The 108937-nt window shown below is 47.0% G+C and overlaps 3 protein-coding genes and 1 long non-coding RNA gene across 6 annotated transcripts; 2 read left to right on the plus strand and 2 right to left on the minus strand.

Annotated features, from left to right (window-relative positions):
* Positions 1-13694: 13694 nt before the first annotated feature.
* On the plus strand, positions 13695-31878 carry KDELR2 (KDEL endoplasmic reticulum protein retention receptor 2). The gene is made up of 5 exons (XM_043559641.1): positions 13695-13939; positions 23533-23633; positions 27152-27310; positions 28384-28636; positions 29807-31878. The coding sequence occupies exons 1-5, from the start codon at positions 13849-13851 to the stop codon at positions 29839-29841; spliced, it is 639 nt and encodes a 212-aa protein (XP_043415576.1). The 5' UTR covers positions 13695-13848; the 3' UTR covers positions 29842-31878.
* Positions 30979-36317, minus strand: LOC122471263. Its single transcript, XR_006294160.1, has 2 exons — positions 36227-36317; positions 30979-32197 (listed from the first exon to the last, which is right to left on the minus strand). It is a non-coding gene; the product is annotated as an uncharacterized LOC122471263 (long non-coding RNA).
* Positions 36318-36393: 76 nt separating this feature from the next.
* DAGLB (diacylglycerol lipase beta) lies at positions 36394-74320 on the plus strand. 2 transcript variants are annotated; one of them, XM_043559640.1, is made up of 16 exons: positions 36394-36592; positions 38324-38475; positions 47592-47763; positions 48975-49233; positions 50887-51009; positions 51588-51715; positions 53181-53307; positions 54063-54146; positions 55536-55613; positions 58217-58297; positions 58388-58515; positions 68839-68907; positions 68990-69062; positions 70456-70706; positions 70797-70988; positions 73843-74320. In XM_043559640.1, the coding sequence occupies exons 1-16, from the start codon at positions 36498-36500 to the stop codon at positions 73853-73855; spliced, it is 2025 nt and encodes a 674-aa protein (XP_043415575.1). In that variant the 5' UTR covers positions 36394-36497; the 3' UTR covers positions 73856-74320. The 2 variants fall into 2 exon arrangements, with proteins under 2 accessions (XP_043415575.1, XP_043415574.1); XM_043559639.1 differs by lacking the exon at positions 73843-74320 and adding an exon at positions 71369-71614.
* Positions 74114-99475, minus strand: RAC1 (Rac family small GTPase 1). Of its 2 annotated transcripts, XM_043559643.1 has the most exons (7): positions 99147-99400; positions 88226-88297; positions 85435-85552; positions 78694-78750; positions 77156-77218; positions 75981-76140; positions 74114-75727 (listed from the first exon to the last, which is right to left on the minus strand). In XM_043559643.1, the coding sequence occupies exons 1-7, from the start codon at positions 99179-99181 to the stop codon at positions 75597-75599; spliced, it is 636 nt and encodes a 211-aa protein (XP_043415578.1). In that variant the 5' UTR covers positions 99182-99400; the 3' UTR covers positions 74114-75596. The 2 variants fall into 2 exon arrangements, with proteins under 2 accessions (XP_043415578.1, XP_043415577.1); XM_043559642.1 differs by lacking the exon at positions 78694-78750 and having other exon boundaries at positions 99147-99475.
* Between the last annotated feature and the right edge of the window lie 9462 nt (positions 99476-108937).

A 108937-nucleotide genomic window follows, 5' to 3' on the forward strand; every position in this document is an offset into this window, starting at 1 on the left:
ATTTTTGAAGGAGAGAGAGACAGACAGACAGAGCATGAGCGGGGGAGGAGCAGAGAGAGAGGGAGACACAGAATTCGAAGCAGGCTCCAGACTCTAAGCTGTCAGCACAGAGCCCGAGGCGGGGCTCGAACTCACAAACTGTAAGATCATGACCTGAGCCAAAGTCAGACGCTTAACCGACTGAGCCACCCAGGCACCCCTACTTATTTATTTTTGAGAGAGAGAGAGAGAGAGAAAGAGAGAGAGCGCATGGCGGAGGTGGGGGGAGGCAGTGAGAGGGGGAGAGAATCCCAAGCAGGCTCCACGCTGTCAGTGCAGAGCCGGATGAGGGGTCCAATCCCATGACCCTGGGTCATGACCAGAGCTGAAATCAAGGGTCAGATGCTCAACCGACTGAGCCACCCAGGCATCCCTCAACACGATTAAAATACATATAGGGACACCTGGGTGGCTTAATCAGTTAAGCATCCAACTACAGCTCAGGTCATGATCTTTTGGTTCGTGAGTTCAAGCCCCACATCAGGCTGTGTGCTGACAGCTCAGAGCCTGGAGCCTGCTTCAAATTCTGTGTCTCCCCCTCTCTCTGCCCCTCCCCCACTCATGCTCTGTCTGTCTCTCAAAAATAAATTTTAAAATATTAATATATATATACATACACACATACATATATATATGTATACATATATATGGGTATACATATATGTATATATGTGTATATATATGTGTATACATATATATGTGTGTATATATATACATTAGTGTATATATATACATTATATATACACATTATATATACATTAGTCTTTCCAGGGCCACAGATGCTGGCGACTTCAACATAAAGCCCATAGCTCTTTTCTCGCTTCTCCTGTTTCTCCTGCTTTAGTCTCCTCCGGCTGCCACGACAAATACCACAAAGTTGCTTAGACCACAGGAGCTTTCTGCCTCACAGTCTGGAGGCTGAGAGTCCAAGATCAAGATGTCAGCAGGTCTGGTTTCTCCTGAGCTGCTCTCTTCAGCTTACAGATGGCCCCTTCTGTGTGCGTGTGCACATTCCTAATGTCTTTTCCTCTTCTTTAAAAAAAATTTTTTTTAACTTTTATTTATTTTTGAGACAGAGAGAGACAGAGCATGAACGGGGGAGGGGCAGAGAGAGAGGGAGATGCAGAATCGGAAGCAGGCTCCAGGCTCTGAGCCATCAGCCCAGAGCCTGACGTGGGGCTCGAACCCACGGACCGCGAGATCGTGACCTGGCTGAAGTCGGACGCTTAACCGACTGTGCCACCCAGGCGCCCCAGTCTTTTCCTCTTCTTGTAAGGACCCCGGTCCTCTGGGTTTATAGAGTCCCACCCTTTGACCTCATTTAACCTGAGGTATCTCTTTAAAGACCCCATCTCCAGGGGCACCTGGGTGGCTCAGTCTGATAAGTGTTCGGCTCAGGTCATGATCTCACAGTTCGTGAGTTCGCGCCCCGTGTCGGGCTCTGTGCCGACGGCTCAGAGCCTGGATCCTGCTTCAGATTCCGTGTCTCCCTCTCTCTCTGCCCCTCCCCTGCTTGCACTCTGTCTCTCTGTCTCTCTCTCAAAAATAACAATAAACATTAAAAAAATTTAGAAAATAAAACAGGTCTTGTCTCCGCTCAGACATGACGAACAAATGCCATTAAAAACAAAAAAAAATTTTTTTAATAAAAACCAAGACCCCATGTCCAAATGCATTCACGTTCTGAGGTCCCTTATCGGATCCCAAGGAGGCCTCAAAAATCTCTGGATTGATCTGATGCTCCAAAGAGAAAGTCTTCTGGGGAGCCCGGGTGGCTCAGTCCGTTAAGCATCTGACTTCAGCTCAGGTCATAATCTCACAGTTCGTGGGTTGGAGCCCCACTTCGGGCTCTGTCTTGACAGCTCAGAGCCTGGAGTTGCTTCAGATTCTGTGTCTCCCTCTCTCTGCCCCTCCCCCGCTCATGCTCTCTCTTTCTCTCAAAAATAAATAAACATTAAAAAAAAAAAACGAGGCTTCTGAGAGGGATGTTCCCACCTTTCCTCTCTTCATCCCATGTTCAGGCCTTGCTCTCAGTTCCGACTCAGAGTGAATTCTCCGTCTGTGCTACATTCCCGCGTCCCCAGTCTCCCAGGGCGCTCTGTGAACACAAGTCACTCTCCACAGGCTCCTTCCCAGTCTCCTGTAAATACCCCTCCCGCTCCCCTTGCAGCCCTCCCAGAACAGTCTAGACCCCAGTGCTTGATGTCTGGTCAGTGCCCCTTCAGAGCCCATCTTTCTGAACTGTTGTCCACTGTCCCTGCCTCTGTCCCCACCATCCACTCACCTCTCAGCACTTGGCCACCTGGCTTTCTCTCCCATCGTCCCCCTCAACCTGCTATCTCCCCGACAGGAAGCCACAGGGCACGCTTGTCGCTTGCCGTTCTTATCTTAACTGGCCTTTATTGAAGCAACACTGGGCGCTGTTTACCCTCCCTTGGCAAATTCTCGCACACCCAGGCTTGGGCTACCAGGTGTCTATGCACCGATAACCCCGTCATCAGCCTGATTTCCCACTGGCCCAGCTGCTTCTAGCCTTTGCACACAGCGAGGGCTCAATAACTACCCATTCAATCAAACTGAAGTAGCATCCGGACACGGACACAGGGCCACCAAGCTGCTCAAGGGACTAACCCACTTCTCTCTGTAAGGTACTCTGGCCACGTGTATCTGAAAGGCTAAAACAAGTGTTGCAAAGTAACAGTCCACAGAGGCCAAGCGTGCAGTGCAAACATACGAAGTGGGCAGGTGCAGGAAATCCATAGGAGGCCAGGGGAGAAGGGTGGTTGACACAGAAGGACAGTAGAGACCGTTGGAGGGGGGGGTTGCTGGAGAGCAGATGCCCTGTCTGCAGGGGGACCCTCCGCTCCGCTCCAGCCTGTGGAACTTCCAGGTGGGGAGGCAAGCCTCGTGATGCCTGACCGACAGGCTTTCTCAAAGGACGCTAGAAATCCAGATTTTTTTTTAAATTTGAAAATGCCCTGGTGAAATGTTCGCAGCCAATTCAAAACTGTAATGGAGATGATCAATTATGAGCCGGAGGAAACATTTCTGTGAGCCAGATGGAGCCCAGCTGTGAATCTGCAACCCCCGAAATAAAGCATCTGTTACCAGCTGACACATTCATGCCACCCTGGGGTACAGTGGGGTACCCCATACAAAAGGACTTGATACGTTTTTAAATTTTAACAAGGGAACTGCGTTTGGGGCTCGTTGGCGGTTCCAGTTTCCGGATGGAAAGATGCTGATTGCCTTATTTTAAAGATGCCCTTTGTTTGACGAAATTCACTCCATGGACCATTCAGTCACAGGAAGGTGGGCCCCACACAGTGTTGGGAGGGGAGAGGCGGGAAACTGTGAGTTACCATGAAACCGAATGCCGTTCCACAGACCAAAAGGTACAGGGTCTGTTGAGCTGTGCAAATTAGCTAGATCTTTACCTTGACAGCATCCTGAAAGGGAGGGAAAATATTTTCTCTAAAAAGAGTTTGATGGATTCCCGATTGTGTGTTCTTGGACCATGTGGGGATAGTGTGGTTTCTACGGAAGGAACCCACATGGAGTCACCGCATGCCCCGGTCTGGTGAAATGGGTCGTATCAGTTACTAGGAAATTGACCCCATGGAAACAGTCAGAAATGCAAATAGACATGGAAGCACACGGTTGTTTGTTTGTTTGTGGAGCTGATCTGAAGCAACAAGGATGTCCAGAAACAAAAAAGATTTGTGAAATAAAATACATGAGAGTCCCATGTTGGAATAGAACGTAGCAATTAAATTGTTGAAGAGTTAAGTCATGGGAGAATGCTTATGATATAATAAGTAAAAAACACACAAAATTGGATGTAACAAGATGACCTTGGCTGAAATGAGGCGTTGTTGGTTTTTTTTCTAAGTTTATTTACTTTGAGAGAGAGAGCAAGCAGGGTCAGGCAGCGTGAGAGAGGGGGGAGAGAGAGAATCCCAAGCAGGCTCTGCACTGTCAGAGCAGTGCCCGATGTGGGGTTTGAACCCACGAACTGCAAGATCATGACCTGAGCCGAAATCAAGAGTAGGACGCTTAACCGTCTGAGTCACCCAGGCACCCCTGAAATGAGTTTTTTGAAGTCTCGATGAGGGGAAGAGAAGGAGAAGTATGGGCGGGTATCAGGTTGGACTGGGTCGTCCATGCCTGTGGCACCGCTGCTCAGAACTGAACAACGTGGACGCTGGGGGATGCCTAAATGCTAACTTCCATGGGATCGCCTTTCTGGGAGATGAGTCTTCTCCTGATGGAAAGGTAAATCGTACTATTGGTCATCCTTGAAAAGGTGAGTCTTGGGGCCTGGAATGAATCAGAGCAAGCCTGACGCTGGGCTGAAGACGACCATTCTTTCTGCTTGAATTCTGAAGCCAGAAGATGCCTGGAATATTTTCAGAGGAGGCAGGGAGCCTGCCCTCAACCCACGGCATGTGGTGGGCAGCTCCGTTGGTTGTCTGTGTGGGCCCCACCCAGTGCCCCTGGGTGTCCCAATAAGCCCAATAAACCCAACGGACCCTTGGCAGCCATTTTCCACAATGCATCTTTGCCCACTTGGCTGGCTTGTTGGACTTTGAGGGATGCCTGGCCTAAGCTGAGCCAATCAGAACCCCGCCCAAGGAGATTTAAAATAAATACAGAGATTTCAGGCTCATTACGGCTGCTCCCCAGAACAGGAGAGATGTCAACCTGCCAGGTGGGGCAGAGATGCAGAGACCGGTCTGCAGAGGAAGAGAGAAGAGCAAGGTGCATGCAATTTAATGTTTTGCCATTTCTTTTTTAAAAAATTTTTAACGTTTATTCATTATTGGGAGACAGAGCATGAGTATGGGAGGGGCAGAGAGAGGAGGAGACGCAGAATCCGAAGCAGGCTCCAGGCTCTGAGCTGTCAGCACAGAGCCCGACGTGGGGCTCGAACTCACAAACCGCGAGATCAAGACCTTCGCTGAAGTCAGACGCTCAACCGATTGAGCCACCCAGGTGCCCCTCCGTTTTGCCATTTCTAAGTGTTCTCAGCCATCAAATCTAATCCATGAGAAATTATCCTTGATTGCCAAGGGCCTTTAAACAATCACTGATTTCATCCTCACTGGTCAAGGAATCTGCCGAGAGTTGTCCTCAAATAATTTCATATTATTCAAAAGCATGCACATGCATGTGTGTGTTGAGGCATATCTATGTATGTGTATGTGTATCCACACGTAGAAAGCAATTCATCGTTCTTTTGAAGTCAGCATGGACTCAGATATACAATAGGCAGAAATAAATCTCAGATATAACCTCATTCACGTTCAGAGATGTGCATCTCCGCAGCAAATTACACACAAAAGAGAAATGAGAAGAGAAAATGAGGTACGATGTTATATCGCTGCATTCAGTAACAAACTGAAATGTGTGCGCAAAGTTTTGATGATGCTTACTTAAAGCTGAAGCTTTATCTCATAAGCTCTACAAAAGAGTAAAAAAAAATAATAAATCTCTTAGGAGCTACTGTCAATATGAGCTTAGGTACTAGAATTTTATACACAAAAAAAGGGTGTAGCGCCTAGGTGGCTCAGTTGGCGGAGTAATAAACTCCTGATTTCTGCTCAGGTCATGATCTCACAGTTCGATTTGCGGGTTCGAGCCCTGCGTTGGGCTCTGCACTGACAGCACAGAGCTTGCTTGGGATTCTCTCTCTCTCTCTCTCAAAAGAAATAAAAAATTTTTAGAAAGGGTGCCAAAACTTACTCTATACCAAGAAAGGCATACACACTGTACCTCAAATAGAGGGAGAGATTAGCAGAGGACAGCTTTTTCAAAGTATTTAAATACTTTCCGTGTTTAACTTCGTATTGCTCTGATGGGAAGCTGTTGAATCTGCCCATGCCTGTGAATGAAAAGTGGAATAGGTGATAGGACCCTGTGCCACTGCTGAAATATACAGGCGTAGGCTGCGTGTAAATATTTATATAATTGGCAGCAGCTTGCCACACAAGTCCATCTGTTTTGTGACGCTTTCCAAGGAGTAAGTCAAATCAGAAGGAGCCAGGATGTCCGAAAATAGAGGGTCAGTGAAAAAATTATGTTTGCCAACGAGTGACCCAAAGTATTAAGAGTGATCTCAGATTTGTGCTTACCAGTTGGTAAAAGTACTTGAAATACATATATGTGCAGAAGACACATTACATGGTTACCAAAAACTATCTAAAGTTCCCGAAATAAATGAGAGTCTCTGCACCTGTATCAAGAGGGTAGAGCCAATTCTCATGTGCTCAAGAAATTCATCCCCAAACCTTGATCAGCCTTTCCTCACACTAAGTACCAACCAGTATTTCTGAAAGAGGCTGTGGAAACGGACACTAATTACTACAACGCTGATTCAGGAGCTGAACTGCTGAGTCACGGGGGTTCACCGGTCTCCGAGATATTTCTTCGTTTGTCAGGTTTTTTTTTTTTTTTTTTTTTTTTTGGCTAAGTGGAAAACTCCATCCTGGGAAACAATCGGGCCCATTGTCTCCCAGATGCAGAGTTTTCGCCTAATGAAATCCTGGCCGCTGAGCTCTGGTGTTGTTCTCTGGCTCCCAGTTTCCACCGCTCAAGAATTCTCACCTTCACATCCTTCTCAATTGTCATCCCTTCTTGCTTCTTGAACCTTTTGGGATCATGTTCACTCTTCTAAAGTACATCTTTTACTTTGCAACTTTTTAAAACTATTTATTTATTTATAAAAGTATGCTTGTATTTAATCTTTACACACAACATAGGGCTCGGAACTCACAATGCCAAGATCAAGAGTTGTATGCCCCTCTGATGGAGCCAGCCAGGCACCCCTACTTTAGAACTTTTTTTTTTAATGTTTCTTTATTTTTGAGAGGAGGGGGAGGGACAGAAAGAGAGAGAGAGACAGACAGAGGATCCAAAGCAGGCTCTGTGCTGACAGCAGAGAGCCCAATGTGGGGCTTGAACCCATGAATGAACTAGATCATGACCTAAGCTGAAGTCAGATGCCCAACCTACGGAGCCACCCAGGTGCCCCTAGGACTTTTTGCAATGACAGCCTATTGGTAGTAAATTCTGTCCGTTTTTGTATCTGAAAATGTCTTTTTATCACCCATATTCTTGAAAGATGGTTTTAGTAGGTATATGGTTCTAGGCTGACAGTTATATCTTCTCATCAATTTGAAGATAGACCATTCTACTGCTTACTGACTTCTATTTTCGGTCTTGAGAAGTTAGCTGTCTGCCTAATAATTATTTTGTTGTAAAAGGTAGGTGTATTTGTTTCCTAGGGCTGCTGTAAACAAATTACCACGAACTGGGTGACTTAATATAACAGAAATGTATTTTCTCACAGTTTGGAAGACCAGAAACCTAAAATCAAGGGTGTTGGCCAGGTTCGTTCCTTTTGGAGGCTCTGAGGAACAATCTGTTTCATGGGTCTCCCCTACCTTCTAGTGGTTACCAACAACCTTTGGTGCCATTTTGGCGTATAAATGTGCCCCACCATCACATGGTGTTTTCTGTGTGTGTCTGTGTCTTCATAAGGGGTGTGTGTGTGTGTGTGTGTGTGTGCATCTGCATCTCAGTTTTCTCCTAAAAGGACCCCAGTCATTGGATTAGGACCCATCCTAATCCAATATGATCTCATCTTAACTAACTACATTTGCAAAGATCCTATTTTCAAATAAGGTCACATTCTGAGTTTCCCGGTGGACATGAATTTGTGAGGGGCGAGGGAACGCTATTCAACCCCGCACAGTAGGTTGTATGTATTTCCTATGTGATTAATTTCAAAGTTTTCTCTTTCCTCTTGGCCTTCTTCTGTGTCTAGAAAGATATTTTCTTTTCTTTTTTTTAAGGATTTTATTTTTAGGTAATCTCCACACCCAATGTGGGGCTCAAACTCACAACCTGGAGATCAAGAGTCATGTGCTCCACAGACTGAGCCAGTCAGGTGCCCCAAGATTTTACTTTCTTTAGGAGCGCCTGGGTGGTTCAGTTGGTTGAGTGTCTAACTTCGGCTCAGATCATGATCTCATGGTTTGTGAGTTCGAGCCCTGCGTCCGACTCTGTGCTGACAGCTCGAAGCCTGGAGCCTGTTTTAGATTCTGTGTCTCCCTCTTTCTCTGCCCCTCCACTTGTGCTCTGTCTCTCTGTCTCTCTCAAAAATAAAATAAACATTAAAAAAATTCTTTTTTAATCCTTCCAACCAGTAAGAATGTAAAATGGTAAGCAGAGGGCTGAGTGTTCTGTATCTCTGCATCACCGTGGAAATTCTCTCCTGGGTGAATAGACTCAAAGATCCAGCTTATGCAATTACGGACACATGATTCGTGTTGGTTTTTATGGGAGTCCAGGGAAATAGAATGATCACAATTCCTCTGTACTTCTGTGTGAGACATCACATGTGTCTTTATTATTTTTTTAATTTTTTGTTTATTTATTTTGGAGAGACAGAGCACGAGTTGGGGAGGAGCAGAGAGACAGGGAGACACAGAATCCCAAGCAGGATCCAGGCTCTGAGCTGTCAGCACAGCACCCCGTGGGGGGCTTGAAATCCAGAACCGTGAGATCATGACCTGAGCTTAACCGACTGAGCCACCCAGGTGCCCCCATCACTTGCGTCTTGAGATGCATGTTTTATGCATCGCTGCTGTCTTGGTTAACCGGGGCCCGGTAACAAATTACCCCCAAACTCAGCATCCCAAAACAGCAAATATACATTATCTCACCGTTTTGGACAGCCAGGAATTTGGCGTTGACTTAGCTGGCTGCCTCTGGCTCAGGAAATATCATGAGTTTGGGTAAATAAAAATCTAAAAAAATTAAAATTTCCCTGGTGTCAAAAGGGAAAAGACCCTCCTGCACCCCGCCCCCCCATACATTTTCTTTCAGCATTTCCTTTAGAAAACCTGTAATCTCAAACCTTTTCTGACTCTTTCAAATGTATATAAATCATCTTAAAAGTGAAACCAGCCCCTTGCCACTTGTGCATCCCAGGACAGTCTTTTCCTGGGGGCTGTGGAACCATGTCTTTGAAATGTGAACACCAAGGAGGATGGCACCTTGTCTCCCTGTCTCTGTGGGAGTCGAGCTTCTGTGCCTGGCTTCATGTTCTAACTTTCCGCTTGTTGAAAAGATATGACAACTTTTCTTTTTTTTTCATTTGGACAAAGACAACCTACATGTGTAAATGGGTTGTATCTACCCGGCTGTACAAAAGGGTGAGGTTTTTCTGTCTTTGAAATTTCCTAAGCAGATTACCTGTGAGCCACATCACAGTCTGCTTTGATGCTTATTCAATAATAAAACTGCTTCGGGGAGCCCGGGGTCTCAGTTGGTTAAAAGCGTCAGACTCTTGATTTTGGCTCAGGTTATCTCACGGTTTGTGGGACATAGCCTCGCATTGGACTCTGCACTGACCATGCTGAGCCTGCTTGGGATTCTCTCTCTCTCCCTCTCTCTCTGCCCTCCCTCCAGCACGTTCTCTCTCCCAATCTCTCTCTCTCTCTCTTTCTCAAAAAAAAAAAAATAACATAAAATAAAAACCATAAAAACCGACTGTAAGAAGAGAACTGCTTCACTCTCCCCTACGTTTTGAGCAGAGGTTTTACTGGGTTGGCGGGAGATTTTATTTTGAATTCCATCTCCCCGGCAGTTGCAGTTAAGATACATCAGCTGAGGTTGCATTCATCCGAAGGCTGGGCAGGGGCTGGGATGCTGCTTCCCTGATAGTCCGCTCATAAGGCTGTTGGCAGAAGGCCCCATGTCCTTGCTGGCTGTTCGTAGGAAGACTCAGTTTCTTACCAGGTGACCCTCTCCATAACAGCAACTTTGATGTCCTTGTTGTCAACAGCTGGGTTCTCCCAGAGTGAGTGATCTGAGAGAGTAAGGAGGATAAAAGAATACCTTTAGGACCTAGTCTTGGAAGGGAAATGACATCAGTGCTGCCATATTTTTTTTTAAGCTTTACTGTTTTATTTATTTTGGGGGAGGGAGGGGCAGAGAGAGAGGGAGGGAGACACAGACTCCGAAGCAGGCTCCAGGGTCTGAGGGGTCAGCACATAGCCTGACGCGGGGCTCGAACCCACAAACCATGAGATTATGACCTGAGTGGAAATCAAACGCTCACCCAACTGAACCACCCAGGTGCCCTATTTCTGCCATATTCTATTTATTGGTGGAAACAAGTCACTAAATCCAGTCCACATTCAAGGGAAGAGGGATTAAGCCCCTCTCTTTAAAAAAAAAAAAAAAAAAAAAAAAAAGTTTGTTTTGAGAGAGAGAAAGTGCATGTGGGGAGGGACAAAGAGAGAGATATCTTAAACCAAAGTCAGATGCTTAACCGACCGAGCCACCCAAGTGCCCCTTAAGTCCCCCTCTTAAGGGAAGGATCAAGTAATTTATGGACATATTTCAAAATCATGAAATATGACAAGACATGCCAACAAGCTGGTGAATCAGTGTCACCAATTCAAAAAGTGTCATGTAAATCTCCGCACAAGAAAACTAGAATTGTCCTGAAATCTTGCAGCTTTTATATGAAGTAACTTGAGGTTTTCCCAAATGTGACAACAGTCCTACAAATTTCCATGGTGTAACTGATGACCACTTGGGAAGATGAAAGAAACATTTCCAAGCTAGCATTTGAACTATTTCTGATGGATTGAACTATTTTTCAATCAATCATGCTGGAGAAAAGGTCATTTGTCTGTTCTCTCTATAGAGAATATTTTGAAATTATTGTAGGACTTGGTGTGGGAGAAATGGGCATAAGTGGTCAAAGGTACAAATTGCTAATAATAAAATAAGTAAGTTCTGGGAATGATATTTAAAGCATGTTGACTATAGTGAACAATACTGTATTATATTTTTTCAAGTTGCTTATAGTAGATCTTAAAAGTTCTCATCATAAGGGGTACCTGGGTGGCTCAGTCAGTTTAGCCTCCAACTCCTATTTTCAGCTCAGGTAATGATCTCAAGGTTCATGAGTTTGAGTCCCAAGTCGGGTTCTGCATGGATGGTGTGGAGCCTGCTTGGGATTCTCTGTTTCCCTCTCTCTCTCCCCCTCCCCCACTTTCTCTCTCTCCCTCTCTCAAAAATAATAAATACACTAAAAAAAAGTCCTCACCATGAGAAGAAAATTGTAACTCTGTGTGGTTATGGATGTTAACTAGATTTATTGTGGTGATCATTTCATAATGTATATGAATATTGAATCATTGTTATACACCTAAAACTAATATAATGTTATGTCAATTATATCTTATACAAAAATAGAAAAAAAATCAGTGTTCTGCACTATTAAAGTTTTTTAATTAAAAAAAAATTTTTTTATGTTTATTTATTTTATTTTATTTTTTTTAATTTTTTTTTCAACGTTTATTTATTTTTGGGACAGAGAGAGACAGAGCATGAACGGGGAAGGGGCAGAGAGAGAGAGGGAGACACAGAATCGGAAACAGGCTCCAGGCTCCGAGCCATCAGCCCAGAGCCTGACGCGGGGCTCGAACTCACGGACCGCGAGATCGTGACCTGGCTGAAGTCGGACGCTTAACCGACTGCGCCACCCAGGCGCCCCTATTTATTTTTGAGAGAGAGAGAGAGAGAGAGAGAGAGAGAGAGAGAGAGAGAGAGAGCATGAGCGGGGGAGGGGCAGAGAGAGAGGGAGACACAGAATCTGAAACAGGCTCCAGGCTCTGAGCTGTCAGCACAGAGCCCGACGCGGGCTTGAACTCAAAGACTGCGAGATCATGACCTGAGCCAAAGTAGGACGCTCAACTCACTGAGCAGGCGAGGGGCAGAGAGAGAGAGGGAGAGAGAGAATTCCAAGCAGGCTCTACATAGAGCCCGACTCGGGGCTCGATCCAGGAACTGTGAGATCGTGACCTGTGCCAAAATCAAGAGTTGGATGCTTAACAGACTGAGCCGCCCAGGCGCCCCTGCACTGTTCAAGTTTTATTCCCAACACCTGGACACACACAAATTCATAGTCATAGAGGTGACCGAAGAGTATACAGTGGAAAAAAGAGGTAGGAGTATTACAGAAGTGTGCAAGGTTGTTAATTAATAAAAATACTGTAGTATTTTCAGGATTCTGTGCTGAGATCATGGGTGAGCAACCAATGCAGTTTCAGGGGACAGAAGGGCCCTTCAGTCAAGGCCTGATGCTCTGCAGCCACCGTCTTCAAATTCTTAATAATTTTATCTTTGAATTGGTGTTTTGCAGGTGAGGTCCCGTGGCACAATGGGATACACAGCAGAGACTTGGAGCCTCGATTCCTGCCTTGTTCTACTCTTGCTGCCTTTTACCTCCCCAGGATGGGTTCTAAACTGCCTGCTCCCCTGTGCCCTGGCACCCTCCACTTAGGAAGTGGTGCAGGTACAGGGTGGGTCTGGCTGGGTCAGAGTGGGTCTGGTTGAACTGATGTGCCCTGTAGCCTCTCTGAGCAGAGTATGGCGGGTGGCCATCCAACCATTTGGTGGCCAACCCATAAGGGGCAAGCCTGTCGCCTTGCCCTGATCCAGGCACTTTGTGTGTCCTAGTACTGAGGTTGCGATACCCTGGAGGGTTGCCCTCTGCCTGTGGGTTGAGCATGGAAAGGGGAGCTGCCTGGCTTGCCCTCCCTGCCCCAGGAATGTCAGCTGGCTGAGGAGGGAACCAGCAGCCAGTCATCAGGCCCAGGTGCACACGCCACTGGAGTCCAGGACGGGCCCTGTCTCACGTGAGTGGTGGCACTGGCCCCTCCAGTAATCCCATGCCCAAAGATGCCCTCCCTGGCCTGCTTTGTGCCTTGGGGACCCCCCTTTATCCTTCCAACCTTCCTGGGTCTGGCCTGTGTTCATCTCTCTGGCCGGCTCTGGGACAAGTCGTGAAACAGCAATTGTGTTCTTTCGGCCACTGAGCATTGGAATTAAGTCTTACGGTATTTCCATTCAAAACTGACATGGTCCGATGTAAAGACAATCTGTAAAACTCATGATCACGATTGAAGGCTTTTTCTTCTTCAGAACATTAAATCGCAAACAGGAAACACCCCAAGAGAGACTGCAAAAGAAAGGGAAAAGCTTTATATTTTGGTTCCTTGAAACAGCATTTTCTTTTCCTGCCTTTGAACCGGGGACCCCACGTTTTCAGTTTGCACTGGGTTCCGCAAATTATGCAGCGGCTCCAGCTTGTCAGTTTTGTTCTGTTTGTAATTTCCTGTGGTTCATTTTCTCACCCTACAGAAATGTTCACTTTTCCACCTAATTTTGCACTGTTCCTCAAAGAGACTCCCCAGAATGGTAAAAGCTTCAATCACCTCCCGCATAAGCCGCATCCGCCGCAGCACCCCCAATATCGACTTTATCTTGAGCGAATCCACCGCGGATTAATGTTTATTTTCCTTTTACACTTTTTCGTCCAGTAATCCTGCAGAGCTCTTAAAATCAATGGAGGGGGTGGGGTGGGGGGGTGGAATCCCTTGCAAGGGAGTGTCATTTCAAAAATTAAAGGAAATCGCTGGCACCAGAGGGGGAGCCGGAAACCGACAGGGGGAAGTCGGCGAGGGGTCCGGGTCCTGGGGAGGGAGCCCCTGAGCAGGCGCTTCGGGCCCTGCCTGAGCTTGGACGCGTCTCCTTTAAGGGGCGGGTCCGGGGCGGGGCCTGGCTGCGGCCCGCCCTCCCAGACTGCCCCGCGCGCGCCGGCAGTTTGGCCACGTCCCTGGCCACGTCGCGCCCGCTCTCGCCATCTTCGCCGCTTCCTCTCAGGGGCCGCCGCTGCCGCCTGAGCCGCCGAGCCCCGGGGCCGCCGCGCCGACCGCCGCCGCCATGAACATCTTCCGGCTGACCGGGGACCTGTCCCACCTGGCGGCCATTGTCATCCTGCTGCTGAAGATCTGGAAGACGCGCTCCTGCGCCGGTGAGCGGCGGGCGACGTCCCGGAGAGGCTCGGGCGCCAGGCCGGGTCGCTCTGAGGACCCGCCGACCTCGGCCGCCCCGGGGCTCGCGGCCCTGCGGCGCCCGACACACCCCCCTCGACCGGCCCGGCGGGCGCCCGGACCCGGGGCGGGAGGGAACATTGCGTGGCGTTCAGGCCGGGCAGGGTGTCGCCGTGCTGGGCCCCGCTCGGCGCGGGGTCGACTCCCGAACTTGAGCCGTCGGGGCGGAGGAGGAGCCAGCCGGACTGCGCTGGGCCCCATTCTGTCGGAAAAGTTTGGATGGGGCGGGGGCCGGGGGAGTCCGGCTGGCGCGCCCCCGCCCCCCGCCCGCGACTTTAATGGGTGCAGCACCGCGCCGGGGGGGAGGGGGCGGGAGGGGCCGGAGGTGTGGGGAGCCCGCGAATCAATGGGACGGGAGGGAGGAGGATGGGCAGGACCGCGGCCCGCTCGGCCTGACGTGGCAGCCAGGCCAGCCCGGGAGGTGGAGCGGGCGCGGGGAGGTCACCCCGCTCCCCACCCTGCCCCTTCGACGACTGGCCTTTAGGTTAGGGTGTCGGGTCAGGCCTGTCCGTGGAGTGCCGTGGGCTTCACCCCAGCTCTGGGGTCCAGGATCACGCCCGCCACGGGAGGGGGGTGTGAGGAGGTCTCTTAAGTGAATTTCTTGGGGACCGTCAGTGCTGCTTTGAGAAACGAACTAGTTTGTCGAACTCCGAGTGCCTCCATCTAATAACGGGTTCTCTTAAGCCTGCGGCGCCGGGTACCGCCGAGGTCTCATGTGGTCTCCTGTAATCCTCACTCCACGTCACCAGTGAGTTGGCGACTCCCTCCTCTGGAGTACACATTTCATGCATGCATTGCCGGGAGGCAGTGAGACAAATCTTCCCCAGATCATAGCTGTGAAGTTTTACATCGCATTAACCCTAGAAGCGTAAGAGCGGCGACGTTTTCAATGACGTCTTAAAATGCAGTGTGGGCTTTAAACGTGTTTCTGATGCCATGGCCTCAGTGAAATAAGTTGAGTGCAAGAAGCTAAATGTTTGCAGAGGCCATAAGAGACGGGGAGGCCTAAAGGACCTGGGTGGCAGAGATCCCACTTACCTGATTGATTTCTGAAATTGCCCCTTCTAGAGTAACACCCCACATCTTTGCTGTCTTCAGGAGTCGCCTATCTCCCCAGAACATACCCGAGATGGAGGAAGTAAGCAAAAGCAAAAGAGACCTTTGAGCGATCAAAATGGGTATTACAAAGTCCACGTACCGAAACCGGTGTTGTCTGGCTTGGAGGTGATCTCGCAGTTCGTACCTGTTCTGAGAGGTTCAGTTGTGTGATTTCCAGTTAAAGCAGAGTAGTTGCAGCAGTTGTGGTAGCTGACACCGAAGCACTTGCTGTGCGCTAGGTGGGACGCTAGCTGCTTGATCGAGCTTATCCCACCTAGTCTTTACTCTTAGAGCTGAGTGCTGTTGTCCCCGTTCTGTGGAGGAGGGAACTGAGTCTTAAGGGAGATGAGGAAATTCGTGGTAGAGCCAGGATTGAAACACAAGCAGCGTAGGTCACAGCGAAGGCTTTTGAATCAATGTCTATTTTGGCCTAAGTAATGTTAGTTCAAACGTTTGATGCAGACCGGTAGTTTAGGTCATGTTTTTGTTGCGTTCAGGAAATTTTTTTCTCCTGCTTTATTGAAATATGATTGACACAGGGGCGCCTGGGTGGCGCAGTCAGTTAAGCGTCCGACTTCAGCCAGGTCACGATCTCGTGGTCCGTGGGTTCGAGCCCTGCGTCGGGCTCTGGGCTGGTGGCTCAGAGCCTGGAGCCTGTTTCCGATTCTGTGTCTCCCTCTCTCTCTGCCCCTCCCCCGTTCATGCTCTGTCTCTCTCTGTCCCAAAAATAAAAATAAAAAACTTTGAAAAAAAATTTTAAAAAGAAATATGATTGACACAGAACATTGTACTAGTTTTGGGTGTGCAACATAGCGATTTGATGTACGTATATATTGTGAAATGGTCACAACAAGCTTAGTTAATTAACATCCGTCCCCACACATAGTTAACCATTTTTTTTCTCGTGACCAGAACTTTTAAGGTCTACTCTCCTGTGAACTTTCAAATGTACAGTACAGTGTTGTTAACTATAGTCATTGTGCTATACCTTCATCCCCAGGTCTCATTTTATAACTGGAAGTTTGTACCTTTCAGTCACCTGTACCCATTTCATCCACCCCTCAGTCTGAAGATATTACTTTTAATCTTGATTTTTGCTCCAAAATTTTTGTGTGAGTCCTTTCATCTTTCATGTATTTCTCAGAAACCCGTTCTCTGTCAAGTCCTTAAGTGCGGAAGCATGTTGTCTCTTAAATATGTATCTAAACTAAGATGTTGGGGAGAAGCTACTGCACCTCCAGGTGTAGCATTTTTTTTTTTATGTTTATTTTTTGAGAGGGAGAGTGTGAACAGGGGAGGGGCAGAGAGAGAAAGGGAGAGAATCCCAAGCAGGCTCCACACTGTCAGCACAGAGCCAGCTGTGGGGCTCGAACTCACAAACTGTGAGATCATGACCTGAGCTGAAATCAAGAGCCAGACACTTAACCAAATGAGCCACCCAGGCCTCCAGGTATAGAATTCTTAAGGAAACCTTGAGTTATATAGAGAAAGTGAGAGGGTTTGCTATTTCGTTCATTTTTTAATATTCACTATTTTCATTTGGGAAATTTAGGAGCATTTAGGAAAACTGAAAATATTTCCGCCAAAATAATAAAGAAGATAAATAGTTCACGGGTGTTTGTCAGGTATTCCTACAATTTAATGCTCTAGTTATAGGGTATTATTAAGCTTCTCTTTGTCGGACTTAGGATCATTTTAGTTCTTATACATGAGATTCCTGGCCTTTTAAAAATCAGAATCACCGGGGCACCTGGGTGGCACAGTCGGTTAAGCGTCCGACTTCAGCCAGGTCACGATCTTGCAGTCCGTGGGTTCGAGCCCCGCGTCAGGCTCTGGGCTGATGGCTCAGAGCCTGGAGCCTGTTTCCGATTCTGTGTCTCCCTCTCTCTCTGCCCCTCCCCCGTTCATGCTCTGTCTCTCTCTGTCCCACAAATAAATAAATAAACGTTGAAAAAAAATTTTTTTAAATCAGAATCACCAAGATGATTTATTCAGAGTTAAATGCTAAATTTGACTAGCTGCTTTGTTTTTCCATTCTAAATTATGAAAGTTGTTTAGAGGCTTTTGAAGGAGTAAGAATTTGATAGGAGTTTCTCAAATAACTGGAATAAGAGACATGTACATTCAGGTTGTGTTTCTCGCTTTGAAAATACTGGTATTGGGGTTCATTTTTAGGATTTTGGCACCTGTTCTGAACATGCCTGCAGCCAGAACCATGGGGCTTTTTCCCTTGGAGTAAGGGCTGAGATGGGTTAGTGAGGAAGCTGGAGATTCTGCTTTCCTGAGCATCTAGTTTGAGAATGAGCACCTTAAAGGGCCTGTTTTAAAGTAGGGACAGGAGAGCTGATCTCAGCATAGCTGTGTTGAATTGGCAGTCTCCTGTGCCTTTGTCTGCCATTGTCATTATAGAGGGGTGCCTGAATGAAATGTGACTTTTCTCATATGCTTGAACCTTCGTTGCAACCGGATCCACGGTATGCTGAAGTTATCACTATCCGTGTCCTAAACGCTGACCTGGATAGCCTTGGGAGAACAAGCCTTGGATTGTAGATGAAGAACTTCCAAGCAACATTTTCCTGTAGGCCGGCTGATAGTTATTAATAGCGCTCTATCTGTTGTGCTTAAATTACTAGTGGGGTCCTTCTCAGATCCATGACTCCCAGCAACCCTCTCCTAGTCTCTCCCCTCCCCCGCATCTACTGCTTTGATTGTTGTTAGCTGTGGTTATGTCGGTTGTGTTATAGACTTTTATCATACTAAACATGACAGGAACATACAGTGTCCCTGCATTTCTCATGATTGGATAGCTTATAATTTTGAAGTACAGCATCTCATCTTTTATTGCGGTCATGGTGTACTTCACGAAGCTTTTGTATTACATTCCTAGCTCCCTCTTTGTAGCAGCTGTCACCTCTCTTCTTTTGAGTGCCAGTCTGTTGGCTAATCGTTGCTCTCAAACATCTGTTGACCACCCACTGATTGCAAGGCACTGGGGACACAATTCAGAGCAGCTATCAAGGTCTCTGCTGTCGAGAAAGTTGCAATGGAGTTGAAATAAGACATGTATAAAAAGATAAAAATAAAGGGTATTAAACATTAAACTGTGTAGACAGTAAGGGTGCCTGGGTGGTTCAGTTGGTTAAGAATCTGACTCTTGATCTTGGCTCAGGTCATGATCTCACCATTCATGAGATCAAGCCCTGAGTTGGGCTCTGCACTGATGGCATGGAGCCTGCTTGGGATTCTCTGTCTCCTCCTCTCTCTGCCCCTTCCCTGCTCTCGCTCTTGCACGCTCTCTTGCTCTCTCTGTGTCTCTCTAAATAAATAAATAAACATTAAAAATAAAAATAAACCATGTAGACAGTAAATCCAATAGGTGTGAAATGGCTAGAAGGATCCCAGAGAAAGGACCCTTGACTTCCTGGCAAGGAGTATGTAAGACCTACGTGAAGAAAAATATGAAACTTTCCTGGTGGACACAGAAGATGACCCGAGTGTATGTTCCTACCGTGGTCCTGGATAGGACCAGGCAGGCTGGTAACGAAGCAAGATGATTCATCTTCCCAAATTAATTTACTGATTCAGAATATCATCAAAGTTAAAAGACAGTAAACTGAGAGAAATAATCTGCAATATATCTAAGTGACAAAAAGTTAATATACATAATGAAACATTCCTACAAATAAAAAAAAAAAAACGGATAGAAAAATAGGCAAAGTTGGCAGTTCACAGAAGACTAACAGAAGGCCCGTTAATCATGAAAGAATGCCCAGCCTCACTAATAGAAACTTGGACAGTAAAACAGCAATGCATACCATCATTTGCCTGCTGGGTGGGAAAAGACGTTCAAAACATCTAATATATGGAAAGGTGCAGAAGGGCATTCTCATCTGGTGTTCTTGAGTATGAAAATTGGCATAGCCTTCCTAGGGGAAATCAGCAAAACTTAAAGTTGACGTTTGTATATTTTATCCCAGCAATTCTTAAGAAGGTGAACTACAGAAACCTATGTGCACAAACTATCTATAGGTGTGAAGATGTTCCTTGTACGTAAGTATGTACAAAACACTGTTTATAGATAAAAAAGATGTTTGTGCAGTACTCATAAGAACAAAAATCATCAACAACCCAAATGTCCGTTAATGGAGTGGTTGCTCAAATGTTGGTACATTCACACTATGGAACATTATGCAGCCATTAACAAGAATGAGCTGGAAGTATTAACAGGGGAAGATAAGAGCTTAATTAAAAAAAAAAAAAAAAAAAAAAAGGAAAGTATACAAAAAAACCCAGAAGGTAAATCTGAGATGTTAAGTTAAAAAAGCAAATTGTAGGAACCCCTGGCTGGCTTAGTTGGAGGAGCATGTGATTCTTTATCTCAGGATTGTAAATTGAAGCCCCACGTTGTATGTAGAGATTACATAAAAAAGCCTGGAAAGTTGCATTTAAAGTGTAGGTGGGAGGGATGTTAAAAGGTCCTTTTGCTTTTTATTACATATATTTTAACCCATTTGAAAATTTTAATTAAATAGCATGTATTTCTTTGAAAACAAGAGAAAACGACAAAACAGTACGTAGTAAGAGCTGTTATTTATCAAGCATTTGCAGTGTGGCAGGTATAATATAAAACACTTTTTCTCCAACAGTCCCATCGAGTTGTTAAGATTTGTCCCCATTTGACAGATGCAGAAAGTGAGGTGAGGTAGGGGGGCGATGTAGGTAATGGGCCCAGGGTTATCCTGTGTGTTCAGGGGTTGAGTTTGAACAGAGTCCATTTGGCTCCAAGAGCCTCTTTTTCCCTAAGTCACAAGAGTTGTGTTACGCATCATTTCCTATTAGCCTGCTGTTCCAGGGAAGGTTCATGGCCTTTAGGAGATAGGAGAGGATCGACTTCTTTAGAGACAGTGGGTCCAGAGTGGGGTGCCAGGGGCCCTTGTTGAATGCTGCCCTGCAAACTGTCCTGGTGCTTTGACCTGTGGGGCTTGGTCACAGCTCAGCTGTTACCAGGACAAAAATAATTCTTGGGAAGCTTTTCTTTTTGGCTGAGGGTTCTGTTCTATAAACCAGTGGGAATATAAGAGAGTCAACTTTTAACCTGCAGCCCAATTTAAAGTAATGTACACTGTAGTATATAGTCGTAGGATTTTATGAAACTTAACTTGGCCCAATGGGAAAAGACAGAAATGGTGTTAGGTTTAATGACTGATTTCCACATAACAAGTTCTACTCCTTAATACGTATTTTTGGTGCATTTGGTATTGGGATGGCTGTTTCAGAAACATTTAGAGTGAGTATTGAGAGCTTGACCTGCTAGTATTCACATGCTTTGGTCTCAAAACAGGGAGAAAGTGACTGAGGGAGCCCCTCAGGCTTTGCAAGAGGTCCCCGCCCACAAGGAGATTCCTGCCGCTGCCCCCTCTGTCTTCAGCTGGGATCCCTGCCATCTTGTGAAGACAGGACTCTTTTTCTGTTTTAAAGGGAAAGCTGCAGCTTGTTAATGAGGATCCCAGACCAGGACGAATGGGATAGAAGTGCACAAGCACATTCAGGTTTCCAGCACAGCAGTTCCTGCATGGATTCTGCACCACGAGACAAGCTGCAGGCCACACGCCGCCTGTCTCTCTTCTCTCCTGCGCAGGGGGCTCTCCTACCCTCTGGTTGGCAGTAAATTAGGGCAGAGCCCAAAGAACATTGCCTATTTACAGTCGTAGAGATGGTATGACTTGGAAACTCGTTGCAAGTGTTATTCCAAAATGAATATTTACCCCATGACATGAAAATAAAACGAGTTGGTTTTTTTTTTTTTTTTGACCATTTGTTCATTCATTCAGCAGGTATTTTCTTAGCCCTGCTGTGTGTCAAGCCCATTGCTGAGCACAGAGAATACAAAACAGAAAAGACATGACCCCAACCTTTGGAGATCTCCGTGTTTGTGGGGAAAGAGGGAAGACAGGCAACCAGATAATCACAGTGTATTTTATAAGACCGTTAATAGGAGCTAGGGCAGCAGCTGCTGGGAAGGGGTTCCCATTATGTACTTGCTGAATGAATAAACAGCACCAAGGGAGGTGTCTTCAAAGACAGCTTGCCAGGGGAAGTGATATGTGAATTGGGTCTCAAAAGGGAGTGGTAGAAATGATATGAGAGTCCTGGATTTTTGCTAAAGGAATGCTGAAAATGGGGACAAAATCTCAAATGTATCTGGCTTCCAAAATTCCATTAGAATAAATCCTTTATAATAAACTTGCCTGTACGTACCCTATAATTTTTTATTTAAAATGTTGGAGAGAACCATATAGGAAGTGAACTGGGAATTTCTCTCTCAAAGCCTCAACGGATCTCAAATGTGAACTGCATGTTCCCTTTCCTTTCCCCTCCCTTCTCTTCTCTCTGTCCCATGTCTCTTTGTGAATGACAGCTTCATTATTCTCCTTTGGAACATTGATCTTTGATAAGAAAAAGAAGCTCCCCATTCATTACTGGGGAAGACTAAAAGGAGCAGAATGTCTGTATCTCCACCTTTGACCCTTGAAATTGGTTACTATTGATCTAGAAGGAAGAGAGTCAACTTTTTCTTCAGTTTCTGTTTGGGTGTTTTTGTGAATAGACTCAAACTACAAATGTTCATAGGTAGTAAGTAACATTCTTGTATCCAGGCTTTGAATTTCAACAGTGGGCAAAAGTGTTTCGTAAAATGTCATTTAAAAACAATGTGATTTGGGGGCACCTGGGTGGCTCAGTCGGTTAAGCATCCAACTTCTGCTCAGGCATGATCTCATGGTTCATAAGTTTGAGCCCCGTGTTGGGCTCTGCACTGACAGTGGGGAGACTACTTTGGGTTCTCTGTCTCCCTCTTTCTCTCTCTCAAAAATAATTAAAAATATTAAAAAAAAATAAAAACAATGTGATTGTCACATCCATAGGAGTATTGCCGATAATTATGTGCAGCGACATTTCCACTAAATACATGCTTACTTAAATGTCTAATGGGGTGGGGTGCCTGGGTGGCTCAGTCAGTTGGGCGTTCGACTTCGGCTCAAGTCATGATCTCTCTGTCCATGAGTTTGGGCCCCACGTTGGGCTCTATGCTGACAGCTCAGAGCCTGGAGCCTGCTTAGGATTCTGTGTGTGTCTCTCTGCCCCTCCCCCACTCATGCTCTGTCTCTCTGTCTCTGAAAAATGAATAAACCTTAAAAAAAATTTTTAAAACGATGTCTAATGGGGTGAAGTTTGCAATGTAGAGGAGGGTGGGTGGGTTCTGGCCTGGAAAGATTCAGTTTTCTTCATGAATTCGCTCAATCTTCATCTGAAACCCATAGTTTACATCCTTTGTCACATAAATACCTGGCCACATACAGATGTCAGAAAAGCTTAGTGCACACGCTATGTGACCTTCGGTACTTCCCCCAGCTGAGTCACATGCTGCAAGAGCACTCTGGAGGTGGCCTGGTTGTTGGAGGTGGAAACAGATTCAAAGATATTTATTTGTTTGTTTGTTTGTTTGTTTGTGAGAGAGACAGAATGTGAGCAGGGGAGGGGCAGAGAGAGAGAGAGAGAGACACAGAATCTGAACCAGGCCCCAGGCTCCGAGCTGTCAGGACAGAGCCTGATGCGGGGCTCAAATTCACAAACTGCGAGATCATGACCTGAGCCAAAGTCAGGTGCCCCCCAAACTGTTTTTTTAAAGTGCTGCTTTTGAGGACTGGCTGTAGTTGGAGGTTCCCACCCTTCTGTCGTTGCATCCAGCATCCACGGCAACATTTTTATGGTTGTCTGATGAATCTAAGAGGTGGAATTTTTTAAAATGTTAACATGTCCAAGAAATGCTGCCCTCGCAAAGTAAGCCACCTTGGGAGGCCCTTCCACTGCCCCTGGGGGTTACTGCTCAGACTGTTACCTGAAGCAGTGCACCTAACTGGGTTCCTCATCTGCTTAATCGGGTTAGATTCCAACACCATCCCCTGAAGGATTTGTCGCCATGAGATACATTGTTTTAAAGTGGAAAGAAAGATGCTAAAGGTAGCAGACCAGTTATAACACTAACAGCGGAATTAGTGAAATTATTCCTGTCTAAAGTCTTTGAGAAATACAATGTTCATTTGAACAGTACACATCCTGGTATATTGGTGCTGGCATAATTAAGGCACTTTTCGTAGTTACCTGGCATGATAAGACTGCAAAGTGGTTAGAACCTCCCCGAAGGAGCGTGTTCAAAGATGTTAACTGGAAAAGAAAACAAAAAGAATGTTAAGCGAAAGGAAAAGTACAGCAGCTCTCGTTGACGGAGTCCTCCCAGACGTGAGCCACTGGCCCTGGTGCCCACTCCCCATGTGTGCACTTCCTGCAGTGTTCTCCGCAGGAAACAGCCAGCTCCTCTCACAGACACTTGGCTAACACTCTCCTTTTGTTTCTTTAGGTATTTCTGGAAAAAGCCAGCTTCTCTTTGCACTGGTCTTCACAACTCGTTACCTGGATCTTTTTACTTCATTTATTTCATTATATAATACATCTATGAAGGTATGGTATGACAGCCAACAGAATGCATTTTATCCATGGTTCACAGGCTGATGGAAGCTATGAAGTTTGGGCCAGTGGCGTGCTTAAACGTCTTCTAGAGGGATGTCTAAACATGCTGTTCTCAACGTAAGCACTTTCAGACCACCTTGTATGTAGAAGTGGGAGTAGTGTTATCATCAAGCATATTTTCTGTTTCAAAGCAGAATCTATTTAATTGAAGTGCTTCGCACTTAGAGATTTTTTAATCTTAAATTCCTTGAGTATGATAAACTTCTAAAGCTCTTGATAACCCTGTGAGAAAGAGGGGTGACTATTATGTTTTCAAGCAGTGGGAAATTACAGACTCCCTGGGAAACCCAGCAGGTTGGTTCAGAACTAGAAATGAAAGCCACCAGCGCTCCTCGCCGCGGTGCCTGTTTTGCTCTTGTGCGAGGGATTATGTGCAGGCTTCTACTTTTTTTTTCCTGTTAAATCCATGTTTTATAAACTTCTTTATGGGCCATCTTTATTGCTTTTGCCATGCCTAAATAACATCCGTACCATCATTTACTTAGTGTGTTCTTGAAACCTTTTACCTTGTCCTACACATTAGTATCCATGGCGTTAGTGTCGTTATCCACATGAAAAAAAAATGTGTAGTTATTAAAATGCAGAATGTTGGGGCGCCGGGGTGGCTCAGTCGGTTAAACGTCCGACTTCAGCTCAGGTCATGATCTCACGGTCCGTGAGTTCGAGCCCCGCGTCGGGCTCTGTGCTGACGGCTCAGAGCCTGGAGCCTGCTTCGGATTCTGTGTCTCCCTCTCTCTCTGACCCTCCCCTGTTCATGCTCTGTCTCAAAAATAGATAAACATTAAAAAAAAAAATTAAAATGCAGAATGTTCGTGGACCTTTGGGGATGCACGTGTTTCACTTGCAGAGGCCTCGGTTCCACACAGCCGTGGAACTTACACTTCCTGAACACCCACAGCACTGGCCCTCCCCTAGCGCTGAGGACAGGGCGGAAGCTAAGAAGGAAGGCCTACTGTCTAGTTGGGAAGGGTAGACCGATCATCCCAGCACCAAATGAATGACCGCAGTTTGGGATGGGTACTGGGAAGGAGAAGTATGGGGCTCTCACCTTGTGCAGGAGGAGTCTCATTTCTTCCCTCGTTCATTCTGCGTAGCTTACTGAGCACCTGTGTGCGGGGCCCTGTTGTCAGCGCTTGTCGGCACACCCGAGGAAGTAGCGTTTAAGCTGAAGCCTGTTGTGGCACTTGAAAAACATTTTTTGTAAACACACGTAGGGGAGACAAAGAAGTATTTGGACCTGAGGTCTTTACTAAAAAGCAAATTTGAGTTCCCTGTAATCATTCCATTCTTCATTACTAGGTGATGGGAGCCTCGTCATCAGGAAATAGTTTGCTTACTTAAAATGGCTAGGTCCCTGCCTGTTGTCCAGGCAAGTTAAAGCTGCAGGTATTAGAAGCGTGTGAGCAAGAATTTTCCTCCATTCCCCTCAGGATACCTAGCTTTACAGGGCTCCTTCTTGTTTGATTCTAGTTTCCAGGCATGTCCTGAAAATCAGAGATGTGAGGGCCAAGTTTTATGTTCTCATGGCTTTGGCTTTATTTATATTTATTTTGAGAGAGAGCACGGGAGTGGGGCAGAGAGAGGGAGGCGGGGGGAGAGAGAATCCTAAGCAGGCTTTGAGCTGTCAGCATGGAGCCTGATGCAGGGCTCGATCCCATGACCGTGAGATCATGACCTGAGGCGAAATCAGGAGTCCGACGCTTAACCGACTGAGCTGCCCGGGCGCCCCTCATTGCTTTCACTTTAAAAGCCAAGCGTTGGCGAGAGGAGACAACAGCTGCTTTCCCTGGTGGCCACCGAAGCCTTTGCGGACAAGGTCTTGGCTGGCGGAAGGCCGGGTGCTGAGGAGGGACCTTGACATGACTTGGTTGGATGTTCTGCTGGAGGGGACTCTGTGTATAAATGTATATATATTTTGTTGATACATGTAGATGATATGTTATTTTATTCATATATGCACACATACACATAGTTGTATGTGGAGAGAACTCCTCACAATATAAGTAAGATACTAATCTTCCTTGATTTTTTTTTTTTTTGGTAGTTTGGTATATGGGTATGACCAATTTTAATACCTTGTTGGCTATTTGCAAATATAATTTCATGATGAGGTGCTGGGGACAGTTTAGTGTCTTTGTTTCGTTGTTAAGCATATGATGGGGTTTGATGATTGCTCTCCTTTTCCTGTTAAGTCCTTTGCCCAGATGTTTCCTCATTAGGTTTCACCAGGTGGTTTTCCCAGTAAGGAGTCCCAGGCAGTGTAGCTGATACCCCAGTCGTTCCTGTCCATAAGCTAAACCTGCCCTGGTTCTTGGGCCTAAAATTCCACATCCTGAAAATTGCTGTAATTTCAAAATATCAGACTTTTCCTTTGGGTTGGATGAATATATGGTGTTTGGCCTTTTGAACGTGGAAGAACATAACTGGGTTGTAAGCCTTTGAACAGCTGCACCTCTATGGGAGCTCCCTTACCACAGGCAGCTTTTGGTTTTGCTTTTGTTATGTTACCAGACAAAATTTCATAGAAGTGATCTGACTTTTCTGTGTTAAAGTAACACACTGTCAGCACAAATGGTCATCGTAAAGTCAAATGTGAGTTACATGGTATCTTATCTTTACACAAGCACTGGCGGAGGGGGTGTGTGCTAGTTTTGAACTGCATGGAGTGAACTTTGTGTTCGTTTTTTTTCTTAAGCTGCTATCTAATAGTTTGCAGTGAGATTAAAAATACACGCTTTGGCGGTTTCTTACAAAGTTAAATGTACACTTTTAACATAAGATCAGCAATCCCACTCCTAGGTATTTACCCAAGAGTAATGAAAACTTAGTTTCATACAGATGCCTGTACGTACATGCCCCTAGCAACTGTATCTCCCGTCCATCAAGCTGGACACGACCCACCTGTCCTGTAACTCGTGCATGGACGGACAGACTGTGGTAACATGCACGCGGTGAGCCGCTCCTGGGCAGCAGAAGAGAGCCGTGGTTACTACACGCGGCGGCATGGTTGGATCAAGAAGGCATTAGCTGCGTGAAAGAAGCGGAGACATACCATATGATTCCATTTATGTGGCATTCTGGAAAAGGCAAAAACTATGGAAACCAAGAATAGATCAGTTACAAAAAAAAGAAAGAAAGAAAGAAAGAACAGATCAGTTATCGCCAGAGGTTGGGCCTGAGGGGGGAGGGCTTGACTCCAAAGGCGCGGCATGAGGGGGTTTTGGGGGGTCACAAGATAGAACTACTCTGTGTCTTGATCATGGTGGTGGTTATATGACTCATAGAAGTATACACCCCCAAAAAATGAAGTTTATTGTCTTTAAGCATCAAAATAAAAAAGCTAAAGAAATAAATCTTGCCTTTCTGAGCATACGAATGATGTAGAAGGAAGCCAAGGGAGTTGGAACCGCCGTGAAGTATCCGTGACCTGGTGCTTTTCTCGTTCTTAGCTCATCTATATTGCCTGCTCCTACGCCACGGTGTACCTGATCTACATGAAATTCAAGGCGACCTACGACGGAAACCATGATACCTTCCGAGTGGAGTTCCTGGTGGTCCCCGTGGGAGGTCTCTCCTTTCTCGTCAATCACGATTTCTCTCCTCTTGAGGTGAGTCAGGGGGCTAGTTAGTGGGCATGTCTCCTTCCCCAGGGAAATAGCCGTGTTTGCAGATAACGTGGGACGGTTCTGTTTTGCTTGTGTCTTCTGTTTGGCAAGCTTCTGGGGCAGCATATACTATTTGGTGTAAATAAGTCACAGACGGGAATAAAGCCCCCAGGTATTTGGGTGTCTGCTGATGGATTATTGCCAGATTCTCCCCTAGAACATAAAGTAGGCGTCTGCGTAGTGAGCGCAGTGCCTTGCCTATCCGAGTGCTGGAAGAACGTGATCTTCTCTCCACTCTGACCCAGCTTTTGTTTCCTCTTCACGTAAGGGTGTCGTGCATGGATACCACGTGCGAATCCCCTCAGCCTCCTTGCTGCGCTCTGGCGTTTAGGGGGAGTGGTTGGCATGGCGCCCTGCGCTGCACAGAGCCGTGCCTGCTCCTAGGTGCCTCGCCCTTCCCTTCGTGTCTTGGGGAAACTGCCGCTCATGGATTCAGACACGCAGGGCTCCCCGCGAGGCCTTCTGTCGTCGGCATGAATAAAGTGCCGTGTGGGGCAGAGAGTTTGCATAATTACAATTCCCATTACTTGCCCCTTTGATTTAGCCACACCGAAAAAGCCTAAAGAATAAGAAAGATGATGAGAATCTTGAGATCCTCTGGGAAGGAGACCAGCCGGTGAGGCAGACCATCAGTGGGAAAGGGGTGGCCCCGGCTGTCAGTGTCGTGCGCCCCGGCAGAGAGCAGCGTTCACTCGGGAGCCTAGATTCGCAGTGGGTCAGGCTTATCCGGGAGAAACGTGTCTGTAGATTCACAGAAAATTGTACAGGGAAGGAGATGTTGGAGAGACGAGGTCATGAAAATTCACACCGGCCGAGGCGTCCAGTTACCCAGCCTGTCATTGGGAGTGTCGTGCCTCTTAAATGTAGCTAAAGTTTCTGTGATTTATCAAACTGCTAAGCTACTCTGTTTGTGCTCAGATGCCCAGACTGCTGTTTGAGCTGCTCCACGATAAAGCAAGAGTATTTCCCGTGAGCTCACGGTGGGTACGGACCGAAGCTTGTGGTTTCTCTTACAGATTTTGTGGACCTTCTCCATCTACCTGGAATCCGTGGCTATCCTTCCCCAGCTCTTCATGATCAGCAAGACAGGGGAGGCGGAGACCATCACCACCCACTACCTGTTCTTCCTGGGCCTCTACCGCGCTCTCTATCTCGTCAACTGGATCTGGCGCTTCTACTTCGAGGGCTTCTTTGACCTCATCGCTGTGGTGGCCGGCGTCGTCCAGACCATTCTGTACTGCGACTTCTTCTACTTGTACATCACAAAAGGTACCTCGGGCTACGTGCTCCCTGCCCTGTTCCTCCCGCCGCGGGTTTTCAGGAGCGACCTGGCCCAGCACGCTCCTAATCTGGCGCTCGCTCCAAAAGCACAGCTCGTTTCAGGAAAACATTTTAACGACCATCAAATAAAATTCTGGATCAAGGTTTTCAGCCTTTTTTCTTTTCCGAGCTTTATTGTTTTTCTGTGACAGCATGTTTTTATTGTAAAAAATTGAATTAGCTTTCATCATTCTGAAAACAGTCACCTGAAACCCTAGCACTCAGAGATAGTTGCTGTTAATGTTTCGGGAAATGTAATTCCTGGTGTGTCTGTGTATACACAGATGGCGGATTTTTAAAATACACGTGCTATTCTGTAATCTGGGTTTTCTTCCCCACTTACATTTTTTCAAGTCAGTAGATAGAAATCTACGTAGTTTTCAGTAGCCATAGACTATTTCATTATGTGTATTACCATAATTTACTTACTCAGCCCCCTGTTCGTGGGTATTCAGGCTGTTACTCATTAGCTGCTATTAAAATCCAGTGCTTAATCGGTATCCTTGTATATATACATTGCCCCATTTATGTGAATATAGGACATGCAAACGTCACAGTAATCTGATGGGGGGAAAAAAGACATATTTATGCATGTGCACACAGATGTAAGCATATAGTTTTAGGGGATTCAGGAACCCCTGAAACGCAGCCACTGACCCAGGCTAAGAACCCTTGCTAAACAGCTATACGGTATGATTCCTAATGGCTAGATATAAGAGCACATAGATCTCTCTTTTTTAACCTCCAGTATTTCATAGACTTTTATACATAGTAACAGTTACATTTTAATATATGTTGAATCAGGGGAGAAAGTCATAAAACTCTGCTGTGAATTTGGTGACAATTTCAATCGAATGTGTGTCTCTTAAATTCACTTGCTGTGGCATTGAGGTACATGAAGAAATTTCGAGTGTATGTGTGCATGACATATTCATAGCTCAGAGGGTTCTGTTTATTGACACCAAAATCAAATGGTTGTTGGCGCCAAAAGCTTGTCTCCTTGGACCTTATTCTGTAGTGTCTTGAGTGTGACAGGCCTCTGGGAACGGGAAAAAGGAAACTGTAAGCTTATCAATAGCAGTAACCTTTTGTTTTCTCTTCCTCTCTTTAAAATCCTAGTACTCAAGGGAAAGAAGCTCAGTCTGCCAGCGTAAGTGCCAAAGACCACCACCAGCATCTGTCCCTCAGGGTGCTCGGACAGAGTTCTTACCACAGCAAAGGCACAAGATGCTTGATACGGAAAATCAGAAACTTAACTCTTTTGTTCAGATAGTCATCAGTGGCTCTGTAGGAACCCCGAGGAAAAGAGCCAGAAGGTTTCTGTTTAATGCATCTTGCCTTATCTTTTTTTATTACTATGTACAAAGATTTTTTTACACAAAGGAACTTAATGCTGTATTAATAAATTCAGTGTGTAGCTTCAATTGGGGTAGTTCCAAAAGTGAAGATTTTGTGAGGAATAAGTGCAACCTTTTTTTTTTTAATTCTTTGAAATTGTTGATTCTTTGTGTCTGCAATGAAATTGTACTCCCTTGACAGTTGGTAGATTATATATTCTTCCATCTATCAAACTTGCATTCCACTATATTTATTTTTTGCCAAAAGATGAGTTATATTTGTTTGAAATCTGAGACACTATGTTGAATTTGGTATATCTGTTCAAATTTCTTCCCACCTAACGTGGCCATCGTTCCTTGGACATGACAACACTACACGTAAGGCCGGTAAGGATGGCTTGCAAGTCTTCTGGTTTTCATTACCAAAATTTTAAGATTCTGAACGTAGAAGGAGTCAGGTTTAAGAGTCCCCAGTGGTGCCCGCCCTCTTCTGCTAAGAAGAGTCAGTGTGAGACTGTCCCGAGGATGTCGAAGAACTTGGTGGACAGGGGTTCTAGGCTGCTTGCCACCCAGGTGTGGGATGTGAGGGACGTTGATTATGTCCTCTGAGGAACGGAACCCAAGCAGTCACCTGTCACCTTTATTTTCACTTTCAAAAGATTACTACAACCATGTCCATGCTCAGATTCACACGGTTTTTCGTATCACTTTCGGGTAGTAAATTGATTTACGTTTTTTTCTTAACTGGCAGCACCAATTGCCATTCCTTATACTCTTTAAATTTTTTTTGTTTTTGTTTTGTTTTTACTGAGCTCTTGCATGATTTATCTTGTTACCATCCTCAATAAACATGTTATTAAACATAGAACAAATTGTCTTTTTTTTTTTTTTTTTTTTTTTTGTGAATTAGGCTTTTGGACTATTCTATGTCAGGATGACTTTTTTCATTTTTTGATTGGCTACAAAAGCTCAATATAGGGCCATAAACATTTACTGTCCACTAATGAATCTAAAACTATCTGTATTTTGAGGAAAAATTGGAGTTTTTCCTCCTGATTTTGCTGTTTTATTGATCTGCTACATTTTTTTGATTTTATGCAAAAGCATATGACTTTGTTTTTATGTGATGCACCATAAAATGTTGAAGTGTTGAATACTAACAGTGCTTACTACAGGATGTAGTATTTTTGCTTGCTGCATTAAAATAGTTTGTGGAAGAAGGGAGCTAGATGGGTTTTATTTTTATCTAGTGTGTCTCTTACCCTCTTTCTGAACTGGCAGTGTAACTGCGTAGTTTAACCTCTTGTCTTTCTCTCTCGTCTTGCTCCCTGCACTCCATGCCTCATGGTTTTGCTTTGGTGTATCCGTATGTTTCTAGCGTTCTAGTCTTGGTTTAGTTTGTTTTCATCCTCCCTGGAAGATTTGAGAGCACGGAGGAAGGGTGGGAAATTGCCACAGAAGTGGAGCAGACTGCTTGCTGCCCACACTGGGGGTGGGTGGGTGGGAGGCTCACACTGTTTTTGTGCATGTAAATCAAACACGAGCTGGGACCACTTGGGGGAGAGCATAGTGCAGACAACAAGATCTGGGACCTCAGCAGGCCGCCTGGCTTGGGAAGTATCAACGCCTTCTCTAGTCACTGTGCCCACATAAAAATAAAGCCGGCCAAGATGGGACCACCATTTTGTGGCCAACCAGGATGACATCTTCATAAATAGGGTGGCTGAGTGGGAGTACGGGACTGGGGCCGCGTCTCCGCACACATAGGAAACGAAGGCCTTGTATGATGCGCTTTATAAAGCACTGTTTCAGAGTCCCTTTCACGTCTCCAATAAAGGTTATCAGGTAATTATATTTTTTATCCAGGTGTTTTATTTGTGTGAATTTATTTTGAAAGTGAAAGCATGAGAAATCCAGCAAAGTTAACCAGTTTGCCCGCTGAGTGATCATTCTGTGAAAAGCTGCTGGCTGTTTACAGGTGCTAATCCGTTCCCTGGTCCAGTTCAGCCGCTGTCAGAGTAACGTGTCCAGCTTCCTTGCAGTCTGGTCACGAGGGAAGTAAGTAGGTAGAGAAAAGGTTGGGGGGGGGGGGGAGGGGAAGGTTGCAGGTGGAAACCCTTGGGAGAAGATCCAGTCTAGTTTTTCCCAAGATGCCACTAGGTTGGATGACTCCCTGGAAAGGTCAAGCACAGATTTCCTTTCAATAGAAATCACAAGTGAGGGGCGCCTGGGCGGCTCAATCGGTTAACCTTCCGACTTTGGCTCAGGTCATGATCTCGAGGCTAGTGGGTTCGAGCTCTAGCTCGGGCTCCATGCTGGCGATGCAGAGTCTGCTTGGGATTCTCTCTCCCTCTCTCTGCCCCTACTGTGCTCTCTTGCTTTCTCTCAAAATAAATAAACTTTTAAAAAGTGGTTAAGGGCGCTTAGGTGGCTCAGTCGGTTAAGCGTCCAACTCGATTTTGGCTCAGGTCATATCTTACGGTTTGTGAGATTGAGTCTCTAGTTGGGCTCTGTGCTGATCGCGCGAAGCCTGCTTGGGATTTGGGATTCTCTCCCTCTCACCCCCCCCCCCATAAATAAACTTAAAAAAAAAAAGTCCTAAGTGGTTAGTGGGAACCCTGAGTCAGAAAATCACAAGCTTTGGGATCAGCCTTGTTTTAGGAGTCTCAGCTCCTCACACTCTAGCTCTGTGACCCTGGATTAACGAGTCTCTTCCCTCTGTTACCTGCAGACTCTTGCTGTAGGGTTTTTGTGAGGTGTGAATGAGTCCATGTCTGTGAAGCTCAAAATAGAACTTGAGGCACACACATTAAGTGCTCAGCACCTCTGTGACCCCCTGCTCCCCTCCCATTGTGCTTAGTTTGGGGACAGCTGCCTTGCAAGCTGGCTGGAAACCACTTCTGGCAGGAGTTCCTGGGGCTTATTTGAGAACATTGGTCAATTTTGCCCTTGTTGGGAGAGCAATGCATCTGCAGACCTTGACTCTTAAGTACCTTCCCCAAACCACCTGAGTGCCATCTAATGAGGGCTGATTGAATTGGGGCTCCACGTGGGCTTTTTTTTTTTTTTTCTCCTGTGTCCTTCGCCCTCTAGTGACTGAATGTGGAATTAGCAAGAAACGCGCCCTGCTCAGTACAGGGGACACTCCCTTCACCCCTCTGAGTTAGCCTTTGTAGCGTGGCGGCGTCTTGTGTAGGTGCTGTGGGTATTTCTCCTACTGATTCTGAAACAATTCCCTCTTAGCATTGGATTTTAAAGAAAGTTGCAGCATAATATAGCACTAATCTTTTAAAAAGACAGGGACACTTTTTTACAACATTAGAATATTCCAGGTCTCCACTCCTAGTTTCACCCCGAGCACTTAATTTAAAAAAAATTTTTTTTTCTTAATATTTATTTTTGAGAGAGACACAGAGCATGAGTGGAGAAGGCGCAGAGAGAGCGGGAGACACAGAATCCAAAGCAGGCTCCAGGCTGCCAGTGCGGAGACCGACACGGGGCTTGAACTCACGACCCGTGAGATCATGACCTGAGTCAATTGGATCCCCAACCGAGTCACCCAGGCGCTCTGATCGCCTTGAGCACTTTAAAGGTGAAAGTCTCAAGGCAAATGTAACACTACACTTGACTCTATTACCAAAACAGAATGGAAATACGCAACGTATTTATTCCTCTAATAAGGGTTCTAAGACAATTAATGGTTGTGTAATAGGGAAACTGGTGTGCCCCGAAACTAAAAAAGTCACTTAAGTTTACTTGGAATTCTGAGAATTGAAGATCTCAGGGCTGTCAAGAAGGCCTTAGAAAAACAACTGTCCAAATTCCTGAAAGATCTAGCTAACATTGCCCGACACCCATCTGACAGAGTCTAAATGCAAGGGTATTAATTTTACTCAGGACAGGGATTTACTCATACGAAAGAAAATTAAGTGCTAAAGGAATAGTGGAAGAAATAAATCAGTTGATTTGGAAAAGTGAAAGTAAAGATCACTCTTTCTCCAAGTTAATGTTTTTAAATAGCTCTAATTTGGGGCACCTGGGTGGCTCAGTAAGTTAAGTGTCTGACTTTGGCTCAGGTTATGATCTCAGTTTGTGAATTCGAGCCCCGCATCAGACTCTGTGCACTGACCACATGGAACCTACTTGGGATTCTCTCTCTCCCTCTCTTTCTCTGCCCCTCTTCTGCTCGTGCTTTCTGTCTCTCTCAAAATAAACTTTAAAAAATAAAATAGCTCTAATTCAACCAATGGAATGTTATACGGAAATAGGACATAACTTGCAGAGATTAGAACTATTCAAAATACGTTTTTTATTTTTTAATTGTTTTATTTATTTTTGGGAGAGAGAGAGAGAATGAGTGGGGGAGGGGCAGAGAGAGAGGAAGACACAGAATCCGAAGCAGGCTCCAGGCTCCGAGCTGTCAGCACAGAGCCTGATGCGGGGCTCGAACTCATGGACTGTGAGATCATGACCTGAGCCGAAGTCGGATGCTCAACCGACTGAGCCACCCAGGCGCCCCAAAATACGTTTGTTTTTGTTTTTGTTTTTTTTTTAATTTTTTTTTAATGTTTATTTTATTTTTGAGACAGAGACAGAGCATGAATGGGGGAGGGGCAGAGAGAGCGGGAGACATAGAATTGGAAGCAGGCTCCAGGCTCTGAGCCATCAGCCCAGAGCCTGATGCGGGGCTCGAACTCATGAACCGTGAGATCGTGACCTGAGCTGAAGTCGGACGCTCAACCGACTGAGCCACCCAGGCGCCCCAAAATACGTTTTTTTAATATGCACGCTACCTCTTTGAAATGATAGTTTTGTGGGTTGTTATTGTTCTTAACATTAAGTTGACAGCTTATCTTTACTAACAAAAGTTTATATAGAAGAATTTTCTTACTCCTAAGCCTTACAAATTCTGCTTTCAAAAGGGAAGTATTACATTTGAGAATATTCGGATCATAGACACAGGCCTCTCTAACTTCAGAATCACCCTCTTTTCCTACTCTTCCTCCAATCTCGTTTTAGTATCTCTTTCAGGGAAGTCCTCCCTGACCTCTCTGATTAAGTCACTGGCCACACCAAGTACTCAAGTACTTATTTTATAATGAATAGTTCTCTTTTCTATAGAAACCTTGTAACATCCCTATTTACAATCTCTGTACGATTTCCACAACCATCAATACAATTTCAATTTTATATTTAACCCTGAAATTTTGCCCTTTAGAAGGAACTTCAGACTTAGAAAATCTTGACATTTAATGAATTTATTTATTCATTCATCAACTATTTAGTAAGTGCCTGTAATGTGCTCTATCACGTGCACAGCAGTCAACAAGATGGACAGGGTAAATTGCTCATGCAATTTACACCCTAAGGTGGGAGGAGAGAGGTATAACAAACATGGTGCCGTGTCACGGAGTAATTATTATGAGATAAAACTAAAGCAGGGTAAGGGAATGGAAACAGGTGGGTGTACAACTGTTTAGATAAGGTGGCCGGAGAAGGCGTCTTTGAGACCCGGACACTGGAGCTGAGGCCTGAATGAACTGAGAGAGAGACATGGAACTACCTGGGGAGGAGCAGCCCTGGCAGAGGACACAGAAAATGTAAAAGCCCTGGGGCGTCAATGAACTTGCTGTATTTGGGGGTTGGGGGTTGGGGAGGACGGCAGGCAGCGGGGTGACGGAGAGAGAGAATGGTAACCCAAACCCAGGGAGACATACAATCACGCACTGACAGACTTGATGTGTGACTACCAGGGAAAAACCTTTCCGGAGTGGGGGTGGGGGGTTGGAGTCAATGTTACGCACAAAGTGTATTCAGGGGAAATACCTTGTCAGGGGCGAGGGGAGTAACAGCAGAATGAGGGGGCACAATGAGATCGGACCAGGCATAAGGCAAAGGAGGCTGGGACGAGGGTGGAGGAGAGTGGAGGTGCTAAGTGCTCAGAAACCACGCCACTAGGCGACCGCGTGCTCGCGGGGAAGGGGCGCGGATCAGGCTATCACCCCCACGCCCCAGCCCCGAGCCGCCAGGTGGTTTCAGACCCGGAACTCAGAGGCGTCCTAACGCGGCACTCCTGACCGCAGGGAGCATCGATGGTCACACGCCTCGAAGCCCACAGACCTGGGATGAGCCTCAGATCCGCCATTAACAGCCGTGGATCTCGGTGGGGAGGGCAATTTCTCCGGGCCTGAAGAGTCCTTACCTACAAAATGGGAATATTGTCAGAACGGACTTCGCTCCCGTGCAAAAACAGCTATCAGGCCAACCAGAGTCCTCCGGGTCAGCGTATCTGCGCAGGCGCGGAGCGTCCCGCTGCTGCGAGGGGGCTCAGTGCGCGTGCGCCGGCCCGGGCCCTAGCGTGCGCCTGCGCGGAGTCGTAGTCAGTTTGGCGTTGGTTCCCGGAGGCCGCGGGGCTTCGAGTGGCCGCCGGCGCGCGGCAGGCTGGCCCGAGGCCGGGCAGCGGGGCCTCCGCCATGCCCGGGATGGTGCTCTTCGGTCGGCGCTGGGCCATCGCCAGTGACGACCTGGTCTTCCCGGGGTTCTTCGAGCTGTCCCTGCGAGTGGTGTGGTAAGGGCGGCGGGCTGTGTGGGCTGGCGGCCGGCCGGCCGGCCGGGGTGCGCAGGGAGCGGGTCCGGGAGTAGCGTCCGTGTCGCCGGGTTTGTGCGCGCCGACTCGGGCCCCACGTTCCCGCATCGGGGCCTCCCCAACGCCGAGGACCTGGGTGCTGCCGCTCTACCCATTTCACGGAGGGCTCACTGAGGCCGGAGCGGGTCGGCCAGGCCCGGGGGTACCCAGGTGGGTCCCGTGGCACCGGCGCCCGTCGCGTGCGGCGCCTAGGCCTGGCCCTGGGAGCCTCCGGAACGTCGTTCCCGACCAAAGGCCGTGACCTCCGGTTCCGCTTCCTGGAGCCGGGGAGCAGCCCTTGCATGATCACGGCGCTCGGCCTGGAAACGCAGGGCATCTTTTGTCCGCCAGAGGAAAGATGGAACATAATAGCGTGGCTGTCGTTCCCGAGCCGGTTGTGGCCGAGTTCCATGCATGAGGAGCAGTCAGGCTCAGGCTCGGGAAATATGTACCCTTTCGTCTTTCCAAGTGTGGAACCCATGGGAACTGGAATTGGGCTCCTGAGGTCTGTTCCCAACCGGTCTGAGCAGGGAATAAAACAGCACCACTGTAATTTTTTAAAAACACATTCTTGAGGGGAAAGGAATACAAAAACACAAAATATTGGTAGTGGCTTCTCAGTAGTTTCGTAATTTCCAGAGCCGAGCCTCTGAAATCATTTCCCAATATTATTTCCGGACCCAAAGTCTTATACAAAAGCATAAGATGTTATCTAGTCCAGTTCCACCTCTGGGCTTGAATCCTTAATACAGCGTTCTTGCCAGGGGTGCTCTGCCCTTTGCTGAAATACCTCTGGGGACCGGTCGCTATTACTTTGCCTTGTTTGGGGTTGTCTTTATTGTTATTCTGCACTGAAGTACTGCACTGAAATCTCGAAGTCGCAATACTTGGCCTTTCACGCTTATCAGCGTTCACTATCGGTGGTCTTTGGATAACTTCTTGCCTGCTGCTTTTGTATCACACAGCAGATTATAATGTGTCAATTTCTCGTTAATACACAGGAGTAAACGCTGTCTTGTTAATAATTTAGCAAGCATGTACTTTGTTGATTTACAGTTGCATATTTCTTTCTTTCATTAATTTACTTGGGGGCAGGGGGGGGGGGAGGAACCTGAGTGGGAGAAGGGCAGAGGTCGAGAGAGAGAATATGAATGAATGAATCCCAAGCGGGCTCTGTGCACTGCCAGCTCGGGACTTGAACTCATGAACCACGAGATCATGATGTCAGCTGAAACCAAGAGACAGATGTTCAACCGACTGAGCCACCCAGGTGCTCCTACGGTTGCATCTTTCTGAGTCATTATGGGGTTGCTGTTTTTCAGCAGTTCATAGTATGTTTGCGTATGGCGTTAAATACCTCTTATGAATTACAGCAGGCATAGAATAAGGGCAGTCATGTAGGCACAGAAAGCATAAAGCTAATTTTTTTAAAGTCATACTTTTTAATTGACTTAGTAGATTTTTTATTATTTTTTTTTTAGATCTTTTATCGAAGAAAATTTTAGTCCAAAGTAAATTTCACCTTGTTTGGGGAAATGTTAAGTCCTTTAAAATTTTTATTTTTAAATATTTAAAAAAAATTTTTAGAAATGTTAACTCCTTTTATTTCTTTCTGTTATGTTTTGCAGAGTAGTTCCTTGGATTCCATTTCTGACTCTCCCTATCTCTTGGCAGGTGGATTGGCATTTTGACTTTGTACCTCCTGCACAGAGGCAAGCTGGACTGTGCTGGCGGTGTCCTCCTCAGCAGTTACTTGATTGTTCTTATTGTCCTCCTAGCAGTTATAATATGTACCCTGACAGCCATCGTATGTGTCAGCATGAAAGGTAAAGCCTTTTGTATTTGCTGTCTGTTCTTTAACAGTTTGATTGAGATATAATTCACACACTGTAAAATTCTCCCATTTAAAGTGTGCAGGTCAAAGATTTTTAGTCTGTTCACAGAGCTGTCCAGCCATCACCACAGTTTTAGAACATTTTCATCATCCCTGAAAGAAATCCTATACCCATTAGCAATCATTCCTCATTTTTCCAGATTTCCTCAGCTCTAGCCATCCATGTATCTGCTTTCTGTCTGTAGGTTTGGCCATTCTGGATCATATAGGTAGAATCATCCACCATGTGGTCGTTGGGTCTGGCTCCAAACTTAGCATGTTTTCAAGGTTGATTCATGTTTTAGTGTGTCAGTACTTCATTCTTCTTAAGGTTGAGTAATGTCAATTACATTGAATGTATATGCCACATTTTACTTATCCGTTTGCCAGTTGGTGGGCATTTGGAGTTATTTTACACTTCGGGGCTATTATAAATAATGCCACTATGAACATCCAGATCCATGTTTTTGCGTACATAGAGGTTTTCGTGTCTCTCGGACATACCTAGGGTGGAATTGTTAGATCATGTGGTCACCCTGTGTTTAACCTTCTGAGGAGCTGCCAGACTGTTTTCCAAGCAGCTGTACCATTTTTCTTTCAGTTTATGAAGTGTTTCCATTTCTCTACATCCTCACCAACACTTCTCATTGTCTGCCTTTTCGAGCATAGCCATCCTAGTGCACTTCATTGTGGTTTTGATTTGCAGTTCCTTTTTTTTTTTTTTTTTTAATTTTTTTTAAGGTTTATTTATTTTGAGAGAGAGAAGGGGGTGGGGGGGAACGCACAAACAGGAGCAGGGGAGGGGCAGAGAGTGAGGGAGACATAGAATCCGAAGCAGGCTCCAGGCTCTGAGCTGTCAGCACAGAGTCCGACACGGGGCTGAATCTCATGAACCGCAAGATCATGACCTGAGCCAAAGTTAGACATTTAACCAGCTGAGCCACCCAGGCGCCCTGATTTGCATCTCCTTGAGGACTAGTGGTATTGAGCATCCTCTCATATGCTTAGTGGCCATTTGTATATCATCTTTGGAAGTGTGTCTACTCAGATCCTTTGCCCAGTTTCAAGTGGGGTTATTTGTCATTTTTATTAGTGAGTTATAAGAATTCTATTTTTTTATGTTCATTTATTTTTGAGAGTGAGAGAAACAGCATGAGTGGGGGAGGGCAGAGAGAGAGAGAGGGAGACACAGAATCCGAAGCAGGCTCCAGGCTCTGAGCTGTCAGCACAGAGCCCAATGCGGGGCTTGAACTCAGAGACCGTGAGATCATGACCTGAGCTGAAGTCGGCTGCTTAACCGACTGAACCACCCAGGCACTCCAAGAGTCCTGTCTATTCTTTTTTTTTTTTTTTTTAACATTTATTTATTATTGAGAGATGGAGAGAGACAGAGCATGAGCAGGGGAGGGGAAGAAAGAGGAGGAGACAGAATCTGAAGCAGACTCCAGGCTCTGAGCTGTCAGCACAGAGCCCGACGCGGGGCTTGAACCCACAGACCGTGAGGTCATGACCTGAGTCAAAGTCGGACGCTCAGCCACCTGAGCCACCCAGGTGCCCCAGGAGTCCTGTCTATTCTTAATGATAATTCTTTCTGGGGCACCTGGGTGGCTCAGTCGGTTAAGTGTCTGACTTTGGCTCAGGTCATGACCTCACAGTCTGTGGGTTCAAGCCCCGCGTTGGGCTCTGTGCTGACAGCTCAGAGCCTAGAGCCTGCTTCAGATTCTCTCTCTCTCTCTCTCTCTCTCTCTCTCTCTCTCTCTCTCAAAAATAAATAAAGATTAACAAAAATTTTGTTTAAGTGCTAATTCTTTTCTGTGTGTTAGGGTTTTTACTAGTCACTTCACCCAAAATGTTGGGAACCTTCCCTATATGATTGCTTAGGCTCACAGGATGAGCCAAGCAGTGTGGCGCATTAGGAAGTATCAAAGGCAAGCATGTATGGTGTGCCACTCTCCAGTGCATTTCATCGTTGCTTGAATGGGGCTGCAGGAGGCATGCTTACACACTCAAAATGATGGTAAAACTGGGTGGCAGGATCACGATCTTGATGGTTTGGAATGACCAACTGAAACTTAAAAGGTGGTGGTCGCTCAGTGGCCAACTGTTTCATGAGAAAGACCATAGGGTTTTGGATGACCAAGGAGTGTGGCTTGTGCCCACTTCCTAGAGAAATGTATAGGAAAGAGAGCTCTGGGTATTTCAGCATGGCCCTGGAAACATGAATGCATGAAGAACGGCCCAGTTTTGTGATCTGTGCAATTCCCCATTGGGAGAAGTACCTTTGTGTTTTTGTTTTTGTTTGAAATAAACTCTACCCCCAACGTAGATCTTGAACTGACCCTTAGTTCAGCAGTCAGCAGTTGCATGCTCTACTGACTGAGCCAGCCAGGTGCCCCAGCACTAAAGAGTTTTTTAATGAAGTCTGAATTTCTGAAAGATGAAGTAGTTAGATTGGTGTCATTTCAGCTATGGCATTGTCTCATTTATTTTATTATTTATTATTCATTTATTTTAGTTTTTTGGTTTTTTAAATTATTAAAAATTTTTTAAATGTTTATTTTTGAGAGAGAGAGAGAGAAAGACCAAGCATGAGTCGGGGAGGGGCAGAGAGAGAGAGAGACAGAGACAGAGACAGAGACAGAGGGAGGGAGACACAGAATCCGAAGCAGGCTCCAAGCTCTGAGCTGTCAGCACAGAGCCCGATGGGAACTCAAACCCATGAACTGTGAGATCATGACCTGAGCCTAAGTCGGAAACTCAACCAACTGAGCCACCCAGGTGCCCGTAGCATCATCTCATTTATTTGCCCTTTCTGTTCATGTCATATTCTGGTTAGGAGACCAAGTGTACAGCTATATCAGGAGGTTCAGATTTAAAGCAGTAATGTAGCTTTTTTTTCCCTTAAGTATTTTTTTCCTGATATTTTTGGTGGTATCAGGGCCCTTTCACACCGTGTGATGGATGGCCGTGTTCACTGAGGCTCTTTCTCTTGAGCCTTTGCTTAATGCCTGCACCATCTCACATTCATGGTCAGGGCTCAGAAAATATATAACGGGTTGAGGCGCCTGGGTGGCTCAGTTGTTGGAGCGTCTGACTTCAGCTCAGGTCATGCATGACCTCACAGTTTGTGGGTTCGAGCCCCGTGTTGGGCTCTGTGCTGACAGCTCAGAACCTGGAGCCTACTTCTGATCTGAGTCTCCCTGTCTCTCTCTGCCCCTCCCCCACTCCTGTTCTCTCTCTCTCTCTCTCTCTCTCTCTCAAAAATAAATATTAGGGGCGCCTGGGTGGCGCAGTCGGTTAAGCGTCCGACTTCAGCCAGGTCACGATCTCACGGTCCGTGAGTTCGAGCCTCGGGTCAGGCTCTGGGCTGATGGCTCAGAGCCTGGAGCCTGTTTCCGATTCTGTGTCTCCCTCTCTCTCTGCCCCTCCCCCATTCATGCTCTGTCTCTCTCTGTCCCAAAAATAAATAAATGTTGAAAAAATATATATATATTAAAAAAAATTTTTTTTTTAACATGTCGGTGTACATGTTAAGCATTATGTGCTGGTTGTGTGTGTGTTATAGGGAGGTTGCCCGTCCAGCAGCCTCTTCCAGTTTTACTCAGGACACCCCCTCCTCCCCGCCTCGCTCACATAGGAAGTGTGTGTGTCAGAGAAGCTGACCCTCCACCCAGCTCAGGAATGATTCTCATGGATGAGCCAGTGGACATGTGACCCAATTCCTTGCTCCTGTAGGAAAGATCCAGAAGGAACACAGTTTTTGCCCTGGGTGATTCTGTGTATGGATAAGCTGCTGAATTCCTGCTGTATCTCTACTCACAGCCTAGGATGAGCTGATGCATAAAGGAGGGCAGAGCCGTGAGAAGCAAGAATGCCGGTGACACCTGTCTTGGCTCTGCACTTCCAGTCCCTGAAGTCAGGACAGGTCCTTCCTGTTCTTAAACCTTTTGTTACTTGTGGCTGGAGATACCACAACCGAACTAAAAACAGTACTTTATAAAGCATGTTAGTTTAATTGCCAGTGCGTTACAAATAATATTGTATGCCTTATTAAGGGCACCTCGGTGGCTCTTGATCTTGGCTTAGGTCATGATCTCACGGTTAGTAGGATTGAGCCCCACATAGGGCTCTGTGCTGACAGTGCGGAGCCTGCCTGGGATTCTCTTTCTCCCTATGCCCCTCTTGTACCTGTGTGCGTGTATGCACATACCTTCTCTCTCTTTCTCAAAATATATAAATAAACATCAAAATATATATATCTTGGGGCGCCTGGGTGGCGCAGTCGGTTAAGCGTCCGACTTCAGCCAGGTCACGATCTCGCGGTCCGTGAGTTCGAGCCCCGCGTCAGGCTCTGGGCTGATGGCTCAGAGCCTGGAGCCTGTTTCCGATTCTGTGTCTCCCTCTCTCTCTGCCCCTCCCCCGTTCATGCTCTGTCTCTCTCTGTCCCAAAAATAAATAAACGTTGAAAAAAAAAATTTAAAAAAAAAAAAAAAATATATATCTTAAGTAAATTTCAGAAAAATATCATAAGGTTAAAAAAAGCAAAACGAAAACAATATTGTAACATACGAGACTATGTGACTTAAAGCCAATCTTCTTCATGTATTAGGGGTCCTACTACAATAAATAAGAAAAAGACTGATCGTCAGTAGAAAAATGGGCAAAGGTCATAAACAGTAAAATAAATATAAGTGACTTTTACATGTACTAAAAATGTTCAGCCTCAGTCGCCATAACAAAAAGTCACCCAGATAATACATGGAGTTGGCAAGGCTGTGTGGAAATAAGCAGCTCGTTTTGTTTGTAAGTATACGTTGGAAGCCAGATTTGGGAAGTACACTGTGTATTAGGCAGTATTTTCATATATATTTGCACGTGTGCAGACAAGTCCTTGTAGGTGAAGAAACAAAACAGATGAATATATAGGAAGGAAAAAAAAACCCAAATGTTATGAGACTCTTAACAATAGAGGACAGACAGTGTTGATGGGGGGAGGCAAGAGGTTGCTACTAAGGAAGGCCCTTGTGATGAGCAGTGGGTGTTACATGTGGGTGGCGAATCACTAAATTCTACTCCTGAACCGATACTGCACTGTATGTTAACTGGCTAGAATGTAAATAAAAAAGGGGGGTGGGGGGGAGATGTCCTCGTGGGGATGTTCATTGCAGTGCTATTTGTAGGTATGAAAGATCAGAACACACCCCATTCCTGTCACTGGGCCATGGGTTGGGTCTTTGCACATGGTACAAAGAATGAGGACTGCTTTGTGGACGGGTAAGGAGTGATTTCCAGTACACTGAGGTATAGGACCTTGTGTGTAGTTTGCTACCTTTTCCTGAAGAGAAGACAACTGAAAGACTGGGGTACAGAGGCTTAATACTATGTACCTACTTGAACTGTTTGAACTTTTTACCTTTTACATGCATTACCTGCACAAAATTGATGAGTTTTCTGTAAATTGTAAGTTTTGTATATGTATGTAAATTGTTATTTTTTAATTTTAAAAAACGTTTTTTTTAAAAAACATTCATTTTTTGAGAGAGAGAGAGAGAGAGCACACAAGCAGGGGAGGGGCAGAGAGAGAGGGAGACACTGAATCCAAAACAGGCTCCAGGCTTTGAGCTGTCAGCACAGAGCCCGACTCAGGGTTCGAACCCACAAACCGCGGAATCATGACCTGAGCCGAAGTCGGACGCTTAACTGAGCCATGCAGGCGCCCCTATTTGTATTTCCTTTTTTTTTTTTTTAATTTTTTTTTCAACGTTTTTTATTTATTTTTGGGACAGAGAGAGACAGAGCATGAACGGAGGAGGGGCAGAGAGAGAGGGAGACACAGAATCGGAAACAGGCTCCAGGCTCTGAGCCATCAGCCCAGAGCCTGACGCGGGGCTCGAACTCGCAGACCGCGAGATCGTGACCTAGCTGAAGTCGGACGCTCAACCGACTGCGCCACCCAGGCGCCCCAGCTATTTGTATTTTCTTAAGCAGGTGTCACACCCAGCATAGAGCCCAGTGCGGGGCCTGAACTCATGACCCTTAGACCAAGACCTGTGCTGAGATCAAGAGTCAGGCGCCTTAACTGACTTAGCCACCCAGGCACACCTTAGTTATATTTTGTAATAGCACATTGGTTAATTTTATTCCTGATACACGGATAATTTCTTTTGCCCCTTCTGTTCCGGGAGACATCTCGGTGATTAACCTGTCACTTGTACTGACAGACAGTGTTTATGTAGCTTTTGGCTGACATTACTCTGTAAAGGAAACGCCCCCAGTTGCAGAGGACACGTTTGGAACCAGTGGAGCTCATCTTTGCCCAGAAGACTGATGCCTGTGTATCTACCAGTCCTCTTTTTCCTGGTCATCTGTGTGGCGTAGTTGGGAAGAATCTTGATATTGTGGTAGTTTCCAGTTTTGATTTGAGAACCTCTCTGATGAAATCCTACTGTTGCTCCCTTGTAGGAGGTTTGAGTAGGGAAGGTCCAGCCTCATGACAGCCACATTTTGGAAGAACACCCTCACCCTCCAGGGTCTGCCGTTCACTGTGTTTGACCCTGATTGTGGGACATTTCCTTGCATCTCCTCTGCATTTATATGCAAGCTCGCAGCTCCTTTCGTGCTGGAGAAGATTACGGCAGTGTCTGGAGGTGTTGAGCCAAAGATTCTGTGACACGGGCCTGCCTTTTGTGGTTTTTACATAAATGGCTATGCCTGATGAAGACCAAGGCTGTGCCGAGGACATTCCATTCAAGGATGAAGTTCTGCTCGCTCATTATGAGGCAGCAGCAGCAGCAGCCGAGTCCGCCCTGGTGACCCCTTGCCTTGAGAGGAAGATCTATATGTAAATAAAAACGTTTTCGGGGCGCCTGGGTGGCGCAGTCGGTTAAGCGTCCGACTTCAGCCAGGTCACGATCTCGCGGTCCGTGAGTTCGAGCCCCGCGTCCGGCTCTGGGCTGATGGCTCAGAGCCTGGAGCCTGTTTCCGATTCTGTGTCTCCCTCTCTCTCTGTCCCTCCCCCGTTCATGCTCTGTCTCTCTCTGTCCCAAAAATAAATTAAAAAAAAAAAAAAAAAGTTGAAAAAAAGAAAAAAAGAAAAAAAAAAAACGTTTTCATAGGAATGACTATATAAAGGAGATTTTTTTCAGCATCTTTATTTCTCTTTGGAATCCTAATCAGAACTCCATTTTCTGCTTCCCTATTTATGTATTTATTTCATTCGCATAGTATCAGGACTTTGGAAGTTTCGGGCCCAGGTGCTGTTGGGGAATTCATTCCCTTATTCGGAGCTACTGCCTTCCGGTGCGCCCCGCGGGTGAGCCCAGATACTGTTTCCTGTTTTGCGGGTGATCGCCTATTGTTAGTAGCGGGCTCCAAATAGAGCACTGATTTTTCATATGCCTGCACTTTGTCCCTCAGAGAGAGACAGTGTTGTTTTGGTTACCTTCTATTTTGTCTTTGTGCCAAAAATGGGGCCCAGTAGTGTCTAACATTTTAAAATGTGACTCTGAGGTCATTTTTGGAACCTAAAAGCTATTTCCTCACCAAATCATTCCTTAGATCTTGTTTTCTTTTTTTTTTTTTTTTAATTTTTTTTTTTTCAACGTTTATTTATTTTTGGGACAGAGAGAGAGCATGAACGGGGGAGGGGCAGAGAGAGAGGGAGACACAGAATCGGAAACAGGCTCCAGGCTCTGAGCCATCAGCCCAGAGCCCGACGCGGGGCTCGAACTCACGGACCGCGAGATCGTGACCTGGCTGAAGTCGGACGCTTAACCGACTGTGCCACCCAGGCGCCCCTAGATCTTGTTTTCAATCATTGCTCTGGGGGCTTTTTTCCTTCACTGTTTTTGTTTTAATCATGGCATTTTTATGTTGCCTAAATCAGTATTTTATCACAACTTTTTCCCAAAGGGAGAGAGTTGATGTTTAACATCAGGAATTGAAGCACCCAGGCCTCTCTCTTGATACTTGGATTTGTTTTGTATGCAGAGTAAAAAGGCCATGTCTGGGGGCGCCTTGGTGGCTCACTCGGTTAAGCATCCGACTTCGGCTCAGGTCGTGATCTCCCAATTCATGGGTTCGAGCCCTGCATATGGCTCTGTGCTGACAGCTCAGACCCTGGAGCCTGCTTCAGATTCTTTGACTCCCTCTCTCCGTGCTCCTCCCCCATTCACGTTCTGTCTCTCTGTCTCTCAAAAAATAAATAAACGTTAAAAAAAAATTTAAAAAGTCCGTGTCTGAATAGGCCTCTTCACGTGATCTTAGGCATCAGAATTGTTCACTTCCCAAAAGTGAGTTCGTTGGTGAGACAGAGCCGGGACCACACAGACCTGGATTATGTTGTAGAAAGTAGTTACCAAGCTCTCCCAGCCTTAGTTTCTTCATTTGTAAAATGGGATGGTGGGGGCACCTGGGTGGCTCAGTCGGTTGAGCATCTGACTTTGGCTCAGGTCATGATCTCATGGTTCGTGAGTTCAAGCACCGCGTCGGGCTCTGTGCTGACAGCTTGGAGCCTGGAGCCTGCTTGGGATTCTGTGTCTCCCTCTCTCTGTCTGGCCCTCCCCGACCCATGCTCCGTCTCTCTCTCTCTCTCTCTCTCAAAAGATAAATATTAAAAAAAAATGGGATGGTAACTGTTTTCAGAGTCGTGAGGATTACAGAATAATAGACGTGAGGTGTTTCAGATGGTGCCTGAACGCCATAGGTCTCAATTAGGTGGTGGAGTCATTCTTGTGGCTGCTTGAACTTGGTGACTGTGTAGGTCTGTTGGCCTGAGACGGCTCTGTTTGGTGCCAGCCGTTCCAGCATAATTATGAACAGCCCCTCCTTCCCCTCTCAGAGGTATCCCAGTTTGGCCAATGATTATATGGTCGCCCCAGGTAGAACCCGGAGGCTTTTTGTCATGTTCCCACCCCTCATCGGTCACTGACGGTCAGTCTTAGGCCTTGAGTACCAGTTACAAGTAGATGGAGCCAGGTGGGTACTGTGCTAATAGGTGCTCTGCTGTTTCTGTGGGAAGGAAGTGTCTGAGGAAGCAGGTGACCAGTTTGAATATCTTCTGTGTTTCAGGAACCATTTGTAACCCTGGACCGCGGAAATCCATGGCTAAGCTGCTTTACATCCGCCTGGCCCTCTTTCTGCCAGAGATGGGCTGGGCTTCTCTGGGGGCCGCCTGGATAGCAGACGACATTCAGTGTGACAAGACGGTTGTGAATGGCATCATTGCCACTGTCGTTGTCAGGTGAGGCCTTCCGTCTTCTCTCTCAGCTTCTTGTCTCAGGTGAGATGGAAGTCGACAGACCTTTCTGGGTAACTGCGGATAGCCCAATGGCACAGGGGCTTCCTGAAATCGTTAGGAATTGGACCTCTTTGAGTAGGTCATAAACATTGGGAGACGCTTGTTCATATATGAGAATTCATCTTTCATTATGCGTGTATTGATGTCATTTTCTTTCTCACTGGTTCTCATTTTTCTGCATTTCGTCCCTTGTGTTATGAGAAGGAAGAAAACCCAGATACCAAACCAAGGGCAAAAACTAAAGGCAAGAGGAGTAGAAACGCAGTGCCAGGAATTGTGACGGGGGCTGCTGCCTGGGAGTCAGGCTTTCACGTTTTCCAGGCTAATGGTCTTAGAACTGATCAAGTTAATTCCCGTCCTGTTACAGAGAAGGAAAGGGGGGGCTTCCCGAGCTGCCCGGGCAGCGGTGGCAGAATCCCCTCACGGGGGCGCGTCTTCCGCTGGCACGCGTTTCCCTGAGCCACAGCGCCTGGCACGTTGTGCGCTGTCTGGACACGCTCACACATATGAATGGAAGACCTCTTGGACTCTTCCACAGTGTGGCAAAGTTCTCCTGGTTTTGCCAGGAAGAACCCTGAGGCATGGAGGAGTCTGGGTCGTGCTGGTGGCCCTTGGAGAGCAGGTTCCAGCTGCTTCCACGCCCAGGCTGCAACTGTACCTACTAGACGTCTTTTTTGTGGCCTTTACTTTTTTTTTTTTTTTTTTTTGAGAGCGAGAGCGAGAGAGAGGGAGGGAGGGAGGGCATGCATGCGTGCATGAGCTACAAGCCAGGGAGGACCAGAAGGAGAGAGAATCTCAGGTAGGCTCCATGCCCAACACAGCGTTGGATGTCATGAACTGTGCGATCATTACCTGAGCCCAAATCAGGAGTCGGACACTCAACCGACTGAGCCACCCAGGCGCCCCTTTTGTGGTCTTTACTTTTAAGGCTCTGATTTTTGTGAGGCCTGGGTCAGCCGTGGATGCATAAAGAACTTTCTAGAAAAAACAAGTCGCTCACCTCAGCCTGGTTCTGGGAAATCCGCGTCTTCCTCGGTAACTAGAGCCACGGCTGTACAGATGTAAAAACTGAACCCTGAGGAGGGAGCCCTGGCTCATGCATGTGGACGTGGGACCCATGGTCATCGCGCCTTCTTCCTCTCTCTGTTTTGCAGCTGGATTATCATCGTCTCCACTGTGGTTACCATTATCGTCGTCTTTGACCCGCTTGGGGGGAAGATGGCTCCGTATTCCTCTGCTGGCCCCAACCACCTGGACAGTCATGAGTCGAGCCAGCTACTTCACGGCCTCAAGACAGCAGCTACCAGCGTGTGGGAGACCAGGATCAAGTTACTGTGCTGCTGCGTCGGGAAAGATGACCACACTCGAGTTGCTTTTTCGAGTATGGCAGAGCTTTTCTCAACCTACTTTTCAGTAAGCCGAAGGGGTCTGCTTTCGTCTCTTCTCCCGAGTCAATGTCTCCTCTGTGAAGATGAGCCCTCTGTGTTTTGAGCCGCGCCCCCGTTGACAGAAAACAGCTCTTGCGGATGTGTGGTCTGTGCGTGGCAGAGCAGGGGAGATGCTCACGGGACGTGGGCTCCGGAGCCTTAAGCCGGGGCCCTGCGCTTCGGACGCCTTGTCTCCGGTCAGCGTGTCCTGCGTTGCTGCTGGTTCTTTGCACCGTGAAGGGTGTTAGTTAGTTTTCAAGGAGGCGAATAATGGAACCTGTATGTTTCGCGGGTAATTTGCCAGTCACCTGAATCCTGTGTCCTCCGGCCAGTGTGCTGCAGGTGCAGGCAGATGTAAGCAGTGTCCTGCATCCGGGGTGGTGTCAGACCTCATGTGCCACATTACGGCACGACGGGATGCGTCCTTGCAGCGCAGGAAGGTGTCCTCACTCTAGAGCAGTTTCTTCAGTGATTTAGAAAAACTTGGTTTTCTTCCACATCGAGTGCTTTCGTGTAACATCCTCTAGTAAACTATCGTGTTCAGTATTGAGACCAAGTAAGGGACAGGAGTTCTCTTGCCATCCTGAGTGACTGCTGGTCCCTTTCCTGCGGCGTCCGAGTCAGCAGTGTCCAGGGCTGGCCCTGTAGGCTGACACCAGGCGGGTAGCAGCAGCCTCTGTGTAGACAGTGGACAAGGGCCTCCCTAAACTAATCCCCAGGAGTGCTTCTGCCTAGTCTTAAGATATTTGGAAGAAGCAGGGGTGCCTGGGTGGCTCAGTCGGTTGAGCATCCGACTTTGGCTCAGGTCACGATCCGTGAGTTCGAGCCCCGCGTGGGGCTCTACTGTCAGTGCAGAGCCTGGTTCGGATCCTCTGTCTCCCTCTCTCTGCCTTTCTCCCATGCACACATGCACTCACTCTCTCAATCTCTCTCTCTTGAAGATAGACATTAAAAAAAAAAAATTTTTTTTAAACTTTGGAAGAAGGAAGAAGAGAATCTGAGTGTTCTCAGCAGGTGTCTTCACCTGCATCACAGGTAGAGCTGATGACTCAGGGGCTGAGTGGCCAGTACCTGCTCCTTCTGGACTGGAAGTGCCTGGAGGCAGCTGAGGATTCCTGCCTGCTCCATACCCCACCCGGAGGAGGAGGGGAAAGTCAGGGGCAGGCGGCTTGCTCTGTTGCTGTCCTGGAGTGGGGTTCTCCCGGAGGCTTGCAGTAGCTGGTGTATTTAAGTTCAGTGTCGAATCTCTGCCCCAGGGACTCTTGCCACAAAACCACAGCATCTTGAGCAAGCATCTAAGTTTGGGCTAAAATCGGCTGTTACTGGCAAAGATGGTGAATTTACTTATCCATTTGCTCCCCAGCTTTACAAAAGATGTGAAGTCCATTAAGTGGTTCAGTTACTTAAAGTGAAATTTGAAATAAGAGCTCAGCCACATTTTTTTGTTGTCCAGTGGATTTGTCTGAGGGCAGGATAGGAAAAAACATTAAGCTCACATGCAGAAGTCTTGAAAGGAAAATACTTTTTAAGATACCCATTTACACATAACTGTGTGTGCATGTGAACTGTATAAAACTGGGTTTTGAGGAACTCGGGCTGTCCCTGCTAAGTTTTATGACAAGCCGCTGTTTGCACCCAGGACACAGATCTGGTGCCCAGCGACATTGCGGCGGGCCTCACCCTTCTCCATCAGCAACAGGACAACATCAGGAACAGCCAGGAGCCTGATGAGGTCATCAGCCATTCCCCAGGCCCCCCCCAGGTAAGCCCGTTCTTTTGGGTTGTAGAGTTTTGACATTTACACCTATTTATGTATCTTCAAAAAACAAAGAACAGAAAAACCTGGCCAGCACCAATTTCAGGAGCAGCTGGCTTGGAATGTGAGTTGTGGCTTCTGCTGGTTGTGGTTTTTCACCCGTCAGGTAAGGCGTTTGCTCACCCGGAGTTCAGGGAGCGGAGCCCGTTCCTGGCTGCTTCACATCCATGTATCTTGAAAGCATTCTCTTTTAGAAACTTGGCTGTTGCAGTCTACGTGGCAGAAACTCAGGGACCGGGCTTGGATCTCCCTGGGTGTGTTTGCGCTCTGCGCCTGGGGAGCGGAAACGGGTCAGCTTTGCTTGATGGGTTTTCCTGCCACGGGTGTTTATGCTTCTGAAAGAGAAGGTGGCACGTAGGAGTATACGTTTCTCCGCACCCCATCCAGCTGTCCAGGTCTTCACGGCTCACTTGTTGCAGGAAGGGGAGACTCCGGAGATTGAGTTCAGGTGTATGACCTTGGTGAGTTGGTCTTGTCCGTAAGGGGTTCCCTGATACAGAAAGCTTTCTTTCCTTCTCTTACAGGAAGCTGATTTAGATGCAGAGCTAGAAAATTGCCATCATTACATGCAGTTTGCAGCAGCCGCCTACGGGTGGCCCCTGTACGTTTATCGGAACCCCTTCACAGGGCTGTGCAAGATCGGTGGGGACTGGTAGGTGGAGGGGTTTGAGGCCTCCGTCTTCCTTCTGCTTGTCACTTGCTACGCAGTCTGTCCTTTATTTCCTAAAAATAATCCGGTTTCCCCTCTCCAAACACTTTCTGTTTTGAAATATTTCAGAACTGCAAGATCAGTACTGAGAACTCCCATGTATCCTTTATATGGGGCCACCAGTTGTGACTCAGTTTGGTCACATGTGCTGTGTTACTATAAATACATAGCTTCTTCCTGAACCACTGGAAGTGTAATGCAATCAGCATGCCCCTTCTCTGTGGTTACTTCAGCCTGTATTTCTGTTCCCTCCCTCCCTCCCTCCTTCCCCTTTCTTTATTTTTAATTTGAGAGAGCCAAAGAACAAGTGGGGTGAGGGGCAGAGAGAGAGAGAAAGTTACCATTAAGCAATAGCTCATTTATATTCTGTATTCACAGTTTTCCAGTTGCCACGATAGTATCCTTTGTAACAGTTTTTCCTCCAGGTCAAGATTACGCGTTGCACTTAGTTGACATGCATCCCTAGTTTTTTTCTATTTTGGAACTATTCCTCAGTCATTTTTCATCTTTCATGATCTTGACATTTTGGAAAGGACAGTGTAGGTATTTTGTGGAATGGCCCTCAATTTGCCTTTGTCAGATGGTTTCTTCCTGATGAGAGTCCAGATACACATTTTTGGCAGGAATGTCCCGTGAGGGGTATTGCACCCTTCTTAGAATTACATCATATCAGCAAACGCAAGAGGTCAGTTTGTCCCGTTACTGGAGTTTTAGAGTCTCTCCCATTCTTTTTTTTTAATGCTTTATTTATTTTTGAGAGAGACAGAGACAGAATGCGAGTGGGTTAGGGGCAGAGCAAGAGGGAGACACAGAATCCGAAGCAGGCTCCGGGCTCTGAGCTGTCAGCGCAGAGCCCGACTCGAGGCTCAAACTCACAAACCACGAGATCATGTCCTGAGCTGAAGTCGGACGCTCAACCAACTGAGCCACCCAGGCGCTCCTTTTTAAAATTTTTTTAATGTTTACTTATTTTTGAGACAGACCGAGCATGAGTGGGGGAGGGACAGAGAGAGAGGGAGACACAGAATGTGAAACAGGCTCCAGGCTCTGAGCTGTCAGCACAGAGCCCGACGTGGGGCTCGAACTCACAAGCTGTGAGATCATGACCTGAGCCGAAGTCGGACACTTAACTGAGTGAGCCACCCAGGCGCCCCAAGTATCTCCCATTCTTGATACTGATTTTTTTGTATATGTGAAACATCGACATGACTCCAGAGATGAAAGCTGTAGTAAGAAGTATGCACAGGAATGTAATAATCTCTTAAAGGCCATTATATGTTCGCCAGAGTAAGGCCTGAAAATTGTAAACTTGGGTCCTTGTGATTTGGGGAAGACAGAACAGTGGGGATCGATGTTCCTTGGTCAGTGGCTCAGGTTGGCAGAGTACCAGCCTTGCCTGTGTTTTTAGTTGTAGAACCAGGACAGCAGAATATGACTTGGTTGGAGGTGATCAGCTCAGCTGCCATTTTGGCTCCATCCTGCAGACGACAGGGCTACAGTACAGGGACTTCATTCACATAAGCTTTCATGACAAGGTAGGTGTAACGGCGCTTCTGAACTTCTTTGGGGTCCTGGAGTCCTTTGAGATTCTGACAGAAGTTACAGATTTTTTTTTTTTTTATGTTTATTTACTTTTGAGAGAGAGAGACAGAGACAGAGTGGGAACGGGTGAGGGGCAGAGAGAGAGGGAGACACAGAGTCCAAAGCAGGCTCCAGGCTCCGAGCTGTCAGCACAGAGCCCAACGCGGGGCTGGAGCCCACGAACCGCGAGATCATGACCTGAGCCGAAGTGGGACGCTTAACCGACCGAGCCCCTCAGGCGCCCCTACAGATTATTTTCCCCAGAAAAACGTACATGGGGAGACACACACACACACACTTTGCATACTGTTTTGGCTTAACGTAGATGGAGCCAGAAGTCTTCATAGAGATGCTGTACTGTGTTTTTGGTTTGGTTTTGTTTTAAGTTTATTTATTTATTTTGAGAGACAGCTTGCTAGTAAGCAGGGCGGGGACAGAGAGAGAGGGAGAGTCCCAAGCAGGGGCTTAAACTCCCGAACTGTGAGATCATGACCTGAGCCGAAACTAAGAGTCAGTCACTTAACCGACTGAGCCCCCCCGGATGCCCCTGCACCGTGTCTGCACGTAGCCCGCCTCCTGTTGAAGGACAGGGAGCTGCACTTGGCAGTCGCGGCTGCGGAACCGTTAGCAACGGGGGCCGGCCTGACTCTGTATCCGCAGCCACACGTTCTTACCCTCGGGACCTCCTGCCTCTTTCCCTCGCCCTCAGGTCTACGAGCTTCCCTTTTTAGTGGCTCTGGACCACAGGAAGGAGTCCGTTGTGGTGGCAGTGCGAGGAACCATGTCTCTCCAGGTAGGGAGCCCGGGGACGAGGGGTGGGGCGAACGGCCAGCCGCGGGCACCAGGAGCTGAGGATCGAGGCGGCGTCAGACAGGGCAGCAGGCGTTGGGGGGGAACACTGGGACGGAAGCTGCCGAAGCAGGCCCCGGTTGTGAGACACTCCCTTTGGAAAAACCCAGGAAGTCGTTTTCCTTTTCACTGAGAAGCATCAGAAGCAGACTGGCGGGGTTGGGGAGATGGGGGGCTTCCCTTCAAGAAGTTGCTACAGAGGCGCCTGCCAGTCCCCTCCTGGTGCTCACATGCGGACGCCTCGAGGACTGCCACGTACCTGTCCCCAGCCCAGCGAGACCTCTCCCGTCCTGTCCCGGGGAGATCCTGGGTGGCTTTTTTCTCCCTGTTTCCGTGATGTGCTTTTCGGTCTGTTCTTGGCCGTTCCTCAATCTCATTTCCTGATTCCCACTTTGCTGCCGCCCCAGAAAGCGTAGAGAGACCTTGACCCTCTGCAGGGCGGGGGTGCACCTGGGGGTTCTGGCCGGACACCACAGGCACCTCACCTCCTCCAGACCCGCTGTCTGGGCCCCGATTTCTGCTAATTCTGCAGCAGCCCCCAGCTGTCCCTTATAGAAAGGGTGAAGCCGTCCTCGGTGTCTGTCCTGCCTTCCTGCCCGGCTCTCTCCGGCCGTCTCTCTGTGCACAGGTCCCCGTCCCTGGTCTTTCATTTTCCCAGTCAGTCCTCATACCGTCCACAGAGACTCTTTCCAGAATGTGGGTCCGATCTTCCCACTCCTCAGGACCTCCCTCACCGCACCCCCTTCCCCGTTGCTTTTTAATACAGAATTCATGTCTCTTATCATGGCTCTATCGGGGCTTTGTGACCCGAGCCCCCCTGCCTTTCCACTTCCCACCAGGCACTCCACATGCTCCGGAGTCCCATCCCTGGTGGGTTAGCCAAGCCGGGGCCTGCTGCCCCTTCACCTGGGGTTGCCCACCTCTCTGTTTCCTGAAAGTAAGTTTTTCCTTCAGTCTCTGGCGTCACCTCCTCCAGGAAGCACCCCCACCCCAATGCATTTCTTACCCTCCCTTAGGTTTCTGTGAGCCGTTGATAGCCCCTTGAGGATAGGAACCATGCTTTGTTCAAAACCCAGGTACAGGGCTCTGCTCCGTGGTACTTAGAAGAGGGGTGTACAGAGTACTTAGGCAGAAGGTGTGTCTTAGACGCGTCCCACAGCCCCCTCCCTGCCATGGGTCCCTCAGGCTTCCTGGCCACCTGGGTTTCCCTCCTGAGTTTGGGTGTGAGGTTCAGTCCTCAGTCTGACCCAGGAGACTGTCCTTCAGAGGGACCCGCCCCGCAGCGTCTGCTCTCAGCTCATCCCGGCGGCCTCTTCCAATGCGCTCTTTGCAGGACATCCTCACGGACCTGTCAGCGGAGAGCGAGGACCTGAACTTGGAGTGTGGGGTGCAAGACTGTTCGGCGCACAAGGTACGAGCCCTGGGGTTTGTGTTCGGGAATGTTCCGTCCAAGAGAAGCTCAGAGGGGCCAGGGTTTTTCCAAGTCTGACTGTCCCGTGAATGCTAACCTGCTAACCGTACAGCAGATAGCCAGTGCCGAGTGAGTGCTCTCTTCCCCTTTAGTACAAATTCCCACGACAGTCCCACCAGGTTGCTTTTTGTTTCTTTAAGAGGAAGCAGCAGGTTCTGAGCCATCGAGGGACTTACCAGAGGCCACACAGTTGTTAGGATAAGTGTCACTCGGCATTTGACCCCCCAGTCGAATGCTCTTCCCTTGATGAAAGTCACACATTGTCGTGGGGAAGTCGAGGTCCAAGAAGCGTCCAGCGCACGTGAGTCTCCCGCCCAGGAGCCCCGAGGGGCCCCGCAGCCCCGTCCAGTCACCCGCGGGTTTCCTGTGCAGAGGACACAACACACGAGTTCTCGTCTTGTTGGTTCTGTGCCGGTGGCGTGGGGCTGCGGGCTCCTCCTCCAGGAACACAAAGGGCCTAGAGCAGAGGTGGTTTTTTTAAACGGTTTCGATGACGTGACATAATATCTGTCACATTAACCACTTGTAAGCGTACGGGTTGCTGGAGGTAGATAGATTCCAAATGCCCGTCCCCATGTCCGCCGTCTGTGCCCAGACTTTCTCATCATCCCAAACAAACTGTCCCTTCAGCAGTCCCCTCTCGGCAGCCGCTGAGAGACGTTCTGCTGTGTGCACAGACCACTTTGGTTTGTCCGTTTGTCCACTGGAGGGCCCGCCGGCCACTGCTGCAGCCCTTCCTTTGCGCTCTGTAGAGACTCCACCCAGAAGCGGGGCCGCCGCGTCTTGGGGTGTTAGCTGGGTTTCACTCGGGGAGGAGCCGCCGAACTGTCTTCCGGCCCAGCTGCACCAGTTGGCGCTCCGCTTGCAGCGTGTGAGGGCTCCCGTTCTCCACGTTCTCATTCACACGTATCTTCTGTGGCTTCGATGACAGCCATCCCAGGGGTGCGAAGCGGTGTCTCGCTGCGGTCTGGGTTCACGTTTCCCTGATGACTGATGCGGTGGCGAGCAGGGTGTTTTAACGTTTGGGGGAATGTCCGGTCCCAGAGATCATGGCGGCTGCTTCCGGGGCCAGGGCTGTCGGGGTGGACGGCGGTGGGCCTGTGCTGTTTTTATGCACTTGGGGTTTTTCAACCAAAACCCGTATCGCTTCTCTAGTAATCGTTTTTTAAGCAAAATGCTTAGTTTTTATATAAACGTGTCAGAGCCAGAGTGGAGCTGATTGAGCCAGTGTCCTGCCTGGATAGTTCGCAAGGCGGGGCCAGACTGGAGGCTTCGTTCTGCCCCCCGTTAGAAGCTTGACAGTCCTCGGAAGTGAATGTTCCCCCGCAACCCCTAGCTGTCTCTTTGTGCCTCGAGTCACACAGGAATCCAGTTTAACTGTCGGACACGTGGGAAGAAGAACCAGAATGTTCGACTTTCTTACCGAGACACAGCCACTAGCCAACCACAGGATGCAGTTCAGTGGGCTGGGTAGTGGCTCTGGTCTTAGAATCTAGCCGCAGGCTTTGTGCGACCACAAGATGCGCTCTGAGCCTGGTCCCGGTCCCTCCAGAAGCAGCTCCTCCCTCGGGCCAGGAAGGTGGCTGCTGGAGCTGCAGGCCTAAGGGCCTGTACTGCTGCTCTCCGCCTCTGGCTTCACTCCTACACGTTTTGGCCCCGATACTGGCCGAAGTCGTTGGAGTTCACGACCATGCAAGCGAGCACAGTCTTGGCCTGCGTGTGTGACAGGGGCCAGGGACTCCGGCCAGCTGCAGTGGTGTCCAGGTCACTTTTGGCTCTGTCTGTCCGGAACCGGGCCTCTCTCGTGTGAGGCCAGGTCCCGCCTCCTCCCACAGAATTCAGTCATTACCCACTCAGGGATTTGCAGTAGCTCGGGAGGCTCTCCCGCGTCTCGCATCTGAACACAGGATTTCTCCCCTTCGGTCTTGTTAGATAGAAGAGCAGCCGCACAAGGACAGGGGCCACGATGGCCTTGTCTTGTCCTCCATTGAAACTGCTTCATTTTTCAAGAAGCCTGTTTCTTAGGACAGCTGTATTTGTTAGGAGGTTTTACATTTCATTTCTTCTTTGAAATGGAACTAAAATCTGACCCCCCCTAGAACTCATTTCCGATGGTCTTAGTTTTGCCTTTGCCGAAACTGAATACTTGACGAATATCTTAGAAGATCAGCCACTTATAATCTAAATCTGACAATCCGTCAGGACTTGGCTGAAGTAAACCGTGGTAGGTGTATACAGCAAAATATCGTATAGCTTCAGAATAAGCCATAGAAAGACCCCTTGCCATGCACGTGTGTTCCCGATGTTACCCGTTCACTGGTTCATGAAAACAGCCATGGAGCCCCCTCTCCAGGCCGAACTCTGCATCAGGAACCAGGAACACAAGGGCGAGTGGTAGCTGTGGCCGCTGATCCCCAGGTGCTGGTCTCCGCCTTGGGGAGACCGTCACAAATGAGTGTGCACAGTGTAAGCCTGTCACCTGTCATAACGGAACTCATTTCGTCTGATGATCAAAAGCCACCTTCTCTCGTCTGCATTTTTAGGGGATTTCTCAAGCCGCCAGATATGTGTACCAGCGCCTCATCAACGATGGGATCTTGAGCCAAGCGTTCAGCATTGCTCCCGTGAGGTTTTCATTTTTCTTTTCCTTCCCGTCGTTGTCATCAGCCGTCTGCTTCGTTTTAACCACGACACATTCTGCTTTTGTCCCGCAGGAATACCGGCTAGTGGTCGTGGGACACAGCCTGGGGGCCGGCGCCGCGGCCCTGCTGGCCATCATGCTCAGGAGCTCGTACCCTCAACTCCGGTGCTACGCCTTCTCCCCGCCCCGGGGGTTGCTGAGGTACTTGTTTTCTGGCAGGCGTGTGACGGGGTGCCGCGTGCTCCAGACCGGTCTTGGAGTTGTGATCTCGTGATCTCTCGTGCTCAGCCCGTTTGCTTCAAGCACTGCACAGTTGCAGGGATACCGAACAGCCTTTCACAGGCCTGCTTGAGCACAGCTCTGCTCTCCAAAAGGGCACAGAGCGGAGACTCTCTTTACACAGAGGGACGGCTCACATCAGATGTCCCACAGAATACGTTGTGAAATGGTCACAAGACGTCTAGGCAACCTCTGTCTCCTTACATGACGGAATTTCTTTCCTTGGGATAAGAACTCTTAAGATTCATTTAGCAACTTTCAGTGTTTGTTTATTTTTGAGAGACAGAGAGACAAAGAGAGACAGAGCACAAGTGGGGGAAGGGCAGAGAGAGAGGGAGACACAGAATCCGAAGCAGGCTCCGGGCTCCGAGCTGTCAGCGCAGAGCCCGACGCAGGGCTCAAACCTACAAGCCATGAGATCATGACCTGAGCTGAAGTCGGACGCTCACCCGACTGAGCCCCCCCCGGCGCCCCCCTCTTAGGAGCTTGCAGATGTGCCATCTGGTGTGAGTAACTCGTCACCATGCTGTACTTCCATCCCCATCGGTCCCCGTGACTTATTTATAATTCGGGCTTTGCACCCTTGGGCTCCGTTCACCCCATCCACCCGCCCTGCAGCCCTCACCTCTGGCAGCCACCAGCCTGTATTCTCCGTGTCTGTGAGCTTGGCTTTGGGGGATTTTTTTTTTTTTATATTCCACATATAAGTGAGATCATACAGTATTTATAAAAGTATACAAGTCTATCTGACTGATTTCAGTTAGCATAATGCCCTCAGTGTCCATCCGTGTTGTTGCAAATTGCAGAATTTCATTCTATTTTATGGTCATTGTACATGCACGTGCACACACACCACCTTTTTTCCATTCACGTGCTGATGCGTGCTTACGTAGTTCCCACGTCTTGGCCGTTGCAAATCATGCTGCAGTAAACGGGGTACAGCTCTCTTTTCAAGTTAGTGTCTTCATTTTCTTTGGACACGTACCCAGAAGTGTAATTGCCGGATGACATGATAGTTCCACGTTTAGGTTTTTGAGGAGACTTCACACTGTTTTCCACAGTGGCTACACCAGTTTGCTTTCCCACCAGCAGGACACCGGGGTTGCCTTTTCTCCGCATCCTCGCCAGCACTCGTTATTTGTTTGGGGACCTTTGTTGTTTTACTAGCCATTCGGACGAGTGTCAGGTGATATCTCATCGTGGTTTGGATTTGCATTTCCCTGGGAAGTAGTGATGTTGAGCATTTTCACGTACCTGTGGGTCACGTGCATGTCTGTTTTTGGAAAAAAGTCCATTCGGGGTGCCTGGGTGGCTGTTAGGCATCCCACTCTTGATCTTGGCTCGAGTCTTGATCTCAGGGTCGTGAGTTTGGGCCCCGTGTTGGGCTCCACACTGGGTGTGGAGTCTACTTAAAAAGAAAATGTTTAGGGCCACCTGGGTGACTAGGTCGGTTAAGCGTCTGACTCTTGATTTAAGCCCAGGTCATGATTTCATGGTTCACAAGATCAGGCCCCATGTGGGGCTCTGTGCTGATAGCATGGAGCCTGCTTGGGATTCTCTCTCTCCCTCCCTCCCTCCTTCTCTCTCTCTCTGCCTCTCCCCTGCTTGTACGCGTGTGCACTATCTCTCAAAAATAAACATTTAAAAAAAAAGGTATTGGACGCCTGAATGGCTCAGTCAGTGAAGCATCTAACTTCAGCTCAGGTCGTGATCTAACAGTTCGTGAGTTCGAGTCCCACTTTGGGTGAGCCCTGCTTCTCTCTCTGTCTCTCTCTCCCTCTCCTCTCCCTCTCTCTCCCTCCCTCTCTCCCTCTCTCCCTCTCTCCCTCTCTCCCTCCCTCTCTGTGCCCCTCACTCACTGGTGTCCTCTCTCTCAACAACAAAAACAAAAAAACCACAAAGTGTTGCTTAAAAAAAAAAAGAATGTTCTGCTCCTCTGCCCATTTTTAAAAATTTTTTTTAACATTTATTTATTTTTGAGGCAGAGACAGAGCATGAACAGGGGAGGGGCAGACAGAGAGGGAGACACAGAATCTGAAACAGGCTCCAGGCTCTGAGCTGTCCGCACAGAGCCCGACGCGGGGCTCGAACTCATGGACCGTGAGATCATGACCTGAGCTGAAGTCGGCCGCTTAACCGACTGAGCCACCCAGGTGCCCCTGCCCATTTTTAAATCTTACTGTTTTTCTGCTAGTGGGTTGTGTGCCTTCTTTATATATTTTGGGTATCAACCCCTTGTCAGAGGTATGATTTGCAAATGTTTTCTCCCATTCTGCAGATCGCCTTTTCGTTTTGTCGGTCGTTCCCTTTCTCTGTGCAGAAGCTTTTCGGTTGGATGTGGTCCCTCCCTGTTTAGTTTTGCTTTTGTTGCCTTTGCTTTTGGGGTCAAATCCAAAAAGTCATCATTGAGACCAATGTCTGGGAGCTCACTGCCTGTTTTCTTCTGGGAGTTTTATGGTTTCGGTCTTATATTTAAGTCTTTGATCATTTTGAGTTGGGTCGTGTTGTGGTGTAAGATAGGGGTCCAGGTTCATTCTTCTGCACGTGGCTTCGGTTCTCCCAGCACCATTGCTTGAAGAGACTCTTCTGGCCGCCTCGTATATTCTTGCTGCTATGTTGTAAATTAGTTGGCTTTATTTCTGGGGTGTGTGTCTGTTTTTATGCCAATACCATACTATTTTGATTACTGTAGCTTTATAATATCGTTTGGAATCCGGGAGCATGATGCCTCCAGCTTTGCTCTTCGTTCTCAAGATTGCTTTGGCGATTTGGGGTCTTTTGTGGTTCCGCATACATTTTAGGATTAGTTCGTCTATTTCTGTGAAAAATGCCATTGGAATTTTGATAGGGATTGAGCTGACTCCAGATTGCTTTGGGTAGTGTGGATATTTTGACAGTATTAATTCTCCCAGTCCACGAGCATGGAAACCTTCCCATTTATTCTTGTCTTCAGTTCTTTCATCAGGTCTTAGGGTTTCCAGTGCACACGTCTTGCCCCTCCTTGGTTAAATTGATTCCTTCGTGGTTTTGGGGTGCAACTGTGAGTCGGATTGCTTTCTTATTTTTCTTTCTGATAGCTCATTAGCTTATGCCAACAACAGATTCCTGTTTACAAGTACCTACCTTGTGTTATTGTGCTTCGCAGGTACTGCTTCACTTTTTAAATTTTTTTTAAATAAGTAAAGGTTTGTGGCAGCCCTGCCTTAAGCAAGTTTGTTCGGACCACTTTTCAAACAGCATCAGCTCACTTTATGTCTTTGTCACATTTTAAAGGTTCTTGCAGTATTTCAGTTTTTTTCATTATTTTGTTATGTTGACGTGTGATGGGTGGTTATGACTCACTGAAAGCTCCGATGGTGGTTAGCATTTTTTTAGCAATAAAGTATTTAAAAAAAATTTTTTTTTTTACGTTTATTTATTTTTGAGAGACAGAGACAGAGCACAAGCAGGGTAGGGGCAGAGAGAGAATGAGACACAGAATCCGAAGCAGGCTCCAGGCTCGGAGCTGTCGGCACAGAGCCTGAGGCAGGGCTCGAACTCACAAACTGAGATCATGACCTGAGTCGAAGTCGAACGCCTAAACGACTGAGCCACCCAGGCGCCCCACAATAAAGTATTTTTTAATTACAGTGTGTACATTGTTTTTGTAGACACATCATTGCACACTTTAAATAGACACTGCACACTTGGGGCCCCTGGGTGGCTCAGTGGGTTAAGCGTCTGACTTTGGCTCAGGTCATGATCTCGCAGCTCATGAGTTTGAGCCCCGCCTCAGACTCTGCTGACAGCTCAGAGCCTGGAGCCTGCTTCAGATTCTGTGTCTCATTCTCTCTCTGCCCCTCCCCTGCTTGAGCTCTGTCTCTCTCTCTCGAATATAAAGAAACATTAAAAAAAGTTAAATAGATGTTGCACACTTAATAGACTGCAACGCGTGTAAACAGAACTTCTCTGTGCTGGGAAACCAAACGATTCACGTTAGTCGCTGTACTGCAGTATTTGCTTTCCTGCAACCGAACCTGCGTAACACTGTGCCCCATGTTATGTCCGGAGTCGTCCTGTAGCCTACAACTCTCCTGAATTTGTTTCCTGATTATTTTTTTAAGTTCGAAAGTATATTTTTCTTTTCTTAACATACTTAATCCTACATCATTTTCTGTCCTAATGATAAAAGAAGTTTGTGCTATAATTTAAAAAGAAGGAAAAAGGGAGGAAGAAAGAAATTTGTATCCATCATGGAAGTTTTGGAAAATGTAAAAAAGTGGAAAGATCAGAGATTTTCTACCCAGAAATCACACTGGAACTATTTAGGTTTGTTTACTTCTAGCTGCTTGTGTGTGGCTATGCTTTACAAATTAACAGTTTTTACTTGAGAGAGAGAGCAGAAGCTGGAGAGGGGCAGAAAGAGAGAAAGACACAATCTTAAGCTGGTTCCATGCTCAGCGTCAAGTCTGACAACACAGGGCTGGATCCCACAGACCTGGGATCATGACCTGAACTAAAAATCAAGAGTTGGCCCAATCAACTGAGCCAGCCAGTCACCCAGACGTAATATTTTGTATACATTATATCCTTAAATATTGTTTGAGAGCATGTTTTTTATGTAGCTGCTGAGTATTCTATTATCTGGTTATGCCATTTCTATTCTATGGATGGAAATTTACATTTTGTGTTACTATTGGTAATTATATTTAATAATTATAATTCCGTCCAATATATTTATATATAAATATTTGTATACCTTTCCAATTTTTAAAGCTTTTTTTTTTTTTTTTTTTAATGTTTATTACTTTTGAGAGAGAGACAGAGTGTGAGCCAGAGAGGGGCAGAGAGAGAGGGAGACACAGAATCTGAAGCAGACTCCAGGCTCTGAGCTCTCAGCACAGAGCCAGATGCGGGACACGAACTCACCAACTGTGAGATTATGACCTGAGCTTAACCCACTAAGCCACCCAGGTGCCCCTTAAAGCTCTTTTTATGTTAAAATATACATTTATACATATCAAAAGACATGAGTGACTTCTAAAAAAGTTTTCTTAATGTTTATTTTTGAGAGAGAGATAGAGAGGAAGCCGGCGAGGGCAGGGAGAGAGGGAGACACAATCCGAAGCAGGCTCCAGTCTCTGAGCTGATGGCACAGAGCCTGATGTTGGGCTCAAACCCACAAACTGCGAGATCATGACCTGAGCCAAAGTTGGACATTTAACTGACTGAGCCACCCAGGTGCCCCAACAGGAATGACTTTTTTTTGTTTTTATTTTTTTATGTTTTTATTTTATTTTGAGAGACAGAGTGTGATCAGGGAAGGGGCAGAGAGAGAGGGAGACACAGAATCCAAAGCAGGCTTCAGGCTCCAAGCTGTCGGCACAGAGCCCGATGCGGGGCTCGAACTCATAGACTATGAGATCATGACCTAAGCCGTAGCCCGACGCCCAACCGAGTGAGCCACCCAGGTGCCCCAGGAATGACTTTTTAACTGAATTTTTGGATTGTGAAACATTTAATACAAAATTTACATTTTCTGAGAAGGATAAGCAAACATCTTTACAACGTGGATGCATTTTGCCATGTGAAGAAAAGTCTACACACAAGACCTATTGTAGGATTCCAGTTATCTCACCTCCTGGGGTGGGGGTGGGATTGATGGCCAGAGGACACAGGGGGCCTTTGGGGGTGCTGGAAACGTTCTTTATTGTGATGGTGGTGGCAGTTAAGCAGTTAAAGCATTTGTCAGGACTTGTCCACTCACATTGGGTGATTTTGCTGTGTCCACCTCAATAAAGTGGATTTAAAAATACACACAGCTCTCCGTACCCACATTGAGAAACCAAGCGTTCAGTGACTTAGAATTCCCTGTGCGTCCTCTCCTTCCCTCCACATACTCCCCATCCTGACCTTTGTGAAAATTCTTCCTTTGCTTTAAAAAGTAGTTTTACCGCTTATATTCAGGTCTCCACATAGCAGTTTGGATTTGTGTGGTTTCAGAATTTATAGAACTGGATTCCTTGTCTGTTGAGTTTCTACTTTGGTGGTGTTCCTTTTGCCCATTTTTCTGTCAGGTCTTTTGCTTCCTCGATCTGCAAACACGTACATTATGTAGTCCGTTCTTTTGCAGTTGCAAGTAAGTGTCGTGAATATGCTCTCCTGGTCCTCAATGTGCTTTGTACTTGCATTGAGTCCTGTCTTCACTTCCTTCCGTTCTTGATTTTAACCTTCATTTGTCAACCTTTTATGATTTTTGTTTCTTATTTAAGAAATCTTTTTCAGGGCACCTGGGTGGCTCATTCGGTTGAGTTTCCGACTTTGGCTCAGGTCATGATCTCATAGTTTGTGGGTCGGAGCCCCGCATCAGGCTCTGTGCTGACCGTTTGCTCAGAGCCTGGGCCTGTTTCAGATTCTGTCTCCTTCACTCTCTGCCCCTCCCCCGCTCACGCTTTGTCTCACTCTGTTTCTCAAAAATAAATAAATGTAAAAAAAAAATTTTTTTTTTAAGAAATCTTTTTCTATCCTAAGGATTCGAAGCTCATCTTCTTTATTCCAACAGCTCTTAGTCTGGCCTTTCACCTTTAGGTAGATCTTTAGTCTGTGTTTAATTGCGTTTTTGTGTGTGGTGTGAGTCTGGGATCCAGTCATTTCCCCCTCACACAGCACAACATCGTAGCCCTTCCCCTGCTGCCAACACGAAGTGTTGGCCTCTAGTGGTGCAAATCTAGTGTGCCTTTTGCTTTTGCAAGAGCTTCGTGGCTGTTCTTAGCCCTTTGCACCTCATATCAATTGTGGGATCAACTTTGCAAGTTCTGTAAACAAAAAGCTTAGTTCTTATTTCAGCTGCCTTTACTTTCTAGTTCACTCTGGAGGTAACTAACACATTACTGAGCCTTCCAGCCTTTGAACATAAAGTCGCTTTTCAAGTATTCCGGGACCCTTTAATGTCTTCCAATTAAATTTTATCATTTTCTCCTTTGGCTGACGTAGATCAAGCTCATAGAAATTTGTCTTTCGTCTTGTATCCAACAGCCTTGTTAACTTTCCCTATTTAGAATTCCTCTGCAGATGCTTTCTTTTTTTTTTTTTAATTGTGTATAATAACTTCACAAATGACAGTTTTCTTTTTTTTTTTTTTCCCCCTTTCGGGGCTGATCACCATTAAAATGTCCTGTGTCCTTTTGCAGTCAGTCCCTTCCACCCACCCCCACGTATCCAAGGATCTTTTTGTCACTGTAGTTTTCTCTTCTCTAGCATGTCATAAATGGAATCCTACAATATGCTGTCTTTTGTGTTGCGTTTCTTTTACTCAGTAAGGTGCATCCAGGTTACATGGGTGTTTGCTTTTTTCCTAAGTGCTTGTAGAATCTCCTTTTAATGTATCTTGCTTGAAAGGTTTAGATCCCCCAATCTGTGAAGGCCTAGTCACATGTGGCAGATGGCTGCCTCTGCGGTCTCCCACTCCTTGGGGGACTCCCATCAGACAGGCATTACTGCCTTGCTCTTACTGCACGTTGTGAACTTGTCTCTCGTACCTTGTCTCTTTGTTTCCAGTGCTACCTTCTGGTTAGTTCTTCGGATTCCCGTACGAGATCACTAATGCTCTCTTCAGTGCTTATGATCATCTTAAAATGGAATTTTCATACAGAAATTACAAATTCAAACCAAGGTCAAAAGAGCAGAAGCCACCATTTAATCAGCTTCAGTAGTTTATTAACACGCCGAATCTTCAGGTACCCCCTGCTTCCCACAGATCCCATGGCACGATTACTTTGATGCAAATCTGAGACCTATCATTTTATCCATAAATATGCTGATTTCTATAGCATAGAGCACTTTTTAAAAAAGTTAATAATTTCTTCGTACCAATAACTAACTGATCACGTTCTCCCAATGATCTCATAAATGTTATAAATTCCAAACAAGATTCTCACATTGGATATAGTGGATTTGTCTTGTAACTGTATTGTTTTTGTTAGTTTTTAATCACATTTAGTAGTGTACATGCAGGCAATCCAGGAAACAGAAATTCTGTAAACTCTCTTAATGTATAGATTTCTCATTTCCCTCTATTTCCGAAACAAGTTACTTCTTGTGGAGAATCCACATTCTGGATTTCCTTTCTTGTATATTCACCATGTCACGTAACATGTTCCTGCGTACCGCTGGCTGTGTGTCCTAGAAGATGGTAGTTGTGTCTAGAAACTTGACAGACTCAGGGTTGATTTTTTTTGACAGTAATGCGTGGTGGGAATGGTACGTGATTCCTATTGGATCACCTCAGGAGACACCGGTCTGCTGGGCTCTGTGACGTTGGCAGCTGGTAACTGATATGTACATATTTTATTAGAGATTGCAAGATGCTGATATTCTGGCATTCCTTCTACAGTTATTAGCCAAAAATTCAAAAAAAAAAAAACAACAATACTTTTCTTCCAAGTACTTGGTTATCTGAGGTATAAGCTTCTCACAGTTTAAGCAGAACAGATGCATGAATGCTTGAATCTTTCCCTCTCCTTAGCTGTGTGCCGAGTGCTGAATCGGTATTCTAGCATTCTCCAGAGGTGGACCTTAATTCTTTGAAACTATCTCAGCCCATTGCAGCAGAGTTGCTGATGTTCCCACCGTCCCCTTTTGGCCAGCGGAGTCCCTTCAAACCAGGCTTCTCACCCTGCCACGGCCCCGGGTGTCGGACAGGTGTCTCCTTTCTGGCACCACAAAACGTTCTCAGGTTTCTTGCCCGGTCCTGCCATCTGGAAGCGGCAACCATCTCCCCATGGAGTACTGTGTTGTTTTTGAGTAGGAAATGGTATTAGAGACTGTCACCTGGGCACCGGGTGCCCCATTCCTGCCAGGCGGGGTCACGGTTTCTAGGCCTTTTCGGTGCTAAGAGGTAGGAAATGCTGTTGTTACCCCAAAGAGGAAATGTATCCTTACTTCATATTGACACTTGCAACTTAAAGATCGGGATTTTTACCGCAACTGTATCTTTTTTTCTCTTATGCTAAAAATCTTGGTTTCCTCTAGCCCCGGTTTTTAGTAGGTCCACAGAGCCGTGTGCTCACCGACGTATGTGTGCAGAGGCCACACAGACTGATCACTTTCGGAATGCTCATAGTGGGAGGATTGCTGCAGGCGGTTTGGGTTTTTTTACACTTGGTTTTGTTCTTATGTAACATCCCCCCCAGGGATGGACAGCCAACTTCTGTTGTTGGAAGCTCACCTGAAATAATCCTTCCGTTTGGCTAATACACCGCCAGGTTCATTTCTTTCACCCTCGATGTTAGGAATGGCTTTCCTTCTTTTAATTTTTATGATTATGTAAAACAATGACATGGTTCCAAAGACAACTGTACAGAGCAAGAGACACTCAGAGAGGTCTCCTTTCCATCCTTCTTCCCTGAGGTCACCGTTAGTTTTTAACTTGGCTTTTCCATAATTCTCACCTATTTACATATAAAAGCAAATACGGATACAACTTTGCATTCCTCCTCCTCTTCGATAAAAGGTAGCTAAGTCTTCATGCTGCCGTGGGTGTTGCTGTAACTTGTAACTTGACCGTGTGTCCTGAGACCACCCCGCAGCAGCACAGGCCACCCTCACTCTCCTGCTGCTAAGGACTCGGTACTCCCTGGACGTGCTGTGGTGTATGAATTGAACAGCTCTCCAGGGGTGGACGTTGGGGTTTCAGCCTCTGCTATCGTAAGCAGTGATAGCCTTTTGTATCTGTCCTTCTCCGTTTTTGCCAGTTGGTGTTTTTTCTTTGAAGTGTATTTATTTTGAGAGAGCGCACACACCCCTGCACGAGCCGGGGAGGGGCAGAGGAGGAGAGATTGATTTCCAAGCAGGCTCCCGCTGTCTTTGCAGAGCCCGACTTGGGGCTCGATCCCACGAACTGTGAGATCATGACCTGAGCCGAAATGGAGTCGGATGCTGAAGCAACTGAGCCCCCCCGGGAGCCCGGCCAGAGTGTCTGTTAGGTCCCTCCAAGCGGGGCTGCGGGGGCGAAGGGTACAAGCACGCGCGTGGCCTGCCGTCTCGATCCGGCTGACAACTGTTTTGGCTTTACTAGAATCCGGGAAGGAGTCGCTCCGACTGGATGCTCTCCACTTTCTCTTCCCCTTTTTTAAAGGGTAGAGAACAGCCCAGGTCTCTGAAAACTGACCTCGGTCACCTGGCAAAGTTGCTCGATTTCTCTTTGGAGCTCTTTGTGGGCAATATAATCCTGAAACTTGACGAATGTTTATCTTTCTGAAATTTCAGCAAATCCCTTTATGAACACTCCAAGAACTTCACCGTGTCGCTTGTGCTAGGCAAGGATATCATCCCCAGGTGAGTCTGCCGGCGCTTCCTCGGGGCTCGGGGCAGCTGAAAGACCGGATTTTGAGCTTCAATCTGGTCTTCTGCTAAACAGGTTAAGTGTGACCAACTTGGAAGATTTGAAGAAGAGAATCTTGCGAGTGATCGCGCACTGTAACAAGCCCAAGGTAACCTGGGGGTGCCCGGAAGAGGGTCTGCAGGAGTTGGAGGCTGTGTGTGCCCCGAGAGGAAGTTTCTCAATTCAGAGGCTCTTAGCCCAGCGCATTCGATGCCGTTGCCTGAGGCTCTCTCTCCCCGGGGTACAGCTTCCATCTGGGGCTCGGGGCCGATGCCAAGGAAAGCACACGGCTCAGTCCTGAAATGCCACGGTTGGAGACTGTGGTAGAACCTTCCCTGTTCCACTTCAGTGATGCGCTTTCTTTGCCCTGTCTTGTGACCAACAGTATTCTGATGCTTTTAGTCCCAAAGCTTAGAAAATAAGGCTGCCAAATAGAGTTTAAGAATTATTAGTATACCATGGAATGTTGTAGTCATTAGAAATGGTGACATAAATTTACATTTACCAATAGAGAAAGATATCCATGATGTACTGAGAAAAAAAACACATTTTTTTTTTTTTTTAAGGGCAGATTTAAAAATGATCCACTTCAGCTCAGGTCATGATCTCTCAGTTCGTGGGTTCAAGCCCCGCATCAGGCTCTCTTGACAGCTCAGAGCCTGCTTCCAATCCTCTGTTCGCCTCTCTCTGCCCTTCCCCCAATTGAGCTCACTCTCTCAAAAGAAACATATATATATATATATATATATATATATACACACACACACACACACACACACATATATATATATATATATATTTTTTTTTTTTTTAAAGGATTCTCAGGGGCACCTGGGTGGCTCAGTCGACTAAGCATCCAGCTCTTGATTTTGGCTCAGGTCATTGATCTCACGGTGCAGGAGATCAAGCCCCGTGTCAGGTGTCGACATCATAGAGCCTGCTTGGGATTCTCTCTTGCCCTTCTCCCTGGCTCACAGTCTCTCTCTCTCTCTCAAAATAAATGAACATTTAAAAAAGTAATATAAAAATGATTCTTAGAGGTATGTTTGAAGGCAGCGGATGATAGGTGGTAACAAGGATGTAGAGTTTTTGATGATTTAATTTACTATGAAAACAGTTTATTGACTTTCAAAAAAATTCTTTTAATAAGCTTTCTCCTTACCAACTACTCCCCACTCCTCAAATTTTTAAAAAGTAATGTGCTTAAGGGAAAGAACGAAGCTGGTTGGCGGAACTGCTTAAAAAGAATTAAGGGTCACTTTTTCTCAAAATCTGCATGATGTGGTTTTTACTGTTGCTTCAAGTTTGATGTGGCTTCGTTGTGCAAGAGATACAGGAGTTCCGGCCACTGAGGTCCACGCTCCTAAGACCCGTGGTTTAAACAAACCAGGGAGGCATTTGAGCTCTGAGGTCACCGTCCCGCAGCAAGTGCTGTGGTCCGAGGTCTGTGTGGCCCGGGAAGGACTGGGTAACAGGCACCTGCCTTCTTGCTCTGCCCTCAGTACAAGATCCTGCTGCGCGGGTGCTGGTATGAGCTGTTCGGAGGCGACCCTGACAACCTTCCAACAGAGCTGGACGGGGGCGCCCAGGGACACCTGACGCAGCCGCTTCTGGGGGAGCAGAGCCTGCTGACGCACGGGTCCCCGACATACAGCTTCTCCAGCGACTCCCCCCTGGAGTCCCCCGCCAAGTACCCCCATCTCTACCCTCCCGGCAGGATCATCCACCTGGAGGAAGAAGGCACCTCAGGGAGGTGAGTGCGGGCGGCGTGGCTCGGTCCCCCTTGACATGCGCTTCCAGCCAAGGGGGGGCGCTCCGCTAGTTCAGCTTCTGTCTGTCTCAGGTTTTGCCGCGCTGCCGCTCGGTACAGTGCGAGGTGGGCACACGAATCACAGTTCAGCAAAATACTCATCGGCCCGAAGATGTTAACGGACCACATGCCCGACGTCCTGATGAAAGCCTTGGACAGCGTGGTGTCCGACAGGGCCGCCTACGTTTTCTGTCCCCCCGGAGGTGGCTCCAACGTGGACGTGGTGTAAGTAGAGCTACTCTAAACCGCTCGAGGACGGCAGACTCACACTTTTGTTCTTACGTGGACAGTAGCAGAGTGACGTCCGTGATGCCGGTGGATGTCCGTCGATAGGAATCCGACAGGTACTAGATTTGGTGGTCTTCTGAATCACGGAACGATTGATCACAGTGTTAGCAAGATCGGGTGTCAGGGGAGAACACGGAGATGACGGGACTCGTGTAGGAAGCTTCGGGAAGCTCCAGGGCAATTCCCTGATGATCTCAGAACCGTCCCAGCAAAAGTTGGGATCCACGGCTAGGTTTGAGGACCTGACGGATCTGTGGACTCTCACCCCCCCCCGTCCCACCTTTTCAATGACAGGGTCTCGTCTTACCACTGTTTAGGAGTCTGAACCCGGCAGACTGAATTTTCCTGGCTATACAATCTTAGTGCGTCACTGTAAGGGTACGGATGGGTCTTCTCCTGGGTGGCGCTAAGGGTCAGCCCCGAGGTCAGGCTGGGAACTGGGGCCACTGCTCCTCGGCGCTCCAGCCTCAACATCAAGCTGCTTTATTTTCACCTATTACTTTGGCTTTTGGACGTCAGCCAGTGGATTCCGAGGGAGTTTATAATAAAGCACTTACACGTGTCGTTCGTGTCTGTACGGTGACGTACTCTTCCACTGGATGTTTGCGGGAAGGCCTGTTTTACTGGCTAGTTTTACAGCAATCGCGTTTGAAAAGCTTTCTGTCTGAGCAAAAATGAAGTCTTCTTGGATAGTTTTTTTCTTGGAGCTCTGGGCTAAAGACTGAGATTGCAAAGGCATCTGATTTAACCCCACCGAAGCGCTAGGAAATGACGGTAAATTGGTCTCTTTAAAAAGCATAAATACACCAGGATGGGGAGAGAAGAGAAGGAACAAATGGTTGACTGGAGGAAACAGGATCTTACGTGGAGGAGGAAAGACCAGAACTGCCCTGGGTTACAGCCCAGATTCCCCAGGCACCTGGGACAGAGCGCGGCACAGGACTAGTCAGGTGAGCTGGTCTGCCAGAAAGCTGGAAGAAATCTGGCCCTTGGTTCGCTCTGGGGTGGAGGGGGCCCCGGACAGCAGCACACTTGAAGGCAAGGGGATGAGGTCTCTCAGCTTCTCACCCTTGGCTGCCAGAACCTTCAGGAAGATTCTCCCAAGTTATCTGACCTCTAGAGACCCTTCCCTCAGGGCCTCTGAGCTGTCACAGCCATTAACGCCTTAGGTTCCGCAAACCTGCAAAGGCCCATTTAGAAAACTCCGGTTGAGATGCCACGGTAATGTCCAGTTGCTGTGAGTTTGGGTTCTAGACACAGTTCCTGTACACTCGGGGCAGAAAGCTGACAGATCTGAGACGCCCGTGGACGCCACCTGTGGGCTTGTTTCCAATCTGCTTTGTAAAGGCTGTCGACCTTTAAGCCCGAGGCCAAGGACCACCAGGCACGTGAGCGACAAGCGACCGGAAGAAACTTCCAGCTACCCCCACCACAGCTTGCGGACAGAGAAGACCGATCCCGACACTGAAAAAGTGGCAGGAATGAGAAAGAACACCTGAAAGTTAAAAGCAAGCAAGATGAACTCCAAAGCAGCCAGGCGGCGGCCACCTGCAGAAGGGCAGGCAGGACAGAGGGGGAAGTACAAGGGACAGCAGCCGCACGGGGTGTGCAAGGCGGGAAGACATCCCACACGACTGCAGTGGCCAAGACGTGAGAGCACGGGTTCCCCACATGCTTCTTTCTCAGGAAACACCCGGAGAATGTGTTCAGCAAGAGGAAGCAAGTTAAGAGACAAGGAGCCGGGGGCACCGGCTGGCTCGGTAGGTAGAGCAGTGCCTCCTGATCTTGGGGTCGGAGTCTGAGCCCCACGTTGGAGGTAGAGATTACTAAAAAATAAACTCAAAAAAAAAAAAACCCAAAAACATCGATACATAAGAAAAGTGGCCAGAGGATTCTGAGACTTTAGGAGAATGCAAATTGCTGAAACTCAGCAAACATCCTGAGGAATTTCGGTATCGGCTGGAAGTCTGCAGTTAAATCGTGAAGCACACAGAAGAGCAAATAGTCTTAATTATCCTCAAAGAAATGAGTAGCTGTGCAGCACAGTCCTGTTCCTCAGTGGCTCAGCCAGGCGCATCTGCACAGTAACACGGATGCTAAATAGCAAACACCAACCAGGATCGGGAAGGAAAGGTATGCCGGGGGTGGGGTGCCACTGGGAAAGAGCCGGGGCTCCCGGGAGGACCAGTGGTAACGGCTGAAACTGAAAACTGCAACTAGCACCAAAGTCCTGTGACTTCGCCAGACCCCCACGGAGGGGAGAGGGGCTGGAGGGTGAAGCAAAGAGCCGGCGGTCGCATCAGGCACGCACGCCTCTGTGACGAAGCCTCACCCAGCGGGACGGGTCCAGAGAGCTGGCGGTTTGGATCGGTGAACACGGGGAGATTTGGGGTGGGGAGGGAGCTGGGAACCGCGTGGGGGCTCTGTGTTCTCCCCCACACGCAGCCCTACGCATCCCTCTTTGCTGAGCAACTGGTGATAAAAACTGGTAGGTAAAAAGCTACATCACTTAGCCGTATGGAGATAAAACGAAGGTTTTAAAAGAACTCAAACTGGTTGCCTTGGGGGAGGGTGTGATGGGAGACGGCGGTTTTTGTAGCAAACCTTCAGAACTACATGGGCTTGAAACTGCCTTTTAAAAACATCTTTAAAAAATACTCAAAAATAAAGCAATCTTCAGAATGATATAAAGGATTTAGAAAATGGATTCCGACATTACCTGTTCATTGAAGTACAGTTTCAGGCTTAAGGTCATAATCGGCCTCCTCCCCCCTTTTCGGGGTCCCAACAGCCGCCAGCTTTAGCCCAGAGCTCTGGCCCCAGTTGCACGAGCACCCATGTGGACGCCCCACCCGCATCCGAAGGTCCCATACCCAGCCTGACTCCCCACCGGTCCCTGCTGACTCTTCAGCTTCTCCCCTGGAGGGGCCTCTCCCCGTCCCCCAGCATGAAAACCTGCACTGGAAATAAGCGTTTCCAAGCGCCTAGGATTTCAGGTGAGGCAAACGTACACATACCCCAGGAGGTCGTTCGAGCTCTCAAGAATTCAAGTATTACAGTCATATGATTCAAGGATTTATTAAGTCACACATGCAAAACATAACTGCTAATTGCATTAGCAAAAGATCAATGTAAAAACACTCCACAAGTCTGCAACGGTCAATTTAAAAAACTTTGTTCTAGTGGTTGAAAGGTCCAACCTTGGATTCTTGCCAGCGGGTAAGTTGTACAGAACTTGGTTAGCACGAGCACGGGCTTACAGAACCTCACAGACCCAAAGGAACGTGGTTGATTAGGCAGAGCGACAGGAAGCGTGTGTCCAGGGGAAGGCGGCGAGGAGGAGGGTCAGCATTAGTCAAGGTACAGTACTGGTGATCTGGCAAGACAGTGATGTTACGAAAGTTCATAGTTTAGGAATATCTAAAATATTTCAAAAACTGTAAAGCTGCAACACATGATTTTTACACCTAGTTACTAGAAAACTAAGGAAAGCGCTTATTAGCTCTGAATAAAGTAACAAGGGAACAGGAATGCACTTTCACTAATCTACAAAAAAAAAAAGTCTAATGCATTATCAGAAAGATTTTATAATACAAGGAGGCATATTGCTCATTAAGAAGGGGTTCTATAAGAAAAGCACTAAGTCAGCAACTATGGGAACGACCAGTTCAAAGATGAATTAAATGCCCGATCTCAGGAGGGATGGAGTCTAAGAAAATAAAACACTTAGTGATGATACCGACCTTTCATCATTTACTGCATCTGACAGAAATTAACCTTTTAAGATTTTACCCGTGACACTTTCAGTTTAGTAATGACGTGCACAGTGTAGTGTTTTGTCAGAATACTGTCTTCGTCCTCTGATCGCGTCCCATGGCCCGCACACCCTCCCCAGGTGCCCACGGCCACAGCGGACCCGTTCATCACAGGGGCGGGAGCCAGAGGGCGGTTCCAAATCTCAGCAAAAGCGAATACACTACTTTAAAAAAAAAAAAAAATCTCACTACAAAATCAAAAAGATTGATCAGAGAGCTGAGTCGTTACGCTCTTTCCAGGAGGACACACAGCTCGGTGCTGGGGGCGGCCGGGCTGCGCCAGGCGGCCAGTCTCCGGAAGGAGGCTGGGGGCTCTCCCGGCAGAGACCAGCCAGCAAGGGTCTGTGCGTCTGAACTTGAGAGGCTGGCTGCGGTCTCTTCTCAAGACAAAGGTCTTAAACGGTTTAGTGCTTAGTGTTCTCAGCACAACAATGCAATTTAGTTCACAAGGAATTTTGGCAACTCTTAATCTGAGCAAGAATAGGGGCTTCTGAAAAATAAGGCTTTAAAAAAGCTTGCCATTTTAGGGCTAAATTTTAATATAATGTGAAAGTTTGAAGTCTTACACTTTAAACAAACAAAACCTAAAAATTACTGATTGGTTCAAAATGGTTTTATGGAAAAACTAATCTGTAACAAAAACTTGGCATTGAGTGCGAAGGCTCCACCATTTTTGAGCAAAGCGTACAAAGGTTCTGAGGGGGGCAGGGCAGGAGAGGGGCCCGGACATTTACAACAGCAGGCATTTTCTCTTCCTCTTCTTGACGGGAGGGGGGCAGAGAACCGCTCGAATAGCTTCATCAAACACTGTCTTGAGGCCTCGCTGCGTGAGCGCCGAGCACTCCAGGTATTTTACAGCACCTGCCGGGAGACAGCCTCTTTCAGCCCCGCTCTCCTCACCCGGACAAGGACGAAGCAGCAGCTCCCCGGGCCCCGCCACCTGCTGGCACGTGTGGCCCAGCGGAGCAGCCCTGACCCTGCACCCACCTGGTGAGCGTCATCACGACCCTGAGTCGGAAAACACGCTCTCTACTTCCCCAGACTGGAGTCCAGTCTGTCACGAAAATAAAACCCGAGCAAAGAAAGCAGACGTGAAAATGCAAGGATTTCCTACCGATCTCCTTGGCCATGGCCAAACCCTGCGGGTAGGTGATGGGAGTCAGCTTTTTCTCCTTCAGTTTCTCAATCGTGTCTTTGTCGTCCCTGAGGTCAAGTTTAGTTCCCACCAAGATGATGGGGGTGTTGGGACAGTGGTGTCGCACTTCAGGGTACCACTAGATGCAAGAGAGAAGAAAGTCATGACACGTTCCCCTCCCTCATGAACTTTCTTTGCCTAAACGATACCCATCCGGGTGCCCAACTGACCCCACCACCCCACCTTAGTCCCTCAGCGCTTTTGGCAGGAACCGCCCCCCCTGCCGTGCTCACGCCCCCCCCCCCCCTTCAATACTTTCAAGAACCACAGGCCTGCCTACCTGTGGGTGTTTGATCAGCAAACCAGGATTCCAAGACTAAAGACCCAACAGAACAGGCTCTAGGGGCGCCTGGGTGGCGCAGTCGGTTAAGCGTCCGACTTCAGCCAGGTCACGATCTCGCGGTCCGTGAGTTCGAGCCCCGCGTCAGGCTCTGGGCTGATGGCTCAGAGCCTGGAGCCTGTTTCTCATTCTGTGTCTCCCTCTCTCTCTGCCCCTCCCCCGTTCATGCTCTGTCTCTCTCTGTCCCAAAAATAAATAAAGATTGAAAAAAAAAAATTTAAAAAAAAAAAAAAAAAAGAACAGGCTCTACTTGTCAGTTGGGGGGGGGAGGGGGTAGGAAGGGAAGGTCTTCCTTCCCCAAAAAACTACCTTTTGGTAAAATGGGTCAAGCTCTTACATGAACTCTGAGAATCCTACCTACATATATTCAACAGTGAGCATGAATTATGTGGACTGAGGTCTTAGCCCTGCCACCACTACTCTCACTGGACACATCCCTGATCACAACGAACATCCCCCGCATGACACTTTTCACTGGAAGTGTGTGAAAGACGCAGGAGAGGAAAGTCATGGCCGCTGTTTTAGCAGATGACTCCATCAGATGGACTCGAAAGTGTTATTTTAACAAGGATGCAGCGTTTCTGAATCAGACCCTGAACTTTAGAATTCTACATAATAAAGTCCATGATTTCAAAAATTGATCTACCTAAAGTAGAATTACAAAATCATTAAAATTTCTATCACTAAATGGTAGTTTTACCTCCCAAAGATGACACTATGTAACAAAACACTGGTCTAAAACATCCCGGCTTACCTTTGCTCGAACATTTTCAAATGACGCAGGACTCACAAGAGAAAAGCAAATTAAGAATACATCCTATAAAGAGGAAAGAGAGGCATTTAGAAATGATCTCACGGTGACGAGCGCGCTTTGCTTCGTAAACACTGTGGGGACGATTCACGAGACGAAGTGCATGTTATGCACCAGCAGTCCGTGTCTAAAGCTCACTCCCTGGTTACAACCCTTCAGTTCTGTCAGAAGCTCCCAGACCAGAACCAGCACATGAAGCAGCCAGCTACTTACGAGAAGAGGGGAGAGGATTTACTAGAATGTGCTAGCACTTCCTAGAGGCTGGAGAGGCCTCCAATCAGACCCCCAGGAGGCCTCTTCCTTCACACTCCCAACTCCCACTGGCAACTTTAATGCTCTTATTTATATACAGGGAGCAAACCAGAGTCAAGGTACCACTCATTTCTGTAAAACGTGGTCTGTTTTTCAAAAGCAGAGTTGATTTTAAAAAACATGTATAAATGGTATGCTTTTCATTAAGCTCCCCGGGTGCACATTAAGTACACTTTCAGTTGACCGCTGGGTTGCAAATAAACTGCTTTAAGAACTGCCACCAGGGTCCCCGGCACAGAGTGGGGTCCGGCTGTTCGCTGAGCACCTTCCACCGTGACGGAGGTTCCCGGGTGTAAGCGGCATCTTCCCGGCTGTCGGTTCTCAGCCCCGAGCAGGGCTCTGGAGGACTCGACGCTGGGCAGTGGTAGCCGAAATAAAGATTCAGAGGAAAAGTCCGTGCAGAATAAATACCTGGAAGAATTTCCGACTAAACGTAAAACCTCTGCCCCACTCTATTGTGTCAAGAGTCAAATGTAAATATTTAGCTGTATTAAAAATGCCTAAGAGTTTCTAAAATGCTAGGTTTATAAATCCCTTTCCTAGAAAAAGGCAATTCTGCTACTTTGTGAAATGTATCTTCTCCCAAGCTAACACAATTCCCAAGCTAGCACTTTCAATCATCCAGCTGATCCCTTGTACCTGGAAAGGGAAAGAAACATCCCACACAACAGCTTTTTATAAATGACATTTAACAAACGCTAGCGCATGCACAGGCTCGTCGGAGAATCACCGCGGCAGGTCGGCACCGGGTTACATCATTTGGAAGCAGGGGGAGGTTAGCTCAGCCGCAGAGCCGCGCCCCGGACACCAGAGACACCAGGGGACACCAAAGCGGAGGAGGAGGCGCCCGCAGCCATGCTCAGTCCCGCTCCATGGTGGGTGGGCGTCACGTGGAGCCTCGACGGCCTGGGAGGCCCCTCACGAAGGTCCCTCCTTCCACGCGGGAGGAGGGAAGGAAGCAAGCAGTTCACAAACCGCTTTAATTCAAGCTAGTAGGTAAACTGTCTCGCTCCACTGAAAGCACATTTCATCAAGCAAAACCCAACCTCGAGTGAAGTGAACACAAAGCACTCAAGGAACGTGGGGCTCGAGAGGAAATCCTGGGGAACTAAGTGAAACGAGAGAACAGATAAAGCTTGAAACTGAAGTCGACTGAAAGTTTTACATACGGCAATCGGCTTGTCTTTGCCCCTGGAGGTTATATCCTTACCATACGTTTCTCCAACCTAGTAATGCATGAGAACTGTGTTTGAGTTTAGTAAAAACTGAGGAAAGTAAAAGTCAACACAATCCATTATTTCTTCTTCATCAGAATTCTGTCTCAACCCTCCCAAAGGATCCAAAAGCAGAGGACTATCTAGCATCTGTGACGCCAAACCCCACCGAAACTCCATCACACCTGTGAAGGCCATGATGCAGACAGAGGCACACTCTGGTGGGGGGGGGGGGGCCACTACCATAACAGGAGCACACAGAAGGTTCCTGTTCCGGCAGCAGCGCCACCATGCCTGATGACACAAATGCCCTCCCGCCCGAGGAAGCACACGGGCTCTGTCCACTCAGGAAACGTGCAGAAAGCGTGCGTTCCTCCTTAGCAAAGGCGTGTCCGTGCGTCCATTAGGAAGAGACACACGGGTCAAAGATCTCTGTCCATGTTCCGAGACACAGGCCCAGTGGCAGCAGCCACCAACGGGAGGCGCACCTGTCCGTAGGACCGGGCCTCTGGGAGGAAAGGGCCCCAAGAAGCACTGCTGGGTCTGCGCTGTGACGGTGACAAGGCTGGCGCTCACTCTCCCCCCAAATTCCGCAAGTGCAGATCGAATTCAGGGAGCTAGAGGACCTGAGTGAATGGTGTCAATGCACTGAGACCTTGAACTGTGCCCCCCCCCCCCAAGCCCCTGCAGCTCTGGACGGGACGGCCACCCAGAGAGGACGGCACCTCCAGCGGCCACCACAGGGCTTTCAATTCGCCCCTGTTGCAACAAAAATCGAAAGAAAGACTTGCCCTTCAAGCAACACAGAACCCCACACGTCTTTTAACAAATGAACAAGAGAATTACTTTAATTTCCTCTCTCTCCAGCTTCTCTGACCACGATTCTGAGAATATTAAAGTTGCCACTTTCATCTATGGGCTACTTTTAAAGATTTGTGCTCCCGACTCTTTATGGTGACACAGGGACCCCTGGGGATTGGCCACAAAAACGCAGCTCCAAAATATCCTCCAACCACATCTGTTCTACCTTTTTCAATTTTTAAAACATACTTTTTGATCAAGAAACATGCTTTTCCATCCTACGTTAACATTCCACCATCTGCCCGTTCCCTTCTCCTTCTTCCCCCAGCCTAAATAAGGCTTTAAAAAGGTGTAAAGAATAATGTGGTAATTCTTCTAAAACAGTAACATGGAAATCATAAAACGTCTAGTCCTTCTGACACTTCGCTCTTCCAGGAGGGATTCATTGCAGCCTTGGCCTCCCAACCAGACACCGCGCACAGACTCCTGCTGCTCGACCTTGGCAGGTGTCTCGATGTCCACGGGGGTCCCCGGAGGCCGGAGCTCCATGGCAGGGCCGCCTGCAGCAGGACTGGCCCAGCCTTCCTCCCAGTGTGTCCTGGAGCCTCTTTATTCTGCCCGGGCCTCCCCACGCCACGGGCTCCCCTTCCCTCTGGCCCGGACGCTGCTCTCCTCACACCGGCAGCCGACTCCCGACCACACAGGCTCCCGCCAGGCCTTCAGTGACTGCTCCGGGTCGCAAACACCGCTCCCTCACTGGCCAGGTCCACCGCCTCCACCAGGCATGCGGAGGGCACCACAGAGAGGTTCCTGGCGGAACGGGAGGGGACTCGGGGGTGGCTGGGATCTCCCAACTCCTAACACCCTAGCGCTGCTCGTGCACGTGCGCGCTCTCTCTCTCCCTCTCATTTTCTTCTCTTCTTCAGGCCTTCCGCCCGGCTTTTACTTTCAGGCCTGGAATAGTTCTTCCTACAGACATTCTAGGAACCGGGCAAAGGACCAGGGTGCAAACAGGACAGAGCAAAGATGCTGTGTGTGTGGCACCCATGGGGAGCTGCTCAGGAGAAAGAGGACAGCCCCGAACCCCAGGAGCCAGGCTACGGCGAGTTCCCACTGAATGTGACAATCTCCCAGAGCGCCCACGTCAGACCACGCAACCATGCTGACACGAGACCAGAAGCAAAGAAACGAAGAGAAGACCACTTAACAATCTTGTCTAACCACAAACACAAGGTCACCGTGCAAACTATAGAAACCCCAAACGCCCCCTCTCGCAGCCAACGAGACTGTGTGACGGTGTCTGCACCAGTCACAGATTTGGCCCCAGAACTACCCTACTTCCTGCCAGCACCCAATCCAGAGCAAGCCCTCACCCAAATCACACACCCCGCAGTCCCCGAGGTGCAGGTCTCGTTTGGGGCACAGGAACAAACCCGACTTTGTTCAAGCCACAGGTGTGTTCCTAGTGACCTGTGGCCGGAGGACACAGGTAGAGGCGGCCACCCGAACAAAGCAGAAAAAGCCAGGTGAAAATCCAAACGACCAAGCCAAACACAGCCATTCTCCTTGCCTCCGCGCCACCACCCGGCACTCCCGAGCTGAGCACACACACACCCCAGGTCCCCGCAGGCCCCCGCAGGCCCCCGCAGGCCCTGACACAAGAGGCCCGGCGCCTCGGGCAGCACAGGCCTCTCCAGACCCACATGGAGCTCAGGCCTCGTGACCCCGGCAAGGCACACAGGTTCCCACTCACACCACGTCCTGGACAAAAAGGCAAATGCAGCTGACTCGACACGACACACGATGCTGGGCCCGAGCACTACACGGGTCACGCTGCCACGGTGACAAATCAACTCAAGACACACACAAAGAACGTGCAGGAGAGCAGGCTCCACGTCGGGCCTACTTCAAATGCAGGGCTCAAACTCCCAACCGTGAGATCAAGGCCTGAGCTGAGATCAAGAGCCCAACATTTATCCCACCAAACCATCATGAGCCCCTATTATGGCACATTTTTTTTTTAATTTTTTTTTTTCAACATTTATTTATTTTTGGGACAGAGAGAGACAGAGCATGAACGGGGGAGGGGCAGAGAGAGAGGGAGACACAGAATCGGAAACAGGCTCCAGGCTCTGAGCCATCAGCCCAGAGCCCGATGCGGGGCTCGAACTCACGGACCGCGAGATCGTGACCTGGCTGAAGTCGGATGCTTAACCGACTGCGCCACCCAGGCGCCCCTATGGCACATTTTTAAAAAGAGAATATAAAGATAACTTATTAAAGGACAGGAAAGCCCTAAGGATTACTTAATTTAGAAAAATAAAACTTTCGAGGGCAATCTCTACTGAACAGGACTACCTGCTCGCCATCTTCTGGAGAACGCAGAAACGAATGCCTTAAACAGACCTAACTTCGCCACCCAAGCTGCCCAACAGAGGACAGCAGCATTAAATGCCCACAGGAAACATGACATCTATTTTGGGGGGTCGCCAAGCCCTAAGGGTGACATGTGGATACAAAATCGTCTACCGGCCCTTCAGGGGAGGTCTGAGCACGGTCACGGACACGCCACATAAACAGGCCTTGTAGAGCCAACAACCAGAGACCACGTTCCAGTCAGTACAAAGTTCAGAGGCATCCCCACTGCCAAGGTGCCAGCCGGCAGCCACCGGGCCTGCTCCCCCTGCAGGGACAGTGTGGCCCAAAGGAAGGAGACCTTCCAGGCACCAATCTCCGCATTTGGGGCCGCCCCTCCGGGAGCCAATGAAACGTCCTCATCCGCAGGAGGCCAGCGGGCGCATCTTTAACTGCTACACAGCCGCTCTCCTCTCTGCTCAAAGTGCCCAGGACACCCGTCGGCTGGCGCGTGATGTGTCACACAGCACGTGTGAGCCATCTGAGGGCTAGAGTCGTGCCTCACCCCCTTAGCCGTTCAAGTGTCTGGCAGGAAAAGAGCACCTTACACAGAAGGGACACAGAAAGTTTAAGTCCTGCCCCAGAAGGACAACACCCTGCGGCTTGATTCAATCTGTCACTTTACCTGCGTGTGTTCTGGCATACAGAGCAGGGACCTTGCCAAGTCACCTTTGACTTACTGTGAGCCACTCCCTCAGAGAGAAAGGCCACACCCTGCCCGGACCCGTGAGTCACAGGAGGTGGCTCTCACTTCTCAGAAGTGACACCCCACCCTTCCAGATGGATCCAGTGGGTTAAAGACTCCTACTCTGTCTGTCAATAGGTTAGCAAATCCATTTAAAATCTGGAATTATCAAGCACCCATTGGGGACAGAAGAGTTTCCTAAACATGTTGAAGAACTCAAACCATTTGGTGATTATGAACTGATTTTCAAACCTTAATCAGTTAATTTTTAGCTGGACATTAACTGAGCACTCACTCATTCAAACCTCCCATTTTATAGTTCTGGTTACAATTCAATCGAAGGATAATCAGCAAAAATCTACAGCTCAAAGCAACTGGATTTGGCAATTCCTCCAGGAGAAAATAAATACAGAAGACAATGACTGTTGCATTCTAAAACTGTACTCAAAAGTATAAAAAAAAAACTATCATTACTAAAAACGGGAAGTTAAATTTAAAAACAAAAGATCTGGGAAGACTAGAACTATGGTTATGTTCACCCACACTACACCCCCAAGACGGTGACGGTCAGGTCCATCCAAGGGTTGACACCTGCCTTCTCCAGGGTGTCTCCTTGACCCTGACCCCTCTGGTCATCCGGAGTTGCTGAGAGCACACACAGCAACTTCTAGTCATTCGGGCCCAGCCAGCTGGGACGTGAAGAGCTCTCCAGATGTGCGTCTTCACCGCAGCAACACTGGAGTGTCTGTGACGTACCTGGACCCTTCTGTTAGCTTTATACATACTGCTCGTCTAATCCTATGTCGAGACAGGAGACAACTAGAGCCCTGAGGAAATCTGCCAGGGTCACAGAGCTGGGAAGCAAGGGCACAGGGTGGAAACCTAAGGAGTCCGTGCTAGTGCGTATTTATTCCTTTGGCTGGTTAGCCACTTGAGTCTCCAGAGTTATTTTCAAATACTTTTAAGACGAAGAACAAATGTGTAATGAGAGAAGCACACGATGCAAATAAGACAATTCCTAATTTAAAGAAAAGAGGCCTCTAAGCATATTTCCACCAACTCTCATTAGGTTTTGGTACACGGATCATTTAATCGTCTGAAATGGAAGCAAAACAATCTAGAAGTTTTTCTGACTGGACACTGTGGACATAATTTTACAAAACCGAAACCTGACTCTACACTGAGAAGATGTAAGTGCTAAAGCCAAAGGGTGGCTCAGACGGTCAAGCGTCTGATCGTGATCTCATGGTTCGTGAGTTCGAGCCCTGCATGTGGCTCTGTCAGCACAGAACCCGCTTCAAATCCTTGGTCTCCCTTCTCTCTCTGCCCTTGCATCTGCCGCCCCCCCACCCATGCTCGCAAAAATAAACATTAAAATAAATGATAATAATAAAGCCATAGAAAAAGGAGCATGAGTAACATAGAAAAATAATATTAAAGAGCATCTGGCTGGCTCAGTCGGTGGAACGTATGGCTCGATCTCAGATTCGTGAGCATGGAGCCCAATTAAAATTAAAAAAATAAAAAGAAAGAAAAAATAATATTAAACCCAAAAGACAAGTCACTAACTTGATTTTCAAAAACCTTAATCCTAACAGGGCACCTGGGTGGTTCAGTCAGTTACGCATCCGACTCTTGATTTTGGCTCAGGTCATGATCTCCCAGTTCAGGAGGTCGAGCCCCTCACTGGGCTCTGCGCTGAGGGAGCAGACCCTGCTTGGAATTCTCTCTGCCCCTCCCCTGTACACACTCTCACTCTCAAAATAAATAAATATTTAAAGGGGGGGGGGCGCCTGGGTGGCTCAGTCGGTTAAGAGTCTGACTTTGGCTCAGGTCATGATCTCATGGTTCATGAGTTCAAGCCCTGCATCAGGCTCTGTTGCTGACAGCTCAGAGCCTGGAGCCTGCTTTGGATTCTGTGTCTCCCTCTCTCTATGCCCCTCCCCTGCTCACACTCTAGCTCTCAAAAAATAAACATTAAAAAAAATTCTGGGGCGCCTGGGTGGCGCAGTCGGTTAAGCGTCCGACTTCAGCCAGGTCACGATCTCGCGGTCCGGGAGTTTGAGCCCCGCGTCAGGCTCTGGGCTGATGGCTCAGAGCCTGGAGCCTGTTTCCGATTCTGTGTCTCCCTCTCTCTCTGCCCCTCCCCCATTCAGGCTCTGTCTCTCTCTATCCCAAAAATAAATAAACGTTGAAAAAAAAAAAAATTAAAAAAAAAAAAATTCTAATAAATACATATATAAATAAACAAATGGCAACAATGGAAGCATGTAAACTGCACAGCACCATATTCTATACCAGGTTAAGACCAGAGAAATGAGAACAAGCCAACTCTGGGTTGGCATGTAGGGGACACATGCTACTGAACTAACATGAGCTTGCTACTACTCAGGATGCCCCAAAGATGGCGATACAGCAGACCCCTGAACAACACGGGGGGTGATGGGGGGGAAGCGTAAGGGGTGCCGACCCCCCCATGCAATCAAAAGTTCCCCAAAATTTAATGGCCTGCTACTGACTGGAAGCCTTACCAGTAACATCAACAGTCATATGTTAAGTACATTAGGTACTGCGTTCTTACACTAAAGTAAGCCAGAGAAAAAATTTCCCTCAGATCTGGAGGAAGAAACATACTCACTGAAATGTACCGACAGGCCTAGTCTAAGCGGACATGTGGAGTTCAAATGTGTTGTTCACGGGCCAACTGTGCAAGCAAACCCACAGGTGATGTGCAATTTCATATTCAGAAATCATATATTCTAAAGGACACATTAAAAATCAGTCACGATCCTTACTGTTTGCGGATAGGATAAGGGACGTAATCTGTCATAATCTTCTTGTCCAGCTGTATCCCATAAGCCCAGATTCACCGGTTTTCCATCCACCATAACATTGGCAGAGTAGTTGTCAAAGCTGCAGAATGGAGTAAAAATGGTTAGTCTTTAGCCATGGAGCATTGGGCACAGATCAGGGACTCGAGTGACTGTCCCAGCGAGGGCCCCAGAGGAGATGCACCAAGGCCAGGTGCAGTCTGGGGGTTGCCGGGCCAGGGGGCGGAGCTAATGTTGGAGGGAAACTGGGACGAGTGTAAGGGAAACAAACCAACACCTGGAGAAACTCGCCCAAGAAACAAAGGACAAGCTCCTCAATGTACCCGAAACAAAGCAGTGGCAGCAACAGGAACCTCTGCCTCTTCAACAGGACATTAAGATTCTTCTGCCCCAGAGAAACAGAGTATAAAATCAGTCCCTCTCTTTCAAATCCCACTTGCTGAGATTTTTCACATCCACATGTGGCTCATCTTCAGCAAGGTGGCGCGGCACGGAGCCACTGCACTGAGTCAGGGCGACAATTAGTCAGGTCGTGGTCATCCAGCCAGGCCTGCGACCCAAGCGCGAAGGGAACACGAAATGAACCTAATGTGAGAGGCCGTGGTGGACTGTTTCAGAGTGAGTGTACTGGGTTACATGCATACCAAGTCACCCCAGTGATTACTTAACGATAAGCAGAGGCCCAGGAAAGCCTGGCTGACAGGCAGAAAGTAAGGTGGACTTCCACAAAACCAAAGCAAACCACAAGTACCACCAAGTACTTCATTAAAAAGAAAACCTGGCATTGCCATTCAAATCAGGGCAAGTACCAAACAGGACCCAATACAGCAGCCTGTAAGATACAATTTTGGAAGCCACCTTCACACACTCTCGACACTGAAACTCAGGGACTTCCTAAACTGCGACGGCAAAGCCGAAGTCTGAGTAAGGCTCCGATGTGGCTTAACGAACGTTAACGACCACACTAGCTCCCATGAAGACAAGGTCTGGGGTATCGTAATTCTGCTTCTGTGAGAAAAGGACAGATTATTCAAATGAACAAGATCATAACTTTTTTATCTGGGAAAAAGAATCAGTGCCCACCTCCTATTGTACGAAAAAATAAATTCTAAATGAATTAAAGATTAAAGCGTTAGCCACAAAAATCTAGAAAACATACTTTTGCATCACTGAAGTAGGAATGGTCTTCCTAAGCAGGACATCAAACTCCATGCAGGTAGAGTGGCATATTTACATAAACACATCAAACTTCTTAGGGCGCCTGGGGGGCTTAGTCTGTTGAGCGTCCGACTTTGGTTCAGGTCATGATCTCACAGTTCACGGGTTCAAGTCCTGTATCGGGCTCTGTGCTACCAGTGCGGAGCCTGCTTCGGATCCTCTGTCCCTCCCACTCTCTCTGCCCCTCCCCTGCTCATGCTTGTTCTCGAAAATAAATACTAAAAAAAATTTTTTAAACAAAAAAAAGTCAAACTTCTTTATGGCAGAAGACCTCATAATGAAGTTCAAAGAGACAGAGGGCAAAGGAGAGACAGAGGAATTGATATTTCTTGTACACAGAAGTTCCATCAGTAAGAAAAAAATCTCAATAAAAAAATAAGCAAAGGATTTCAACAGTCCATCCACACAAGACTACAAATGGACAGTGAACATTTGAGGGATTTCAACCCCACCGGGGATCAGAAATGCAAATGAGAAAGTAACTTTTTCAACTCCTGTCACCCACAGTCCAACCAGAGGAGCCGGCTTCAGTCACAGCTGGTCCAAGTACAGCCTTTGGGCAGCACATGGGTAGTTAACCTATCAGAAATCAAAATATCCATTCCCTCTGGATTTGGCACACCTCCACTTGTCATCATCTATCACATGTGCACAAAGACGTGTGCAATGATGTTCAACACGGCAAAAAAAACCCAAACAAACCCCATGACCAGTGTACTGTATCAGCTACAGTAGTTCAAAGTCACCTACAGTGATCATGATTTAGTTCTACCTACATGTGTAGATTAGGAAAGTCCCCACCATAAAACCAGAACAACACGGACAGTATGATCCCACTTCTGCAAAACTTTGGGCAACACTGCAGCGCACATGTTGTGCTCGACAAGGTCAGCATGGGTGGGACTTGAGGTGTTTCCTCTACTAGGATGGCAGCTGTGAGGACAGAGCAGGGTGACGTGCTACACAGGGCTCCCTAGTAATCCTATCATCGGAAAAACACTTCCATCTCCACCCAATTCTGCTGCGGAGAGGGAATAAACAGCTCAGTGGCCAATTCCGTCCTCCCGTAACTGCCCCCAGCACCACCCTGTTTCAGTTCCACAGCCTGATAACTCAACAGTGACATGGAACCATTGGGATCACTTGCCAGAAAAGGCCAATCACAATAGAACAGACTATTTCATGTTCTGGCTCCTTGATCCTTCACACACAGATGCTCGAGTGCCAAATTTATATGAAACTCTTACTATATCCAGTCTTCACACTTCGGTTTATTAACTTTGTTTCCTGAATGTCTAAAAACCAATTAGGAAAGCTGTGTGTTTCATCACAATGCAGAAACTTTACATCAGATTAAGTATTTTTTAAAAGCCCGATTCTCTTATTAATCAGACTTTGGTCAACGTTCACGTTTAAGTGGAAAACTAATCAGATCTGTTCATGTAAGAATTAAGAATGCCTTTACAGCAAAACAAAGGTCAAAAGAACTAAAAAAACACATCACAAGTAAATTCCTTATTTAACTCCAGATACTTACACAGTGGGGATATATTCTCCAGGAAACGCATTGGTTGTGTAACTGATCAGTAGGCACGTTTTACCTACGGCTCTAAGGAAAGAGAAAAACAACGATATAAGTTGCTTAGTCAACATGAATGTAATTCTTTCATTACTCTGTTAAACTTACAGGAAAAAAATCAAGAAGTATACACCAAGTACTTAGCATTAAACAGTTTCTGTAACCTTCTACTGAAGCCTACACATTTTCTATCCTGAAATTTAAAGTAAACAAACTCGAATTTCTCAAAAAGGAGCCTTCCTGCTCTGCTTAGGAATTAGCATTCACAGAACCAGCTGTTAATTAAGCACAGGTTGAAGAGGAACGATAGTTTAAAAGGGAAAGTCTCTTCTGCGACTATGTGTAGGAGTCTCTCATCTGAGCATCTTCAATTCTATCCTCAAATCACTTTGATGCGTCCTAATATGCAAACACAGCCTTCCTCTGCAACTTCCACTTGGCTGCTAAGTAATACATTTTGCAGCCTCAGAGTGGTAGCTCAAACCCACCACCTTTTAAAGCCTTCCCTCTGGCACCAGTAATGACTGTTCTCTTAACAGAGTGCTTAGTCACTAACCACCGCACACAGAACTGTGAGCCACAAAGAGCCATACAGAACTCACTTTAACTCATCTGTATTCATTTGCCACTCCGCAACCCCCATCCTCACACATCACCATAAGCCTTTAGAGCGGCTAACACAATATATTCCAGACATATTAACTAACGGCTCAGGGACGCTGGCATAAACTTCGCAAAGCTGCAAAGAGGAGAAAGTAAAAAAGAATCGTGTAGAAATTGTCCAGAGACAGAAGGCCCTCCCGCACCACTACTGGGGGACACAGTGTACCACGGGGCAGAGGTCAGACTGGTGGCTTGGAGTCTTCCAACCACTTGAAATTTTCATAAGAATATATCACCTACAAATTAAGATCACTGTGCCCTTAGCCAAAAAATGAGTTCCAAATTTGACATTTCTCAGGGTGACTTCAGGGGCTTCTGAGAGCCTGTGTCCCAGGCCTAAGTTTTCACTAAATGCTCTCCTTACTATACTTGATCTTAGCCAGAAGGCTGAGAAGCGATATAAATGCTCTCCTCACACAATGAAGCTCTGAGCTGTAAGAATTTGTTGTCCAATCGCAACTACTATGAATTAGGATTCACCATAAAGAAGTTAAGTGCTTTTCTATTTTCTTAGCACTCTTAGCTTAAGGCAAAAACCTCTCTGCGAAGACAGATTACAGGCCCATCCGGTTTGCCAATACTTGTTTTACTCATAACATTATTAAGGGCTTAAAAATTAGAACTCCCCCACCCTGAAGACCTCACAGACTCAAACATTACATTACATCATCAGGAAGTAGCTCCCAACTCCTAAAGGCTTTCTCAACAAAAATGACTCATTGACCATACATTTTGTTAAAAGCTTACAATGTCAAACCTATATAAGCAGGAGGCGGAGATCCATAGTCATTAGCCTAGATTTGAGACCCAGGATCAACTCTGTATCACTTACTAGGCTGGTCTTTTTTGTAAGTTTCAACTCCCTTATGCCTCAGTTTTTTCAACTGTAAAATGGATGCAAAACTACCAACTCCATCACAAAACTACTGAAAGCATGAATTCTATTTCAATCTATACCAACAAAGTGTGTGCTATGCAAGGAAGTATACCAGGTACTGAAGATATTCCAAGGAACAAAACTTCATGGAATTTGTGCAGTTATTTTTTTTTTAATGTTTGTTCATTTTTTGAGAGAGAGTGAGACGGAGTGTGAGCGGAGGAGGGACAGAGAGAGAGGGAGACCCAGAAACTGAAGCAGGCTCCCCAGGCTCTGAGCTGACAAGCCCAGAGCCTGACACAGGGCTAGAACTCACGGATGCAAGATCATGACCTGAGTCGAGGTCAGATGCCCAACAAACTGAGCCACCCAGGTGCCCCATTTGTGCAGTTATTAAAGTAAAAAAATGAAGAGTGCATGGGGCACCTGGGTGGCTCGGTCTGTTAACATTGAGACTATTGATCTTGGCTCAGGTCAAGATCTCATGGTTCGAGGGACCAAGCCCTACACTGACAGCACAGAGCCTGATTGGGATTCGCCCTCTCCCTCTCTCCGCCCCACTCACACTCTCTCTCAAAATAAATAAATAAAACTTAAAAAAAAAAATAGGGGCGCCTGGGTAGCTCAGTCGGTTGAGCGTCCAACTTCAGCTCAGGTCATGATCTCAGTTTGTGAGTTCAAGCCCCGTGTCAGGCTCTGTGTTGACGGCTCAGAGCCTGGAGCCTGCTTCAGATTCTACGTCTCCCTCTTTCTTTGCTCCCCCACCCCCACGCTCTGTCTCTCTCAAAAATAAGTAAACATTTAAAAAAAAAAACTCGAAGAAAAAATGAAGAGTGCAGTCATTAGTGTTACTAAAGATGGTGTGGGGGATGCCTGGCTGGCTCAGTCCCTAAAGCATCTAGCTCTTGATCTCAGGGTCCTGAGTTTGAGCCCCACGTTGGGTGTAGAGCCTACTTAAAAAAAAAAAAAGGTATCTTTAGGGGCATCTGGGTGGCTCAGTGGGTTAAGCAACAGACTTTTAATTTCAGCTCAGGTCTTGATCTCGGCTTCGGGAGTTCAAGCCTTGCATTTGGTTCCACACTGGGTGTGAAGCCTACTTTAAAAAAGGCGAGGGGGCAGTGGCGGGGGGGGGGGGGGCGCCTGGGTGGCTCAGTTGGTTCAGCATCCGACTTCAGCTCAGATCATGATCTCACAGCTCGTGAGCTCAAGCCCCACGTAAGGTTTTGTGCTAACAGCTCAGAGCCTGGAGCTTGCTTTGGATTCTGTGTCGCCCTCTTTCTCTGCCCCTCCCCTGCTCGTACTCTGTCTCTCTCTCTCTCAAACATAAACATTAAAAGAAAAATTTTTTAAGATTCAAAGGGATCTAACCTAGTCTTGGAGCTGATAGAGGTCGCAATGTACGCTGAACCCTAGGAGGAATGGGGACATGACAGGAGGAACATTCTAGGCAAAAACAGCAGCATTGATGGGGAGGCCCAGAAGCCCAGCACAACTGAAGAACCAAGAACTAAGGGGGAAGCAGCAAAGGAAACTCTGAGGAGGCTGTCATCTCTTCTTGTTAAGGACATGGGACTTGATCCTACTCGGGAAGTCCCAGAAAGTTTTTAGTTGCCAAGAAACCATTAAATTTGCATTTTTAGAAGCAGTCTCCAACTGCAGTGTGGAAAAGAGGACTGAGGAAGGAAGCTGGGACTGGAGACAGAAAAACAAGAGTGGTCTGAACCAACGAGGGAGATTCAGGGTAAAAAGAAGTGGGCCATTTCTAGAGCTTCCTAGGCGTGTGGCAGAACAAGATGGCCCAGCCATGGGCTGGATGTGGTAGCTGAGGAAGAGAACGGAGTCTAAGGCCATCATTGCTGAGCCTCTTTTCAAAATTACAAATGTGACGGGGCGCCTGGGTGGCGCAGTCGGTTAAGCGTCCGACTTCAGCCAGGTCACAATCTCGCGGTCCGTGAGTTCGAGCCCCGCGTCGGGCTCTGGGCTGATGGCTCAGAGCCTGGAGCCTGTTTCCGATTCTGTGTCTCCCTCTCTCTCTGCCCCTCGCCCGTTCATGCTCTGTCTCTCTCTGTCCCAAAAATAAAATAAAAACGTTGAAAAAAAAAATTTAAAAACAAAATTACAAATGTGTAAAAATGTAATAGTTACTGCCTCTTAACATCAAGGATAAGAGGCTATAAAGGTTTTAACAGTTATGATAAAACGTCATGGTAGTACTTCCTTTAAGAGTACTGTCCCAAATCTCTTCCATATGTATAGGAACAAAGCCATTACTATAAATATGACCCACTCTGTTTCAAAAGTTCTAAGATCTTGGGGCGCCTGGGTGGCTCAGTCGGTTAAGTGTCCAACTTCGGCTCAGGTCATGATCTCACAGTCCGTGAGTTGGAGCCCTGCGTTGGGCTCTGTGCTGACAGCTCAGAGCCTGGAGCCTGTTTTGGATTCTGTGTCTCCCTCTCTGACCCTCCCCTGTTCATGCTCTGTCTCTCTGTCTCAAAAATAAACGTTAAAAAAAAATTTTCTTTAAAAAGAGGTGGACGCCTAACGGACGGTGCCATCGGGCGCCCCAAAACTCAACCAGTTTTTAATAATAATAAAAAAAAAAAAACAAAAGCTCTAAGATCTCTTTTCCTGAAACTTCACCTTTAGCCGAGGCATCATCTTTTGAAAGGTTTAACTGCAAAGGAATTCAAGGTATTGGCATACCCTGATAGGCTGAAATTTTATTACCAACCATTACAGCTATAAACTAATCTGTAAGAAATTATTAAATTATAAAATTCCTACTTAATTAAGTACATGTCCAAATGCTGATTTAAATATTTAGTTTTAAAAAGACAGATAAAAAGAAAAAAATAATGGTGATTTACCTCCCATTAGTGTTATTTATCCACTCCTTTTAAAAACACTCCACAAATAAACTCTAGAGGCCAAAGTCAACACAGCTCCCACGCGACGAATGGAAGCTGCATTTGGTCACAACCTTGACTGATGCGGCCAAGAACCTCTGAAAGTTACTATCTGGTTTGGAATTTCCACTTTTATATATGCTACCACGGAGTTCAACCTCTTTTTAATCCTTGAAAGCTGCCACAACTGTAGAAAATGAACACGAATCTACTGAAAGAAAGTTCATGTGAGTAACATTTTTTTAAGCCTATGTGTGCCTCTCCTGCTCTAGTAGAAATTACAAAGATTAAAGCCAGTAACTCATGTTCCTATTATGTTCTTCATTTTCCCATTAGGAGAACTTCAAGGAAACGTTTAAAATTTGGAGGGGAGGGGCGCCTACCTATTGGGTGGCTCAATAGGCTGAGTGTCTCTGAGTTTGACTCAGCTCATGATTTCACGGTTCATGAGTTCTCCCACATCAGGCTTGTTGCTGTCAGTGAAGAGCCCCGCTTCGGATCCTATCCCCCTCTCTCCCTGCTCCTCCCCCACTCGCGTTCTCTCAAAAATCAACAAACGTTTAAAAAAAAAAAAAAAAAGATACACTGATCTTAGGACTCAAAGACCAGATTTCTCCAATGAGAAAATAAGGGGCCTGTATTGCTGTCTAAAAGTACCTAGATCCTGGGGCACCTGGGTGGCTCAGTTAAGCGGCGGAATTCAGCTCAGGTCATGATCTCATGCTCATGAGTGCAAGCCCCGCATCAGGCTCTGCGCCCACAGCATGGGGCCTGATGGTTGGGATGGTCTCCCCCCCAACCCCTCCCGCTACTCCCACCACTTGCACGCACTTTCTAATAAACTTTAAAAAACAATAAAATTTAAAAAGGTACCTAGTTCTTAACGATATATTAATAGAACATAGTGGAATGTGAAAGTATTAAATATATATTCATATTTATTGCATCAATGAAAGACCCTGAATGAAAGTCCTCAATTTACCCTGTGAAATGGGGTTTGGGAACTCTCCAATTGTAGGCCTTCAGTAAATGCATAACCATGCAAAGAATAAATTCAGGAAATACATGAATAGAGTAGTTTAGCGCACAAAAACACAAAACCCAATGTGAAATTTTGATATTGTCACTAACAGGGACATCATAACCAACTTAGGAAAACCAGCCATTATCACCATTGGAGGCTTCAAAATATTCAAAAACTGGGTAGCTTCTAGAACCCTCAAGGCTGAAGATGCTACCCCTAAGAGAGTCCAATTCTGAAGTAGCCTTTAAGCTACAGGGGAAACCCTCCCCCTTCTAGAAACACCAAACCCAATCCTAGAATAGTTATTATCTGGATCTGCGGAAGATACAAAAAAGTTCAAAAAAGACTTTTTTTTTTTAATTTTTTTTTTTCAACGTTTAATTATTTTTGGGACAGAGAGAGACAGAGCATGAACGGGGGAGGGGCAAGAGAGAGGGAGACACAGAATCGGAAACAGGCTCCAGGCTCTGAGCCATCAGCCCAGAGCCCGACGCGGGGCTCGAACTCACGGACCGCGAGATTGTGACCTGGCTGAAGTCGGACGCTTAACCGACTGCGCCACCCAGGCGCCCCAAAAAGACTTTTTATCTAACTGCATATCAGCCTCATTCTTCTTCAAAATCAAATCCTCTTAAAATATGCCCTGATAATGGGAAGATATGTCAATATCAATATAGCAAAATACTGATTACAAAATCTAAGTGGCAGGTGTTCACTACACAATTCTTTCAACTTTTCTGTATCTCTGAAGTTTTTCATATTTAGATGTGGAAGGAAAAATACTCCTCTGATGACATGCGGTAATTGCCCCAGTAGCAGGATTCCTGATAAAACATCTCCTTTTTAGGAAGACTAAAAATTACAAGAACTACCTGGTGAGGCAGAGGTGAAAAAGTAGGAGGCACTAATACGTTAGATGATTAATGCAAAAGAAAGAACATCATAAAAAGTGGCTTTAAGTTCTCTAAAAATGGATTCCTGATACTCCTCTAATGAATCCAACCCCAAACTTTTACTGGGATTATCATTTGAAAGTTAAAAAAAAAAAAAAAAAAAAAAAAGCATACGTATAATTTTAACCACCAAGATCAGAGTCAAACAACAAATCTAAACTTAGGGGCGCCTGGGTGGCTCAGGTCATGATCTCACAGTTCATGAGTTCTAGCCCCACATCAGGCTCTGTGCTGACAGCTCAGAGCCTGGAACCTGCTTTGGATTCTGTGTAGCCCTCCCTCTCTGCCCCTCCCCTGCTCACACTCTCTCTCTCAAAAATAAATATTTAAAAAAAATTTTTTTAAACAAATCTAAACTTAGAAGCCAGTGCAGGGGCGCCTGGGTGGCGCAGTCGGTTGAGCGTCCGACTTCAGCCAGGTCACGATCTCGCGGTCCCTGAGTTCGAGCCCCGCGTCGGGCTCTGTGCTGATGGCTCAGAGCCTGGAGCCTGCTTCCGATTCTGTGTCTCCCTCTCTCTCTGCCCCTCCCCCGTTCATGCTCTCTCTCTGTCCCAAAAATAAATAAACGTTGAAAAAAAAAATTAAAAAAAAAAAAAAAAAAAAAAAAAGAAGCCAGTGCAGAATTCAAACACCTTTACAACAGGTCAAACACAAACATATGGAACCCCATGCTCAAGGCAAAACACACAGACAATTCACGAAGCACTTAAATTCATGGATCAGACCATCAGTGATTGTTCAATGGAAACAAGTAGAGAGGAACTGGTGCATTCCTAAAAAGATGACATCATCATGGAAGGTATTTTTTATGCTCAACTAAAAACATTCCTGGACAGCAATGCCTAAATTAGACACTGGGCTGGAGAGACTACTAGCCCAATCTGGAGTGAACTAAGAGGGGTTTCATTCACTCCCAGCCTTCTGGTCAACCAAAGCCAAAACAACACTATTAAAAATGGTTTAGGGGTGCGTGGGTGGCATCCAAATCTTGATTTTGGCTCAGGTGGTGAGCTCTCGGTTCATGAGTTTGAGCCCCATGTCAGGCTCTGGATACTGTAGAGCCTACTTAGGATCTTCTCTCCCTCTCTCTCTCTGTCCCTCCCCTGCTCACTCATGCCTTCTCTCTCAAAATAAATAAACATTTAAAAAAATGGTTTAGGGAGAGACACCTGGGTGACTCAGTCGGTTAAGCCTCCCAACTCTTGATTTCAACTCAGGTCATGATCTCATGGTTCGTGGGTTCAAGCCCCACATCAGCCTCTGTGCTAACGGTGCAGAGCCTGCTTGGGATTCTCTCTCTCAAAATAAAATTTAAAAACATTAAAAACTTTTTTTTTTAATGGCTTAGCAATATCTGAATGTGAGATGCTGTCTTACCTAAGTAAAACTGAGAGAATCTTGGGGGCAGATGTCCATCAAATAAGAATGACAGACCCTGTGTTCAAGAAGGACTAACAGAATTAGGACCAAGAGAAGGATTAATAACATAAAAAGTATCAAAATTTCAACTCACATTTTGTACTCAATGCCAACTGAATTGCTATATAGAAAATAATCCATAAGAAGAATCTAGGCTAATTGATCCTAGTTATAATATGATTATGACATGGCTTCTAACTGTAGTTCCCAAGAATATTTTTTTAAATAAGGAAGCTTGCAATTTGTGCAATTTCAATTTGCCTTTACTGCTTAAACTGCCCTTAATTGCCTCAGATTCCCCACCATGGAGTTCTCTGCCCCACAAAATGTAGACCTACATTTACAGCTTTAACAACTTTTGAATAAAAGAACACTCCAACCATATCATCAGGCTGATGTTTTGTTTGGGTAAAAGCAGAAAAATATTTTTGGTATGGAAAATTATGTGTCTAAATTTTTCACTGAAGTAATGTTTGCTATATGCCGTCCCTTAAAGTAACAGAGGGAGCACATGGCTGGCTCAGTTGGCAGAGCATGAGACTCTTGATCATGGGGTCGTGAGTTCGAGCTCCACACTGGGTGTAGAGATTACTTGAATAAATGAATAAATCTTTAAAAATAAATAAATACCTTACATTTTTTTAATCCACTTTTAACAGGATTCTTAGCCCCCCAGTCTACATCAATGTCAAATACGAAAAAAACTAACTGAAAACTTTAAGCCAAGCCAAGAACTGTCTTATACCTACCACTCCCCTCAGAGTCCCTCAGTGCCTCGGAGTAAGAGAAACAGCACGTACTCCGCACAGGGCAGACACCTGGGAGGCACTTCTTATCCAGCATCTGGTTTAATCCTCACAAATTCAACTTGAGGCACCTGTCTTGTGGAGGATGACTGATATGCCCAGGGTTTCCCCCTAAGCAGCGGGGTAGAGACTTGAAGGAAGGATCCAGATCCCACAGTAGGCGTTCAACAAGTATGCGACTAGATAAACAAGCCAATACAAACAGCAGAGGTCCATAATCTGTAAGCGTTAAATATATCTGCTGTGCTTATGTTTTAGTTCCAGAAATTTTCAATTAAGGATATTACATAGGATATTACTAGGGTTATTGGATTATCAGCAATTTGGCGTTTTTAAAAACTAGTATTATTTCATATTCTAAGCATTACTGATTGAACATTTTTAATTTTTAATATTTTCTGGTATTTTTTTAACGTTTATTCATTTTTGAGAGACAGAACATGAGCAGGGGGAGGGGCAGAGAGACAGAATCTGAAGCAAGATCCAGGCTCCGAGCTGTCAGCACAGAGCCTGACGAGGGGCTTGAACTCCTGAACCATGAGATCATGACCTGAGCTGAAGTTGGATGCTCAACCAACTGAGCCACCCAGACGTCCCAACATTTTTAATTTTTTTTTTAAATTTTTTTTTCAACGTTTATTTTTATTTTTGGGACAGAGAGAGACAGAGCATGAACGGGGGAGGGGCAGAGAGAGAGGGAGAGACAGACTCGGAAACAGGCTCCAGGCTCCGAGCCATCAGCCCAGAGCCCGATGCAGGGCTCGAACTCACGGACCGCGAGATCGTGACCTGGCTGAAGTCGGACGCTTAACCGACTGCGCCACCCAGGCGCCCCCAACATTTTTAATTTTTAAGAGAAATTCACTTAAAGCGTTAAGACAACTTGATAAACGTTTAAACTTCACTTAAACAGTTTACTGACTTCCCTATTAAGTAACTGAACATTCCCCCCCACCCTGATGAAAATAAAACTTTCTTCTGAAGGGTTTAAAAAAAAAAAAAAGGGTACCATACATATTCCCAAATAGGTGGGAGGTGTAATTGTTGGCTATATACATAGAACCATGAAGTGTTAATGTTTCGCATGTTGACTCTGACAAATCCCAGATGGGCATCTTTTAAAAATCAGTTCAACTGTACCCACATCTGAATTAGCTGTGGAAACAATTTCGAATGTGTAATTTGCAACAATCTAAACAAAGCCAATTCACAACGGGAGAGGCATAAAAGCCGCATCAGTCCTAATGACAAGTTTGGGGAATATTAATCAAAAGATAGAGCGATGCCAGAACGCTTCCTTCGACTTTACAAAACTTGAAAAATGCACCCACCGCCTTCTGAATTTCATGAAACTGGTAGTAATTCTTGGAGCTTCCTTGTTAACACTCAACTACTCTAGCCCTGCTGAGACACACAATTTTGCTCGGATTACACTGAGATTCTTGTTTCTATGGGAGGAGGAAAAAAAAACTGCATAAGCCAAGTCTTGTCTTCCTCTAGGGCCTGTAACCACCACAGACAGTAATGAAAAGAAATGCCTTGAGTCACAGGGCAGCTCCGCTCAGGGAGCCTGTTCTGCTACATCCCATACCTAATGCAAGAAGCGAAAGCCAATTTTTTTTTTTTTTTATGACCACACCACGTTCAGAGAAAAGAACAGTCTTAATCACACCCGACTCCTCGCAGCTAGAATCTCAGAAGTTTCTCCACGTTAAGAGCAAAAATAATCACCTAAAAAAAAAAATCTTAACAAGTGGCCAAGTGCAAGCGGAAGATAGCCCGTGGTAAATCAGTTTAGGGCCACCAAACCCGCCCAGGCAAACATTCGTCCGGTATTATCGACCTGACCGCCGGGACACACGGAAGGTCTCAACCGGGCTCGAGGTTGATGTAAAAGCCCAGAAAGGGTCGTTTTCTGAAAAAGGCAACTCCAAGCCCACCGGTGTCCAGGCGGACGAGGGAGGGTGGCGGCGCGGCTGGGGGGGTCCCACCCGGCGATCAGCGGGCCCGACAGAAGGCGGGAGGGTGGAGTTCACTTTTCCCTCCGGCCGCGGGTCGGCGACCCCCTCCCCCACCAAAAAAAAAAAAAAAGGTGGGGGGGTAGCCGGAACCAGGCCCATGCCGCCCGGTCCCGGGGGTAGTGAGTGGCGGCCCGCGCCCCACGCCACGCGCGGCAGAGAGGCCGGCTCCGACCCCGGGCGAGCCCGCCCGGCCCCGGCCCGCGCACTCACCCGTCTCCCACCACCACACACTTGATGGCCTGCATCTGGGCCGCTCGCTGGGCCGCGGCGGCGGCCGGGCGCTGAGGCGAGAAGCGGCGCACTCGGGACGCGGCGGGCGGGCGGGCGCGCGGCTGCGGGCGGCGGGGCGCGGAGTGCCGGGGCCGCTGTCCACGCCGCCTCGCCCTCCGCCAACGGGAAGCCGGAGCCCAGCAGCGGCCACCACCCAAAGCTGGGGAAAACTGCGGAGAAACAGGAAATGGCCGCTCCACTCACATCCGGTCTCCCCTCCCCCCCGCGCGCGGGCGCGCCGCTCCCAGGCTCCGGGGCGGGGTCGCTCCTGCCCGCGCGCCTCCCGAGCTTCCTGCCGGCTTCGGGGATGCTCGGGAGACGCTCGGGAGCGCTCGGCTCAATTCGAGGGCGCTCGGCTCGGGGGCGGGGCGCGGGGCCGGCTGGCCGCCATCTTCGTGCCGCCTGATGATTGGCCTAAGTCTAGCCTTCTTCGGTGATATCCTTAACTTAGGAGAGGAGGAGGTTCCTCCTGAGAATTCGGAACCTGAAACTCTAAAGAAGGAAATACCACACTACCATTTTTCAAAGAAAACTCCTGTTCATTAGGTCAAAAATATGTTGAAATTTGTTGGCTCACGTATGCATTTTGTTTCCAGCATGCTGAGCGTTTACTATGCCCTATGCTTTGTACGAGTTCTGGAGATAATGTTCTGTAGGCAGACCATTAAGGTGCCAATATTTGGGATATTTGCTTTCAGTTCTCCCTTCCTTCCTTCCTTTTGCAGGCTCCATGTCCACCATGGGGCTTGAACTCGTGACCCTGAGATCAAGAGTTGCGTGCTCTGCCAACTGAGCCAGTCAGGAGTCCCTCTTGGTTACTTGTGTATGCAACATCATGTTGTATGTATGTATGTATGCATGCATGTATGTAATCTACACCTAAGGTGGAGCTCGAACTCAAAATTCCATGATCAAGAGTTGTACGCTCCTCCAGCTGAGAGAGCCGAGCGCACCTGTAACGACGTTTTTTGTATTTATTTTTTAACATTTATTTATTTTTGAGACAGAGAGAGACAGCATGAATGGGGGAGGGTCAGAGAGAGGGAGACACAGAATCCGAAACACGCTCCAGGCTCTGAGCTGTCAGCACAGAGCCCGACGCGGGGCTCATACCCACGGACTGCGAGATCATGACCTGAGCGGAAGTCGGCCGCATAACCGACCAGCCACCCAGGCACTCCTGTAACAACATGTTTTGTTTTGTTTTTTTTTAATTTTTTTAACGTTTATTTATTTTTGAGACAGAGAGAGACAGAGCATGAATGGGGGAGGGTCAGAGAGAGGGAGACACAGAATCTGAAACAGGCTCCAGGCTCCGAGCTGTCAGCACAGAGCCTGACGTGGGGCTCGAACTCACGGACCGCGAGATCGTGACCTGAGCCGAAGTCAGCTGCTCAACCGACCAGCCACCCAGGCGCTCCTGTAACAACATGTTTTAAACAGAATGTAGAAACACTGAACCGTTGGGACATTTTCAATGGCCCGTTGCTATTCAGTGCCATTATGCACATGTCCCTTAACCAATTCATGTATTACTGGACAGTGGAATTGTCCCTATTTGAGAAACAGTGCTGAGCTGGGCATGTTTGTGCCAGAATCTTCACAGTTTGATTTCTTTAGACTACACGACCCAAAATGGAGTTTTTAAAACTTCCATACCTGTTGTTGCATTGCCCTCCTGCAAAGTGGTAACTGGTTCACCACCCACCAGCTCTGTTTGAGAACAGACCCTCCAGGGGAGTTGATTTCCAATGACATTTTTACCTGGAGATCTTCTTTTTCTAGAATTCACTCTGTTGAAGTAACAATGTTCTGAAATCAGACCTTCTCTACATGGGTTTTTTCTTTTCTTTTTTTTAAAGCATCTTTGTCTTGCAGTTATTTCAAAATAATATGGTCCTGGGGCAAAGGACATCTCCTTTTCACTGTTCCTAAAGCTCTCCCTTAAAGAGGAGTCAAAATTTTAAGGGCACTAGAGCAACAGCGTCCCCTTTGCTGGTAAAAGTATCCAGGGAATCTTTAAAAAAATTTTTTTTTTGTTTTTAATGTTTGTTTTTGACAGAGAGACAGAGCGTGAGCAGGGGAGGGGCAGGGAGAGAGGGAGACACAGAATCCGAAGCAGTCTCCAGGCTCTGAGCTGTCGTCAGCACAGAGCCTGACACAGGGCTGGAGCTCACAGATTGCAAGATCGTGACCTGAGCTGAAGTTGGCCGCTCAGCCTACTGAACCACCCAGGTGCCCCAAAAATATCCAGGGAATCTGTGACCAACATAAACTTCGCAGTCTAAATACAGGAGCAAATAAAAGGGTGGGGCCTCAGGTCAATAATTTACTTCAATCGAACAAATAGTGGAGGGCTGCACTTGCCTAATGGACTGATAGTAAATGAAATAGATAGAGACATAGTTGCCAGGATACCGGGCCCACTCTTCTCCCTGTTAAGTGGGGTATAAACATAGTGCTGACATCAGGGACCAAAAACTGTATTCACACTAATAAAAAGGGCTTTCATCAAAAAGATAAGAGTGGAAAGGAGGCATTGGGTAGGATTTCTGGTGGGTCTTGATGGAATAAGAATTTTCCATAGTGAGAACAAAGGCCTGGGCATTAGAAGCCATCCTCACATGTGACTCCAAGGGAGCCATGCCTTTGAGCTGCTCTGGGTCTGGAATCCAGAGAGGTCATCAAAGGCTGTCTTGAGGACGGACTTGATTCTGATACATGTGTTTTTGAGCCAACAGGCAACACAGCCCACATTCAGATCATGATTTCTCTAGATTGGTAAAGTGAGAGTCCACTGCCCAAGAGGTTTGACTGTGTCTATACAATAACAAAATCAGCGTACAACTCACATATGAAAATACACTGATTCAAAACTGAGTTTATTTAAAAGTTTAAGGGGCGCCTGGGTGGCTCAGTCGGTTAAGCGTCTGACTTCAGCTCAGATCATGATCTCACAGTTGATGAGTTCAAGCCCCGCGTCAGGCTCTCTTCTGTCTATTGGCTCAGAGCTGCTTTGGATCCTCTGTCCCTGTCTCTCTCTGCCCCTCCTCTGCTTATTCTCTCTCTCTCTCTCTCTCTCTCTCTCTTTCAATAAATAAATAAATAAATAAATAAATAAATAAATAAAACTGAATTTAATAAACTTTAAAAAAAATAATAAAACTTAATTTAAAACTTCTCCACGTTTGACCTTGAGTAATGTTCTCCATGGCAACAAATGGGCCAAAAAAAATTAAAATTAAAACTAGTGACACCTGGGTGGCTCAATCAGTTGAACGTCTGACTTTGGCTCAGGTCATGATCTTCCAGTTTGTGAGTCTGAACCCTACATCAGGCTCTCTGTTGTCAGTGCAGAACCTGCTTCAGATTCTCTGTCTCCCTCTCTCTCTGCCCCTCCCCCGTTCCCCCTTTTTCTCTCAAAAATAAATATTTTAAAGAGTTAAAAAAAAAGATGCTAGAAGGGGAGGCTGGTAGAGGGAACCCCAGCACTGAATGGCAATTACAGGAAAAATTGTCAATTAGAGACACCTAACAGAAGAGTCTCAACAGAAAAGAACCACTCATTACAGGGCCCAATGGGGAGACACATACATTGCATCTCTTATAAGAAATCAACCACCCCTGCCACTCAGCCAATGGGAAATCGTCATCACTGGCAACTCTTGCTTCTCTCCAGTGGGGTTTTATTCAAAACAACCTCTCCCTGGAGAACCTGAGTGGCTCAGTTGGTTGAGCATCGACTTTAGCTCAGGTCACGATCTCACGGTTCCTGAGTTCCAGGCTCACTGTTGTCAGCCCAGAGCCTGCTTTGGATCCTCGATCCTCTGTACCCTTCCTTCTCTTTGCCTCACCCCCAAGTGGAGGTGTGTGCTCTCTCTCTCTCTCTCTCTCTCTCTCTCTCTCTCTCTCAAAAACAAAACAAACAAACAAAAAAAAAAACTCCCAACTTCCTCCTTCACCATAAAATAATGTTCCTCTCCTTTGTTTATCAGACTGTCCAGTGGTTTTGCTGTAGCCTCCTTGTCCTCAATTGCAATTCTCTGCTATTCCCAAATAAACTCATTTTTACAGGTAAAATGGCAGTTTTATTGTGTGTGTTTAAAGATATGGTTTTTAGGGGCACCTGGGTGGTTCAGTCGGTTGGGCGACCGACTTGGGCTCAGGTCAGGATCTCTCAGTTAGTGGGTTGGAGCCCTGGATCAGACCCTGTGCTGACAGCTCAGAGCCTGGAGCCTGCTTCAGATTTTATGTCTCCCTCTATCTCTCTGCCCGTCCCCTGCTCATGCTCTGTCTCTCTCAAAAATAAATGTTTAAAAAAAATTTTTTTTAAGATTTTCTTAAGTAACTTCTACACCCACCAATGGGGCTTAAACTCACAACCCTGAGCTCATGAGTCACATGCTCCACTGACTGAGCCAGCCAGGTGCCCGCCTGGCAGTTTTATGTTTAAGGTTAACACGATCATATCTCCTACTGAGGTCCTTCATTCAAGGTCAATCAGTTTTCCTGTTCCAGTTACTGTCAAGGTGTTGGAAGTGTGAAATGAGCAAAACAGATTCCTGGCATCAGGAAACCTACATCCTAGTAGGAGAGATGCTTAGTAAGCAAATGAACATATAGTATTCATTTCCAGATTAACACGATGGGTTAATACAAGTATCTAATTTAATTTCTACCCAAAACCCCACTAGAACTTCAGAAAAGGGATTTAAAAAAAAGACATAATCTTAGAACAGATTGGGATGAGGAGACAGACTGCTTGTAACTGATTTAGTCTCCTAGACTAGCAGTGGGAAAAGCTAAGGGACACCAGATCAACACCAGAGGATCACCAAAGAGCTGGGAACTGACAGCAGCAGGCACCTACAGAACTGGGGTAGAGGGAGAGCGGGGCACAGAAATGGCACAAAAGCTGATGAGCAGCAACAGGTCGTCTACATCCCTTCCCATCTTCCACTGGGCAAGGTGGCTGCCCTCTTCCTCCCCTACAAAAGACTGGAGGTTCCCCTCCAGAGAGCGTAAACTGAGAGTATTTGGATTGGGGGGTGGTTTGGGGCGGGGTGGGGGGGATAGGCAGGGAGTCCAGGCACAGTGCCTGGGAAAACAAAACAAAAACAAAGGGATCTAGTAGCCTAGGCTGAATCTTTTTTATTTTTTTTAAGTTTTTTTGTTGTTGTTGTTAATGTTTATTTATTTTTGACAGAGAGACAGAGTACAAGCAGGGGAGGGGCAGAGAGAGAGGGAGACACAGAATGTGAAGCAGGCTCCAGGCTCTGAGCTGTCAGCACAGAGCCCGACATGGGGCTCAAACCCACCAGCTGCAAGATCGTGACCTGAGCCGAAGTCGGATGCTCAACCGACTGAGCCATCCAGGCGCTCCGGAAGTGGTATTTAAAAAAAAAAAAAAAAAAAAAAAAAGAAGCATTCAGATAATTAAACCCCCCCCAAAAAAAAAACTAGCAGGAAAAACAACAGAAAGATGAGAAAATCTCTCAGAGGACCCAGAAGACATGGAGAGATAGAAAATAGGAAACGGTGAGAACATTAGGGAACTAGCTGATGAAGTCCAACCGTCACCCTAATAATATCCTGTAATAGAAAACAAAGAACAAAGAAAAAGCAAAGGAGGAAAATATCCACGAAAATATTCAGGGAAATTTCCCAGACTTGAGTTCAGAGACAGAAAGTGCCAGCCCCGTGAATAAAAAATAGACCCGCCCTTGAGTTCATCATTGTGAAAACTTGAGAACAATGGGAACAGATAAGATTCTACAAGTTTCCAAAGAGAAAACACAAGGAAACAGGAAATAGAATGGCTTCAGATTTCCCAACAGTTGCCCTGATGGAGCAGTATGCCTTCCAGATGCTGAAGAAAGATGATTTTTTACTGAGAATTCTATTCACGGCCAAACTATCGATCAAGTGGGTGGGTGAAATGAGAACATTTTCAGACTAGTCAGTTCTTAAAAAAGTTTTATCTCCCACACACCATATCCCAGGAAGCTTCTGGAACATGTGTTCCTCCACGAGGAGGAAATAAACCAAAAGAAGCTGGAGCGCAGAAGCCAGAGATGCAACACAGCAGAGGGGAGAAGGGCCCCCACCCCCACACTGGGGATGGTGACTGTTTTATGACCAGCCCACTTGGGAGCGGGGAAATTTTGTGGCCATAAACCACACGCTGTCTGTATTCCTGGCCACTTCCTCCTACTTCCCCCAGCGTGGACAGCCAGGGATAGTGAAAGACAAACCAGCACTGTTGTCGACCAGCTGGGCTCTGGTGACAGAACGAGGATGTGACAACACTGACAAAGTAACGAGGAGACAATAGAGAAGTAGTTCTTGATGTGAATGGTCACACTACCCCTGTACTTCTCTTTTTCTCTTTGCTTTCCCCCTACATTTTATTATACAAATTTTGACACAGAAAAGTTGAAAGGAATGTACAGTGAACGTCCACATGTCCATCTAAATTCTCCAATTAGCATTTTCCTATTTATGCTTTATCACATATCTATTTATCCGTTTAACAATTCATTAAGAGGCGCTTGGGTGGCTCAGTTGGTTAAGTGTTCGACTCTTGACTTCAGCTCAGCTCATGTTCTCACAGTTGGCAAGTTCGAGCCCAGCATTGTGCTCTGCCCTGAGAGTGCGGGGCCTGCGTGGGATTCTCTCTGTCTTCCTCTCTCTCTCTGCCCCCCACCCTACTTTCTATCTCTCAAAATAAATGGATAAACTTTAAAACAATCAATTCATCAATTTTTGGCCACATTTCAAAAGAAGTTAGAGAAATCAATACTTTTCACCTTTAAACACTTTAGCACACATGTAATTATCTTTTTTTAAGGTAAAACTATATACAATAAAATGCACAAACCTTAGGTTTACCATTCACTGACTTTTGACAAATCTACACAGCTGTAATGCAAAACTCCATCAAGACCTAAAACCTTGTGGCAGCCGGGTGGCTGAGTTGGTTAAGCATCCCACCTCACTCAGGTCATGATCTCACAGTTCGTAAGTTCGAGCCCCACATCAGGCTCATTGCTGTCAGTGTGGAGCCTGCTTCAGCTCCTCCGTCCCCCTCACTCTCTCCGAAGAACATTTAAAATAAAGCTGAGAAGAACATTCTTGTACAGATCTTTTTAGACATGCATTTTCACTTATTTGAGTGTAAGTACCCAAAAGTGGAATTGCCAGGTCAATAGAGTAGATGTGTTTCATTTTATTAGAAACGGAGACTTTATTCCAAACTCATGGTTCCATTTCACATTCCCATCACGCTGTATCCCCATGAACACATAGTGTTATCAGTCTTTACATCTAATCAGTCTTTTATTTATTTTTTTTAACCTTTATTTATTTTTGAGAGAGAGAGAGAGAGAGAGAGAGAGAGAGAGAGAGAGAGCAAGCGGGGGAGGGGCAGAGAGAGAGGGAGACACAGAATCCGAAGCAGGCTCCAGGCTCTGAGCTGTCAGCACAGGGCCCAACACACAGGGCTCAAACTCACAAACTGTGAGATCATGAGTTGAAGTCAGAAGCTTAACAGACCGAGCCACCCGCGCACCCCTATCTAATCAGTCTTTTAGAGGTTAGTCATTCTGGTGGATTTCTAGTGATCTCTCTAATTTGCACTTCCCCGGTAGCTGTTGGTATAGCCCACTTTTGTGTGTGGGCTTTCCACCAGGCCCTCTTTGAACTAACAATGTGCAACAGTCTTCTAATAGCCCTGGGCTACACTGCAGACAAAAACACAGATCCTTCCAAATAAGAAAAATTATTATATATACATGCTTATCGATGCATTGACATTCTCTGCAAGAGGACACAGCAGCTGGGAACAGTGCTGACTTTGGGGAGGGGCCTGGGTACCTGGGAAAGGAGTATGAGGGACATGTTCTGTTCCCCTGCTCAGTAGGGAAGGAAAAAATTCTCCCTCTACCCCTCAGGGTCTTCCAGCTGACTCAGAATTAAATTTACATTGGGGCACCTGGGTGGCTCAGTCGGTTAAGCGGCCGACTTCGGCTCAGGTCATGATCTCGCACTCCGTGAGTTCGAGCCCCGCGTCAGGCTCTGTGCTGACAGCTCAGAGCCTGGAGCCTGTTTCGGATTCTGTGTCTCCCTCTCTCTGACCCTCCCCTGTTCATGCTCTGTCTCTCCCTGTCTCAAAAATAAATAAAAAAACGTTTAAAAAAATTAAAAAAAAATTAAATTTACATGAGACAAGTAAACAGGACAAAAAACAAATAAACATTGTTTTATTACATGTGCATGTGCACGGAGGCCTAATACTGAAATAAAGACCAAATGAAATTACCAGGGCAGACAGTTTTTATACATTTTAGACAGAGACAATTGTTAATGAATTAATAATTATAATTAATAATTCCCTAGTAAGTAGGGAATTCTAAGCTAAGGTAGTAGATAGAAAAAAACTAACAAGGGTTGTTTCTACAGCTCTGTCTGGTTTAAAATCCATATCTCTTGGAGAGCCTGGCTCAGTGATTAAGCATTCCACACTTGATCTCAGGGCAGGTCTTGATCTCAGGGTCCTGAGTTCAAGCCCTGTGTTGGGCTCCATGCTGGGTGTAGTGCCTACTTAAAAAAAAAAAAAAAAAAAAACAACCTAAACTAAAGATAAATTCCATATCTCTGCTAATAAGGGTGTCTTTTATTTATTTTAGAGAGAAAGAGAGAGTAGGGGAGGGGCAGAGAGAAGGGGGGAAGACAGAGAATCTGAAGCAGGCTCTGTGCTGTCAGTGCAAAGTCCAACATGGGGCTTGAACCCACAAACCGTGAGATCATGACCTGAGCCAAAGGCCGGACACTCAACCGACTGAGTCACCCAGGCGCTCCAACAGACAACTTGTCTTAATCATGTTAGCCTCGCTGCCGTCTTATGCCAAAAGTGTGGCAGGGGAAGGAACTCTAGCGTAGGAGCCCAGGAATGCCCCTGCTTTGTCACCAATGGACTATGGATTTGCTAAGTCACCAAACTTCTCTGCTCATCTGCACAATGACATGAAGCTTGTGCTCTCAGTTTTGTGTTCCACAAGTCCAGCAAAGACTGTAAACACGAGGAGAAATAAGCTGTACCAACGCATTACTATGTTATTGGAATTTTTTGTAAATATAGACATGCATGCATATTGTTAAAATAACAACTGCTACAGCCCAGCTTATACTAAAGATCATGGTCCCCAGCCCAGCCTCTCCTTGGGTCTCCTCACTCCCAAGTCGGCCCCCAAGGGGCCACCCCTTTCTTTAAAAAAAATTGTAGGGGCGCCTGGGTGGTTCCACTGGTTAAGCATTCGACTCTTGATTTCAGCTCACATCATGATCTCATGGTTGTGAGATGTAGCCCCACGCCAGGTCCTCGCTGAGAATGGAGCCTGCTTCAGATTCTCTCCCTCTTTATCTGCCTCTCTCCTGGTCTCTCTCTCTCTCTCTCAAAATAAATAAGTAAACATTTTTAAAAAATTTTGTGAAATTGGGGTACCTGGCTGGTTCAGTTGGTAGAGCATGCAATCTTGATCTCAGGGTTGTAAGTTCAAACCCCACATTGATTACTTCAAAATAAAAGCTTTGCCCCCCCAAATTGTGAAATACAACAAATTAAAGAAGAAGGCATGGGAGCACCTGGGTGGGTCAGTCGTTAAGCATCCGACTTAGGCTCAGGTCATGACCTCACGGTTTGTGAGTTTGAGCCCTGTGTCCGGCTTTTGCGC

Source organism: Prionailurus bengalensis, chromosome E3, assembly GCF_016509475.1.
Source record: "Prionailurus bengalensis isolate Pbe53 chromosome E3, Fcat_Pben_1.1_paternal_pri, whole genome shotgun sequence".
NCBI classification, from domain to species: domain Eukaryota; kingdom Metazoa; phylum Chordata; class Mammalia; order Carnivora; family Felidae; genus Prionailurus; species Prionailurus bengalensis.

Excerpts from the sequence above, each read along its gene's own strand:
- DAGLB (XM_043559639.1), top strand. The coding sequence starts at position 36,498 with ATGCCCGGGATGGTGCTCTTCGGTCGGCGCTGGGCCATCGCCAGTGAC. Across the intron at positions 36,593-38,323 it reads CTGTCCCTGCGAGTGGTGTG|GTGGATTGGCATTTTGACTT; the intron begins GTAAGGGCGGCG and ends ATCTCTTGGCAG. Across the intron at positions 54,147-55,535 it reads GAGGAACCATGTCTCTCCAG|GACATCCTCACGGACCTGTC; the intron begins GTAGGGAGCCCG and ends CGCTCTTTGCAG.
- RAC1 (XM_043559643.1), bottom strand. The coding sequence starts at position 99,181 with ATGCAGGCCATCAAGTGTGTGGTGGTGGGAGACGG. Across the intron at positions 78,751-85,434 it reads CCTTATCCTATCCGCAAACA|GTTGGAGAAACGTATGGTAA; the intron begins GTAAGGATCGTG and ends ATGCATTACTAG. Across the intron at positions 76,141-77,155 it reads TTGAAAATGTTCGAGCAAAG|TGGTACCCTGAAGTGCGACA; the intron begins GTAAGCCGGGAT and ends TCTTGCATCTAG.
- KDELR2 (XM_043559641.1), top strand. The coding sequence starts at position 13,849 with ATGAACATCTTCCGGCTGACCGGGGACCTGTCCCACCTGGCGGCCATT. Across the intron at positions 13,940-23,532 it reads GAAGACGCGCTCCTGCGCCG|GTATTTCTGGAAAAAGCCAG; the intron begins GTGAGCGGCGGG and ends TTGTTTCTTTAG. Across the intron at positions 27,311-28,383 it reads ACGATTTCTCTCCTCTTGAG|ATTTTGTGGACCTTCTCCAT; the intron begins GTGAGTCAGGGG and ends TTTCTCTTACAG.